The sequence below is a fragment of the Lemur catta genome, chromosome 8, assembly GCF_020740605.2.
Source record: "Lemur catta isolate mLemCat1 chromosome 8, mLemCat1.pri, whole genome shotgun sequence".
NCBI classification, from domain to species: Eukaryota; Metazoa; Chordata; class Mammalia; order Primates; family Lemuridae; genus Lemur; species Lemur catta.
Genome location: NC_059135.1, coordinates 13,823,286 through 13,937,241, shown reverse-complemented (window position 1 = coordinate 13,937,241; position 113,956 = coordinate 13,823,286). Strand labels below are relative to the sequence as shown.

The 113,956-nt window shown below is 38.3% G+C and overlaps 2 protein-coding genes across 6 annotated transcripts; one reads left to right on the top strand and one right to left on the bottom strand.

Annotated features, from left to right (window-relative positions):
- Window positions 1–9,530: 9,530 nt before the first annotated feature.
- FARSB (phenylalanyl-tRNA synthetase subunit beta) lies at window positions 9,531–71,685 on the bottom strand. Of its 2 annotated transcripts, XM_045559671.1 has the most exons (18): window positions 71,601–71,670; window positions 65,412–65,633; window positions 63,845–63,900; window positions 60,473–60,627; window positions 58,819–58,888; window positions 58,092–58,207; window positions 52,712–52,862; window positions 51,790–51,898; window positions 50,790–50,860; window positions 49,590–49,651; window positions 48,220–48,271; window positions 44,656–44,717; window positions 44,168–44,375; window positions 43,581–43,661; window positions 40,026–40,118; window positions 36,939–37,056; window positions 24,889–25,044; window positions 9,531–9,805 (listed from the first exon to the last, which is right to left on the bottom strand). In XM_045559671.1, the coding sequence occupies exons 5-18, from the start codon at window positions 58,858–58,860 to the stop codon at window positions 9,654–9,656; spliced, it is 1,473 nt and encodes a 490-aa protein (XP_045415627.1). In that variant the 5' UTR covers window positions 58,861–58,888; window positions 60,473–60,627; window positions 63,845–63,900; window positions 65,412–65,633; window positions 71,601–71,670; the 3' UTR covers window positions 9,531–9,653. The 2 variants fall into 2 exon arrangements, with proteins under 2 accessions (XP_045415627.1, XP_045415626.1); XM_045559670.1 differs by lacking the exon at window positions 65,412–65,633 and having other exon boundaries at window positions 71,601–71,685.
- Window positions 71,686–78,304: 6,619 nt separating this feature from the next.
- On the top strand, window positions 78,305–102,044 carry MOGAT1 (monoacylglycerol O-acyltransferase 1). 4 transcript variants are annotated; one of them, XM_045558871.1, is made up of 6 exons: window positions 78,305–78,480; window positions 86,316–86,491; window positions 87,213–87,417; window positions 91,279–91,453; window positions 92,015–92,214; window positions 101,823–102,044. In XM_045558871.1, exons 1-6 carry the CDS (start codon window positions 78,387–78,389, stop codon window positions 101,975–101,977), a joined length of 1,005 nt encoding a protein of 334 aa, XP_045414827.1. In that variant the 5' UTR covers window positions 78,305–78,386; the 3' UTR covers window positions 101,978–102,044. The 4 variants fall into 4 exon arrangements, with proteins under 4 accessions (XP_045414827.1, XP_045414829.1, XP_045414828.1 ...); XM_045558873.1 differs by having other exon boundaries at window positions 86,313–86,338; XM_045558872.1 differs by having other exon boundaries at window positions 86,313–86,440.
- Window positions 102,045–113,956: the final 11,912 nt, after the last annotated feature.

The window sequence follows — 113,956 nt, the reverse complement described above, 5'->3', positions numbered from 1 at the left end:
TGGACTTATGTTTTTAAATTTTTCTGTTTTATAGTATTTTATCTTTAAAAAATACTTGTAAAAAGTCTCAACGTTTTAGATAAATAGGTAAATGATGCAAACCATTGAGTGAACTGTGGATTCCAAGTCACTCTTATTAGATGTCTCAAACTCATTGGCCATGTGACTTCTGAATAAGTCATTAATCTCACTGAGGCTCAGAGAGCTAATTGTCTTCATCATATAAACTGGGGAGAATTCCTACTCTATCTCCTATCATTATTAAGCCACAAAAACTAAAATGTAAGCAAAGTTGCATGCAAGAATACTTTATAAACAGAAAAGCAATGCAGAACTGTCAGGCTGTGGAAGTAGAATTTAAGTTATCTGTAAGCTAGAACAAAAAATCAATTACAGTTAATGTTCCTTTTTAATCCTAGAGCTCCCGGTTTTTACTAAGAAGGTATGTGTCTTCTCCAATAAAGGGTTTTGGCAGGATCCACAGAATGCCCTGGCTCTAGTTCAAACACTTCACTCAGGACAAGTGTAAGATAATCTGGCTGTGGAAGGGGTCACTTCTTCCAATGTAGCCAGTACTGTTTTCCTTCCTACTGTCTCCTGCTTCAGAGGGCAGAAACATCTAGATGATGCATGGAATTGATCCCTTTCATGCTGGGATAATAATTAGGTATTAGTGGGTTTTTCAGTACATGTATAATAATTCCTGGCTATCCAAAAAAATACCCAAGTGGCTGGCTGTTAACAGAACAAATAGTTCCACCCACTTCAACAATGGCTATTGTATGATCCACGAGCCACGATTTTAACCGCAGTGAACCTGAAACTAGGAGAGAATATGTAATTAATTGTTGTGGACCAGTAAACCATCTTGAGCAGAAATGCCAACTCTAAAATTCATGCTATTTCACCCTATGCATGCATCAGCTGGTGTTATATAGTTAAGATTATCAAAATATTACATGTTACATTCTCATTTTCCCAGCTTTACTAAGGTATAACCTGTATCTTAAGTATAACTATCCACTTCAATTAAGACACAGAAAATTTCCATCACCCTAGAAAGTTTCCTTTTAACCCTTTGCAGTCAATTCCCTTGCTCGAGTTCCCACCAACCTATCTGGCTTTCGACTCTTCTAGAATTTCATTCATATAAATGGAATCACATAGTCTTTTGTGTCTGGCTTCTTCACTTAGCATAATGCTTTGAGATTCATTCATGTTGTTTTGAGTATCAGTATTCAACTCCTTTTTATTGCTGAGAAGTATTCCATAGTATGGATATGCTGCAATTTGCAGCTACTATAAATAATACTGAACACTTGCATAAAAATTTCCATATGGCCATATGGGTAAACCTGTGTCAGATGCTGCTGCCCCAATTCAAAGTTATAATATGGTTGGGTTTTCTCTTAGTAATAGATTCGTGGAGTAAAACAGCTAGACAGTAGGCATATGTTTCACATTTTAAGAAATTGCCATACTATTTTCCAAAGTATTAATAGCTGTATCATTTTACATTCTCACCAGCAACGCATGGAGGTTCTACTTGCTCCAGTCTCACCAACATTTGGCTTATCCGTCTTAAATTTTAGTGATTTAAATGGGCATGCAGTTTATCATGGTTTTTATTTGCATGTCCCTGATGACTAATGATGTTGAACATCTTTTCTGTGTTTATTGGCTATGTATCTTCTTTTGGGAAATGTTTGTTCAACTCTTTTGTTCATTAAAAAAATAGAGTTTCCTTATTAAATTTTAAGAAAACTTCATATATGCTGGATATAAGCCCTTTGACATTATTTTTTAAGGGCATAACTGATTTCATTTTTAAAATGTTGTAAGGATCTGCTTACAATAGAGCTAAGAAGGATTAGAATCAAGATGGCAGACAAGAAAAACCGCCAGCCAGAGTGTCTCTGCAAGAAAGATTTTAAAAGAAAATGAAAAAAAATAAACAGGCAGACACAAACACAGATCAGATGAGGGCTGGAAGGAAGCGTGCCTGAAACTATAGGAGACTCCACGGGAAGAAGTTGCGGAGGAGAACTGGAAGGAGAAAGCCCCCTGAGAGGCTTAGAGACCAGCGACAAGGGTAAGTGGAGCGGTTAAATTTCCCCTCCCTTGCATCTTGGACTGCTGGTTGGAGAGACCTGCCAACACCAGCCCAGAGACTGCTGCTGCCAGTGACTGGTGAGCCTCTTGCGGACAGGGCACCAGGCTCCTAGCTCCCTCGGGGCACCTCCCGGCTGGCAGACCTGAGTGGATCATCAGGCGCTATATTGCTTCATTCTCCCCTTCCCCTTCCTCTTCCCTACCCGCTGGCTGACGAGAGGGACAATTTAGCCACCACCTAGAGGTATCTGCAGGGAATGGAACCTTTCCTTTTGGGGCCCTACAGTGGACTGAGGGGTACTCAGACTGTGAGCCCCCTACCCGCCAGCCCTCCCAGGTGCTGCTTGCCTGGTGACTCCAGGAAAGTGGAGCCAATCCCAAGGCAGAGAGACATCGATCCAGCTTGGGCACCCCATGGGTTACTTGAGACCAGCACTCCTCTCCCTGGCAGGGTTGCGGATTGATCTCCAGGGCCCAGGGGACAGCCCTGCAGACAAGATCCTGTACACCCAGGACTCCATGGCATTGCCCTGGGGTACAGAAGGGATATTTGTGAGCAAGCTTACTGAGGTATGTGTGCCTTCAGGGGCAGATCAGTGTGCTTGAGGGGCAAACCCCTCTCCCAGGGGAGGGCAGTACCCCCCCTCCCCCCAGCTAAGGCTGCGATCCCTGCCCAGGATCACAGTCAGCGAAATCCACCGCCTGGAGGTCCTGCCTGTTGGCAGAAGCCCGGGAGAAACCGCAGAATAGGGCAGGGTGGAAAGGAGTGAGGCCTGCCCCAGACTGCAGGACTCAGCCCCACCACCACACACAGACTTTTCGGTTGAGTGGGGCCATTTCAGCTCCACCCTAGCAGCTTTGTCCAGAAGCAGAGAACAGAACTTTGACCCCTGCTAACAGCATTTGTGGAGCTTGAGGGCAGGCTCACTCAACCCAGCTCAGCACAGACTCACTCCCCCACCTGCCCCTACTGAAGTGAAGCTTAAGGACACAGCTGGAAGTCTCAGGGCACCACCCACCACCTGAGGCACTAGAGTGCCTCTCCAGAGGAACAAGAGCTGGTTACAGGACCCGAAAGCAACAGTGCAGCCTGCTCCTCCCAGCAAGCGCCACCTACTGACAGGGAGGTCATTCTGCACACCACTTAAAGGGTGTGGTCAAATCTCACCCACGACCACCACCTACTGGCTCAGAGACTAAACCCAACATGTCATTATTCAAAGAAAAATCTAAAGGTAAGAAGCAACAGCTGATCCAGATGGGAAGGAATCAGCAAAAGAACTTTAGAAGTATGAAGAATCAAAAGGAAAGCACACCCCCAAAGGGGAACACCAGCTCTCTAGCAATGGACATCAACCAAATTCAGAACACTGAAATGAGAGAAGAATTTCGAATGTGGATTGTAAGAAAACTCAATAATATGCAAGAAAAAATGGACAATGAACACAAAGAAACCACAAAAAAAATCCATGACTTGGAAGAAAAATTCACTAAATAAATTGAAATATTAAAGAAAAATCAAACCAAACTTCTGGAAATTAAGAATTTATTCAAGGAATTACAAAACACAGCAAAGATCTTCAAGAACAGAGTAGATCAAACAGAAGAAAGAACCTCAGGGACTGAAGATAACACCTTTCAATTAAATAAGTCAGTCACAGAGATAGAGCAGAGAAATAAGAGACAAGAGCAAAGCCTACAAGAAATGTGCGATTATGTGAAGAGGCCTAATGTGAGAATCATAGGCATCCATGAGGGTGAAGAAGAAGATACACAAGGGTTGGAGAAGCTATTTGAGGATATAATAGAGGAAAATTTCCCAGGCCTTGCTAAAAATCTAAATATCCAGGTACAAGAAGCTCAATGGACTCCTGGGAGATTCACCACAAACAGGAAGACACCACGATAGACAGTCATTAGACTGACCAAAATAACCACCAAAGAGGCCCTCCTATGAGGTGTAAGGCAAAAGAAGCAGGTAACCTACAAAGGAAAACCCATCAGAATAACGTTAGACTTCTCAACTGAGACTTTACAAGCAAGGAGAGATTGGGGCCCATTCTCACTCTTCTCAAACAGAACAATGCCCAGCATAGAATCTTGTACCACACAAAACTATGTTTTGTATATGAAGATGAAATAAAGACCTTCTCAGACAAGCAAAGACTGAGGGAATTCATCAAGACAAGACCTGCCCTCCAGGAAGTACTCAAAACTGTTACACACGGATCAGCACAATAAACACTCACAAATGTAAAATCATCCAAAATGTAAAGGTCAAAGGCCAGATACCACAATGGCTCAAGAGAGAAAACAAAGCAACAAGGTTTAACTCAACAGGATGAAGAGAAATCTACCCCACTTATCAATTATCTCAGTAAATATGAATGGCTTGAACTGCCCACTAAAGAGACACAGGCTGGGCGAATGGATAAATACACACAAGCCAAGTACCTGCTGTCTTCAGGAAACACATTTAACCCACAAGGATGCATTCAGACTCAACATGAAGGGATGGAAAACAATATTTCAAGCAAACGGAAGCCCAAAGAAAGCTGGCATGGTGGTTCTGATTCCAGACAACTTAGTGTTCAAATCAACAAAAGTGATGAAAGACAAAGAGGGTCACTATATAATGGTGAAGGGTACAATTCAACAAGACATAACAATTCTAAATATTTATGCACCTACCTCAGGTGCACCCAGATTCATAATGCAAATCTTACTTGATCTAAACAAAATGATAAACAGTAACATCATAATAGCTGGAGACGTCAACACTCCTCTGGAGGATCTGTCCTGTTCTGTCAAACAGAAAATAAACAAAGAAAAAATGGACTTAAATAGAACTCTAGAACAAATAGGCCTGACATTTACAGAACATTCTACCCAAAAACCACTGAATATACATTTTTCTCATCACCCCATGGGACATTTTCTAAGATGGACTATATCCTAGGCCACAAAGCATATCTCAAAACATTTAAAAAAACAGAAATTATACCATGCATCTTCTCAGACCACAGTGGAATAAAATTAGAAATCAACTCCAACAGAAACTCTCATCTCTACACAAAGTCATGGAAACTAAACAATCTTCTGCTCAATCATTATTTTTATCAAGATGGAAATCAAAAGATTTTTTGAACTAAATGATAAAGGAGACACAAGTTATCAAGATCTGTGGGACGGCTAAAGCAGTCCTGAGAGGAAAATTTGTAGCCATAAATGCCTACATCCAAAAGACAGAAAGATCACAAACAATCTAATGAATTGTCCCAAAGAACTGGAAAAGGATGAGAAAAACAACGCCAAACCCAGCAGAAGAGAAGAAAAGTAATAAAGATCCAAGCAGAACTAAATGAAATTGATAACAAAAAAAACATATGGAAGATTAATAAAACAAAAAGTTGGTTCTTTGAAAAATTAAACAAAATTGACACACCTCTGGGTAGATTAATAATAAGCAGAAAAGAAAGAACTCTAATAAGCTCCATCAGGAATGAAAAAGGAGACATTACAACTGATGCCACGGAAATACAAAATATCATCTATGAATATTACAAAAACCTCTATGCACATAAACTGGAAAATGTGGAGGAAATGGACAAATTCTTAGAAACACACAGCCTCCCTAGGCTCAATCAGGAAGAAATGGAATTCCTGAACAGACTAATATCAACTACCAAAATTGAAACAGCAATAAAAAACCTTCCTAAAAAGAAAAGTCCCGGACCAGATGGTTTCACATCCAAACTTTACCAGATCTACAAAGAAGAACTCATGCCTATCTTGCAGAAATTATTCCACAACATCGAGAAGGAAGGAATCCTCCCCAACACTTTTGATGAAGCCAACATCACCCTGATACCAAAACCAGGAAAGGATGCAACAAAAAAAAGAAAACCACAGACCAATATCCCTTATGAATATAGATGCAAAAATTCTCCACAAAATCCTAACAAACCAAATTCAGGTGCTTATAAAAACAATAATCCAGCATGACCAAGTGGGCTTCATCCCAGAGATGCAGGGATGGTTCAACATATGCAAATCTATAAAGGTAATTCACCACATAAATAGAAGCAAAAGCAAAGACCATGATCCTCAATAGATGCAGAAAAAGCATTCAACAAAATTCAACACCCTTTTATGATAAGAACGCTTAACAAAATAGGCATAGACAGGACTTACCTAAAAATGATACAAGCCATATATGATAAACCCACAGCCAACATCATACTGAATGGGGAAAAATTGAAAGCATTCCCACTTAGAACTGGAACCAGACAAGGTTGCCCTTTATCACTGCTTCTATGCAATATAGTGCTGGAAGTCCTAGCCAGAGCAATCAGACAAGAGAAAGAAATCAAGGGCATCGAAATGGGGGCAGAAGAGATCAAACTATCACTCTTTGCTGATGATATGATCTTATATCTAGAAAACCCCAAAGATTCTGCCATGAGACTACTGGAATTGATAAACAAGTTCAGCAAAGTCTCCGGTTACAAAATCAATGTATAGAGATCAGCAGCATTCCAATACACCAACAACAGTCAAACTGAGAACCAAATCAAAGACTCAACACTCTTCACAATAGCAACAAAGAAAGTAAAATACCTAGGAATATATTTAACTAAGGAGGCAAAAGACCTCTACAGGGAGAACTACAAAACACTGAAGAAGGAAATAGCAGAGGATGTAAACAGGTGGAAAATCATACCATGCTCATGGGTCGGAAGAATCAACATTGTTAAAATGTCTATAAAACCCAAAGTGATCTACAGAATCAATGCAATCTCTATTAAAATACCAACATCATTTTTCACAGATCTAGCAAAAATAATTCTACACTTCATATGGAACCAGAGAAGAACCCGTATAGCAAAAGCAATCTTAAGCAAAAAGAACAAATTGGGAGGCATCAATTTACCAGACTTCAAGCTATATTGTAAGGCTATAGTAACTAAAACAGCATGGTACTGGCACAAGAACATAGACATAGACCAATGGAACAGAACTGAGAACCCAGATATAAAACCATCCTCATATAGCCATCTAATCTTCAACAAAGCAGACAAAAACATACACTGGGGAAAAGAATCCTTATTCAATAAATGGTGCCGGGAAAACTGGATAGCCACATGTAGAAGACTGAAACAAGATCCGCACCTTTCACCTCCCACAAAAATCAACTCATGGTGAATAACAGACTTAAACCTAAGATGCGAAACTGTAAGAATTCTAGAAGAAAATGTTGCAAAAACTCTTACAGACATTGGCCTAGGCAAAGAATTTATGAAGAAGACCCCAAAGGCAATCACAACAACAACAAAACTAAACGGGACCTGATCAAATTAAAAAGCTTCCGCACAGCCAAGGAAACTATCATGAGAGCAAACAGACAACCTACAGAATGGGAGAAAATGTTCACATGTTACACATCCGATAAAGGGCTGATAACTAGAATCTATGTAACACTTAGGAAAATCAGCAAGAAAAAAACCACCTTACAAAAAGTGGGCATTGTACATGAACAGAAACTTTTCAAAAGAAGATAGACAAATGGCTAACAAACATATGAAAGAATGCTCAACATCTCTAATCATCAGGGAAATGCAAATCAAAACCACAATGAGATATCAGATATCTCCAGTGAGAATGGCCTTTATCAAAAAGTCCCAAAACAATAAATGTTGGTGTGGACGCGGAGAGATAGGAACACTCATACACTGCTGGTGGGACTGCAAAGTAGTACAACCTCTGTGGAAAGCAATATGGAGATACTTCCAAGACATACAAGTAGAACTACCATTTGATCCAGCAATCCCATTACTGGGCATCTATCCAAAGGAACAAAAGACATTCTATAAAAAAGACATCTGCGCTAGAATGTTTATAGCAGCACAATTCACAACTGCAAAGATGTGAAAACAACCCAAGTGCCCATCAATACCTGAGTGGATTAATAAAATGTGGTATATGTATACCATGGAGTACTACTCAGCTATAAGAAACAATGGTGATATAGCACCTCTTGTATTTTCCTGGATAGAACTGGAACCCATTCTACTAAGCAAAGTATCCCAAGAATGGAAAAATAAGCACCACATGTACTCACCATCAAATTGGTTTCACTGATCATCACCTAAGAGCACATTTAGGAATAACATTAATTGTGTGTCAGGCAGATGTGGGGGGCAGGGGATGGTGTATACATACATAATGAGTGTGATGCACACCATCTAGGGGATGGACACGCTTGAAGCTCTGATTTGGGGTGGGAGAGGGGCAAGGGCAATATATGTAACCTAAACTTTTATACCCCTATAGTATGCTAAAATAAAAAAAATTCAAAAAAAAAAAAAGGATTAGATGGAAGCCTGCATGTTCACAAATTACATCAGACATTGCTGCCCCAATTCAAGGCTGTAATATGGTTAGGTTTTCTCTTAGTAACAGGCTCAGCAAAAGATCCACAAACATAATTCTTGTCTCACTATCTTTGTTAGCTATTTCTACTGGGACTTACTTTAAAGTTTTACATTTTATCATGTTTCTTATTAGCTCAGTAGTAACTGGGCACTTCTCTCAAACATTAGACACAGCTTCTTTTTTCAAGAGAGGGTACTTAAATTGGAGGATTCTAGATTGAAGTATGAAAGGAAATTGGGAATGTAAGACAAGGAATAGCAGAAGCTTAACTTCAGAGGAGAGATCTAATATCTCCCTACAAAATAAGACAGATGCCAGTAGTTCAATTAACTATTTAAAACCATGATTTTATAACTAATTACAGTAACATGTATGGCCTATGGCAAAAATAAGTTTTTCATTGTTTTCTAATGTTCACATTACACTAATACCAACACTTGTCCATTTTAACTCTTATAGCATAACAGATCTATGTCATATGTACTCTATCTCAGAGTATCACAGAGTAAAAAATACCTATGCACTCTCAAATATTTTGAATACTTGTGTTACAAGTTTTTCTTTCTCTTTAAAATGACTTCAGAAACTATAATTGTTACACCATAATTGATTCTTAAACATTTTCTAAAAATACTGTTTTTTACTGTTTCCAAATGATAATACATGTCAAATGTAGAACATAAAAGCTAAAACTCTGAGTTATCTCATACTCATGCAACATGCACACTAATCAATTATCTTGTTTTATCAATAAGGAAAAGAATGGGATCCTGTTATGCAGGAGTAATCAGTTACAGTATGACGCTCTGGTATCTGAGGAGCATTTCTGACTTTCAGAACTGGCCCGGCACTCTGCTAGTGCATTTTTCTGGTACTCCACTGGGCTTTTACCCAACAATGCAACTTCACACGCAGATACCACATTTATATATTGCATAAGCTGGCCTAATGTGGGGAAAAGGTGGTAACTACCCACAGAGCCAGACAGTACTTTCTACTTTATTAAACACTGAAGCACAAATGGATGTTCCCTGTGGAGGACTAAAGGACACAAGGGAAGGAGAAAGGGACACTTGGGAAGAGAATCACACAACAGAGACCCATCTTCACAAAAAGGGCTCGATATTGATTTCCAGAGAAGAGCAGGGCATGGTCAGCTCAAATTTGGTGATAACATCAGGATGAAGGACCCCAAGCTTCCCGACGCTTTGACCCTTGGCAAAGATCTCAGCACATCGCCCAGGGAAGAAAGTAGGGCCTGAAAAAGAGAGAGTGAGAGAAAAATCAATGTTTCTTCTGGCAAAAATGTCAATAGACATTTAACGCTAAAAGCCTGCTAGTCTACTTTAAAAATAACTATTCTTTAAACCACCGGCTATGAAAAGAGAGTGCTTCCTTACACTTTCTAGTATTTAAAAGAAGTGTTTGCTATTATACCAAGAACTCTTGCAAGAAAAAAATGGGAAGCAATGTAAAATTAAGGGCCCTGTATTTTTTTTTTTTTTTTCAGCTCTTCATGGGGGTACAAAAGCTCAGGTTATATACATTGTCCGTGTCCCGCCCATCCCCGAGTCAGAGCCTCAAGAGGCCCTGTATTTTTTGATCACAGAGGTCTGACTGAGCAGGAAGGATGAAATAAAGGAGGCTGAAGGAGCAGTCAGGAGAAGTCTTAAGGGAACTCTGCCCACATTTGGAACTGATCCTAAAAAAGACAAAGGGGAAAAAATGAAACATAAAACTGACTAACTTGCATGGGAAGAACCTGTTTTGAAACAGGTTTTTCCATGGCGATGCTTGCTGGATAAGAAGTCTGCACTGAATTCATTTGCTCTGCACAACGTCACTCCTTTCCACCTTGTTACACAGAGAGGCCCGAGTTACAGTGTCATCGGCAGGCTCCAGGGAACCGCACGTCTGATTACAGGCCCTGCTACTAGAATGTGACCCACGTTCCTGTCTGAAAAGAGCTTTCCAAGCAGTTTTGGAGTATCCAATGTAAAACCACAGCAAAGGCAAGCCCAAAACAAGTCTGGGTTGATCCCTGATTTACTTCAAGACAGCAGAAAGTTCCCTCCATCTGGGTGCCAATGCACTGATATGGCTTACCAAATCAGTAACAGCTCTTGAGGTTTAAAGGACTAAAAACAAACAAAGGTATAGGCCTACATTATATTCACTAAGTTACCAATGCCACAGGAGTTTATCAATGCTGTGTACTCTACTGAGGTTTAAAAATATGCTGATCCATTTCTCTCACTACTAACTTGAAAAGGGATCAGGCCTGCAGCTGCTGACTGATTCAACCGAATGTTTACTAGCATGAACTATAAATACCCAGCCAAGCAGGCCACAGCCTCCAGCCTGCACTTCAGAGTGAGTACATTATTTATGAAAGGGTAAACTGCTGCGTCTCTACTAATGGCTCCAAGGTCAGCGTCATTAAGAAATGCAGAATTAGGGTGGAAGGGAGGGGAACCTGCTACTGTCAAGTTAGTACCATAGAGACATAGGACAATTACGTGTATTTCCTGATCAGCACAGAAGGATGTTTGTTTTTATTTGTGGAGAAAGACCTGAAAAACATTTTTAATTTCCATTCTTAGATAATTCTAAAGCAACCTGGTTGAAATCTAAGGTGGCCTGTTTTTCACATCCCTCCAAACTAAACAATTCTGCTTCACTGTCTATTAAAGCAAGAATTTCAGTGAACTGCATTTGACTATTTGGCTCTTTGCACTAACTCACACTTGGGGAGAGGGGTAGGGAGGGGAATCAAATAAAACAATGCAGAAACCAACTGGAATTTTTTTTTTTTTTTTTTTTTTTTTGAGACAGAGTATCATTCTGTTGCCCTGGCTAGAGTGCCATGGCGTCGGCCTAGCTCACAGCAACCTCAAACTCCTGGGCTCAAGCAATCCTCCTGCCTCAGCCTCCCGAGTAGCTGGGACTACAGGCATGTGCCACCATGCCTGGCTAATTTTTCTATATGTATTTTTAGCTGTCCATATAATTTCTTTCTATTTTTAGTAGAGATAGGGTCTCGCTCTTGCTCAGGCTGGTCTTAAACTCCTGAGCGCAAATGATCCACTCGCCTCAGCCTCCCAAAGTGCTAGGATTACAGGTGTGAGCCACCGCGCCCGGCCGAAACCAACTGGATTGATAATGTAAAGTCTTAGCTTGATACGAATATTACTAAATCTGATAAAGATGGTGCATTTTAATTCTATCAAAATGAAAACCTAACTTAAAAGACAAAACTATCCTCCCCTGACCCCAAAAAAGAAAAATCTTCAAATGACAAATAAGTGAAGTTTGTATAAAGTGTTGACAGTAAGCAGTATAATCATGAATCACAGAACTGGAAGGACTGCCTAGAACCATTTATTCCATCACTCCAGCACCCCTGTATACAGAACTATATCTGAATACACCTACACTATCTGGAAAAAAAAAAAATCAATCTATTTTTAAAGCCCACTCAGAAAGGAAATGTTCAGGATCTTCCCTGATAAACTTGCTATGTTAAAGAATCCTCTCTGTATCAAAGTCCTTCCTTCTATCTATCTTCAATTCCAATTTGACTGGATTCGTTTTCAGGGATACATATAACCAAACTATTTTAGAATCTAACCCACATGTGCCGGTTCTGACAATGTTAGCAAAATAAAGACTAAGAGATAAGAGCTTAGAATTTTTACTTCATAAAACAACTTTTTGAATCAATACTTTTTAGCAAAATTCAGCGATATTCTTTAGTTGCCAGCTCTACCTCTCCCCAGAAGTTTGGATCAAACTTTGCTTTAGTTCATTAGCCACCGAGGTATGTGGTCAAATAAAAATATTTATATTATTAGATATAATTTTCCCTCTTTCCAAAGAAAAGCCAAGAGAACTGAAATTCACATTCTGCTTTACTTAAAACATATTCAAGTACCCAGGTATTCTAAATCAAAAGTTTTCGCCCGAGTACATGGACCCATCCGAGTCATCCCAAACTGCTCCTAGGTCAGAAGGCTTTCACTGCACCCCAGTGGAGCCTGCTGCCCTTCCATCCAATACTAATTCTCCCGACCCACCTCTATATAAAAATTAAGCCCAATAAATGGGATTTCTATATAAACTCCACTTTGCTGAAAACTGCATACTTTAACCTGTGATGACAATTTTAACTTTTTCTGCTATTTTTATCATTTTTATTTAACAAGGTCAGATGATGATATAAACACTTATGATTTTCTTATTGGTTCCTCTGTTCAGCAAGTCTGGAGTCCTGTCCTCCACATACACAAATTGAGAGGCACACAAAAGAGCCTTCAAATTATCAAGGGGTGCACAGAGAGAACCTACAATATGTGCAACCTGACTGATGTTACATGTCAACTAGAAATAACTGAAGGAATTTTTTTATTTTTTTGAGACAGGGCCTTGATCTGTTGCCAGAGCTAGAGTGCAGTGACATCATCATAGCTCACTGCAACCTCAAACTCCTGGGCTCAAGTGATCCTCCTGCCTCAGCCTCCTGAGTACGTGGGACTATAAGCATGTGCCACCACACCTGGCTAATTGTTTCCATTTTTGGTAGAGATGGGATCTCCCTCTTCCTCAGGCTAGTCTCAAACTCCTAACCTCAAGTGATCCTCTTGCCCCAGTCTCCCAGTGTGCTAGAATGACAGGCATGAGCCACTGCACCCAGACTATAGTAATGTTTTTAAATCTTAGACCAAACTTTCCAATTCTGTCAGACTGAGTATAGACGTGAGCCACTGGACCAGCCTAAAGGATAATTTAAAATTACACAAGCATTTCTTAGTACTTTTTAAAAACCTTTATGGTAAACCAAACTTTGCAGGCAAAAGTGAATCACTTCAAAGGACAGAAGAGAGAATAATTGCTTAAACTAACAAAACAAAGGGGATACAGCCAACTTAGGCAACAATTAGGCCCCAGAATTCAAAGATGACGGCATCTCCACTGTTGGCAGAAGGATAGTGAGCTCAGTAACTCAGGCAGGTCAATGGAATCATAATGCTGTAGTTGGAAGGGATGCATTTTTTTTTTTTTTTTTTTTTTTGAGCAGGTTCTCGCTCTGTCACCCTGGGTAGAGTGCAGTGGCATCATCATACTTACTGCAACTTCAAACTCCTGGGCTCAGGTATTCTTCCTGCCTCAGCCTCCCTTGCTGGGACTACAGATGCATGCCACCACACTCAGCTAATTTTTCTATTTTTAGTATAGACGGGGCATTACTCTTGCTCAGGCTAGTCTCGAACTGCTGAGCTCAAGCAATCCTCTCACCTCAGCCTCATAAGTGCTAGGATTACAGGCGTGAGCCACTGTGCCCAGCCTGGTGCATCTTAAATTGGAATATTTCCAGAAATAAAAGAAGTCACATCTGAATGGAACAAAATGTGGGTCTACGCTTATGAAAAATCAGGCCAGGGTGGTAGCCAAAGGCTGCTTTTATTGTATCAATAAACAAACAAAAACATAGTTTTGAAGGAAGAGCAGCATGCTATGTCTAGAGACATAAGCTGCCAATTCAAAGAAAATTATATTGCCTTGCGAATGGGAATTCTAAAATTCAAATTCTATAAAGTGCATTAGTTTCTCTTATTCATGTATTTAAGCCCAAACAGAGTTCCTGGCTTACTGGTATTTCAAGATGCACAAATACTACAATTTTCAACCTGCGCCAAAAATGCTCTCCAGCAAAAAGCCTCTCACAGCCCACTTTTCCACCTAGTTCCTTACACTGATTAAATCTCAGCTTTGCTGGTACTCATCACAGTAAAATGGCTTCCAACGTGAAACAGATTTTGGGAAAATAGTGTTCTCTGTTGAAATACATGTGGAAGCCCAGACAAAAGAAACATCAGTTAAGCACAAATAAGAATTTAATTTCCAAAACTTAGTGGGGTGTAAGTAAGTCCCTTAATTAAAGCCTTTGTAGTAGCATCTCCTTGAGGTCTGTAATTGTCTCTGTGCTCCAATGGCCCGAACCCTCTGAGGACCTTGGGGGTAATTCCTGGGCCCACAATCCAGCCTGGCACCCAGTCGTTAGCATGTTTTCTGGCTAATTGACCATCAAAGTGTTTGCGAGCTCCCTTTCTTGCTCGTTGCCAAACACCTTTCACAGTTTCTTTTTGCCCAATCTTTTTTTAGAGTAATATTATAGGCCCAAAATTTGGGTAAGCTTTACACATAGATTCATCCCTATAATTTACAAAGCATCGGAAGCAGAAACTTAAGGAGGTAATTGAGCAGACCACCTCCCCATCTGAAAACATCAGGTGGTATTATCCAGCATGGGGCTCTGAATTCCTTACTGGCTATATTCAACTCATTCTATTTTGCCCATCTATAAAAAGTCATCTACTCACACAATTTTAGTTTTCCCTTTCTTTACGTTACTGATACATGTTTTGGGGATCAAACAACATATTGTAAATGCTTGCAATATGGTGCTTTACTACCCAGATTTTCTACAAAAAGAACAAAATAAAAAGGGGAGCAGGGAACACTGGAAAAGGAATTTCCATATATCACATATGTCATAGCAAATAACAGACACTATCACTGGGAGCTTTTTTAACCCCCTAAATTCAGTTATGAACTATAAAATGCAGAATTATATAGATACTGTAAGCCCTTGGGTCAACTGAATGTACTTTAAAATCTGTTTTAAATTACTGATTATGTAATGTGGATTGAGGGAAGGAATAATCATTTAACAGGCTGACTCCAGGACTGGAACCTACCGTCACCCTTCCCCTCCCAGCAAAGGACCAAAAAAAAAAAAAAAAAAACAAAAAACCCAGTGTTCCATTGACAAGGTGGGTGACAAGGCAAAGAGTGGAATGGGGCTGAAACCCTAATTTCCTATCGAGGAACTTTCTCCTGGTTTCCCACCAGTTTTCTGAGAATGTCATCAGCTCATCAACATTACTTTCCTTTTCTAAATGATGCTGATTTAAAGGAAAAGAGAGAATACAGGGCCTATAAAACTGAAACACATTTATACCATACATGTGAACATGGTATCATTCTTAAGGGTAGTTGTTCTCAAAGTTTTAGAACCAGCAGTTTTTTGAGGGCACCAATGAAATAACATAAAGAGGGGAGAAACCAAGGGAGAAAAGGGTACAAGACAGGTGAGACATTAACTTATAAAATGAAAGAAAAAGGCTCAGTAATATGAGGAGGAAAATTATCACTACCGAGATATTAAACACAAAAACATTTTTTTCCAATCCTAGTACACTCAATTCATAGAAAATGTCTCTACAAAGACCATTTAATTTGTAAGTAGAGACTGAATAATTTCCAACTGGTAATATAAAACACCCATTTCCCCCAGATGTATACAATTCTTCACTTTGCATTTGAAGTGAAATATTTATGGTACCTAAAGTCTGTAAAGAGAAGGGACCTAATCCCTTGAGTTTAATGGCCATCTTTCATCCCTTTCTGAAGATCAAAGAAAGAAAAACCCCTTACACAACTTTACAGTGCTAATCCCAACACACCTGCAGACATCATTAACTCTTAAAGTGAAGAAAACTGGACGTGAGAGGAGAACTAGTGCCTACTTAACCCCACAGCATGGAACTCAGAGAGGGGGCCGTGTGTCAGCAACATTCTATCAAGACAGGGCACAGCAAACTCTGTATTACAAATGAGGAAAGTATCCTGTGGGACCTTATTCTTAAAAAAGAAATCAGCAAAGCCCAGACTACCTAGTCCTCTAATTAATGGAGAAATGTCTGCAATAAAGAACCACCTTCTTAAAATTACCACAATCTCCTTATGACTAAATATTTAAAATCTTAATTCCAGAATTTCCCAGTCTTACTTTGTATAGAGAAATTTATCGTTTATTTCCATGGTTGTCACTTTTTAGCATTTCTTATGAAAAATTTCGTTAATTAGCAGGGCGAACACTAAGTGATTAAATAGCAAATGCTAGAGAAACGCTGAGATCTATTTTAAAGTCTGATCTTAACTGTGAGCCTCTCATATACACATATACTCATATTTTACAACCTGAAGGAGGTCAGGAATGTTGGAAGAGCTTCAAGGTGACCCATCTAATTGCAATTTTAAATCAGTCTCAAATTAACTTGTGTAAAATCAAAGGACATTTAACTCTAGGTTAAAAAGTACCCTCACTGTCGGTCTGTTTTGAAAATTTCTATTCTTAAAAAATGCCATCATCCTACATTTCTGACACTCCCCAAATCATTCACATTTCCCCCCAAATTTTCACATTTCTTAAACACTTTAGGAAATATTTAGAATCAACTTCAAAAATAAAAGGTACATATCATTCTGCCTTACTGGGCCAACAAATGGTTCTTTTTCCACTCCTTCACATGACAAATGGTTAAGGAGATTATTTCTCAAACCAAATAGGAACAATTTACTTACTCCACAATTATAATGAAATAATAATAATAATAATGAGACTATGGTAGGGCTTATTAAATAATTGAAATGTTGAGAATATAAGATTGTATCCATAATTTCACAGTCAACTTACTCAATTGAGACCTTTAGCTAACTTGGAGCAAACCTAACTTCAAACATGTAATTAGATAAGATGTTTTAGTTTCAAAGTAAGATTTCAGTTGACATGTAGGGTGTGAAAAAGAAAAAGAAAGAATAATGAAATTGTAAAAGCACAGCATCCTGCTTTGTTCTCATCTACTCATCCCAGTAAAAGCAGTGAACCAGTCCCAGTGCAACCCAGGCCTAACCTTTTACGGCACAAGCAAGTTACAGATGGGAAAAAGTGAAGCACAAGGAGATTAGGAGACTTGCCCAAGGCAAGCAACAGTAGAGGTGAGGGAGCAAGCGAAAGGTGAACAAGGGCCACTGAACTGGCACCTCCTTGTGTGTGGCCCATAGGCACATAAGGCCTATAGCATCATGTTTTAAGCTCTTGGTCAAGCTGCCCATTTCATGTTTGCAAACTTCTTCTGGTTTAAAATTAAATAAATAAACAAAACTTAAGAGGAAAAAAGAAAGACTGTTTCATCATCTCTAACCTTCGGACATAGCCAGGTATGCTCTGCAATATTAACATAACATAATACAACACCTAGAGCCCTCATGGAAAACACAACTATACTTTTTAAAAATCCCATATAACACAGGCACTTTTAAAGAATAAATTTCAGATTCTTGAAACAAGGCTGGAACTACATTGGCAGACAAATACGCACTACAGAGACATCATCTAAAAAGGCAAAGAAAAAGAGCAGATACATTAGAACTTGTGGCAGAAATTGCTTCTGAATTTAAATTCCTGCAGAATCTTAAAACTGGAAATGACCTTGGATGCAATCCTGTCTACTCCCTTAGTTGACACGTGATAAAATGGATACCAAACAGGTTAAGAAAACCATACCAGGTAACAGCAGAGTTGAGATTAGAACCCAGGTCTTCTTGAATCCCAGTCTGCAACTCTTTTATCCCAATGTTGCTTTTCGGAGGGCAGACCTAATATCTACTTCAAGTTTACTCTGAAGAGGGATTTACCCATTCCAAAATGCTTTCACAAATCTTGCAACTACCTCTCCCAAAAATCCTACAGTGCAGACAGGACAGACATTATCATTCCCATTTTACAGATGAAGAAACTGGCAGGAAAAAAGGGAAGTACGATGTGCTAAATAAAAATACCTTTCTCTCTCTCTTTTTTTTTGCTCAGGACATATGGTTGAATTTAAATACAGTAGTCTCCCTCATCCGCGATTTTGCTTTCTGCAGCTCACCATGGTCCCAAAATATTAAATAGAAAAAATAAACAAAAGTTTTAAATTGCACACTGTTCTGAGTAGTGTGATGAAATCTCACGCTGTCCCAACTCCATCATGCCTAGGAGATGAATTATCCCTTTGTCTGGGATGCTAGCTGTCTTGTTTATCAGACTGAAAAAACATAATATATATAGGGCTCAGTACTAGCTGTGGTTTCAAGCATCCACTGGAGGTCTTGGAACATGTAGCCTACAGATAAGAGATTACTATAACTCCAGAGTATTTATTCTGTTATAGCATGCATTCTCAGCAAGGGTGAAAACTGGTTCTTGGAGAAGGAAATAGGCTATCAAAAAAATCTTACATATTCCAACGGTTTGGGTCCCTCCAAAGCTGAGCCTCTGTTGACAAAACTCTTACTCCTTAGTATTCAGTTCCTCTCATTGATTTTTCTTGGGTATCACACACACAGCACTGATATGGAAGACACAGTAAATATATGCAGGAAGAGTGCTACGAAACTATGGCAATAGATGACTGTGACTGGAGGACTCTACCGATGGTTGGATCTCAAAGTCACATTGAGAGGGGCCCTGCACATGCCTAGGGACTGCCACTGGATGGCCTTGTGGATGTTATGTTTGATCCTGAGAGCCTGTGTGTGCATGTGGCTAAGGCTTTGAGAATTAAACAAAAATAGTTTATGTTTTATTATTTATTAATAATTCAAAAAGTTATTTAACACATCATTAGTATGTCAAGTACTAAAAATGTTGACAATAACTGACTACCAATTAGTTAAAACTTATTTTCTGATATCAGGGAAAAGTTAAATTCATTAAAAATTAAGAAATTAATTTATGTTTTCAGTTGTTTTACTTTTGCTGAAGAAGTTTTGAATGATTTAAATTTTTGATTATTGTTACTACATATTTATATAAATTGCTTTTTGGTATATATAATTTGATATACTACAATTTGTATAAATAAATAACATTAAAAGTTATCCAGCAGGTATAACTATAAAGTTACATGTTAGTCATTTTTAAATTTAACCTTTAACTTAAAAATTTTGTTTAGCATAGGCACTCTACTCAGGACAACAGAGTGAAACTCTGTCTCAAAAAAAGAAAAAAAAAAAGAAAAAAATCTTGTTTAGTCATTGTTAACCCTGCATTGAATTTTTAAAAAGTAAGCTTTATACTTATTCTTCTTATGCACACAGCACAGCTATACGTACAGTACATAATAGATACATAGTATATCTGTGAAATTAAAAATTCATGAAGGGACAACTTATGGAAGGTTCTTAGGGGAGAGATGATTTTTTTAAAAAAGTTGAGAAACATTTATGACAGTATCAGATGAAATACTGAGCTGACCAAGCCATTCAATATGTGACTTGCTATATAGAGTACCCCAATTTGCTGTAAGTACTAAAATGTCAGATAGGTACCAAAATACCCCCTCTTGCCCCCAAAAGAGTTAAGTGAACATGAGTGCAAAGAATTTTGCCTGTGCATAAAAGAGAGTAAGGCAAGAACAATAAAAATAAGACAGGGCTAAGTGAATTGTATAATGATTGTTGAAGCTTTTATAAACACTGTGGCCCATCTTATACTGCAACTATGTGGTGGTTACTGGTCATTTGTTTAATATTGCTTTGAGTCTTTTAATTCCTTCAAAGATGCTAACAAAAATGGTAGTATTTGAAAGCTTGCTTCAAACACAAAAAAGCAGAGAACCAGAGGAATAAAAACTGTTTTTACACAGAGCAATAAGGTCATAAGCTTTAAAAATTCCAAATGTCTTTTTTTAGCTTGATGCCTCAATAATGTCTTTGATGATGGTAACTAAATGTAGATGTGCTACACAGATCCCCCTTTATGATAGTCCAGAACATTGTGTATAAATCAAACCATAAATTGAACACCTCTACTTCAACAAGTTGTTCAATAGATGTTTTTCTCATATATTTCCAAGCTCATATTACACTAAAAACAGTGTGACAACCAGGGAAATATCACAATTTCACCCATATTTTTTAGCATCTGAAATCTTTCACAGGTGTCCTGAAAGGGGGAAAAGGTCATGACCTATGGGTCAAGCCAACAATCATTACGTGTTACTGTAGCAGAAGGTACCTAAATAACCACTGTGTGTACATATGGTGTAGGATTAAATGTGCATATTACTTACAAGGTTATTTTTCATTTCACAAAATGAATTCTGAGCAGCATGAAAACTAGAATTGTCAAAACTAAAGTTCTAAAACTTTTGTTTCAATACCAGGGATCTTGTCTCAAGTTAAATTGAAGTTTTCTATAGAATTATAAATTGAAAAGTGAAATATAAAAGTGAAATAGGTAACAAGCTAGACAGGGAAAAACCACACACTCAACTCAGTGCAGCCAATCACACATAAAGCCCACTACATTCTACAAGAAATTATTTTTGCCACTGATTTGCCCAGCAACCATATAGCTTCTAAACACAAAAATGTTGAGAATTTTCCTTGCCCAGAAGTGGTTTTTGAAAAGGATAAATGCATCTTAACATACATAATTTAGTTTGCAACAAACCACAAAAATGAAGGGGAAGAACCCTGAAAAAAAGCATATACATATGCTATAATAATCTGATCAAATACACTAAACTATTCAGAGTTCAACCCTTTTGAAACCCTTAAAAAACTCTGCAGTTTGCTACAAAGTTAACGGTTCTTCTTTTTTCCCCACTCAATATTGACCTTATTTTATCATCAACTGGACATTCTATCTCACTTTATGGTCTTAATTGCAAGGGCGCTCGGCAAAGGAAAAATATGTAAGACTAGGTGACCACAGCTTTCACTCTGGCTGCACTCACAGGCTTTATGAGTGTTTCTGCAGATATTCCACATGCTGCAGAGGGCTGCTACCTACATAATAAGCAAGGTTATAGTCCAAAGTCAAAACAACTCCTTAGGATCAATGAAGTGATCCACCAAATGAGTTTCCAGATTTCTCTTACAATGGACAGGCCCAAGTTTCTCAAAGCAGAACCCACTTCTGTTCCACTCATTTCTACCATCAAACAAAGCAGCACAAAAGGAAGCTTGGTAGCCACATTAAAAAGGACGGAAAGAAGCTAGGTATAACCGCCAATGTAACTGACAGTAAGAATCTCTAGTGAACAGACTTAGCTCAGTTATAATTGCAAAGCCACTAGGGATTTTTAATTATTAAAAAGTAAACCATATGCCAGAGTAATAGAAGACAACTCAGTAATCAAGAATGGCAGGAAACGGTAGTTCTTAATCTGTTTCTGCTCTACTTTTTGATCCCCTGAAGTCCTTTTCTTAGCAGTAAAAGCTATATATAAAATAAAAATAAATCTGAGGAAATGATATAGCTAAATATGCCCCAGCTACCAAATTCCTGTGTTTACAGATTTACTTAGGAGTCTGGAAAACACTTTTGTTCCTTAGTTGTGGTATGTATGTATGCGTGCATATTTATATTAGATGAAGAACTAATACCAGTTTTGTTACTGACTTATTTTGACAAGCCACTTCTCTAGGCCTTGATTTCTTTAACCATTTAAAAAAAAAAGGATAATCATATTTGTCACTAGATAATCAAAATAGACCTAGAAATCCCTATGAGAAATGAGGAACCATTATTCATAATGACACTAATTCTCTTTAGCTTGATGGCTCTTACAGAAAGCATCCTGAGAAAAAAGCACCCAGATTTAGGTGTGTACCCAGGACTCCAGGAAGACTGATGTGGGCGATGATGGTGACAGTGGCAGTGAAAGCAGATTTGCTGCCCTTTTCTAAAGAAAGCCAGTTAGATATATTGAAATATGTACTGTATTGAGATATGTATCATGGCTGTCCATGAGCATAAAGAAGTTGTACCAAAGCTTCTCAAATTCATAAATCTTGGATATTTCATAGATATAAAAATTTTCAAACTTTAAAATATTACAATTCTTTTATGAGAGCCAATGTAGATTCAAAAGGAAACATAATTCTGAGTATGTAAATACTAAATCAAAAACCAAAGTTAACAACTTGGCCTAACTACACCGAACATAAAGATCCACAACCACATCAGTAGTGACAGCTTACGACTGCATTTCCTAATTAAAACACAATACATTCTAAACCAAAACAGCAGATACCTACATATTAGGGAAATTAGGTACTAAGTATTATATTCTGTTTGGGTGCTAATTTATATATGATTCCAATTATCATAAGTTTAGAATTATAAAAATCTGACTTTTAAAAAGATTAACACATATTACTTGTATCATAAAAGGTTCCAAGTGGCACATATCACAAAACGTTCCAAATGATGAATGTATAGCTTCTACCGTCCTAGTATTTCTTAAATCAATATTTTCTTTGGTGCAGCCATGACCATGATTCAAGTTCAAGTCCTCATTCTCACTGCTCTAACATTCTCTTCACCTCTACTCTCCACAGCAGCCCAACATACTGCATACTGCTGCCAGATTAATCCCTCTGAAGTACAGATCTGATATCACTCACCTGCTTTTTAAAAAAGTAGAAGCTGCTTCAGTACTTTTCCACTAATTAGCTGAAACCCTCTTTTCTAGTATTCAGGACTCGAAATACAGTCCCAAGCTCCCTCTCACCCTATGGCCAAACCAAAGTGCACTCCCTACTGTGCTACACACACAGCCTGTGTTTCCCATCTCTACCTCTGCTCATGTGGTTTCCCTGCTTCTCCTGTCTCCATTTATTCCTTCAAAGGCCCATCTCACTTTGCAGAAACTCACTAAAGTTTGTATGGATGCCCTGAAGAAGTTGCACACTCTGTTTGGAAACCTCAAGGCACTCCTCTTAGCAACTTAGTTTGAGAGTTGGGATGTCGTAGACTTTTTTCCTGCAGGTTCCTTGACAGCAGAGCCTGTGTCCTACGTATTCTTGTCTTCTTAAAGTCTGCCTTCTAACTGGGAACTCAGATTCTTCTGAGAAATAAATGTCTAGGGAACTGATTGAAGCAGGAAAGTCACAATATTAAGACACTGGTTTACAGATATATTGTTAATCTATAAGTTACATAAAGCATCATATCCAGGACAAATTATGCTCCAATTTACCGTTTCAGTTCTTTGCAACCTTTCAAATAAGAAAGAATCTAAGACTTCACTTACATAGTGTAATCCATATCAGGGAACTGATTTTTATCCAGTTAACCTGTTTATGAAGTAAGATTTCTGAAAAAAGCCTTTGCATAGGAGGACAAGACATGTTTCCAGTCGCCTTACACATTGCCATTAACCTAGATAACCAAGTCTTAAACCAGAATGCTAGGATGATAAACTGGAGAATGAGTAGGTAAAAGCCACACAAAAGCAGACAATGTGGAAAGAACACAGGGAGGCGAGAGCCCAGGGTTTGACATGTGTGACCTAGCTCAACTACTTAACTAACCAAGCCTCAGTTCCCTCACTTGTAAGACTAGGAAACTGGACTGGATGAATTCCCGATACAGTTCTAACACTCTAGAACTCTACAAGCATAATACATGTCTTCACTGGATTATTTCTAATGAGACATGGGTAAGAAACATTAACTCCCTGCACTATTGAATCTCTCAATTTTTTTTTTTAAAGAACCCCACCCATCTCCAATCTAAAAAGACCCATAAATTTCAAGGTTATTTTCAAAGAAGTTTCAAAATGAAAACAAAAACAAAAATTAAAACAAGCAACCAATAACAAAAAACACTCTCTGAGAACTAAGAAAAATAAACATAAGTGAAAACCAAAAATATTTCTCCACCAAACTTCACATCACTACAAATAACTGTTAATAACATTTTAAAAATGAATGTTCTGTTAGAAATTTATGTACAGTTATAAAACACAGTGAGGTAAACAGTAGGAATGAATGGTAAATATTCTTTCAAGTTGTTTCTGGATCTCATATCTAACAAAATAAACTTAGATTCAAACTACAGGAATATGAAAAGCAAAAATTTCAGAATTCCTTGGTCAATGAGAAACTAGCATATTAGGAGTATATATCCCATTTACTTAGCCTAACTTAAACTCCTCAACAAAGATTTTGTTGTACTTGGGCTTCTATACAGGAGGATTCCCACCCTTGCTAAGTCAACTTTATGACTTGATTAACATGTGTCAAGTCTTTCAGAATAACTTTTCAGGGGTTTTTTTTTTTCTTTCCCCTTAAAGACTTCAGAAAGGAGGCTTTTGAGCGCAGACCAGTCACTTTAGGTCTTTTCAGCTTCCAGTTTAAACTTCTCAGCTCACCATGGTGCTGAGGGCTTAAAGGTGCCAGTAACCAGGGGTTACCATAGCTCAGCTGGAACAAAAGTATATTGTGCAGCATTTATGAGAGTTCTGAAAAGCATTTCTTAAAATGCTAGAGGGAACAAGGATATGTTCTAGAAAATACTAATAATTAATTGAAATAAAGCTTTATCTCCCTTTTTCTCCACATCCCCCAAATAAAAAAGAAAATTTTTTTTTTATCAAAACCAGGGCTTAGCTCTTCATCACATTATTGCTCACTCTAGATCTAGCTGACCTGACTTACCTTCCGATGCTTTGATCACATATCCCCCTTTATCTTCACCAGGACACACGTCAAGCAGCTGCATGATTCTGTCCAGCAGCCCATGGATTATCTCAAACCCAGGATTCTTGTTGTAATAAACAGCACAGAGATGCCTGTAATTTTTTGCACCTACATCTGCAAAAATAAAAGAATTGGTCACAAAGCCACATTAGCCATTACTGAAGGAATTGATTTACCCCAACACAAACTTGGGCAAAGTCAACAAAAAAGAAAACCAAATATTAACATACAGTGAATTATCCAACTTCAGAAATGCAAGATAAGATAAAATAGTCTTTTTCAACCATCAAATTCCCTAAGGTGTTTTATCTGGGGGAAAGAGTGAAAAACTCTTAATGTTGGCACAGTGACAATAAGGCTTCATTTTAGTATTAATTGGTAAAACTTTGTAAACAATTTAGCAATATATAATCAGAGATTTAAAATTTCATACTCTTTCATTCATAATACTATCCAAAGGAAATGATCCTAAACACAAAAAAAGGCATGTGGAGAGGCATTTACTAAATTATTTCCAACAATAAAAAATATAAACAACCTAAGCTGAAGAATGGCTACATAACATACAGTACAGTCACTCACCAGAATAATAAGTGGATGCTAGAAAACATCTTTATGAAGGTTTATCATAACAAAGCAAGAGCAAATACTTACAATAGTGAACTTTTAAAAAGGAGGCTACAAAGTTCAAAGTAAGCCAAAACTAAATCATATTGTTTAAAGAACAAACATAGATTGGAAAACCATGAAGCAAAGCAAGAGAATGACTATCACCAAAGTCAGGCTGATAATTACCCTAGGTAAAGGGAAGGCACCACGATGGGGCGGGGTCACACAAGAAGCTTCAGATACTGGCAATATTCCACTTCTTAACTGGGGTATTGGTTACACTAGTGTTGGCTTTACCATCTTTTAAAAACTATGTATGTTATATATGTTCTTCACAATTAAAACATGAAAAAAAAAGAATACAAAAGTATATAAAGTTAGGCTACAAAATGGATAAATCTTGAGGACACTGTGCTAAGTGAAATAAGCCAGCCACAGTAGGACAAATACTACATGATTCCATTTATATGAGGTTATCTAAAGTCATCAAACTCATAGAAACAGAAAATAAAGTGGTTGCCAAGGGATGGAGGGAGGGAGAAAATGGGGAATTGCTGTTTAATGGATATAAAGCTTTAGCCATGCAAGACGAAAAAGTTCTAGAGATCTGCTATACAACAATGTGCATATAGTTAACAATACTATATGGTACACTTAAAAATTTGGTAAGAGAGTAGCTCTCGTCATATTTTTTACCATAATAATTTTAGAAACCACATGAATAATAGAATCACAGCTACAAAAATACAACGATAAGCCAATTTTTCTGTGATTAGTATATATATTATTCTACTTTGAAAATTAAAACAAACTTACAAAACTCAATATTTTAAAAAAGAATTACAAGAATCCAAATGAAGCCTTATGATTTGATAAACCAACTGGTATATTCATACAGTAGAATACTACTCAGCAATAAGAAGGAACAAACTGTTGATAGTCTTGACAACTTGGATAACTCTCAAAGGCATTATGCTGAATGGAAGAAGCCCATCTCAAAAAGCTACAGACAGTATGAATCCATTTATATGACATTCTAGAAGTGGCAAAACTATAACAACAGAGAACAGATAGTGGTTGTCTGGAGTTAGCTGTGGGGAAAAAAATGTGACTAAAATGGGATAACATAAGGGGTTTGAAGAGTGACAGAACTGTTTTGGATCTTGTAGTGAAGGTTATAAAAATCTAAACCTGTATAAAACTCATAAAAACCAGCCTGAGCAAGAGCGAGACACCATCTCTACCAAAAATAGAAAAAATTACCCAGGTGTGATAGTGTGCACCTGTAGTTCCAGCTACTCAGGAGGCTGAGGCAGGAGGATCACTTGAGCCCAGGAGTTTGAGGTTGCAGTGAGCTATGATGATGCCACTGCACTCTACCCAGGGCAACAAAGTGAGACTCTGTTTCAAAACAAAACAACAAATAATAAAAAAAAACCCAAAAAACAAAAAACAAAAACCTAATTAAAAAAAAAGAAGTGCATAGCATATAAAGGAAGACTCAAAGTCTACAGTGATTATTTAACTTTATAACACTTGTGGCCCTTTAATAAATTCTGGAGACCACTGCTCTACATAAACACTAAATGGATGTTGGGTTCATTTTGCTCTTCAAATTAGGAAAAGAGAAGGAATGAACTAATTAATGTCTATCTGACAGCATAAACTGAAAATAGAATGCTGCTTCAGATTATCATATATTGAGCAAAAGCACTTCCACAGATTTATTCCTATGGTAACAGCTACTAGCCATTGTTGACATAAAATACAGAATGGCTTTTATCTTCTATTAACAGATATCCCCCCCCAAAAAATGGATATTTTAAGATACTGTATTATTAAAGTAATATAAAAGTGAGTATATAAGTGGGATAAAAGGGAAACTAACATTAACTGATAATCTATGTGCCAGGTATTTAGTACCTATCTATCAATTTATCTATAATCTTATTTAATTCTCAAAACAGCCATGCAACACAAGTATTATTATCCCAATAAAACAATGGAGAAACAAAAGCTCAGAATGATTAAGTAATATGCCCAAAGTCAACCTAATTGACTGGAGCTAATCCCAATTAATTACATAGCTAATAAGTTACAAAGCCAGGATTTGACAGGGATTATCTGATTCTAAAACCCACACTTTTCACTATGTGGTGTACCTTAAAGGATTTAGATGGAAACGAATGAATATAAAGGCAAACTTATATATGGCTATATACCTACTTAATATGGTCAAAGATGTGCATTCTTAAAATGTTTTGATATGATAAACAGATGTTTTAATTTTCAAGTTTTCATGATATTTATGAATTCCATTTAAGAAATTGGAATAAATTATTTTCAAAAGTTAGTGAAGTTTCTAGCTATCAACAGCATCGTAACTGATGAAAAATATATTCTGAGTTAAGCTTTTGACTGAAGTTTTGAAGAAATAACTGCTCTTGCCATTTAACATTTCTTAGTACATACCATGTTCAAGGAACCCTAGTCTAGAGATCCCTAGATGGTAGAGGTCAAAGCCAATACACAGGGCTTCCACAGATTAAACCCCCAATAATTATTTTCTGAATAAATGACTAAATCTTGGAATAGGAGGTGAGCACACACAAATAATTACCAAACAGGGCCAAGACCAGACAGTGAGCCATATTCTAAGCCAGTTGAGGTAAGAAAGTAAGTAGCATACTGCTGTCACTCTCCTTCATTTCCATTTTCAACAATTAAGAAATCTGGTATCGGGCCGGGCGTGGTGGCTCACGCCTGTAATCCTAGCTCTGGGAGGCCGAGGCGGGTGGATCGCTCGAGGTCAGGAGTTCGAGACCAGCCTGAGCAAGAGTGAGACCCCGTCTCTACTAAAAATAGAAAGAAATTATCTGGCCAACTAAAAAATATATATACAAAAAAATTAGCCGGGCATGGTGGCTCATGCCTGTAGTCCCAGCTACTAGGGAGGCTGAGGCAGTAGGATCGCTTAAGCCCAGGAGTCTGAGGTTGCTGTGAGCTAGGCTGATGCCACGGCACTCACTCTAGCCCGGGCAACAAAGTGACACTCTATCTCAAAAAAAAAAAAAGAAAAAGAAATCTGGTATCTAAAAGCTATAATCAAAGGTGTAAGAATAAAGATGAATATTAAAATCAGGCAGGCATAAAACCCCACTAAACTAACCACATGCATAAACTAAGAGAGGCCTCATTCTATTAATACTATAGGAACATAAACACACACACTCTCTCTTCTTCACTCTTTCTCTCTCTCTCTCTCCCCCTAAAGGGAAAAAAATGAAATGAAACAGAACTAAATTATCCCTTTCATACTACTGACTTGCTGCTGGGTATTTTTGCCATGTGGTACCCATTTGTTGGTGTCACATGCTTCCACTTTAATACACAGGCATGTATTGAAACTACTTTGTAGTTCCATTTTCTTTCTGTGAGAGAATAGCCCAACAGTAATGCCACCATTAAGAGAGCTTGGCAACATAAACTGGAAGCTTTATTTTGGTAACCTTTGCCTTGGAATACTTTTTTCCTGATCTCTAAATTATGTAAAACTTATATTTTTGATAAAAGTAACAACATCTGGATGAAAAACTTAGAATTTAAAAAAACAAATTAAGTGATTTTAGTGATGAGAATAGTAAAGTCACAATAAAAAATACAAAACTTTTAAAAAATTATATTCCATTTCAGGATGTTTATAGTGCACACACATAATAATGAACTACATATTTTTAGATTTAATTTTGCAAAATTTTTAAGAAAGGCCACTAACTATGTATTAAACCCACCATAATAATTACATTAACCTCATTTTTTAGGCGCCCCCACCAACTCCACCACTGACTGGCTGGTTTTTCATATGTCCCAAGGGCTAGCACTCTCTGTGGACTTGCTTCCTCATATCTTGCTAAGATATTCCCTCTACTGTAGCTAAATTGAATTAAAGGAGAAAATAACCACATGCTCATTTTCACCCATTCCTCCTTGGAGAAATTGCTAGGTATAGTAAAATTCCCATTTCCTAGCATTTTGCACTGAGAGACCATATTACATCACAGGAAGTTCACTGACTGCACGCCACAAAGTAAGAACTATTTAAATTTCATGCCAAAGCTAGGGTTTGTTGGAAATGCCTCAGTTCTTTATAACTCAGTTAACAGACCTCTTGTGTCATGCCATCAAACAATTCTGCTTTTTAAATGGGCCTGCCAAGTATGTCAGCCTAAATTATCCATGTATTTCACAGACTTCAAAGTACTGCCTCGAGAGGGCTGATCTAAATCACCCAAAGGAGGGGCGGCTAGCTATGATTCCATAAGCTGAAAGAACATGCCAAATGATTTTTTAAAAGAGAAAAGAAAAAGGAATGGTACATAATATCCCCTAGTAGATGACTATTGAATACAACTCAAATTTTTAGGATAGGTTCCTGCTTAGTGTAGATCTTCTTTCACCAAAGTACCAATGATTAAAAGCTAAGGTGTTCGGTTACATTATCATACATGGCACAGATTGGAAAAAGGCAGAGTCTTCAAGAGAAATTTCCCATCCCTATTCTCACATTCACCTGGAAGCCCAAATAACGATGCCAGGAGAAAGCACACTGGGACACCAAAAAGGCTTCTAGGATAATGAGGGGCTGTTACAGAACTTGAGATTAATAGTCTGGCCAAGCTCAGAAAATAAAACAGAGCACCTTGATTTTTAAGTCTATTCCATCCACAAAACTTATTTAATATTGGTACCCGCAAAACTGTAACTTATATTGTAAATTTTTCTTATCTCCTGAAGAATTTTGATGTGGGCCTAAATAATTCACAAATGCAACAAGAATCCTGTGATTTTCTCCAAAAAATCATATCCAACGTGAGGAAATAGGAACCTTTATCACTACTGGCAGAACAATAAATTTGTAAGAAATCCTTCCAGGAAGAGAATTTGACAAGTTATCAAATACTTAAAGGTGTACACCATATGGACTGATCAATTCTATTTCAAAAAATACCTATTTGTGTAATGGTACAAGAATATTGATATATTCTTGTAGTTTAGAAAAAAATCTTGTAGTTTAGAAAAAACTTTGGTAACAATCTAAAATTTCATTAACAGTCTGAATAAATAAATTATACTTTATCAATTTGATGGAAGATTATGTAGCCATTAAAAAGAAATGAGGTGGACAGAATATGTTCATAAGAAAAAACAAGTGTAGAAAAGAAAAAGTACAATCCCATTTGTGTAAACAATAAATCCCATTGTGTAAACACTAAAAAGTGTTTATTCGTATCTATAGCTATATATAAAAATATAAAACATGGTTGCATATGCACAGAAAAATTCTGGCAAATAATTCTAAAAGTAGGATTAGGGAGAAATTGGATATTTTTTTTAAAAAAACAGGACGAGAACATTACTCTTAAATTAAAAATACATATTCATGAAAGCTCTTAAAATATAACAAATATATTTTCAATTTTCAAAACAAACATAATAAAACTTAAGAATAATTTTCCTTAAAACACTTCAGTATCATAGCACCCAAGTACAGACTTTTCTTTTTTATATAGTGCTGAAAAGCCAAGAAACAAACGTGAGGAAAAATCTATGACCTTCTCAATGCATGAAGGAAAAAGTTATATTCTTGTGGGTTGGCTTTTATTTAGTTAACATAAACCTGGAATGCATTTTTATCTATTAGAAAAATACAATATTCAATGCATGACAGAGCACATTATATTCAACTTAGCAGATCTTAACTATGTGGAACCAAACATACTGAAATAACTTTCTATATTAAAAATGATGTATTGACACAGTAAAGATGCCATCACATATGCAAATGGTGCTACTTCAAAAATTGTTAATGTCCATGGTTCTTACACCCATATTTTTTGAATTATTAATTGGAAATTCTACATGCCAAAAATATGAAATAGTGAAATTAAATTAATCCAGACTCATGACATAAGCTCCCTTCAGAAAACTGCATTCCACATGTGGACGCTAGATAATCTTCCATCACTTAAGGGCTCCACAATTAATGGACAACTTCTCAGAACTAAAGTATTTCATAAGCCCATAGTGAAAATGCTTTTATTGAGCTCTTTATCAAGCATCCAGTTACACAAAAAAACTATTATATAAAGTTCTGACCCCTATATTTTAGTAGCTTACAATATAAGACAGATACGCTAACCCCAACATGCATATATCATACAACCCAATAGCAAATTGAAAGAACAAACCAAACCATAAAAGAACAGTGGATTAATTATGTTCTATGGCAGCCATGGTGGTCAATGGAGGAGAAAAGAACAAGAATCTTAAATAAATATTGTGATTAAAGTTTAAAAAAAAATTCTGGATTTCCATAACCAAACTAAGCAGGGTGAAAACTTCAAGGAGAATGTGAAATTTTAGAAACTATTTAAACAGTGATTTGGGGGGCAGGAGAAATACAGTTTGAACCAGGACTACAGCAATGCTTTGGAGAAAGTAGTAATGTTCTGAACAAGAAGTGAAGGCTTGAAGTAATCATGCTTCATGAATAAAGTGAAGCTAACTGGAGCCTCTGAGTGGTCAAAAGCCTTTAACCTATTCCATCTACTTTAATAATTATTAAAATCCAAAACTTTTTACATGCAGTACTTACAACCAAAGTGCATGGCAGTTTGATTATTGGGACTCTCCACAGATATACGTCAAATTGACAACTGCATGATTGTATCCTGCTAAACTGAAATGACCTCATGTACAGTCCAAACCCAAACTAATCTTCTTTCTTAGGCTCTTATTCCTTTTAAACTTAAACTCACTCAACCCAGTGATGTGTTTTCTCTTGCTATTTTGATGAGATTCTAGGTATACTGACAGCTTCAGTGACAATTGAGGAATAAACCATGATTGCAGAATTCAACCTGTGTTTAAGAAAAAGCCAGAATATTGGACTTTGCAAAATATAATTGCTTTTCTCGGTATAAAGATTAGCAATTCACAAGTTAGTCCTTTGCTCCCCTGAAGTATTTTTTTTTTTTTTACTATTTTGTTTATCATAGTTATTCTTGACATTGAACAGAAAAAACAAAAATATTAATGACTGCAACTAACCAATAACTCATTTCAGCAGCCTGATATGGTGGCTTCAGTGCTGCCTCTGCTAACTTCCCTGTTAAGAAGCTGAAAAATTTACCCCACGGCAGAGTCTGCATTCAACCAATTTCTTGTTCCAAAAACATATGCCATTCTAGCCAACAAAAGTGATACATCAGCTTAGTCCCTTGAGTCATGACTAATTTTTTAAAATGCTGCAGCAATTTCAGATCTTGAGACTCAAATGCAGTGGCTGGCTCAGTCTCAAAGAACCTGAATGTGTCTGATTTAGAGTAGAAGTCTCAACGCTTGAAAAGTGTGTCTGACAGCTTCACACGACATGGATGGTAAGTCAAAAAAAGTCCACATTAGAATAAGAAACTGTCCAATTAGTTCAAGCATGAAAATAAGGGTTAGTAGTCTTTCATCTACTCTTACAGGAATGCAGGACAGACATCATTTGTGGGACACATGCTGAAATCCAGCAGAGATTACACTTCCATTTCCACTTTGGAAGACATGTTTGCTGACCCAAAACTGATATGAAGCTGGGAGTGTTAGGTTTCTCCTTAATATTACAAAACAAGTTAGTGGCAGTTGTCACTCCCTTCTCTGCACTACCAGGACACCTGTGCATTCTCTCTGAGCAGGATCTTGCTCTAAGCATGATCTGTAAGGGCTGTTCAAAGGCTTGTCTCCCTCAAGACTCGCAACTCTTTCTCTTACAATCTGAAGCAGTCCCTAGCAAGGACAAGGAACTCAAAAATACTTTTCTACCAATGTGCTGAATGAAACTGTCTTGGCTCACTCTTGCCAGGCATCTCTACCCCTCTGAACCAGTAGTTTGGGTACTACTGCCATTAATGAAGATTTGGGCCAGGTGCTCACACTTAAAATCCTAGCACTGTGGGAGGCTGAGGTGGGAGGATTGCTTGAGGCCAGGAGTTTGAGGTTGCAGTGAAACACGGCGCCACTGCATTCTGGCCCCTGGTGAGAGCGAGACATTGTCTCAAAAAAAAAAAAAAAAATCGAAAGAAAAAGAAATCTGGGAAATTTTCATATTAACTGGAAAACTCCTCTATCATTTCACTTTTGATGGTTTAGATTTTTTCTTCAAAAAAGTTTCATTATTTAGGAGGAAACGGCTAATGTATTTAATAAATCCAACGGAGAAATGGTTATTGGTTTGAGATAGTGAAAACATGTGTCAATTCATTGAAAAGAAGTGGGTGATAGGCTGAGTGCAGCGTTTCATGCCTGTAATCCTAGCACTCTGGGAGGCCGAGGCGGGTGGATTGTTTGCGCTCAGGAGTTCGAGACCAGCCTGAGCAAGAGCGAGACCCTGTCTCTACTAAAAATAGAAAGAAATTAGCTGGACAACTAAAAATATATAGAAGAAATTAGCCAGACATGGTGGCACATGCCTATAGTCCCAGCTACTCGGGAGGCTGAGGCAGGAGGATTGCTTGAGCCCAGGAGTTTGAGGTTGCTGTGAGCTAAGCTGAGGCCACGGCACTCTAGCTCGGGAAACAGAGTGAGACTCTGTCTCAAAAAAAAAAAAGTGGGTGATAAATTACTCAAAAAATAACATTAGTGTTTTCTTAAGTAAATTCCTGTATTAGTATATTTTGGTTTTCGTATACTAAAAAAAAAAATAGGGCACAACAGAACCAATTAAGTCAAAGGTCAGGATAAAAATTGGCCCTAAGTGCTTCAGTAAAGGCGACATTAACCCTTTAATGGCCAGTTAAGGCTTTCAAGTCATTCCACTAGAAAATTCCCAAATGCCAGGTATCTGGCCTTAAGGATTGCTAATACCCTAACGATAAGAGCAACACTTCTTATTATGTGGCTAGAACTTTTCAAACTGCAATTACATTTAATCCTCAAAACAAATCAATGAAGTAAGTGCTATCATTATCCCCGTTCTACAGATTAGGAAGCTGAGCCAGAGAGATTAAATAAACTGTCCAAAGTTAAGCACCTGATAAAAGGCAGAACCACGACTCAAGCCGAAGAACTCTGGCTGCAGAGTCTCTATGGAACTGTGGTGCTTTCCTGCCTCCCCGACAGTCCTCTGAACACCACATGACAAGTAGGGAATCCACATGGACATGTTTAGAATACTCCATCACAAAAGCATCTTTGTTATGAAATAAAATCCAGGCCTACCTAAACAGAAAACATACTCCAAATAAATTAAAGCAAACCTATGTTTTCAAGATGGTAGACTTACCGAGCACATTTACCTCCCTTCATTTCTCAAATCTCACCAATATGCTAAAAATTTTAAAGAAAAAGAATAAATCATAATATAGTACAAGACAATGGACAAAAGTAATATCAGATGGAAATGAATCAATATCAATAGGGAAAACAGAGCAGAATAATTAAAACTAAAAACAGGTATAAAAGAGGTCTCCTATAGAGATGAGAATTCTTTCTGATGAAACAAAGTACAACAAATATGCAAATCTTTTTTTTTTTTTTTTGAGACAGACTCTCACTCTGTTGCCCAAGCTAGAGTGCCACAGTATCAGCCTAGCTCACAGCAACCTCAAATTCCTAGGCTCAAGCGATCCTCCTGCCTCAGCCTCCCGAGTAGCTGGGACTACAGGCGTGCGCCACCAAGCCAGGCTAATTTTTTCTAATTTTAGTAGAGATAGGGTCTCACTCTTGCTCAGGCTGTAAACATGAAAATCTTTGAGTTTAAAGTACATGGACTGGGTTTCTGGGGTAATCACCTAGGTGGTTTGTTAAAAGATGACCTATAGCACAAGCACTTAAGAACAGCCGTCTCTCAATAGGAGAGTTATGTCCAAGCATAGTAAAAGAAGCAGAGTAGAATCTATGTCTGGGCCTTCCCAACGAACACTGATTAAAAAGAAAACAGCATAGACACCCCTACCCAGGACTGCAATATAATAAAGTGCTCGATACCTACAGTGAAAATTTATTCGTGGCAATGATGGGACCCTAGCCTGCTCCTCACCCTAACCCTCCAGACTCTGAGCTGCCACTTAAGAACATGCCCAGCCCTGAAGAGCCTTTAGGAAGCCCTCACCTTTAGGGAAGAGCCCTACTGCTGAAACAGGATTACAACACTTTTGAGGAAACCTAGTGTAATTAACCTAATCCTATATTTGTAAATATGAACAGATCACCAAGGATCAAAACAATATAACACTCAAAGAACTAAGATGAAAGGACACAAGTAAATGCTAACAGAAAAATTTGACATTGGAATTATAACAAATTCTCAGTTACCTGCACCAATGCAGGAGAAACTGAGAAATAGGTCTCTGCTTTTGTCAACTGATTCAAAAGAACACACTCTGAATTATGTAGAGTCTGGAGTAAGAATCACTGAATGAACACTGCTAGGATGTGATCTGTTAAATCTGGGGAAGCAAGGAAACACTACCAGTAATTGAGTTACCTGAGGCACTGTCCACGAAGGGATTACCACACATACAGCTCACAATAGTCAGATGGACTTATATCAAGAGATTAGAGACATGGAGTTTGAGTAAGACAAACTTCCTTGGCAATCAGATTTAGGTACTTACTAAATATATATTCTTAAATAACCACCACATTCCAAGTGATTGACCAAGCAACCTGCTGTACTAACAAGTCCAGACCATACTCAAAAAGGACAAAAACTGGTAAAACACATTCACAGTCACTGATACAACGGTGATGGTACAGTCATTCCTAAACTAGAATGATAAGATATCAAGTACGTTAAGATGATACACATATAAATCACATGATATAAGAAAAAAAATGTTTCATAGTGCTTTTCAAGTTAAGGTTTAACTAGAGCTCTTCATAAATATTATCAAATTCTTTGCTAAAATGTGCTTTCCATTAAAAGAAATGAGAGGCACAGCAACCAAATATCTGGACCTTGCTTGGATTCTGATTTAAATAAATTCATCATAAAAATTAAATTCATGAAACAATTGGGAAAATTTAAACATGAGATGGATATTTGATAATAGGGGGTGATAATGGTGTTATTAAAAAAAAAGAAAACCCAAAGTGGTAGTGCTTATCTCTTAGCAATACATACTGAAGTGTTTGCCGACGAGATGATACAATGTCTAGGACCTACGTTAAAATAATATGGAGAAGTTGGTAGTGGTATAGATGAAAGAAACCTGTCCATGTGTTGATAATTGTTGAAGCCGAGTGCTGGATTCACAGGGGTAATTATACTCTTTTCTCTCTTATGTATAGTTGAAATTTTCATAATTAAAAAAATTCTTTAAGTATACAAATCTAAGATGACTCATTCTTACCTCTGCTAGAATCTTTTACTACAATGTCAGAGATTTCAAACAGTTTCAGAGGAAGGGGCATCTTCCGGTTTGCTGCTATGGTCTTTAGGAGGCCAGGAAGAAGGGTAGTGCGTGCCACCTAGAGGAAAAGACATGAAATTGCACTAAGTAAGAACCAAACAAACATACTTGGTCAAAAGACAAAGCAGAAAGATCCCATAGCTTCACAGAAGACACTTCTGGAAAATGCAATGCCTAAAATATCCAAATAATTTTAGATTTTCAATTTCAGGACACTTAAATTGAACTGAAAATATTCTGGCTTTCCAATTTACAAAGTGAAAAATCATAAATTTGATTAAAAATAAATGAGAAAAAATATAACTTAAATGTGATTGCTAGTCTCTAAGGATTAGTTATTTTATTCATTATAATTTTTAAAATTAAAGTTGACTTTCAACTTTAAACTTTCAAGATTTCAAATACATGTAAATTCTCATATCTGCCTCATTTCACAAACTAAGTGAGTAGATTACAAGAAATACAAATGTTTAAATGGATTAAATATTAACCAAAATTTTTAAAACCAGAACTAGGGAAAATATAAATACAATTCAAAAACCAGCACAGTGAGGAAAACAAAACACAAATATGTAGGCACTTAAAAAACTGTACAGCTGCTATGGGCAGGCTATGACTATAGTTCCCGGCTTTTTATTAACTAAAGCAAATATGAAAATATGTGCAGCTATTCATTCTTACTATTTATAAGAAATGCACATCTGGATTCTTTAAAAAAGCAAAACCTGTACCCTATAAAGATATACAACTATTATGTACCCATAATTTAAAATTAAAATTAAAAAAAGCAAGACTTCCCTGCTTCTGCTTTTGTCTGTGAAATAAACTTCTCATTTCAAAGTTTAATGTGTTGGCATCCAGCACATGTTATCGGAAGGGTTTTATGAGTAGTGTTAAGAGTTTATTGTTGGCTGGGTGCAGTGGCTGACGCCTGTAATCCTACCACTCTGGGAGGCGAGGTGGGCGGGTCATTTGAGCTCAGGAGTTTGAGACCAGCCTGAGCAAGAGCAAGACCCCGTCTCTACTAAAAAAATAGAAAGAAATTAGCTGGACAAATAAAAATATACAGAAAAAATTAGCCGGACATGGTGGCGCATGCCTGTAATCCCAGCTACTCAGGAGGCTAAGGCAGGAGGATTGCTTGAGCCCAGGAGTTTGAGGTTGCTGTGAGCTAGGCTGAGGCCACGGCATTCTAGCCCAGGCAACAGAGCAAGACTCTGTCTCATTCATGAATGAATGAATGAATGAATAAATACCTGTTAGCCACATTAGTAATGGTAAGTCAAATCTGTTGGTAAAGCAGGGGTAAAATGAAGAATCTGTCAAGTCTATAAGACACTCTCTCATCTTTAATGTATTTTATGCAGAAAGACTGATTCTTAACTAGTTAAGCCACAGCTATTTATAGTGATATTTAATGCATTTCTGATTTGTTTTCCTTCCACTTATATAAAATAGATAAGATGTAAACTCTGAAGAATACAACAGTTACTACATCTTAAGAAATCTTGATAAGTGAAACTGGGAAGAAAAAAGCAAACTGGAATAAACAAAAATCCATTAAGTTTTACTGAAAAATCACTCTACGCAAATGAACTTCAGTATGTCTTATTACAAAGAACACTATGATCATCATTTTTTTTTTTTTTCCTTGAGACAGAGTCTCACTCTGTTGCCTGGGTGAGTGCCATGGCATCAGCCTAGCTCACAACAACCTCAAACTCCTGGGCTCAAGTGATCCTCCTGCCTCAGCCTCCCGAGTAGGTAGGACTACAAGCACACACCACCATGCCCAGCTAATTTTTTCTATTTTTAGTACAGACAGGGTTTCACTCTTACTCAGGTGGGTCTTGAACTCCTGAGCTCAAGCTATCCTCCCACTTTGGCCTCCCAGAGTGCTAGGATTACAGGCATGAGCCACCACGCTTGGCCATGATCATCTTTTAAAAACAGTAGAAAAGCTAGACCTCAGGAAACAAAATATAACAATTCATTATCACAATCCTTCCAAATTAGTATAAGGATTCTTCAAAGTTCGGATCCTAAATATAAAGAATTAATGTACTTGATGCATATTATTACCAATTAGTTCTTTAATTAGTCTAGCTCTAATCTTTCACATTAGTAAGCAGTTGTGTAGATAAAATTTAGAATTTTAAAATTTAGATTTAAACATTTTTTAGAACTTTAAAAATCTTTTTAGAACTAATCCAACCCCCTACTTTTACAAAAGTGAAAAAGTCTAAAGAAACTATTTCAAGTCAGAGAGTTCAGATATATTTATAATAGCATTAACCTTCTTAAAAAACATAACCATCCACTTCTAAGATTCCCCTTAATGCTAGAAGGAGACATGATTTTCTCTAACGTCTGGATTAAAAAACACATAGAATTGCATGTGCAAGAGAAACAGAATGAGAGCTTATTTGTACAAAAGAAATGGAACTATTTAAAGTTATTAATAAGCAAAGATATTATAAACTTGAAATGCCCTTCTTTCATAGCTAATATCCCAATCTATAACATAAATCATTTAACACTACAAAGGAGTATCGTTCTCATTTAAATATTCCTAAACTCTACAGGAAACTGCCAATAAACTTAGACATTACAATGAAAGATATAGGCAGCATAGTCAAGAACTGATGTAATGGCTAATTCAAAGTGAATTTCTTATGGAGGTATTAGAAACAGGTTGTGATTCATTTATACAAATGAATGGAAAAGATAAAATCCAAAAATAGTATTAAAAAATCAGTTATGAAATGGAAAATTCAGACAAGGGAGACTGGGCCAGACAGCACTAACCAATTAAGTAAGAACCAACCATAAAGTAAATCAAGAAAAGATTATTTTAAAAATCTTAAGAATTTTTGTCGGCAGAGCATGTAAGAACCAACTATAAACTTATCAAAGATATTATAAAAAAGCTCTAAGATTTCACCATCTGAGGTGTAACTAAAGAGACTTTTCCTAACTCATGCCTCTCAGTTTTTACTTAAATTCTTACCTACTTAAAATTCTTACCTGAAATTCAGCTGTTTTAGGGTTACTTATGTGGACTGCCTTTGTTGCAGAGATATCCAAACCAAGTTTATCAGCAATATCTTCTTGGGAGCACTAAGAAGTACATACAAAATAGATTGATATGGAAAAGCAACGACTATATTTAATATAGAAAGTATTTAATGCTGTAAGTCAACTTCTGATGGTCTAATAGCAATACATACTCCCTACATAAGTCAGTAAGTCAAGAATAAGCTAAGAATAAACCACATCAATTGCAGGCCCACAGCAGAGGCAATTTAACAGTAACAGTTCTCTTAAAATGTGTTCTAGCTATGATAGGGAGCTAACGTAAATTTTTCACGTGGAGAAGGTATAACCTGTACTCGGGCCCTTCCTAAACTAGTCTCTATTCTAATCGCCTATAAATCCTTAGTCATTCCCCAGCCCTTACACTTTTCCCAACCTTTACCTGAAATGCTCTCCCAGCCCCACTTGTAGCCATTCCCCAAGACCCTACTAAATGACCTCTCTTCCATAAAAGTATTCCTAATGACTCTAGTTAGAAATTCTCTGTCCCTCCTTGGTATTCCCATGGCTTTGTTTTGATTACCATCATAACCCTCGCTAAATCCATACTGACTTGGGGCAGAATGGTAGGACTGAAAGCAGAATACAAGTAGCCTGAACTCTGCCCAGTGTTCTTTCTACATGTAACTTCTGTGCACGTGCTTGATGAAGCTCCTTGTAGCAAACTGCTAAGTACCCACCTACCAAAAAGAAAATGCTTGTCACCCTCCAAACCAGTACTGTAGGTGGAAGTTATGAAAATAAAACTCACTATTAGATACATCAAGTCTAATAATAAATGACTAATAATCAAGCACAGTGCCTGGCATAGAGTAAGTATTCAAAAAATATTAATGATGATGATTTGCAAATTGTTACTAAGGATAGAAAACAATTATCACATATTAATGCTAAATTTTTGAAAAAGAATTTAAAACTTAACAAATATTGATACACCATGAGATTATTGTACTATTTTCCAACATTAGGCAACATTGCTCATTGCATTGTCTATAAAATGGTCTTCAAGGACTAGCTGGCCTATATTTCACTTAGAAAAAAAAGAATGGTATAGAATAACTGAAATGGTAACAAAAAAATTAATTTTATGACAATGCCAGTTCTAGCAATTCTTGGCATATTTTCCTGGGAAAGATCCTGAAGCCACATCCAGGCATTGCAGAAAAGAACCCCCTGATCCACTATGTGCTATGGCTGTCAGGGTGGAGGATGGTGACAAGCACACTGGGGATAGACATTTTCCCCACAGCATGGAGGAGCCTCATAATAAGATTTAGATATAATGTGATCAGTTAATTGGGAAATGCAATTTACATGATACAATCCACTCTCAAATGTATCTAGTAAGGTTTGTGTAAAAGAAAAAGGCTTCACAGCCACATAGCAGTGCAGCTATGTTTCCGAGTGACCTCGTGTTTTATCATGACCATGGATGATGACAGATAGTGATAAGAAGCAATTTAAATTCAGCTATCCCGAAGCAGCAGTAGCTAGGACACAGAATGGAATACTTTTTAGATGTTGATATTTATATGTTTGTTTTACTGTGTTAGAAAAAAAATAAGTAAACCAAGCTGATAATTTTTATAGATACTATTTTTATAACAAGGTTAAAGTAGGTAGTTTTAAAAGTGAACCAGTTTAAAAGAAAATATGATAACTGCTATATAGATACAGGAAAAATCATGATGAAATGTGAATTACATTTGGGAAGTCAAGGACTAGTTTTCAGAAAAAGAATGGCTATTACTCTGTGCAAAATTGTATGTAACAATACAGACCATCTTTGCTCAGCGATGGTTAGGTTTGCTTTAAAAGTGTGTAATTTCATAAATACCTTTAATGTTAGAATTCTTATACCAAAATGTATTACAAATCTAAAACTCTCTAGCACCTCACTCCTCCCCCACCTAGAGATAAAAAATAAATGTGGTAAAGTGACTTTACCACAGACTGTTACTAACATCCCTGGTGTGACAGTTAAGTCACAGGTCTTAGATGCACAGAGGCCTTGGGCTGGAATTCCTGATCCACTGACTGGCTGCATGAAGTAGGAAAGTTACTTAAACTAACTACTGTGACAGGAATGGCTACTTCCCAGGGGTATACTGAGCCGAAATATAATTATGTACATAAAGCCCTTGGCACAGGGTAAACACTCCCTGCAGAGCAGCCACTAGTCAGGACCCAGCCCATGTGCTCCTCCAAAGATGAGTGGGGCCACACAGTTAAAGTCAAAATGCACTACTAATATAAAAGGGCATAAAAACCCCACATGCTGAGGTTTTAACAGCAGTTTTTTCTGAGGAGGAAAATAGGATTAGAAGTAGGGAGGGGAACTGTCATGGTTTACTTTACATGGTTAAAGTTTGAATCCTTTAAAATGAGACTATTTCTATGTCACTTAAACATTAAAAAAATAAAAATACATTTCTCAGTGTTATTTCTTGTATTTCCTTTTACGTGAAATCATGGATGTTCACAACTAAATATATATATGTATACAAATGAATGATATGGTACTACAAACCTAGTATAGGCAGCATGAGACAATGGAAAAGCACAGCTCTAGGAGTTCAAAGGGCAGAACTCTGGTTCTGGTTCTCCTGCTGTCTATGCAAAATGTTAGGTACTTATCCTCATTCAGCCTCCAGCTCATTACTGGTACAGTGCCTGACATACAATAAATCCTCAACAAGTGCTGCCGAATGAATGACTGCTGAATCAGAAAAATGAAAGTATTAAACTAGACAATAAGTAAGGTCCCTTAAATACTCTAAATGATTGAGAATTTCAGGGCTTGGGTTGAGCTGAGGGGGAGAAAAAGAAGGAGCTATTTCCCCCCACAGATTATTAAGCTGCAACTTACTTGAATACTCAAGAACTACATTGTAGCACCACAGAAATGCTCAGCAAGAGGGAAAAAAAGGAACTACAAATTGCATACACATTTTATTCTTTCAAATGGTCAATCTGGTGGGGGAGGCAGATTTCCTTCTGATTTTGTAATAAAATTCATTTCCTGATTTAGGCCTTTTATGTCAGCTTTTCAACTCAAAGCAAATGTTTGTGAACATGTTCAAAGACAAAGAAATAAGTTTAATGTGGAACAGTCCACAAGCCCTTAACCAGGGCGGCATCTAGTGGGCACAGCCACAACCAAATTAAGACCAAATATTCTAACTTCATAAATTTGGTTATGAAATACATTGTGAACCCTCAACACTCACATGAAACTATAAAATACTCTGCCATCTGTCCCCTAAGACATTTTTTCTAGGCCTTCATTGTTTCTCTGTGACTGTAAAAAGAAATCCTTCAACATTTCTTTACCAGAAATTGTATAATCTCAAGTAATGTTATTCTTGAGAATCTGGAAATTTTAGCAGTCTAGATTTTATAAATTCATATAAGAAATCATAGAATAAATAATTCAGAGATTCTAAGGAAACAATCAGCTGAGCGGAACGAGCACGTAAGACGTACCAGAGCAAAGGTGAGTGCTTCAGTGAAGCCAGTGGCTGCCATGTCGTGCCTGAGAAGTTCAGTGAGCTTATTAAGAGGAAACTGAAAAAGAAAGTATTCACTTTATTTCACCTCAGTAGTATTTCCTATTTTTTAATAAAAAGAGATTTATATAGAGCATGTCTAAAAGGAAACCACCCTTCCACTCTTATTAACATACTGTTAATGCCACCATTTCCCCACTAATAGCATACCCCTGGCCCACTGCCTTGTTACCCCTACTCCTACACAGATGTACAAAGCTACCTCTCCCACACACAGCTTCTGCCTTCAGGCCTAAGCTGAGAAAATGAATCTCCCAGCTAGAGAGTCAACAAGGGCTCCAAACTCAAAACCTGCCTTTCTTCAAAGAACTAGTCATCACAGGTTTTAAACTTACTCTAATCATTTGGGCATCTGTTTTGTATCCTCTCCATAGCAAATGCCTCTCATAGCAGAGCATGTCCAAATACTGCTTAATTCCTATGTTCTGTTTTCCCGAAGACTTCCTAGCATTCAATAATCAGTTTCTAACAATAAGGAGTGTTTATTTAAGGGTGCAATCTTACTTGATTAGCTATGGTGTATGTTTTCGGGAGAGTCATCTGAATGTTGTTATATCCATAAGCAATAGCTGCATCTTCTACAATATCACATGCATGGATAATGTCAGCTCTGGTCGGAGGGATTTCAATCTCAATCTGATTCCCATCACCTATGACTTCTGACTTTAAATACATCCTAGTCAGAAGCTTGGCAAGATTTTCTGGAGTTTCTCTGAAATAGGAATGTACAAACCATCAACTTCACTGAATTATTTAAAACATGTATATATTTTGTTTTAAAATATGCTACTACCTGAAAGAGCAACCTTACTTTTTGAGTTCCAGCAGACACCAGACATCCTAACTGATGCTGTATCAGTCCTTAACTCATTTGGAAGGATATCAAAACCCTCTCCAAGCATTCTCTCAGGAAAAATGAAATAGTCTTATGTGTACTTTATTCTTGAATTCTCTCCAACAGTAAATAAATCAATGGAGTTTTCAGAGCATACCTGATTCCAACTTTCTTGTTAATCAGATCAGCTCTCACCATCTCCTTTCGGTAAGCTAGTTCCTTAAAGACAAAGAGTTTGAAAAGCTTAAATCATTCTCCATCAGATATAGCTTTAGACTCTTTCTAATTCAACTAGTTGTTGAGTTTTATTACCCTTCCAAGAATTTGTCATTAGAGCCACAGATTGAAAATAATCTTGATGTTTCAAAACATTATTATGGAGGAAAAAATTTGTTACATTAGATTCATACATGAACATTCTACTTGCTAGATAATTTGCACTGCTTAGAATTAATATAAAATGCCAAACATTTTTCCCTTTTGGATGGTCTATTCTCATTCCCTACAGTAAAACACAGCTGCATTATACCATTTCAAAGATGTTTATAAATCCTGGTAAAGACCTTCAGTCTGATCTCATGTAAGCAAGTATATATATATGACCAAGAAAGAAAAATTCAAGTGTCAAAATGTACTATCCATCATACTAAGTCTAAGAGGGTTATGAAGATACTCCTTTCTTATTTCCCAGGTAGGGAAATGCAATGATACCCCAAGTCCAGGCTATCAATCTGCTCCAGAAGGCAGCAGAGGTGGGAGCATCTCATGAATTGGTCCTCACTCTCTTTTCAACAATATGTAACTCTGTCATATCAGGTGAGAACATGCTTAAAATCCAGGCTTTTCAACAGCTTTGGAAACATACTTAGGAGTATTTATCACTGAATCACTCTCCAAAGTATAAATGCCACTAGCAAAAAAACCATACATTTAAAAACCTGTTTCGATTGAAGTAAGGGCAATGGGCCAGAGCCTTGCTACTCAAAATGCAGTCCTCAGAGCAGAAGCACCAGCATCACCTGAATGCTTGTGAGAAAGGTGACTTCAGGTCTTGATAGCTAGCAGCAGTGCCACCACGCCTACTGAAGCCCAATCTGCGGGTTATCCCCTGGTGATGTGAATGCACAGTGGAGTCTGCGAGGCACTGAACTAGATGTTAGATTGCAGTAGTAATAACAAAATTTTTCTGAACAGTTGCTATGAGCTAAATAGTTATTATGAGCAGAACAGGACAAGATGCACTTTAAGATAATCTTACTTAATCCTCACAACAGATGTTATTAGTATTCTCATTTTACAGATAAGAAATTTGAGCTTTAGATTAATAACTAGTCCCAGGTCACAACAATGGTAATCTGCTGAGCCCGAGTGTTGCTATATTCCCACTGCATAGAAAAATGCTTATCAAATAATAAGCATGCAGTATATATTTAATGAGTGAATGCATGAAGTAACTAATGAACAAATTAATGAATCAATAAACAAATTGAGACATCCTAGTTCCAAAGTGCACGCCATAACCATTAGTCTCTCTATCACTTATCTTCTCTAGTTCTCTTATTCTAAAACTTTATTCTTTTCTATAAAATAACAAAAGACCAGAAGAAGAACTTTCAAAGTGTTTGGGGAAATATGCTATTTCATGTGAGAAAGAATCATTCTCCCCTAGAAGATCCTTCCCTTCTGAGAGGACAATCTGAGAAGAGCTGTTCTAATTAAGTTTAGGATGAAATAAATTAACAAATGCCAAAACACCTGTATAGTACTCCTTTTCAGAAAGCATACCGTTTCAAATTTATGAAAGAGCTCTATAATACAAACAAATAATTTTAAGAAGTTATCTACATGAGAAAAGTGATCTAAATTTAAAAATATAATATTTCTCCTTTTCTCCCCCAAAATATATTAATATATTCACTGTTATTAACACCTGACAATTCTTAATATTAAAAAGAAAAAGAAATTTTCTCAAATCAGACATTATTTTAAAACAGACATTATTTTAAAACAGACTAAAAAGATACATTTGGCTTAGCCCAACTGCTACTGTGGTAAACTATAAAAATGGCCACAAATGTTTCCCCTCTCTGTATCCACGGCCTTGCAACATGACACTGTAGATCCTCCCAACAAGAGATGGCATCTATTTCTCCATCGCTCAAATCTAGCCAAATGACTGGCTTTGGCCAACAGAACCATGTTTGAAAGGCATTTGAGCACTGGGCTTGCTCTCTTGCTGCTGGGAACCCTGCAACCATCACCATGTAAAAAAGCCCAAACTGGCCTGCTGGATGAGAAGGGACACTTGACCTGTGGACCCCATTGCCAAGAAACAGACATGTGAGTGGGGTCATCCCGGATCATCCAGCTGCTAGCCAATCAGCCAGCTGACTACACATGTGAGCACACCCCGCAGAGATCGGCTAAGCTGGACCAGACCACAAAAGAGAATCATGAGCTAAATAAACAGTTGTGGTTTTAAGCCACTAAGTCTCAGGGTAGTTTGCTAAATAACAAAAGCTAACTGACAATAGCTACTAAAATCCAGATGAATTAACAAAAACTGATATTGCCCATATAATTTCAGTTATGCTTTTTACAGTTATGCATTTCTTTTGAATTATAATTAATACTTGAACAAAATATGCTAAACACTAAAGTTTTCAGGAATGGTGAGGTTTTGATCTTGGCAGGTTTTACCTACTTTAAAAGCTATTTAAATAGTAGAAACTACTTTAGGCTTCGGTTCACTTCATAAATGACAGGGAAATGGGGAAAAATTCAAAGAAAAAAAAGCTCATCAAAGAATCATCTTAGTGAATCAGAGCCACAACTAAATGACCATGGTACTGTTATGTTTTAAAATGGCCATATTTATGTCAAGTCATCTTGAGGGGAAAAGCCCAGTCACATGAGAATAAGACTGGTTTAGATTTTTTACAAAGATTCCACGTCTTGACAATAACTGTGCTTACTATTAAATTTGTCTTATTAATACATTTGAAATTATTTGTTAGTTACAGTGATGGCCTTCAGCAACTGTTAATTCAAATGTGAACAGACTAATTAGATTTGCAGGGCTGAATAGTCTTCATAAAAGTAAGACTATAAATTACCCAATTACTAAGTTCTATTGTTCTGTAGCACTGTAAGGTAACTATAATTAACAATTTATTGTATATTTTCAAACATCTAGAAGAACACATTTTGAATGTTCCCAACACAAAAAACATGCTAAATGTTTGAGATGATGAATATGCTAACTACCATGATTTGATCATTCCACATTGTATACATGTGTTGAAATATCACACTGTACCCCATAAGTATGTACAATTATTATGTGTCACTTAAAAATAAGGACACAAAAATTACCGAGTTAACTAGTTAATAAGAATAAATCATAGGAATTATGGCCATACAATGCTGTATAATGTAATGTGTTGACAGCTGAAGTCAGACTGTCTGAACTTAAATCCTAGCTCCACCACTTAATAATAAAGTACTTAACTTTCAAGGTCTCAGGATCTCCAATTGGAAAAGGCATAATAGCACCCAACCTTATAGGATTACTGTAAGGTGAATCCATGTAATGCACACAGTACAGTGCCTGGCATGAGGGTAGATAGATGAGTGGTTGGACAGACAGAACACAAGTACTCTATAGCCATTATTATTAGTATTATTGTTATCATAATCAAGTCATTTCTTAAGTACTTACTGGAAAGGTATATGATTTTCCATTAGGAAAAACCACCTCAGCTGCTTCAACTCTGTAAAATAAAAAAGTCAGAAATAAAATACTTACGAAAAAAAACTCACCATAAATTCTAGAAATATGTATGGTTAACAAATCTTTCATTTGGTCTACAACTACAGCCTTAACACATTCAATCTATCATATTCCAACACTGCTGTTTAGATTAATCTTCCTATATATACAACATTACTCTAACATCTCATCCCCTATCGCTCCCATGTCCCTTTGGGCAGTGCCCACTTAAAAAGTTTATTTCCCAGTGCTGCAAAGCACGCATCCTATACGGACCACTTGACAATATTGATATACACATTCCAGGCTTTCCTAGGGCAGTGTGTTATACAACAAAAGGTAACTGATACAACCACCAAAATCCAAAAAAATTTAAAAAAAATGGTAACTGCCCATGTAATTTCAGTTATGCTTTCTACAGTTGTATATCTATTTTGAATTATAATTAATATTCTAGAATAAACTGTGATGCTAGTATATAGTAAGGGCCACATAGATTTGTTAAATAAATTTTTTAATTAAAAATATGCATTGGGGAAAGGTACAGTGACTCATGCCTGGAATCCCAACACTTTGGGAGGAGGAGGGAGGAGGATCACTTGAGGCCAGGAATTTGAGGCCAGCCTGAGCAATACAGCAAGACCCCATGTCTACAAAAAAATTTTTAAAAATTAGCCAGGCATGTAGTCCTAGCTACTTGGGGGGCTAAGGCAGGAGGATCACTTGAGCACAGGAGTTCAAAGCTATCGTGAGCTATGCTGCACTACTGCACTCCAGGCTGGGTGACAAAGGGAGACCCTGTCTCTTTTGATGCCTCTGTATAGAAAAAAAGAAAGAAAGAGTATAAATAAATGATATAAAAATTTAAAAAATAACAAAAAAAAGAAAAAGGGAGACCGTGTCTATCAAAAAAAAGGCTTTAGAAAAAATAGTCATCTTACTAGTATATATGGAATACATGCTTTGCTTTTATATATGATTCTCTACCTTTGCTTAGCTGTTCCTTTGTTGTTCCTCCATCTATATGTTCTGAAATCCAATGATCACTAAACACAGCTTAAATTTCGCTGCCTCCATGAGGCCTTCCCAGATTGCTTCAGCTGGCAGTACGTTGCCCTAACAACCAGAACATTACTGAAACTTTTTAAAGTACTTATCACTTTTTACTTTACATATTATTTAAGCATGTCTTATCTCCCTGAACAGATTATATATTCTAATTACAGGAACCACATTTTACATCTTTATATTTAGCATAAGGCCTTAGTGCCTTGCTTTCAGAACAGCAGACCATCAATAAAGCTGCTGAATGAACTTACGTAAATTGATTCTCACAATATTCACTGAACATGGTGACAATAATATCAAGAACTATTTTTGCCTGTAAAGAAGAAAAACAAATACAAATATTATGGGAGTCTATAAATATATTCTCTTCATTCAGATAAAAATAAATTAACATTTAATATGATTTATTTCCCCAAATATCTAAAAATGGACCTTTATATTCTAAGAAAGGAAATAGAATAAAAACTTATGCATAGGCCTGTCCTTATCTTCAAGTGTTCTGCATTTACGCAGTTTTCTGAGAGTTACAATCCATGACTGAGACAAATCATTTCGTTCCCCCACTCAGGAGGCTGAGGCAGAAGGAATGCTTGAGCCCAGGAGTTTGAGGTTGCTGTGAGCTACAATGACACTGCTGAACTCTACTTTTTTTTTAAAAAATAGTAAAAGCAGTATTATCCTGACAATATTTCTGAAGGCAAGTATGGTACATAAAAGTTATAAATGAAAGACCTTACAATGGTCTCTACTCCAGTAAGATGCTTGTCAATGCCATTTATCTGCCCTACTCCAGCCTTTTCCTGCCATACAAGTTTACCTTTCTTAATTTGCTTAACTGCAACCTCCCTCTGTCTCACTTAACATGTGTAATGAAGTCATATGCTATAGAAAAAGGCTTTCATAGCAATCCAATCCAACAAATGTAGTGACTAAAAGTGAGTGAACAACTACTATTCTACATATTCTAGATATCTTTGCATGCATAAACCCTTTATCAATTTGTTAAATAAAGCTTCTTTATAGCCAGTTCATTTAAATAAAAAACCTAAGTGTACAAAGGTACCAAATTATTCAGCATTTAAATTAAGCTAAGATAAATAATTTATACAGGTCTTGTTACAGTACTTACTCCACTCTTTGTTTCACAGTTATGTATATAGCTAACTCTCCCACTAGACTAGGAGCTCTCTGAAGTCAAAAACCATGTAACTATTAAATTCCTGGCACTGGAAAGACACTAGGTGCTCATTAACCATTTGTTGAATTAATGAAAGCACCATAACTAAAGTATAGAATATCTATATCTTTTAATTTTCTAAATTTTCTAAATTTCTAAAATATGTTCCCACCTACAAAATGAACATATTTTAGATTTTAACCATATAGTCTTGGCCCAGAAGTAAAATCTATCACATGTGATAGTACAAAAATAGCATAAAAGTTTCATTTACCTTAGTAAAGTCAGTTCCTGTGCATTCAATAAATACATTTCTAGTATTTACTGTTATTTTGGAATGATCCCCTGCCATGAACACAAAACAACCAGTTTCAGAAATATAAGTGCACTATAAAGTCCAACAAAATAGAAACTACATTTCAATTTAGAATGCAATATAAACTAACACTTTAGAAGTAAGGGGATATACAACTTTTATTTTAAGATCCCATTCCAAGTTGGAGAATAAAGATAAAAATAATAACAAACCTTTACTGAGTGCATACAATGTGTCAGGTGCTATGCTAAGCACTTAACATAGGTTGTCTCATCTAATCTTCACCCCATAATGTAACTGCCGGCAAGAAACTAAGATTCAAAGAGACTGAGCTACTTAACCATGATCACAAGCAGCAAGGCTAAGACTTGGGTCTATGTTTGGTTAACCCATGTTCTTAACTGCTATAACTACTACAGTCCAAGATTTCCAGAAGAAGCTTCTCCTTCCCATCGTAAATCAGCTAAACCTCCTTCTCACCTCCAGAAAGGCAAACATCTATGGCTTAGACAACATCAAATTTTGTAAATACATTCAAATTGCCTCATAAAAATAGCCTTCCAAAAGAAATTAAAGGGCAAAATTTAGATTAAAAGTTTTAGTGTAACTATAAAACTATAGCAAGACAGAGTTTAGAGTTTGACTTTGAGTTTAAACAAGTGAACTACCTGCTAAAACCAAGACATCAAATCCTTTTGGAGGAACAGAACAGAAACCAAAGACTGGCATTAGAAAATACATTGATACATTTATAAAATACATTTACACATTTATAAATGACAAAAATCACCAGTAAAATGTTGTTGAATAAATGAAAAAAACTATTAAAATCTACAAAAGACCTGAGATTCTCAGATTAAGAATTATTTGATTTGATTCAGCCAAGTCTACTGGGAATTCTACAGAAATGCTGAAGAATAAGACGGAACAGCAAAAATCCAGGATGCTTATAACTCACCATTGATGATCGGAGGCATTGAAAGAACGACACCATTGCTATCATAGATAACTGGGTACAAGGGTTTATTTTCAATGATATGTAAATAATGTTTAAGGTGGTTGTCAGTCTGAAAAAAAAATTAAGTCAAATAAAATTGGTTTTTTATTTTTATCACTATAATTAGTTTACATACCAACCTAATATAAAAAAAGAGGGAAAAAAGTTAGAAAAACATTAAAACAGTCCCAAATTACAGAAAGCTCTAATTTATAAGATTTCCTAACATAAATTACTACCTCAACATCCTTATACAACTTCATCTTCTACTGGGAAGAGATGAGAACACAAATGAGCAATTTTTCAAGAATGAAAATAGATTTGAATGGATGTACCCAAAACATCTCAAACAAAACACAAACCATCATGAAACTATTTAGATAAATAGGAAGAAATTACTTGCAAATCAAACCAAAGATAACAGCTGCTTTTCCCAAAATACCCACTATTTCTATGTGTTATATGCAATTTTAAATGATTACTGAATACATTTTCACTGTTGTACTCTAAAATGCTAATAATGGGAGGGAAACAGTTTGTAACAGTATTTCCCACAAAAAAAACTATCTAAATCTTACTGTTCCTTACGATTGCATTAGTTTCAATTACACCCAAACATAAAGACTATATTGTGGTCTACTTCAGTGGTTCTCAATCCAAGCAGTACATTAAAATCATCTCAGAAGTTAAAAAAGTAACAATAAGCAAAACAGAACTATGTCCAGGCCCCATTCTAGATCAGATGAATCAGTACCTCTGGGTTGGAGCTCAGATGCTACTATTTTTTAAAAAGTACCCATTAGATTTCCTTAATTCCAAGACTTGATTATGAAGAAATTTATAATTTTTACAAAGTTATCACATAACAAAAAAGAATATTTACCTTGTATATGTTCATTAGTTCACAGGCTGTATACTCCTTGGTCTTATTTAGAGGCTTGAATTTGATATCTGAAGGACGTTTTGCAGTGTAAGTAAATGGGCCTGACAAAGTGTCCAAATTATGGGTACCAATAGCAACCAATGCTCTTTTCCTAATTGTTGAGAGGGACGGGGAGAGAAGGAGGGAGGACGAAAAGGAAGAGAAGGAGAGAAAGAGATTTGAATATTCCAAAGCAGAAATTCTAAAGATAATATAGACTAATTTTTTTTTTTTTTTTGAGACACAGTCTCACTGTATTGGCCCGGGCTTGAATGCAGTGGCATCGTCACAGCTTACTGCAAACTTAAACTCCTGGGTTCAAGTGATCCTCTTGCCTCAGCCTCCCGAGTACCTGGGACTGTAGATGTGCACCACCAAACCCAGTTATTTTTTTATTTTTTGTAGAGATGGGGTCTTGCTTGTTGCTCAGGCTGGTCTTGAACTCCTGGCCTCAAGTGATCCTCCAGCCTTGGCCTCGCAAAGTACTGCATAGGCATGAGTAACCTCACCTGGACAGACTACATGTTTTTAAAAATTATTTTAGACACTTTCCTAAAACAACCTATTGCTACTATATGTCATTTTTAGTGGAGTATAATGAATAAATTCTCACAATCATTAAAATAAAAAATTAGAAAGCTACTTAAAACATATTATTTCAGTAGCTGAAGAAAATTCCTTGCCATTATGCTTTCCCAAGTACTGTTACTAGAGTATCTTCAAAGTCAGCATTTTCTTTACCTTCTTTTAACCTATTTGTTCTTGGTGTCCTCAAACATAGATTTGTTGATTAAATTAAAATAAACTAGCAGAAATTAAAATAAACTACCAAATTGCTGTGTTTGGGGCTTGTCTGGATTTTCCTAAATTTTCTGTCACATAGCTGCATTATTTTAGTACTGGAAAAAATTTAAGAGCTATGAATTACGTTTAAAGTTTAACGTGTAAGGAAAGTTCAAAAGCTATTCATGTCAATTGTTCTACAGTTTATCCACAAAGGATTTAAGATAATTTGAGGAATTTACAGCAAGCTACAAAATAGGAGAGTAAGAAATAGAAGTAGGGATATTTAACAGAGCCAGGAAATATTAACCCTAAATTAGAATATAAAGGGCTAAGTTTTACTAAGGAGGGTCACAAATTTGGCTCTAAGCTTTCTAATAGCCAATTTAAAAAAAGAAATTTGGTCAAAATTTGCATTCTTAAGATTCCTTAAAATTAGTTTAAAATGTATGTATACATAAAATGCATGATATTAAATTTTGCTCAACCACCAAGAATGATGAACTAGAACTTTAATAAATATGACTGAACAGAACTGCTGACAAGTAAAAAGTTTTACTTTATTCAAATGCTTATAGAAGATAATAAACCTAGAACTATCATAGGATGAAATATAAATGCTTCAACAGATTTAGATAAATTAGCAATTGACAAATCCATAGGTAAGAAAGTCTGCACTTTCTTAGATTTTAACATTGTTCCCTTAATCTTGAAACTGTACCTCAAAACATCATTAAAATTTCAACTTCAAACCAATCACAAAAAAATAAATTCCAGATAAAAGCGAGCTAAGCATTTTGAAAAACAAAAGACAAACATACAGACATACAAAAAAACACCATTAAGATTATTCAAAGAAAATATAGGAAAACATGCTGAAAATTGCTGAGTAGGACACCACTTCTTAAGTAGGTCCCACAAAACCCAAAAGTTACATAGGAAAACTGATAAAATTAATTATATCCAAATTGAAAACCTTATATATCCAAAAGATTCCAAATGTCAAAAGACAAAAGATATACTGATAGAAAAAGTATATGACATATGTATAGAAAAAGGATTAACATTCCAAATATAGAAAGATATGAAAAACTAAAAATAGTCAGAAATCAAGATTTTACCTAACATAATGGTAAAAATTTCAAATTCCTTTTATAAAAAAGCAGGAACTGAAAGCAAAAAGAATTGAGCAGAAAATTGAGCTACTGCCATCTGCAGAAATCTAGTGTAGACAAGTGTTTAGAGTCTGAATCTAGCTAAGTATTCAAGAGTCTTTGCCTGCGAGAACAAAAACCACTTTTCAGAGAAACATAACAAAATCAAATGGCTCTTCTCTAATATAATATCCCATACCCATCAAAAGGCAGTGGCCATGAGAAGAAACATGAAAATATGACTCATACTCCAGACAAAACCAGTCCATAGAAACCAACACTAACATGTCCCGAATTTTGACATTCCTGCCAGATTTTAAAACTGCTCCTACAAAACAGTGTGTAAGATTTATGGGAAAATATACACATAATGAATAGATGAGCAAATAGCAGAAAAAGAGAAACTGTACAAAAGGAACCAAGTGGATTCTAGAACTGAAAAGTGAAATAACTGAAGTAAAAGATTCACAGTCGCTTCCAGGCAAGACAGAGTAACAGAGACTAAATTTACTCTGTTTGAAACAACCCAAAAAAGAGTAAAATATATGACTGCAGGGCAGGAAAGGAGCCCAGTGCAAGAGACAAGATGAGAGTCTGGGGCGGCCAAGACGTTCAGAGTACCGGGGAGCAGCAGAGAGCTATACAGAGAGAGAGAATTCTCGAGCTATCAGAGGCTCTCCCTGAAGTATTGATGAGCTGAGTATTGATCCGTACATGCAGGTGAGGAAACTACCAAAGGCCAGGGAAAAGAACCACCCAAGAGAATCAGAACGGTGCTCATGCTCATACAGACTGAAAACTTCATTGTTCATGTGGCAATGGATAGAGTAGGCAAAAGCATCTTGCCTCAGCAGTAGGGACTAATTAGCCGTATAAAGAGCACAGTTTTATCAATTAAAAAAATAGACAAAAAATCAATGAAATCAAAGGTAGTTCTTTGAAAGATCAATAAAATTGATAAACATCTAGTCACACTGATCAAGGAGGAAAAAAAAGAAAAGATACAGGAATGAAAGAGGTGACAACACTTAGATACCACAAATATTAAAAGGATAGTAAGGAAACATGATGAACTTCATGCCAATAAATGTAATAGCTTAGACAAATTGATATATTCCTTGAAAAACATAAATTTCCAAAGCTCACTAAAAAGACTAATTAGGATTTACTGACAGGGAAGGACTCTGGAACACCAGAGTATTAGGACATGTTCTATTCTTCCCCTTAGAAAAAGCTCACAAGGCTAGGCGCAGTGGCTCACATCTGTAATCCTAGCACTTTGGGAGGCCGAGCAGGAAGCTGAGGCGAGAGGATGGCTTGAGGTCAGGAGTTCAAGACCATCCTGAGCAAGAGCCAGACCCTGTCTCTACAAAAAATTAGAAAAATTAGCTGGCTGTGGTGGCACATGCCTGTAGTTCCATCTACTAGGAAGGCTGAGACAGGATTGTTTGAGCCCAGGAGTTTGACGTTGCAGTAAGCTACAAAGATGCCACTGCACTCTAGCTGGGGAAACAGAGTGAGACCCTGTCAAAAAAAAAAAGAAAAAGAAAAAGAAAAAGCTCATGATCTCCAGAAATACCAAATAAAACAGAGCTTAAAGTTGAATTGAGGAAATGCCTTCTGACTTAGATTAAAATAGATTTAAATAAAGTATGTCCAGAATAGATGATCTGGCTCAACCACTTACTAGTTACACCTATGCTTGTTAGAAATCATAATCTTATTCTTAATTTTGAAATTATATTTAAATTTGTATTTGTTTTTTTTTTTGAGACAGAGTCTCGCTCTGTCACCCCAAGTAGAGTGTGGTGGTGTCATCATGGCTCACTGGAACCTCCAACTCCTGGGCTCAAGCAATCCTCCCACCTCAGCCTCCCACGTAGCTGGGACTACAGGCTAATTTTTCTATTTTTAATAGAGACAGGGTCTTGCTCTTGCTCAGGCTGGTCTTGAACTCCTGAGCTCAAGCAATCCTCCTGCCTCCGCTTCCCAGAGTGCTAGGATCATAGGTGTGAGCCACCACACCCAGACTAAATTTGTATTGTTTCGTTTAATAATGACATACTAGCAGGCCAACATAGATTCTTTTTATATATGAGGACTGGGAATAAATCTATTTGGAATCTTAAAAAAATGTTGTTCTACTGAGCAAAGATGTTTCAGGAAAAGGAGACCTCATAAGCTTAACCACAGGTGATTTTTATTTTTAAACATTTTCACCACAGAAGAAAATGTCCAGAGTTCTCCCTCCATTCAAGCCTATCCCATACACAGAATCCCCTCCTCATCTCTACACTTATTATACTACAACTACTAAAAAGGAAAAATTCCGACGGGGCTCAGTGGCTCACATCTATAATCCTAGCACTTTGGGAGGCTGAGGCAGGAGGATCATTTGAGGTTAGGAGTTGAAGACTAGACTGAGCAACACAGCAAGACCCTATCTCTACCAAAAAAAAAAAAATCATCTGGGTGTGGCAGATGAAGAGCACTCCTGTAGTCCCAGCTACTTAGGAGGCTGAGACAGGAGGATCGCTTGAACCCAGAAGTTTGAGACTGCAGTGATCTGTGATGATGCCACTGCATTCTAGGCTGGGTAACAGAGAAACCCTGTTTCAAAACATAAAAAATAAAAATTATGTTTTCTATTTTTATTCAAGACATATATATAACTGTCAATGATACCTTTGGATCAACATGAGATAACTTATGTTGATATATTTCAGGACCAACACAAGAAAATTTTATGTTAGCTATAGCCTGAAGTTTCTGATCATCAGTAAATACATAGCTTCCATCAGGATTTTTGAAATACTACAATTACTTCAAGGACTCCTGATGGAAATTCCTTGACCTTTAGGTGCTCAGGGGTTATTAATATATAGGTTTGAAGACCACTGCACTAAAGGGAGCTATGCAGAAATGATGCATAGTAATGTAAAGACAGAATAAGTAAAATTTAATTAATTACAATTTTATCTGTCAGTTTATAATTATATTCATTCAAAAAGTAAGATCAAGCCAAAATTTTATTTTCATTTTTAAAATGATACATACTTCAAATTACCAAATTACTTAGTATAATCAACTACTGATTAAAAAAAAAAGTCTCCAGATAATTCTTCTCAATATAGTATTCAAAATAGATCTCCTGTTTCTCCATGCATATACCATTTATAAGCAGTAACATACATCTGCCTGGTAAAGCAAAGTTAAACTCTTATTACTGTCACATCCTATTAATTTAGAAATGCTTTCAAAAAAGGCTGCAGAGGAAGAAAGGAAGGAGACATGGATGGGGGAGGGAAGGTAGAAGGAGTAAGAAGAGAGAAAGGGATGGAAAGGAGAAGGAAGGGGAGGGAAGAGAAGGCAAGGAGAAAAGATGAGAAGCTGCAATTACGAACCTGCAAATATTCTGATGTAATTTCTCTTGGAGTTCAATGAAGCTGTCATATCGATCTTTAGTAAACTTTATATTTCGGAGTACTGCTGCTACAGCAAAAGGGCGTACTTTAGCTGTCTGAAATTCACAATCATCATTAGAGATAGTAAACACACTTTTCTTTGTAAAAACATCCTGTTATAGAAAGGCAGCTGCACTCTTGACACTGTCATAAATTTTCAAACAAGTATATATTCATTTATTCAATAACAAGTAATAAAATTAAGTGATGAATAACAAAGTCTCTATCTTCATGGAGTTTATATTTTAGTAAGATTTCTGAAAATGTACTAAATAATTGAGAAAAAATAATCTTTAGTTTGTTCATAGTTCATATTTTTACTGAAATAATCCTCAAAAAAGTTTATCTTTGGAAATTTTATTAATATACTACAGTTTAAACAATTATATCTCAAATGTGCTTTATAATAAATATTTGGATATTATTTTCCAAAATGATTTATGAAAAACAGATGTTTTGTCCTCTTTCATTTCTTGGTAAAAAAATTGACAATTTTTAAGAGCTAGAGGTTAAATATATACGCATTTTAGCAAATGATCAAAGAAAATCATACTTGGCAGAAGGGTCTGCTTTGTTTCTTTTTCCTCCCCGCTAATACACACACACACACACACACAGAAAAGAGATTTTTTTTTTCAAAAGGAAAATAAGAATTTATCCTTATTACCTCCTCTGTGATAATCAATTTCTGGATTTTTCCATTAGGCATTAGGCGTTTATACACTGGAGCCTTTATCCTAAAATAATGTTAAAATAACTTACTCATAATTAATCAAAACATTTGATAAATTACACTCTACGCTGTATATAGGAAATATACAAAATGAACAGAATTAGAACAATCGGTTGAGTTACAACAAGTCAAATTTGGGCTGAATATTTTTAAAAAACAAAAACTAACAAATTTTCTAACATTTAAAGTTGTCCGAAAATGGTATAGGATATCTCATCATAATGTGTTTCCTATCACTGGAGTCTCAGCAGAGGCTACAAAGCCATTAATTAAGCAATTGTTTAAGGGACATTAAACATCAGCTGAGGATCTGTATTAGATAACCTTTAAGTTTTATTTCAACCGTAAGATTCTGAGCTTCTAAGAAAAAAATAGGGTTTATTAAAAATACAGATTCCCTGGTACCATCTGGACCTACTGAATCAAAAAAGTCAAGACAAAGGCTTGGCAAATGGTGTATTTTAAGGCATCTCCAGCAAATTCTTATCATCAAGAGAAGCTGGAGATTACTGTTTTAAGGCAGTGGTTCTCAAACTTCAGTCAACTGGGGTGTCTGTTAAACCATGGATTCTGACTCAATAGGTGTTGGGTGGAGGCTAAGATTCTGCATTTCTAATAAGATCTCAGGTGATCCAGATGTTGCTGGTCCACTTTAAGTTGCAAAGATTTTAAGTGACATTCCTATTTCTGTCTGATCATAAAATTCACAATGAGGTGCCTGTTAAAAATACAGATTCCAATAAGACAGTTTTAGGAAACACACTCTAAGGAGTTAGGCTTGATCCTCAAATATAAATATCTGATTGTCATGCAGGAAACCAACAGGGTCGACTCCAAAATTTTAACCATCCTTAACCAAATGTCTAATGGTCATCATTTCACCAACACCAATCAATCATCTTAAGCCTCATAATTTCAGAATGTAGCCCATCAGCCAGAGGCTCTTATTGTTTTGCAATTGACCAGATAATGTATAAGTAATCAAAAACAAAAATAATTATTTTTGATAGCTCTTATTTTTTTCACCTCTTTCCCACTTTATATATTCATTATCTTCATATTTATTACATGAAGAGTTGGAAGGGGTCTTAAAAACCTTTATAGATTAGGAGATTGACACAGGAGAGGCCAATTAACTTGCTCAAGATCTTATAGCCGTCGTAAGATCTTCAGTTTTTCAGTTAGGAAGCTCCACTCTTGAGCTTCTTTAGAATTCTTAAGGTAAAAGCACATAAAGTATTGCTATCTCTACTTTTCCTCTCAGTCTTTAACAAATCCATTGAATTAATTACCCATTCCAATTAGATTACTGAGGGAAATCACACGAAGAATTTAAGAAGCTGTAAAATCATTAACCACGAGTTTCAAATGCTCCCAAAATGACAGGCTATGGCTCAATATTCACGTAAATTTTCAAATGGGTACGATCTATATGAATCTTATCCTCAAATCATCACTCTATGCAGACCTAAAGCTGTGCTCCTGTACAACAAGTTTTTTTCTAGAAACTTAAACATGGTTGCTGATAATGACAAGAAAAGAAAAAAAATCCAGCTTAGCAAAGTATTTAATGAACATATTTCCTTACCTTTCTTTGAAGACCTGAAGTCCTCGAACTAATCCTTCCAGACACAAGAGATCATATCTATTGGCAGGGACGTCAATTTTGTAAAGAACAACATCCGAGGCCCCCTGTGCTTTTACATTACCTTGTTCTTTACTTATTATTTCCTTCTCAGAAGTCTAAAAAAGGCAAAAAAAATTAACTAAATATATTTAAACTCTTTTTAAAAAGTAGAAGTTTTCAGCCATATAGGGTAGCAACTACATTATACATATTCTTTTCTCCAACAAAAACATGGGTTTATTAGATCCACAACAAAAACATAAAAATATTAAATGTTATTATATAATCACAGCAGACATAAAAATACTCCAACTTTCCCTGAGTTCGGATATCTGGCATTCTCAGTTATTCCAGAAGAGCAGAAATCCATTTAAAACAAGAGTCAGCAAACAATGGCCCACTGGCCAAATCATGCCTGATATTTGTTTTTGTAAATAAAATTTTATTGGAACACAGACTGACCTATCATTTACATATCATATTGCTATTTACACATTGCAACAGCTGAGACTGTTGAGACTATAACAGAGACTATAGAACCTACAAAGCCTAAAATATTTACCATCTTGTCCTTTACAGAAAAAGTTTTCCCATCTCAAAGAAAATGAAACCACCAAGAACATAAAGAAACAACAAAAGTGTCAACAAAGTAAAATAAAGATGATTCACCAAATAAAAGAAATACAACTTCTTATAGGATAATAACTCAAAAGCTAAATCCCGTGGGCATCCAAGCCCACATGAGAATGAGAGATATATTATAAAAACAAATAAATAACATTCAGAGATGATCAGAAACTGTGATTAAAAAGTAGAAGGGATAATAGGTACAATGGGAAGCAATCTAGTGACAGTAAAGGTATGATAGTGCAGCAGAATGAAAACAACCAAGAGGGAGAAAAGAAACACCTCTAGAGTAATATATATATATTTTTTTTAATGCAGTGGCAAAGAGCTTAGGATACCTCAATCACCACATTATGGCAGAGAATAACAGATTGCCTTAAGACAACCATTGCCAAGAGGTTAAGTTTTATTCCCTAAGTTTACTAAAGCAGGGAACTGTAAATATATTTAGGAAATTTTCAATCAAAATGATTAAAAGTTGTATTCTAATGTTACCCTTAATTATTTGGAAATCCCACTTAACCAGAATTCCACTATTTCCACCAACAACCACCTGCTAAAAAGACTGATGGATTTCTGTCAAAATATGTAATGATTTTTGTTTCATATGATGCTCGCCCACTGCCATGATATGAGTTCAAATTATTGCCCAAGTTAAGAATTACATGTACACTTACATGGCACGCAGAGGGATTCACTTTTGGGCACTAAGCATGACATGCCCAAGTCACACTTGAGGAACCACAGAGGTCCACACAATGCGGGGACCATGCAAGGTGGTGCCAGGCCTCAAAGAACATCTACCCTGGGCATTTGAAACTTAGGAGACAAATTTTGGAATTAGGGAAAATAAAAAAATGAGAAAGAAGAGGAAGAAGACAAGGAAGGAGCAGGAGGGGGAAAAAGAGGAGGGTACGGGGAGAGGAAGAAAGAGACAGCAAAGGATGAATTAGACTTTAAATAACGTTCAAAAGGGTCAATAAAATTACTGCTTTTTAGTGAGGAAAGCAGAGTCACCTCACAGGGGATGACAGATTTCAGGAGGGACCTATATAAAGAATGGGAGATAATATGGTAACCAGAAAAATGAAAGCATCTAAACACAACAGTCCTCCCTTATCTGCAGGGGATATGTTCCAAGACCACCAGTGGATGCTGGAAACCTCAGATAGTACCAAATTTTTTATATACTATGTTTTTTCCTATATACACATTCCTGTGATAAAGTCTAATTTATAAATTAGGCACAGTAAGAGATTAACAATAATTAATAATAAAATATAATAATTATAACAATATACTATAATAAAAGTTATGTGAATGTTGTGTGTGTCTCTCTCTCAAAAAAGCTTATCATACCATACTCATCTATTTTCTGACCACAGCTCCCAGTGGATAATTGAAACTGTGGAAACAAAACTGCAGATAAAGGGGGACTACTGTAAAAAAAGACCTAATTCTTCTGTAAAAAAAACACAGCAGCTTAAATCTTCTTTCAATTTCAGTGTCTCAATTCATGCAAAGACCATAAGTGAAGATTGGGCTTGTCAGTGCTACGTGACAAAGATCTTACAAAATCAAAAACTACATAAATTTCAGGGCCAGAAGGGATCTATAAAGATCATATAATCCAAACCCCTTATTTCATAAATGGAAAGGAGGCCCAGAGAGACTAAAATATCAGGCCCAAACAGACAAAGTAATTGTCCATAGCTACACAGCTGGTAAATGTTAGAACTAGAACTCAAATTTTCTGATATCCAGTCCAATGCTCTTCAATATCACATACCCTCAAACATAATTTTGAGATGTGGTTATACTAACAGCAACTTACAAACTACAGAAATTGGCAGAAATGTCAGCTAATTTCTCAAATATATAAATACTCATGAATATAAAGATTATCTTCCTGTAACATTAATGAGGCAGCAGGAAAACAAAGCAACACAATGTACATTTTGTTAGCCTGACGATTTTTTACACTTATACCTAAGGCAGTGTTATAAAACACTGAATAGATTAAAAAGAAAACTTACGAAAAAACCTAACAGTAACTACCAGAAAATTATCTTTTTAATCATAAGTACAGTGTCTTTAATAATCATTAATATATTTTATAAAGAAAATATATAGCCCAGACTTGCTATTTTTTTAAATAGTTTATTCATTATATAATCAAAAGCCAAGGAAACTGCTTCATAATCATTTTTATAAGCAATTCCTCAGAAAACATGAGATCATTTTGCAAGATCACTGTATATAGTACTAAGTTCACACTAGTTAAACAGGCATGAAGGAGGGTGGAGGGGGCAAAGATGGGCAGAGGAGGAGGAGCTGGAGGTAATGGAGACAGTACAACTGTGGGCAAAGCAACATTTCCACTGCTTCCCAGGTCTGTTTCTGTGGTTAACTTGCAAAAAGGGGGAGCTCACTCACACTCTGGGGTTAACACATTCTATACATCTCCACACCATTAGCCTTTTAACTTGAGGTGACTGAAGCATAAACTCCTTTTTGAGATTTTAATCAAAGCAGCAAACACTTTTAGAACTGGTGCTCAGCCCCCTGAACACAGAAACCACCATGGCCCACAAACATATCATCTTAGTCTAAATATAAAGTAAAAAAGATAAAATAGTATAAACCCCTGAAAAATGAGCTTATACATAAAATATTTGAGAAACAAACAAATATTCAAATACATACAATTTCATCAAGTTCCAGACCAAATTCAAAACATAGCTCATCAAATTCTTCGTCGGCTAGGGGAAAAAAAAGGAGATTGTTAATTTTAACCTGTTCAGCATCAATGAAATTTGTATATAACCTGCATTTTCTTATTATTAATTGCCTTACACCAGGTATACTAAATATCAGACACCAGATATCACCATTTAAAAACAAACAAAAAAGCTTAGTCAAAAAACTTTCAAAAGATAAAAAAAAGAAAAACTATTAAAGTCCTGATTAATCTACAGAAATATCAACTATAGGATTAGGTCACCCACACTGGGAAGTCTGCATGTACATGGGGGAAAAACCCAACCTGTGAAGTAGGGATCAAATAAAAACTAGGCTCCAAATCACAAACCCAACACCATGGGAAGTCATATAAATTCTATCATCTAAAATTCTCTGAATGGCCTGACATTAGCTTTGGAGCCAAGCCAATCAGAGTTTGAATTCTTTCCCACTTATTGGTTCTCAGAGCTTGGCAACTTATGTAAACTTTCTTGGCACCTTATATAAATTTTATGGATGCCTCACCTGTAAAGTGGTATTTTACAGCCATTTCTAGCATGGAACTGTTGGAAAGATTTACATGAGATCATGCAGAAAATGGACCTGGCATAGTACCCTGAAACAGAGGGTCTGCAATAATAAATAGTTCTCTTCCTTATTTTAAAATTACATTCTGCTTGGCTTTGCTATGTGATGTGGCATTTTCAGGGTTTTTACATAATCAAAAATTGAACACAAACTGTCATTCCCAGTATATTCTAGTGAAAAGCTGGTTTTAAGATTCCTTATCCAGACAGTGAACTTCTATTCAATTTAACAAATACTTACTAGGCACCCATGTTATGCCAGGCACTACAGTAAGTACCAGGGATACAAAGCTAAATAAAACACAATTCTGATCTTAAGTACTTCCTCTTCTAGTAAAGAAACCAGATGTGTAATAAATATATAATGATGTTAAGTACAAGGTACAGGGGTAGCACATAGGAAGTAAGAGCTCCACTTAGGGTCAGCTAAAGCTTCACAGAAAGGATGAGTTCATTAGGCAGAGATTGTGGGGAGTGAAACAGCATGGCAAGTTTGGAAACTCTTAAGTAGTTCCATATGGATGAAGCATAAGGTTCTTATCAGGAAGAGAGGTGATGGAACAAGTAGAAAGAGGCCAACTCATAACATGCCAAGGGATTTGCCCTCTGTCCTACCAGCAGGCAACAGGGAGTTCCACTGAAGGATTTCTCTGCTGGGCAAAAGCATGATTAGACCTACATTTGAAAGACCAGTGGTAGGGTGGAAGAGACTCCAGCAAGGAGTCTACAGATGAGATATAGTGAGGGCTTCATATAAAGCAGCAGGAGTGAGTATGAGGAAGAAGGAACTGATAGGAGAAATGTTAAGGACACAGAATCTATAAGGCTCAATAGCTGATTGATAGGACGTAGGAACAGTGAGTCAGCAGGAGTCTAGGATGACCCCCAGATCTGTGGAAGTGGGTGAGGGTATCATTAACTAGGGCAGGTAATAACAGACGTACCCAGCCTCCAAGACGGCTCCCAGTGATCTCTAACTCCTGATGTTCATGCCTTTGAATAAACTGAGGTCTGAAGCAACCACGAGTGAGCAGATGGAAGCAGACTCTCCAGCCCATCCAAGCCTTGAGATGACAGCAACCCCAGCTGACAGCTTGACTGCAAAGTGGTGAGAGACCCAGAGCCAGAACCACCTAGCTAAGGCACTCCCTGACTCCTCTCAGTAACTGTGTGAAATAATAAAGGCTGGTTGGTTTACACTTCTAAATATTGGGGTAATTTGTCATGTAACACTAGATTACTAATACAGACTTTAGTCCCTGGAGGTGGAGTGCTACCATAACAAAAACCAAAAACATGGCAGTGGCTTTGGAACCAAGCAGGATTTGAGGAGTATAAATGAAAATCTAGGCTGGGTGAGGTGGCTCACACCTATAATCCTAGCACTCTGGGAGGCCCAAGGCGGGAGGATCATTCGAGCTCAGGAGTTCGAGACCAGCCTGAGCAAAAGCAAGACCCTGTCTCTACTACAAATAGAAAGAAATGATCTGGACAGCTAAAAATATATATAGAAAAAAAATTAGCCGGGCATGGTGGCACATGCCTGTAGTCCCAGCTACTCAGGAGGCTGAGGCAGAAGGATTGCGCAAGCCCAGGAGTTTGAGGTTGCTGTGAGCTAGGCTGATGCCACGGCACTCTAACCCGGGCAACAGTGTGAGACTCTGTCTCAAAAAAAAAAAAGAAAAAAGAAAAAAAGAAAACCTATAACCCGGGCAACAGTGTGAGACTCTGTCTCAAAAAAAAAAAAGAAAAAAGAAAAAAAGAAAACCTATAATGGCCTTCAAAAAGCTCTTAATAGAAGCCCCATAGTCTTTGATAAGGATTCAGGTGAGGACACGGAGGAAAGTGAGGTAATGTTATTGAAAACTGGAAGGGAATCCCTGTTACACAGAGGACAAAGTTTAGCAACACCGTTGCTTGCAGTTATGTGGAGTATAAAAAAATGTATCTAATCAACCCCGAGATGTAATCAAGATTTCCAACCAGTGCACAAAGTGCCACCTGGCTTTTTCTTGCAGTTTATGTGACATAAGCAATAAACTCAAAAGAAGGGCTGTTAAACAAAAAGGAGCCAGGATGATTTTTGATGATTTTTAAAATTCTCAGCTTCTCCAGATGTAAAACAATGTTAAATTAAGAAATAACTTTGGAGCTTGAGCAAAAAGCAAATCCAAGACATCACCAGGAAAACACGGACCAAAGATAAAGTTAAGGGTATCACCATAAAATCTTGAGACTCAGAAAGATCAAAGGTACTATTCATTCAAACAAAAGATGCTATAAAGAAATACAAAGGGAGATAGGTGTGGCTCATGCCTATAATCCCAGCACTTTAGGAGGCCAAGGCAGGAAGATCCCTAGAAGCCAGGAGTTCAAGATCAGCCTGGACAACACAATGAGACCTCATCTCTACAAAAAGTAAAGGAAAAAAAAAAAAATTAGCTGGGAGTAGTGGTGCATGACTGTAGTCCCAGCTACTTGGGAGGCTGAGGCAGGAGGATCATTTGAGCTCAGGGGTTGGTTCAAGGCTGCAGTAAGTTATTGTTGCACCACTAGCCTGGGCAACGCAGACCTTGTCTCTAAAAAAAAGAAATATAAAAAGATGTTTCTCACAAAATCCAACTAATCACACAATATAGCTTAATTAAGAACACTGTATCAGCACAAACCCAAAGTACAGAACAGCTTACTTCAGAGATTTGTGGGTGGTGTGGCTTTTAACTAATGAACTAGAAGCCAGTAAAATTCACCTAAGACCCACTAAGTTTTTAGGAGAAATACATATGCAGAATCATTGCCAGCTTGAACTAAAAGGAACAAAAAAATAAGACAAAATGAAGTCTCTGAACCCCCAAAATTCTATTAGCAGGAAGTAGACTGAGAAAACTAATCAGGTGTAAAGCACATGCTTTCTAGGGAATCACTGAGAGGATGGAGCCATGAACCCAAAGGACAGGAGGCAGCGAGCCATGGAGAATTATCCCAGGCCGTCAGATATAATTCAGAACATCCAACATTTGCTATTCAATTTCAGAATTGCCATGAGCCAGTGACTCCTTTGTGTCTCCCATTTTCCTCCCTTTGGAAGAGGAATATCTACAGTAGTTATTCTATGCCTGTTCCACCATTGTGTATTAGGTATATGCGGGGCGGGTAACTCGTCTCTTGAGTCTCTCAGACCAAGAGTTAACTGTACTCAAGGAGCTATACTTAAGGAACTACACCGGAGACGCCTAATCCACATCTGCATCTGATTTAGATGATGAGATTCTGGATTTTGAGCTGCCGCTGTAATGGGAGGATACTTCTGGGGGCCTTGGGAGAGGTAGAATATATTTTGCATGTAGGAGGAACATGACTCACTGGAGGCCAGAAGGGGGGCTGTGGCAGTCAGTCAGCCTCCAAAATGGTCTTCAATAATACCTTCCTACTGGTATTCACCCCCTTGTATTGTTCCCTTCCACACTGTACTAAGACTGGTCTGTGACCAAGAGAATGTAAAAGGGCTAATATATCACTTCAGAGTTGTTACTAAAAACTGAGACTTCTATCTTGAGCAGTCTCTTACCTACCTGCTCTCTTGTACATCTTGCTCTGGGGCAAACAAGCTAACAAACATGCTGTAATAGTCCTATGAAGAGGCCAAGGTAGGAGGAACTGATGCCTCTGGCCAAAAATCAGCAAGGAACTGAGGCCTGCCAACAATTACTTCCATTGGCAGCAGCTTCTCCTGCCCCAGTTAGACCTTGAGATAACTACAGATTTGTCTGACACCTTGATTGCAACCTAGTGAGAGATCCAGAGCCAAAACCACTCAGCTAAGCCACTCTGCAATTCTTGACCCTCAGGAACTGTATAGCAAATGATTGTTGTTTTAAGATGCTAAGTTCTGGAATAATTTAGCATGTAGCGATAGATAGGTGGAGCACGGTGGCTCACACCTGTAATGCTAGCACTCTGAGAGGCCACTGCAAGAGGATTGCTTGAGGCCAGGAGATCAAGACACCCTCTCTACAAAAAATAGAAAAATTAGCCAGGCGTGGTATCACACAAATATAGTCCCAGCTACTCAGGAGGCTGAGGCAGGAGGATTGCTTCAGCCCAGGAGTTGGAGGTTGCAGTGAGCTATGATGATGCCACTGCATGCTAGCCCGGTTAAAAAAGCAAGACCCTGTCTCAAAAACAGATAAATACATTTTAAAAATTTTAAAAGTAATAGATAACTAAATGGTTATAAATATTTACATATTTATAGACAGACATAATCAAATTGTATAGACCTATTGAAATGTATTGAATCCTAACTAGCACATGTTTTATTGCTTTCAGCTGTATCTCACGGGTTTAGATGCAAGGAAGAACAATAAAATGTGATTAGTAATTTCCTCTAACAAAATGACACACCTAAGTAACTATAATATATCTTAGGGGTTTGTATGATATACACAGAAGGCTATGGCAGTATTGCCAGCCATTATACCAAGCCAGAACATGGCCAGAATTGAAGAGCAGTGACACTAAATCAGTGAACACAATGGAAACCATCTGATCAAAGACAGTTAAAAGGTAGACTAGGGGGATAAACCTGCTTCAAAGGAGTCAGAGAAACAAAATAACCAGAATAACAAACAGCCTGAGAGAGAAATGCCCTTGATAACCAATGGTGAAGGGGAAGGTAGTAACTGGTGGAAACAACAGAATTTCAGATTGACAAAAAGCAACCCTTAGACGGACTTTAAAAAAAAAAAAAAAGAAAACGTGGATGAAAAAAAGCACGAATGAGACATTATATGAAAACAAGAAAAAAGAGAAAGACAAAAAAGGTAAAAAACAAGATGTATCTGTACTATTTGGAAACCAGATGCTTTGCTAAACACTTTGCCAACTCTGACCTCAAGTCAATTTACACTTTAAGGGTTTCAGGAAAGAATACAATAAACTAATGATGAATATTTCTGACCCGTCTGAAGTGCATCTCAACAACATCAATGTTTTTGACTAAAATTTTTAAAAGATCCAGTAGCTAACGAACAGATATTTGTGGAAAAAAAAAAGTTTCCGTAATAACTCACAATAAAAAAAAAGGGGGGAGGGACAGCTCGAGAATATGTTAAAACATCAGATGATAGTAAATACCTTATAAATCTCACCACTTTCTAAAAATGTGGGTTATTTCTTACTTTCCTAGAAATGGAGACTGGATGGGAACTGATTATAGACATTTTGAACAAATATGTGCCACATAGCATCCTGTGCAATTCAAGAACACAGGTTAAGCATCCCTAATCCAAAAATCTGAAATCCAAAATGCTCCAAAATCTGAAACTTTTTGAGCATCCACATGATGCCACAAGTGGAAAATTCCACACCTGAGCTCGTGTGACTGGTCAGTCAAAAGACAAACTTTGTTTCATGCACAAAATTATTAAAAATATTGCACAAAATCAAATTCAGGCTATGTGTATAAGGTCTATATGAAACAAATTTTAGGTTTAGACTGGGGTCCTATCCCCAAGGTATCTCATCACATGTATACAAACATTCCAAAATATGAAAAAAATCTGAAACACTTCTGGGCCCAAGCATTTTGGATAAGGGATAATCAACCTGTACAAATACCATTAGGATATGGCTTATAAGAATACGTAAGAAATTTAAGTAAGCATATAAAATAAAAAGTGATTAGAGAATTAGAGCTGAATGCAAAGGTAAGGGCATTATCATTACTTTCAGGGACTTAACGGCAGAACCTTATGAAGAATAACACTTCAAGAATAGATAATATGTAAAAATGCACCTTTTTTTTCTTTTTTTGGAGACAGTCTAGCTCTGTTGCCCGGGCTAGAGTGCCGTGGCGTCAGCCTAGCTCACAGCAACCTCAAACTCCTGGGCTCAAGCAATCCTACTGCCTCAGCCTCCCTAGTAGCTGGGACTACAGGCATGTGCCACCATGGCCGGCTCATTTTTCTACATATTTTTAGCTGTCCATATGATTTCTTTCTAGTTTTAGCAGAGACAGGGTCTCGCTCTTGCTCAGGCTGGTCTCGAACTCCTGAGCTCAAACGATCCGCCCGCCTCGACCTCGGCCTCCCAAGTGCTAGGATTACAGGCGGGAGCCACCACGCCCGGCCTAAAAATGTACCTTTAGAAAAGTTTTTTAAAGGCTAACTTTATTTTCACAGTAACAGTAAAATCTTATTCTGTGAAGCACTGTCATTATTAAACCAATTAGGGCTTTGCTATCACATTGAGCCCTAAAACCAAAAATATAGCTCTCACAAACCAGCTGAAAATCATAGGGTGCTACAGCTGTGTGGTGACTGATAACTGCACTTAATAGCGCCCCCTCTTGTTTTTCAGTGGTTGTTTTTAGAACCCCTAAGAGATGAAGTGTAGCATGAAGACTAGGCCCACAGAATAAAAACTCCCCGTCACTTAGGTCTCAGCTCAAATGTTACCACCCCATCTAATGTCGTTCTTAGTATAACACCTTTTCTTTCCTTGATAGCATTTAGCATTATCCGAAACCATTTTATTAACGTGCTGGTTAGTTACCGTCGGCCTCTTTCATTAGAATGAGAACGTGGACCTTATGTGTAATGTGCACAGGTGTAGTCCCAAGCTATTAGAATAATGCCTGATACATAACAGGCGCTCAGGAAACACTACTAAAAGAAAACACAGACAGACAGAATGCCACCCCCCGCCCCCGCAACACATATCTCTTCCAAACGCCTGCTCCCACCGCATAACAAACTGAGTTCCCACAGTACTTTTCTTATCGCACTGAACAGGCTACACGCGGAATGCAACTCGGGGCTTCCTCCCTAGTCTATCCCCTGGCATGGCTGTCAGGGCAGGAACGCAACAGGCGCTCGAAGCCAGTTCGCTGAATGAATGACACTGGACCCGGGCACGAGCGGGCGGTGCAATGCCAGCCGATGCGGTGCCAGTTCCGACAGGCTACCACAGCCAGGTCGGACCTCCTCGTTCGTCAGCCCTCCTCGTGTAAATTCCCACCGCCAGCGGCCAAAACCTGCAGGGCAACAAGAAAGTTGCCACAATGCCCTATGGGAGGGAGTCCTAGCCTCCGCCAAGAGGCGTAGGCCGCCTAGTATGCGGCTGGCACTCACTGTAGGTCCGGCCCAGGCCTTGGAAAAGCAGATCGCGCTTCACGCTGACAGTCGGCATGGCGAGTCGGACCCACTGCGCCTGCGCGGCGAGGCGGCCGGGGCTCAGCGACCGAAGTGCGTAGGACCCAGACGCTCTTCTGCGGTCTGTCTTGAATATTGCCAGTCTGCTTCCAATAGTTCTGCTCTAATTTTTCATCTGAAAACAAGTATATTGCCACTATCCAGCTCATTAAATATAGATATGTTGTAGTAATAACTGAGAAGCTTGTAGAAGAGATACAATTGGATAGAATTGGCTACGACCTGACAGGCAGTAAAATAGACTGACCCTGAAGTCCCAGATGCCTCTAACGCAGGAAAGGAAAAGGACGCCAAATTAGGTGAATGGGGCGGGAGAGGGGCGGGTCAAAGGGGGGGTCTCCAGGTGGGACACTTTGGAGGCGGTGAGAACCCGAGTGGGCGGGGTGTAAGGCTTCCCGCGGTGAAGGGTGTGCAAATCCAAGAGGAAGAGGGGCCTATTTACTGACCTCAGTTTTTACTTCATTCTTTATTCTCTCTTGTGCTCTTATAAGTGACATACGTGTGCTTGCTTTGAACGTGACAAGGAGATAGGCTGTCTATTCAGTGCTCTCTACAGTCAGATACTGTGCTCAGTCCTCTACCAACATTAGATTTCCTCCTTAAAACAACCCCGAATGTAATAGGCTAAATAATGGCCCCCAAAAATATCAGGCCCTAATCTCTGCAACCTATAAATGTCACTTTATACGGAAACAGGGTCTTTGCAGATTAAGTTAAGGAATTTGAGATGGAGAGATTATTCTGGGATTATAAAGATGGCATCTAAATGCAATCACATGTATACTTAGAAGTGGCAGGCACAGGGATACAATATAACCATGGAGGCAGAGATTGGAGTGTGGCAGCCACAAAACAAGGATGCCAGCAACCACCAGAAACTAGAAAAGACAAGGATAGATTCTCCCCTACCCTATGGAGCAGCCCTATATACAGTTTGAGTTTGGTCCAGCAAAACTGATTTTGGGTTTCTGGCCTGCAGAACTATAAGAGAATAAATTTTTGGTTTAAGTGAACAAGTTTGTGGTAATTGGTTTTAGCATCCAAGGGCAACTAAAATGCCAACATAGGTAGTACTGTTACCCTAGTTTTACAGATGATGAAACTAAGTCACAAACTGGGAGTTCCAGTAGACAGCCTTGCCCTTATACTCTCCACTCTATATAGTGGAGAGTATATACTCTATATAGTGAGCAAGGGCTTCTTCCAAGGCCCTTCACATGAGGAAGCTGAAGCAGGGCCAGATTTAGGCCACCCTGTTAATCAGGCAATTTTTCATATACAGTATTTGCTTCCGTCCACAGCTTCAGGCAGTCCCTTCCCAGTGACTAACATAACAGACTGGGAACATCCCATAAATAGCAAACATCCCCAAATGCCAAATACAATTTTCCTCTCAAAATTGGTGCTTAGTGTTTGATTAATGAATAAAGGACTTCTTGAATTATTGTATGCTGACCTGCTCTGCTCTGAGCACACAAAGTGTTCTGTGGCTTCTGAACCTCAGTATCCTCATCTGTAAAATATGGATAATACTATACACCTTAGAGAATTATTGTAAAGATTAGAAATAATAGTCATAAATAACTAATATAGTTCTTATCATGTCATAGGTCCTGGAAATAGAGCAACTGTCATTATTGTTACCTATCTTCCTAGTCAGTTTCCTGCTAGTCTTAGACCACGAAGGGATATTCTGTTCCCATCTCTCACATTTTCCAAGTCATCCTTTCTGCTTTTTATCATTGCACACATTACAAGTACTCTGTACCTTCTCTGTGACTAGCCAAACTGTTAGAAAATTCTAATGGAAAAGAGAAAACTGGGCCACAATGGCATTAGCTGATGGGTAGGAAAGATACTTGGAAAATGTTGAGACAGTATATCATGAAATGTAGGTAGGTACTTATTTCATCTAATTTTAGGGCCAGCCCAAGAGCAGGAATGAAGTGTGAGCATTTTCTAGAAATGAAAGTGTCAGACACTCCTACTGGAAACATAGATAGCAGTTTGTTTGACAATATGAATCAACATTTTAAACATGTTTTCTCTTTGATCCTGTAATTACACTATTGGAATTATTCTTTTTTCTGAGACAGAGTCTCACTCTGTTGCCCGGGCTAGAGTCCCGTGGCGTCAGCCTAGCTCACAGCAACCTCAAACTCCTGGGCTCAAGTGATCCTCCTGCCTCAGCCTCCCGAGTAGCTGGGACTACAGGCATGCGCCACCATGCCTGGCTAATTTTTTCTATATATATTTTTAGATGTCCAGCTAATTTCTTTCTTTTTTTTTTTTTTTAGTAGGGACGGACTCTCGCTCTTGCTCAGGCTGGTCTCGAACTCCTGAGCTCAAACAATCCGCCTGCCTTGGCCTCCCAGAGTGCTAGGATTACAGGCATGAGCCACTGCTCCCGGCCACTATTGGAATTATTCTAAGGAAATAATCAAACAAGTGTTTCTCTCTTTGTAATATAGAAAATTCTGAAACAACCAACAATATGAGCTTGTTTAAAGTATAATACCTCCATGCAATAGAATATTATATAAACATTAAAAATGATATTGACTAGCTACACTTTTTAACATGGCAATAAGTCCACAGTAAATAATATGAAAATACAGTTACTAAACAGTATGCTTAAAATGATCAATTTTTATTTTAAAAAATACATGTTAAGTATATGAGTGTGAACCAAAATAAAACAGCTATCATGATATGCAACAAAGTGTTAGCAGTTTCTATCTTTGGGTGGTGAGTTTTTTTATTATATCTTTTATATTTTACAGAATTAATTTTTTTTAAGAGACTAAGTCTCCCCCTCTCACCCAGCTGTAGTGCAGTGGTCCCATCATAGCTCATTGCAGCCTCAAACACCTGGGCTTAAGTCTCCTGCCTCAGCCTCCTGAGTAGCTGGGACTGCTGCACATTAGCCTGGCTATTTTTTTTTTTAACTTAGAGACAGTCTCACAGTGTTGCTCAGGCTGGTAGGTGAGAGTACAGGTGCGAGCCACCATGCCTGGCTCAAGTATTACTTTTATTTTATTTTTTTCAGAGACAGAGTCTCGCTCTGTTGCCCGGACTAGAGTGCCGTGGCATCAGCCTAGCTCACAGCAACCTTAAACTCCTGGGCTTACTACTGCCTCAGCCTCCCGAGTAGCTGGGACTACAGGCATGCGCCACCATGCCCGGCTAATTTTTTCTATATATATATTTTAGTTGGCCAGATAATTTCTTTCTATTTTTAGTAGAGACAGGGTCTCGCTCTTGCTCAGGCTGGTCTTGAACTTCTGAGTCCAAGCAATCCATCCGCCTCGGCCTCCCAGAGTGCTAGGATTACAGGCCTGACCCACCGTGCCCGGCCAAGGAAGTTATTTTTCGTTATTCATTTCCAAGAGTAGGTTTTCATAATCTTTGAGGCAATCTGAACTGTGATCTTCTTATTTCTTCATTAGAGTTGAGAAATAGAAAGAGGAGCCATACTAAATCAATGGAATCTCAGATCTTTAACAGGACTGTTGGTTTCCTGTCACCATGCCCTTCCCGGCACTTGCCACAGCAGTGGTGCTTGATACATTTTGTCCAATTATTGTAAATGTATGTATGTATTATTTACTCATGTATACCCAACGCCAAGCACATAGGAACAAAGCTGATCTTTCTGCCAAATGTAATTTTCTTTGATCATTTGCTAAAATATTTGTGGATTGATTGGATGACTAACCCCAACCCAAACTGACAAGTTTGGTCTTCAGCACTCTTCTATGCACCCTTCAGTGATTTGTTCCTCTGTTTCAACAACACTCCCTTCCTTCTTATAATTACATTGTTTGAGAAACAGTTTAGTGTGGTAGTTACTTGCTTAGGCTCTGGAAACCATCGGCTCATACGGAGGAACTGTTTTGAATAGCTCAATGAATTAAGACTTTCTCTCCATGTCAATCCAATGATCACTTAACTCTAGCAACCTGGCACACAATATGTACACAAATAAATACACACTGAATGTCAACAGAATGAGCAAAGAATTAAATTGTTAAAGTGGTGATGGACTGTCCTGGTGGGTCCATGCTTTGCCTCAATGGGCTGTGATGGGATATGATGACTCTTTTCTATCAGCTGAGTTCTCTGGGAAAGTAACAAAAGCATTATTAAGTATCATACGATAAACTTCAAGTGAGTAGGATCAGCAATTCTGGGTGTTTTGCTCTTTCTGTTTACCTACAGATGAGGAATCCAATTAACCACCCAGCCCTATTTATATTAACCACCCACTTATATCTCCCATGCATATCTCAAATCTATCTGTATTCTCTCTTGCTTCCAAGTAGGCCAAGCCACCATCCTCTATACTCATCCTACATCCTTTCTTATCTCCTCTTCTGTGTGCCAGGCAGGAATCTTTGGACCATTTCTCTTCCTTACCTAAATTCACACCTTATGTTTTTTTCTAATCTTAATGACTTTGGATATTCTCAGAACTCTGACGTCTGCTGTTATGAATTGAATTGTGGTCTCCGCTTCTCCAAATAAGTTGAAGTCCTAACCCACAGTAACTAGGCTGTGAGCCCCAGGAGGACAGAGACCTTTCTTATTCACCACTGTTAGTCCATCCCTACTCCCTTCCCAGAGTCTCACACATAGAAGCCTTTCCTCAAACAGCCAATGAATGAATGCATATGAATTCTTTTGCGTGAATGCCCAATGCAAAGCAGGCGCTCCATAAATGTTTGTTTCATGTTTGATTCAGTTGATGAAGGGATGACTAGTTTTTCCAGGTTTTAGAGAAAACTGCGTTTGAATCTTTCTACTCTGCTGCTTACTGGCTGTGTGATTTCCTTTGCTGCACAGCTGGAGCTAATGCTTATTTTGTAGGGTTGCTGTAGAACGAGATAGGTTTATGAAGTGCTCTGCACAGTGTCTGACAGTGTGTATTCGTAGTATCCCCATTTAGCACTGGGAAAGGGTTCAAGGAAAAAAATTCAAAAGGGAATAAGAAAGTGACTTCTTAACTAGAGAAAAAACCCCAAATAAACAAGTTTTGCATACAAAAAGCCACAAACAATCCCCCAAGTCATCCTGGTATTTGTTTTTATCCAACTTTCTCTGTATTAGAATGTCAAAGGAGGCCAGGCCCGGTGGCTCACACCAGTAGAGTGAGACCCCATCTCTACTAAAAATAGAAAAAAATTAGCCAGGCAACTAAAAATAGAAACAATAAATTAGCCAGGTGTGATGAGTGCCTGTAGTCCCAGCTACTTGGGAGGCTGAGGCAGGAGGATTGCTTGAGCCCAGGAGTTTGAGGTTGCTGTGAGTTACGCTGATGCCACAGCACTCTAGCCCAGGCAATGGAGTGAGATTCTGTCTCAAAAAAAAAAAAAAAAGAATGTCAAAGGAGAAAGGGACATGGCAGGGGAGGGGAAGTTAAGGCTGTCCTCTTGCCTTGTTCCAAATCCTCTCCAGCAATGACTTGACAGCCACTTGCCACTTGGAATTTTCCAACTCTACGGTAATTAATATTTATAAAGAAAATGTAGTGGGTGCCCACAAGAATTAGGCACTATTTAGAATCTATCTATCCATTTAACACATAATTGAAACCCTTCAAAGTCTTGTATTGCTCTTAGGGTACATACCTGAACCCTAAACAGAGTCTGCAAGGGTCTGGCCCTTGCCCACCATTTTTGCCTCATCTCACCCCAATCTCACTCTTGTTCCCTGAACTCCCACTATACTGGTGTTTCAGTTTCAGCCACAGGACCTTTGCACCTGTGCTTCCCTTTGCCTGGACGACCCTCTCAGTTCACTAGATTCATCATTAAAGCTCGAGTCCAGGGCACTTCTTCAGACACCTCCTTGACCTTGTAGTCTTGGTTCTAGAATCTTTTTCCAGTAACTCACAGTAGGGTCTAACTTGTAATTACACACCCAGTTGTGTAGTTATTTTGTGTATGTCTGTTTCTTCTCATACTGTACTCTCTGAACAAGACGATGGATGACTTTTTTATCCCTTGTCTCCCCAGCGCCTAGGATGGTGCTCGCCAGATAGTAGGTGCTCAATAAATGTGGTTTGAATAAATGAACGGTTTCCAGGACTCGTTCACGAATCTGTAGACACAGGAGTGAGGAAGCCAGGTCCCTGGCCCCCCACATCCTGGAGGTTGGGGTGGTATTGGACATAGACCAATAAGCTAAGAAACTAAGTCCCGCTCCTTTCTCCAGCTGGTGCGCGATTGCTGACATTAACCCTTCCCTGGTCGTAGAGGATTCTGGAGGAAGGGGTGGGTTTAAGGGCGGATGCTGAAGGCAAGCGCACGGCGATCGATCAGCTGAACAAGGAATGGTCAGATCCTAGTGGCGCTCTCAGGTCCTCGATCAGGCGCCAGGACTTCGCGCTGCCAGGCTCGGGCCGGCCGCCAGCTGACCCCGCTTGCAGTCCCTCGTGCCCTACGTGGCGTGATCTCCCCAGCGCCCGGGGAGCAGCAGCTGCTCCCGGGTCCGGACTCTGGGGGCCCCGCTTGCGCCAGGCGCGCGTGATTGGCAGCCCCCAGCCCCAGCCCCAGCCCCGCGCCCTCCCACGCAGGGCGAAGTCCAGTCCCCGCCTGCCCTCCAGCCTCAGCCTCCTCGTCTCCGCCCGCCCAGTGCCCGGCGCTACGGAGCAGCGAGGGTGCAGGCGGCCGCGGTGGGCGCCGTCCTAGCCGGGGCCGGGCCATGAAGGTCGAGTTTGCGCCGCTCAACATCCCGCTGGCGCGGCGGCTGCAGACGGCGGCGGTGCTGCAGTGGGTCCTGTCCTTCCTGCTGCTGGGTAAGAACCCCGCGCCCCGGGCCGCGGTGCCCGGGCTCCGTCCCCTCCCTGCGGGACGCTCCCTGCCCAAGACGCGCAAAGAACCTTCCAACCCTCGCTCCCCGTCAGCCAGAGCAGGCGGGTCAAAGAGGGCGTTTGTGGCCAGCGTGGACTCTCCTCTTTGGTTTCTTTCTCCACGAGAAACTCATAGCAAGCGGCTGTTTACCGATTTATGTCCCCCTGTGCTGTTTTTTAAAATTGAGGTGAACCTTGCCTAGACTCAGAGGTACAGATGATAAATAGCTCGATGAGTTTTGGCAGCTATATCCACCCAAATGTAACCACGACCCAATAGAGCACTTGAGCACGTTAGCCCCTCAAAAAAAAGTTGGTAAATTCGTTTCTCGAACTGTTGATTCATAAATGGAAAAGTAATGCCTAAGGATTAAAAACCCAATTCCTTGGTCTCTCCACCCTCATGACAAATAGCATAGTTGACTTTTCCGTGTTTAATATCTCCCGGATGCTGAAAGGTACCCATCTGGGCAGGCGTTGGATGGAGTGGCTTCTTTCTGGCACCAGGAGTGTGTTACAGCTGGTTCCCAAGTTAAGCCCGTGAAACGCACGTGAGCCGAGTCATTAAACGGTGCAAAGGAGTTTACATGAGCGCTTTTCTCCCTTGTGTTTGTTCTGCTCTTGGCGTAAATGAGGGTGGTGTGGGAGGAGAGAAGAATTTTGGGGAACCCCTTCTGTGGGAACCTAAACTCTTCTGAAGTCTAAAATCATTTGTATGCTGAAAGATCATGGATTGTACACTGCTGGGGCGGCAATAATATTAAGCTCATTGCATCGTGGAGTTTTACACTTTTGAAGCTGTTTTTACATTTTGAATGCCTGGATCAGTGTTTCTCAACCCTGGCTGCACATACGAATCACTGGAGGAGCTTCTAAAATATGTGGATGCCCAGGCTCCACGCCTAGAATTCCTAATTCATTTGCTCCAGAATGGAGCCTGTGCATCCGGCTATTTTTTTTTTTAAAGAACTCTCCAGGTGACTCTAGTGTGCTGCTAGTGTTCACTGAAAAAAGTAATTCCAAACATTAACTCATCAAGTCCTCACAGGCCACATGGCGAGGCAGGGTTGATAACATTATACTCCATTTTGCTGTGGACCTAAGGACAGTGGAGATAAAAACAGAAAACCTTCTCCAGCACTTATTATGTGCCATGTGTTGTTCTAAGCAACATCCGCTGTTAACTATGCTGTCTTCGCAGCAACACTATATGGTAAGGACTATTTCTGCACTCACTGTACAGATGAGGGAACTAAGAGGTGAACTAGTAGTTGGAAGACCTGGATGCAAAGCCAAGTATTCCACCCAAAGTCTTTCTTGGTTTTAACCGCTAAACTACCTTCTTTTAATGGTTTGCAGCCTTCGTAGCTGATCATTCAGCACATCTGATAGCCACTGTCCCTTTCATTCATGGCACTTACCATTGCTTGCATTTGTGCATGGCTGTGGTTATTTGAGAAAGATCTGTATTGCCATTCTAGCCTGCAAGCTTGGTGAGGGAACACCCGGCCAGTGCCTGGCCCATAGAAGATACACGAGGAGTACCTGTTGAATGACTATTCCCACTCTTTCACCCAGAAGAGGAGTTATCCACCCCACAGATCCCTATGAGTATTAATTCATGCAACCCTGTGAGGGAGAGTCTACCCCGTCCTCATTTTACAAATGAGGCAACTAGAAGGTGAGGTAAATTGCTCGAGGTCACATGGCTCAGTAGTGGGAAGTTGAATTCACATGCCAGTGAATTAGCGACTGGGACATGGCAGGTGTGCAACAGACCATGCCCGATTTGAAACAAACTACTGTGGCTCTGTGGACAATTCATTTTAATGTTTTTGTTTCACACATTTGACATATGAAATAGAAACATGTTTATTTATTTAATTCTTACAGGAAAAGAAGGATACATGTTAACTTCTTTCCGCTGAATTATTAATTTTCAAGTAAAGAATCAATATCATGGTTACTTCTGGTGGTGATGAGAAGTTTTATTAATGATGTATTTTAAGATCTCTAAATCAAAATCCTGGAAGGCAATTTTCTTGCCACCACCAGGAAGTGAGTTTAAGCTGTTAGTACTTGGGATACATTTTTAAATAGCAAAATGTTTCATTTAGTCATGAAATCAAACACTGTTTCCTTCAGATAAATGTTAAGTACCTGTCATCCAATCTTAATATTCAAGAAACTGAAACATTACTTAGTAGCTGGCATGCCACTAAGCTGCTAACTGAAAAGTGGAAAACTGAAAAAGAGCAAGCTGATATTTATTGACTGTCTTCTACCTACTATCCCATGGCAGGGATTATTGTATTTATTTTTTTAGAGGAGAAAATCGAGGCTCAAGAAGTTAAGTATTGGCCAGGTGAGGTGGCTCACGCCTGTAATCCTAGCACTCTGGGAGGCCGAGGTGGGAGGATCGCTCGAGATCAGGAGTTCGAGACCAGCCTGAGCAAGAGCGAGACCCTGTCTCTACTAAAAATAGAAAGAAATTAGCTGGACACCTAAAAATATATATAGAAAAAATTAGCCGGGCATGGTGGTGCATTACTGTAGTCCCAGCTACTCGGGAGGCTGAGGCAGAGGATTGCCTAAGCCCAGGAGTTTGAGGTTGCTGTGAGCTAGGCTGATGCCACAGCACTCTAGCCCAGGCAACAAAGCGAGACTCTGTCTCCCAAAAAAAAAAAAAAACAAAAAACCATAAATCCTAAAAATCAAAAGAATACTACACACTTACATTCTTATATTCTGCAGATGACACTGATTGGTGTTTTGGAATACAATGCCTCCAGGAATAAGAAGGAAAAGAAATGTTAATGTGTTTTGCTTGCCTCTGAATTCCATTTACTTTCTCCATACTATGTTAAATGGTTAAAATAAGTATAGAAACAGTTTTCATACAGAAAAAAAAGAAAGCTTCTTGAATGAGAATGGGAAGGATACATACAAAAGTTAAATATTTTAAATTATTTCTTTTTTCTTTTCTTTTTTTTTTTGAAACAGAATATGGCTCTGTGGAGTACAGTGGCATCATCATAGCTTCTACAACCTCAAACTCCTGGGCTCAAGTGATCCTTCTGCCTCAGCCTCCTGAGTAGCTGGGACTACAGGCATGTGCCACCATGCCCTAATTTTTCTATTTTTGGTAGAGGTGGGGTCTCACTCTTCTCAGGCTGGTCTTGAAGTGCTGAGCTCAAGTAATCCTCCTGGCTCAGCCTCCCGGAGTGCTAGGATTACAGGCACAAGCCACATCATCCGGCCAAATTATTTCTTAATTGCAAGTAGATAAATTTTCAATGGCTTTCACAATGATTTTCTGATGCAGGTTACTCATGGAAATTTAATAGAACAATTTCACTTATTGTAAATATACAGGTGAGTGCATTTGTGTCAGGAAGGCTGACAGCAGGGGAAAAGTCATTAAAGAGCTGCAGAGATGGAAGTGTCCATGTACGCCCTAAAGGGCCCTCCAAAAGCCACAGACCTGGCCACCACTCCTTGCCAAAAGTCTTTAGTTCACAGAAAAATGAAAATTTACTTCCTTGATTTTACTGGAACAGCAACCCTTCTCCAACTCTCCAGATACCAGCTGGGTATCCTACAATTCAATTCTGACACCCTCTACCTGGAGCTAATATTAGATCCCACAAATTAAAAGCTCAGCCACAAGATTGCCCCCACTTCAGATGCCAATCACAGGTCCAAGTTGCTACTTTTGCTTCTGACTGATTGGCTGCAAATCGGGGGTTCCCACAACCTCCTCCTTGGGCTTCTTTCCTATGATGGCTCACAGAACTCAAGGAAATAGTTATGTCTGCTGATTTATTATAATCGATATGATAAAGGGTACAAACAGCCTGATGAAGAGGTACATAGGTTGAGGTCCTGAAGGTTCCCAAGCACAGGAGCTTCTGTCCCTGTGGAGTTGGGGTGTGCCACTCTCATCACGTAGATGTGTCCACCACCCAGAAGTTCTCCAAACGCTGTCTTCAGCTTTTCCTTTATGGCTAGATCAGTTCTTAGACCTGTGCTTTTTGGATTTTTATGGAAGCTTCATTATTCAGGCACGAACCGTTATTAAAGAACATTTCCAGCCCTTCTCCCCTCCCTGGAGGATGGGGGTGGGTCTGGAAGTCCCAAGCTTCCCGTCATGGCTTGGTCTTTCTGGTGACCAGCCCCCTCCAGGACCCCACCAAGAGTTGCCTCATTAGAACAAAAGATGCTCCTGTTACCCAGGAAATTCCCAGGGATTAGGAGCTCAGTGTCAGAAAACAGGGTCAAAGACCAAATATTAGAACAAAAGATGCACCTAGCATCACTATTGATCAGGAAATTAAAATGATTTTAGGAGCTCTGTGCCAGGAACTAGGGGCAGACACCAAATATATATTTTTTATTATGTTGCAGATGTGGTACCTATAATTAACAATACCATATTATACACTTAAAATTTGTTAAGAGGGTAGATCTCATGTTAAGTACTCTTATCACAATAAAATAAAAGTTTAAAGGCACATTTTAAAATCTATATTCATGAACGTTTTAGTATTTTGCCACATTTGTGCACTTGTACGCTCTCTCCCTCCCTCCTCCCTTTTCTCTCCCTTCCTCTCCCCCTCTCCCTCCTCACCCCCATAAGCACACTCTTTGTTGTTGCTGTTAAGCCATTCACTAGTAAGAAATTTAGTTGTAAATATCATGGCACTTCATCCCTAAATACTATAGTGTGTATCTCCTGAAAAACGAGGATTTTTCTACATAATCAAAATCCTATTATCATACCCAAGAAATTTATCAGGGATACAGTAATCTTATTTACTCTGCGGTTCATTTTCGAATTTCCTTAATTGTCATCAGCTTTTCCTTTATAGCTAGACCAGTTCCTATACCTTTTACTTGTTTTTTAAAGTTTTAAAAGCTTGTTTTGTTTTTAACAGCCCCAGCCAATTATCTTGTAGAATGCCCCACAATCTGGACTTGGCTAAGGTATTTTCCATCAAATCCTATCAGGAGGCATCATGTCATTTTGTCCCATTATTGGTGATGCTAAATTTAATGATGATGTGCACACTTTGACCTCGCCTTATTCGTTAGGGACTTGTAGTACTGTTACAGTGATTGGGGCACTGCAGCGCTGTTCACAGCGGCCAAAACAACCCAAATCTTCATCAGTAGGTGCACGAATAAGCAGATTGTGGTGCAGACGTACATGGGAATGTTGTTCAGCCGTATAAAGGAATGAAGTATTGGTACATGCTGCAACGTGGATGAACCTCAAAAACTTGATGTTGGCCGGGCGCGGTGGCTCATGCCTGTAATCCTAGCACTCTGGGAGGCCAAGGTGGGTGGATCGCTCGAGGTCAGGAGTTCGAGACCAGCCTGAGTAAGAGCGAGACCCCATCTCTACTAAAAAATAGAAAGAAATTATCTGGCCAACTGAAATATATATAGAAAAAATTAGCCAGGCATGGTGGCTGGCGCATGTCTGTAATCCCAGCTACTCAGGAGGCTGAGGCAGTAGGATCGCCTAAGCCCAGGAGTTTGAGGTTGCTGTGAGCTAGGCTGACACCATGGCACTCACTCTAGTCCGGGTGACAAAGTGAGACTCTGTCTCAGAAAAAAAAAAAAAAAACTTGATATTAAGCAAAAGTCTACTAAAGGTCATGTATTTGTACCGTTCCATTTATGTGAAATATCCACAGTAGATAAGTCCATGGAAACAGAACGCGGATTGGTGGTTGCTAGGAGCAAAGGAGAAGGGGATTGGGGAATAATTTCTTAATTATTTTGAAATAATGGGAGTATTTGGGCACTAGATAGAGGTGGTAGTTGCACAACATTGTGAATTGCCACTGGACTGTTCTCTTTAACATGGTTAATTTTATGTGAATTTCACTTCAATAAAAAAAAATTGAGGGCAGCTTCCTCAACAATGTAGAGAAAATAGAATCTATAGGAGTTAAATGAAAATAGAGTATAAGTGATAGGGGACTGACTTGTGGTTTTTAATCCAGAATATACCTAAATCAACCCAGCTACAATCAGGCCTTCAATTCAATTTGGTTTGTGAATCTAGAGAATTTAAAATGGTATCAGTATCAGTTTTGAGAGCTACACAGTGTACTGGTGTAGACTTTCATATCTTCCTCTTCTCTTTGAACTCCAATTTAGAGGAACCAAGTTACCTTGGATCGCTTAATGAGATAAAAATAGAAAATAGAGGTTATCTAGTCACCTAGTTTTTGTAATGTTTTCTTCTTTCAATCCAAATTAGAATCAAGGGATTTAAAAAAACTATTTTGGTACTGCTTGTGATATGAAACAAAATGTGTGCAATGTGCAGAGTAGGAATTTAAATTAGAACAACTTCCGTGGATAGCAAGTTATTAAAGTGCATCAAATGACAAAGGCGTTTCTGCTTAGTGATCTAGTATTTCACCTATTGTCCTGTGGAAGTAAATCAAAATGTGGGAAATTTTATGCAAGACTACATTTATAGAGCACATTTATAAAAATTTGTTAGAAGCACAAATGTTCAAAACTAAGAGAATGGTTGAATTGGCACTGACAATCAATGGAATGTTGATCAGTCATTAAAAATGACATTTACGAAGAGGTTATAATATGAAACAGCTGATGTGAGATAACCCTAAGTGATGAAAAATAGAATTTTTAAAAAGTATGATTAGCTTGGAGCAGTGGCTCACACCTACAGTCCCAGCTACTAAGGAGGCTGAGGTAGGAGGATCACTTGAGGCCAGAAGTTCAAGGCCATCCTGGGCAGCATACCAAGACCCTGTCAAAAGACTAAAAGGAAAATTTTAACAGTTTTTGTTGAGTGACAGGAATATTGCTGATATTCTGTCTGCTTCTACTTTTGGCATTCTCCAAATGTATAATAGTAAAGAAAATTATTATAACAATGGCTCCATTTGTCGAGCACTAGCTCTGTGCGTCCTTATTCATCCCCTCAGCAGCCTTTGGAAACAGGAGCTGTCAGGTGTGAGCCACTGCACCCAGCTGAAAGTGAACAATCGTGTTCACTACTACCCAAGTCAAGTTTTGTCAGTTTTTGCCCTATGTATTTTGAAGCTATGTTATTAGGTACAAAAATAATTAGAATTGCTCTCTCATTATAAAATGTTACAAGAAATGATCTATGCTAAGATCTAAAGAATCCCTCCTTTGTTGTTTTTGTCTTTGACGATAGAATTCCTGAAAATGAAGTTTGTTGCTAGAATGTGCCCTCTTCATGGGCACGTGAATAATGGCTGCTCAGTCAAGGTAGGAAGATAGGATTTCCTGTAGTAGGAAATTCTCTACATCCCTTCCATCTGCAGTGATCCCTCCATATATCATGTCAGGGAGGCGATGTAGGACCATGTCTAACTGGGTGGACTTTGAATTCAGACAGATCAACACTTATACGCTGTGTGACTTGGGCAACTCACTTAACTTCTCTTTAAGCCTCCATTTGCTCTTGTATGAAAAGAACATTAGGAGTACAGTGGCTACTTTATCGGTACTGTGGCTATATGAGGATTAAATGAAAATACCTGGGCAGAGTACACAGTACAATGCTTGGCATATAGTAAACATCCAATAAACGTTAAATAATACTATGTTATTACTGTCTTGTTCTGTGACCTCACTTGAACTGAGGTTCGTTTAATGTACTTTGTATGTAACAAATCCCCCAACCAAGAGCCAATGATTGTACATGCAGTGTGCGGATACTCACTGACCCTGATTCCATGAGGCTTTTCCCTTTCTTACAGCAGAGGTGTGCATTGGAGTCATTGTGGTATGGATCATATACAACTATTGGTTCCTTTACATCCCTTATTTGACATGGCTTTACTTTGACTGGCATACTCCAGAGCAAGGAGGCAGGAGATCAAACTGGGTGAGAAATTGGACTGTTTGGAGGTACTTTAAGAACTATTTTCCAATTCATGTGAGTAGAATTGTTTTATAAAGTTATTATATTATTTTGAGTTGGTAGAAGAGTGGAAATTTGTTTTCATCACATGTATCTCAAGCTTTTTCCTTTTCAGAAGGAAGTCTTTGGTCTGTTTTGTGCTGCTTTAACAGAATACCAGAGACTGGGTAATTTCTATAGAAAAGAAATTTATTTTTCCCAGTTCTGGAGGCTGGAAAGGCCAATATTAAGTTGCTGGCATCTGGCAAGAGACTTCTTGCTGCATCGTCCAGTGGCAGAGGTGGGAGGCCAAGGGAGGGCGAGAGGGGGGAACTCACCTTTCTATAAGGATCCCAGTCCTGAGATGACAGGCCCACTCCTGTGATGATGGCATTAATGAGTTCAGTCTGCCTTCATGGCCTAACCGCCTCTCATTAGGCCCTGCCTCCCAACACTATTGCATTTTACACATACTTTCTGGGGGACACATTCAGCCATAGCAGGGATAAAGCCTGCACTTTGGTTCAAGTTACTAAATGAATTCTAAGCTGAATTTCCAAAATTTAGAAGACTGTGTGTCCGAAAGGATCTAGGCTAACAAGACAGTTTAGAAATTTGCAAACAGCTCCAACCCAGGACACTAAAACGAGTCACATTCTCCTTTTCCTCTTGACATAAAAACTAATTCTTTTGTTTTTCATTTGAAACTAATAAGAGAACTGTTTTTTTTTTTAATCACAATATGAATGTGCTGTAGCTCATCAAAACTCAGGATTTGGATCCGACTCACAACTATATATTTGGATTTCACCCTCACGGAGTACTTGTGGCTGGAGCCTTTGGAAATTTTTGTACAAATTATTCAGACTTTAAGAAGCTGTTTCCCGGCTTTACCGCGTATCTTCAAATGCTCCCGTTTTGTTTCGGGTGTCCTCTCTTCCGAGAATATCTGATGAGTGTTGGTAAGTGATGGCAGGTCACTGTTTTTACAGTGCTTCAGGGTGGCAGGAACACATAAAACATTCCCTCCCAGACCCGCCTGGGTTTATAGTCTCTTAGAGCAAAACCCCGTGTCCTCGTCCCTATCTGGCACTTCATATGTAAGTGCCAGGATGACATAGACTGTATCTTTTTCTCTGTTCCATCCCAAGTATCTAGCATGGTTCCTGGAACACAGATGTGTATAATATTAATAAATACTAACTCGATGAAAGAATACATTAATGACTGCATTTTGTATATCCAGATATGGAAGAAAACAATCATGGACCAAATAAATGATAAATCACACCCTTAGAGGCACTTTGCATGCTGTGATGAATATAAGAAATGGAAACTACCCTCCATGTGTCTTGAAGTAACGGCAGTGACATAAGCGAAACATATTCAACTTGCTGTCTTTTTCTTCCCTGGTTAAATATAACTTGGTTTGGAAATAAGAGGCCATTCTACTCTGCTACTCCAAACCAATGGAAGACCCTTTGATTAGTGAAACCATAATTCTGCAAATTCTGGGAATAAAATTAATGTGAACTGCTATAAAGATTAGGTACAGAGGCTAAGATGTGGTTGATAGTTCTCACTTCAACTTAGGAGGCCCAATTTGTTTGGTTTTCCAACTTGACCAACTTACTGATGAACTGTGAACTCCATACAGTGACTTAAAAGTGCTTCATATTTATGAGCATTGTATATATTAACTATTGTTTGTATACTTCTTAGATATAAAGAAAAGTAGATAGACTCTTTGAAGAATTTTAATTTCAGGATCAATAAGTGGCATAGTGATGGAATTTTCCATTCTGGCATTCTCCCAGATTTTTATTACTTCCTATTAATTTCTCAAGTCACTATCATCATTATATACCTGGTAGGAAGTCACTCAGCACTAAAGGACCAGGATCCGTGGCTGAGTTTTCCGGTCCTGTGTCTGTTTCCGGACCCATAAACGGAACTCAGTCCAGCCTGGGCTTCGAGGACACACTAGAGGGCGCACTAAACCCTCCAAACTGCCAAAAAATCTGGCATCAGCCCTCCAGGGGTGCATTGGCCCCCACTTAACTACCAAACGGGGGGAAAACATCCCTTCTCTTCCTTGTTTTGCATACATTAGGTTATAGTTTTATAAAAGGAAGAAAATTAAGGGGAAATTTCAAAAATTTCAAAAAAGCACAGAAATCTATTTGCAATATATTGTTTGCTGATTCGTGGTATAGCCACAGGTGAGTTCAAATAGTGGAGTTGGCGGGTGTGGCAAATTCATGGCACAAGAGCTGTGGCTACTGGCCTCTCTGTACCACATCAGACACAAATACTCCATCTTAGATTGTTTCTCCATATAGTGCCCCAGAGTCACTTCTATTTTCTAGAGTAGGCATTTGAGATGAAAACTGTCTGCCACCACTGGTTTATGACGTCATGAATTCTTTTCCTTTGCTACAACCTGAAAGTTAAATAAGAATACTCAAACTTGTAGCAAGTGGAGGCTTAGCCTGTCATTGTCTCTAAGTCTAGAGGGTTCTCAGTGCCTCCCAGAACCAACTTCCTAGGACAGCCCTTGGTCCAAGCCCACCCGTGTAATCTGCACCTTCCCTAATGGCTGTCTCTCTGGGTGTAAAATACTGACAGACGTATGCCCCAGACCTCACATCGTAAGGAACCAGTAAGTCTTCAAAGTCCTTTCTGACCGCTGTCTGTTTTGCTGTTACCCATGAGGTCTCTGTGGCTGTAAGTTTTTAAAAATCCCACCTGCAGTCCATCCCTCTTGATGCATTTTGATGCATCTGTACTCACCAGATGTCAGCTGGAGCAGGCAGTGTTTCAGGGCTCATGTTCCTTTCTGTCTACCCATTAAGGTTGGGCAGGTAGCAGGGATCACATCACAACAGTCTTATATACCATGCAGGGGACTTTAGATTTTATCTGGTAGATAAACCACAGGCAACTTGTGAGGGATTTTGAGCAAAGGAAGGACCTGCTTGGGTTTTTCATGTTAGAAAGATTTCCGGCAGCAACTTGGAGAGAGGTAGTGGGGAGGTGAGCCTGGACACAGTGGTGATGGAAGGGGCCTATTGAGTGATCAAGGGAGAGGTGACAAGGGCTAAACTAGCCCAGTGGCTGTGATGGTAGACATACAGAAGAGGAGACCAAAATGAAACATATTTGATAAAGTCAACAAGACTTAGTGATTGATTTGTCCTCATGAAGGCAGCAACTGTATTTTGTCCTTATTACCAGCATCTAGCACAGTACCTGGCCTGTAGCAGGTACTCAGTGAATGCTTTGGAATAAATGAATGAGTGACCGGTCAACGTGGTGGCTAAGAGAGAGCTTCAGTGACTGGATAGATGATGGGCCCATTCACCTTGATATGTAATGTTGGAAGAGGAACCACTTTGGGATAGAGCTTAATGCTTTGGATTTGGAGACAGGGAGTTTGAGGTATCTTTGAGGGAGAGATGGCCATTGGCCATTGGAGATGTGAGCCTTGAACCTCAGGAGGAAGATCTCCCAGGATATGGATTTGGGAGAACTCAACACACATAGTTGGTAGTTGAATCTATGGGTATAGATGAGATTGGAAGGCAAGAGGATATTGAAGGAGCCCTAAGAAATAGTAGCATTTCAGGATGGCCTGAAGACAGGGAACCTGAGGAGGAACTTAGACGTGGCCAGAGGCAAGTTAGGGGAGCCAGGTGTCTAGAAGTCCAAGAGGCCCTCGCTCCAGTGGAAGAGTCACATCCAGCTCTCACTCAGGTGCCTGCAGAGCAGAATGGCACACCTCAAACTCAGTGAAAATTCAAACCCATCTAGGCAGGCCCAGGTTCTCTACCTACTAATCCACTACCCTCTCTGCCTCTTCTCTTAAGAAAGTGCTTGGTCATTCAGAATCCTGTTATAATTTTACATTCCCTCAGTAATAAAAAACCTACAGCAAAATTAGCATATAAGTTCCTTCAAGAGATGAAGCATACTTTGTCTTTAAAAATCGTGTCTAACATGTTCTGTTATGACTGAAAAAAATGGATAAAACCCAGACTGGAAGGAAACATAAAACATTAAAAAGCAATTATCTCTGAAATGTGGGTTATGAATGGTCTGTATTTTTATCTTTATTCTATTCTGTATTTTCCTCCAAGAGTCCCTAGTACATGTAAGATCTGAAAAGAAATCTTTATTTTTACATGGAAAAGCCCGATATACAGACCAAACCTTATGTAACAGTTTTAAAAAGACAGACTACACATTTTGGAACCATGTAGAGATCTGGCAAGTGATCTAGTTATTTTTCAAATGTCTGAATTTTTGAAACCATTTATATTATAAATGTATATCATTTGTCAAATAATGATCCGTATAGAATATCTGAAAACAGCCCATTATGTGTTACTGCAATCTCTTGGAGGATATACTTTTTGGTTCAGAGCAAGGATTCGCCAGGGCAGTGATCAAGGCCATCACATACAGCTGTGCAGGTTGTACACTGAACAACTCTGTGGGGGATACCTTTTATTTAGCAATATGAATGGAGTCCTGTAGAGTTGAGCAGTGCACAACCTGCCCAAACAAGCAGTAGACCTAGTGATGATCAGGTGACATTTTAAAGACTTAATCTGCCAAAATGTTAGATCCTCCTAATGGAATACATTACCAAAGATTTGGCTATGAAAAAATTACAAACTTGCAAAGTGCTCCAAATGTAAGCAGTGTAGGAAATGTTTTTAAAATGTTTATTGTTGCCATGGAATATTATAATAAAATTTTTGTAATTTTTTAAAAAAGAATAATTCATTATTCATTACACTTTTGTTTTATTCATTAAGGAGCAGTTTCAGTTTCCAAGAAAAGCGTGTCCTATGTGCTGAGCAAGGAGGGAGGTGGAAACATTTCAGTCATTGTCCTTGGGGGTGCAGAAGAATCACTGGAGGCCCATCCTGGAAAATTCACTCTGTTCATCCGCCAGCGGAAAGGATTTATTAAAATTGCTTTGACTCATGGGTAAGTGGCTTTTTGTATAACATAGCTGGGTCAGGAAAATTAAGACATTATTAAATGAACACAAAGAAGTAAAGTGATTCTCTAGTCCTTAAAGACCTCCTCTAAATCAATCTTATAATAAAAGCAGGTATGGATATTCTTGGGGAATAGAATATGTCCTTTTTGCTAAGGTAGCTCAACACCATGGGATTCTGCAATTAAACTGAACCTTAAAAGCAAACCAAGAGGAATAACAAAAGAAAAGTCAAAATTTTATACACAGTGTAAATTTCCTGCCAAATGAACAAAAACCAGCCAAAGCTGTAGATGAAACAGAAGCTTCCTGGAGCCCTGATTTTCTGTAAAATAAAACTTCATCAATGGCTAGCCTAGGAAAGTACCTCCCCAAAGGATTTCAGGCTTAAGGCAGTTTCAATGTATTGTACATGAAATTAGCAATATAGGGAGGCTTGGGCAGATTTAAAAATTTTTAGGAGTTTGTTGTAAAAGTCAGCTAGACAGTATAAATCATTTCAATCCTTTTCATTTAAAATTCTTATTCTTCCCCTTTGTTATTTACAGCGCATATTTGGTCCCAGTGTTTTCTTTTGGTGAAAATGAACTGTTTAAACAAGTTAACAATCCTGAAGGCTCATGGCTTAGAACTGTTCAGGAGAAACTACAGAAGATTATGGGGTTTACTCTGCCCCTGTTTCATGCCAGAGGAGTTTTTCAGTACAGTTTTGGCCTAATGCCTTATAGGATACCTATCCACACTGTTGGTATGTACGTAAAATGAGTAAAATTACTATCTTACTTTAAGCAATGTTTACTGTTACTGATTGAGGTACTAATGCAAGAGAAGTGGCTTTGAGGAAGAACTTCCTGAAATAATAATGCTGTAGATGTTATTTGAGTTTCATTTACAGTGTGCCTTTTATTTATGAAATGACTACATTTTCTGCTGGAATGGGAATTGATTACTTTCAAGAATAGTGCTATGGACTACAGGTAGAATCCAATTTTAGAAATAGCTTCTAATACTCTATAATGGATCCATTTCTCTGTGATAGCAGATTATAACATAGCAATTTTTTCTTTTTGAGACAGAGTCTTGCTCTGTCATCCTGGGTAGAGTGCAGTTGCATCTTCATAGCTCACTGCAACCTCAAACTCTTGGGCTCTAGTGATCCTCCTGCCTCAGCCTCCTGAATAGCTTGAACTACAGGTGCTCACCACCACACCGTGGTAATTTTTTTTGTTTTTGGTAGAGACGGGGTCTCGCTCTTGCTCAGGCTGGCCTTGAACTCCTGACAGCAAGCCATCCTCCTGCCTCAGCCTCCCAGAGTGCTAGGATTATAGGCATGAGCCACCGTGCCCAGCCCATGGCAATTTTTTGATGACAGGTTAATCAGAGTCTATCAATAGATGAAAATTTCTGTGTAGTTGTCTTCCTCATGTTCTTCACATTGGTATCAGTTTCTATTTCAAGAGCATTTTTTTTGCTATTAGCTGTATTTATATGCATTCTAATGTAGACTAATTTTATTTCAAAAAATTGCATGTTAGGGGAATTGGGAGGGGGTGTAAGGTGAAGCTCATGTTGCTAAAAGGACATGGAAGGGAACTTGAGAATGAAAATGAGAAAGTGCTGAGCATCATGCTAATAGTAGAATGAACAAAACTATAAACTTTATATGAAACTGGAAGTATTTTCACCATGAATAGCCCATTAAATGAAATTCAAATATAGTCAAATTTTTTTTTAGGTCTGTTTCCCTAGACTAGGATTTTACTACCACCAGTTTATAAGAGCTTTGCATTCACCAGTGGTCACATGATGGTATCTTTAAATGGTATGTTTAATGCAAATGGAATGTTAACAGACTGCCAGTGAGTTAGTGTAATAGGAATACTGAGATAAGTTTAAGTTTGCAATTGTATTTTCAAGATAAGCTGGTTACACTTCTTTGGCATGATATTAATTAATCATTTTTGATCTTATATGCAAAGTACTATTGTTGGGTTTGGGGGTGATATAAAGTAAATCGTAAGGCATGGTTTTAGGAACTGAAAGTTTAATTAAATGTAGCTCATATGCTCACATGAAATAGGTTGTAAATATTGAAAGCAAGTATATTCTGTTGACTTAAATGATTGTAATTATCACATAGTTAGGTTAAGCTTTTTTTAAAAAATAAAGTGGTTTGCCATTTGAGTGTAGCCTTTTTATACCCCTACTGACAAATACTTAATTGGTCAAGGGTCAGTGGAATTACTGAATCTGAGTTAGTTTTAAAGACCAGAAAACAACAGCTCTTATTTTCGCTCACACTTGTCTAATATGTTTCTCTTACCAATTTAGAATAAGGGAAATGGCTTCGGTCTTTCCCTCTACTTACCTAACCCCAAACAATTACAATGATTTCTAGTCTGTAGCATTCTCAATATACCATTATTATTTGAAGCATTAAAAAAATCGAGCTAAGAATATGTACGTTTTATAAAGACTCAGTTGTCATGATCTTGGGGTATAGACTGAAGTCAGATGATTTAGTGCACCCAGATTTGTGAGAACCAGACCCTCAAGACTGTGTGTATGTAAAAACTTATTTACTTGAAATAACGCAAGTGGGGGATAGAATATTTACAATTCTGTAAATAAAAGTAAAGCCATGTGTCAATCAAATGCCACAGAGAATAAAACACAAAAGGATACCGGAATAGGGGTGTAAATGACTGTGTTCATGTCTATTTTGAATCAATGCACTTGAGACCCAGAGTTGCTTCCTTGCTCACTCCCTGAGATGAGCTCTCCTAGTTCTACCCCAGGTAGGATTCAGGTGGCATCTCAGAGCGGCAAGTTCTTTTGTGTCCCCTCTGTTCCCTCTTCTAGTTTATTGAACTTATTGACTTAAATAAACTCTACCTTACATCATGGGAACTCAATAACTGTTAGTTGGACTCATCCTAAATCATCATTGTGGCTATAATCCTCTCACTCACCGGTGTCCAGAGAAGCCCAGATTCTTAGACCACTCTTCCATCAGGGACCTCAACCAGAGAGTTCATTTCATTAATGATTCTTACCAATACTAGAATCTAGAATGGTTTTGTGTGTTTGTGTCTTGTTGATTACATCGCCTTAAAAATATGATCTCACTAAATGCAAAGTGCCAGATTCAGATCACAGTTACCCTCCCTGCATATTTCTTACACCATTATCTTGCTAAGGCATCAGGGTTTTGTGCATCCTCCATCAAAATTTTCTTTTCTCTTTGCTAAGGGGTATTCTCAATGCCCATAATTTGTAAAGAAGCTGCTACTGTATATATTTTCTTCACAAATACTACTTCACAAGTAGTATGTACATATTTTATGAATGCTGTTATCACTTTATCATCATACAATAAAATGTTCATATACACTATATTTCATTACATAATAATGGAGAGAAACTGGTTTAAATGTCACATTCATCATGACAACCAGGAGAGAGGACTGAAATAAGTTTAGACTTTCAGAAACTGCTTAAAGACTCACATTTGCTTCAGGGAACTTGCTTTTTTTGTTTCTGTATTACAGAGCCCCTGAGGGCAGGGATTTCGTCTTGTTTATTCTGTCTGTTCCCAGTTCCCACAGAGTAGGAGTTTAAGAGACATTTGTGAATAAACAAATTAGTGTTTTGTTATGCCTGTCTGATTGTAATTCTTAAGTTTTTAGAAATCTAATAAGTACACATTAGAAATTTTAAGGTAAATTAATAAATTCAAGTATTAGAGCCAGTACAGGGGGATGACTGTTTACTCCTAATTGCTTTTATGTATGTCATTTAAGAACAAGATATTTTTTTCCATGACGTCAGTGTAATTCAGGAAAATTAACATTGATAAAGTATTATTAAATAGTATGCAGTGTATATGCAAATTTTGTTAATTGTCTCAATAATTTCCTTGCTAGCAGTGTTATTTTATTTATTTATTTTTGTTTGGGGGGACAGATATTTTTTACCCTGAGCTGGATTATGTATTACATTTCATTTTCATATCTCTTAAGCCTCCTTGAAGCTGGAATTGTTTTTCAACCTTTCTTTATCGTTATGGCATGAGCAGTTTTGAAGAGTATAGGTCAATTGTTTTGTAGAATGCTCCTCAGCTCAGATTGGTATATGTCATCATGATTATATTATGTATATGTCATCATGATTATATTATGTATATTATGCATTTTTGGCAACAATTGCACAGAAATGGTGTTGTGTCCTTCTCAGTGGATTATATCAGGAGGCATGAGACCTCAATTTGTCTCATTGCTGGCAATATTAACTTTGATCATTTGGGCAAGGTGTTTGCCAGGTTTCTCTACTAGAAGGAAAACATTTTTTTTCTCTTTATTATCAACAAATAACCCAGAGGTAGTGTTACTTAAAGACATGTAAAATTATCCCATCACTCAAAGTTTTACTTGACACTTTCAATATCCATTGGTCATTCTCACTTGAATGAATGATTACAGTCAGTCATGGTTGCAAACTGGTGAATTTCTAACTCTAGCATTCCTTCTATATTTATTAGTTGATATTTTAGCAGAAAGAAGAGCTTTCCCTCTTCCCCATGTTAGATTGTTCAAATTACAGATGCCCAGACTTACCAGCTATGTTTGCATGGAAGCGGCTCCCAGCCCATAGCTTCCAGCCTCAAGGCTCTCACAGAGTTTCTGTTAACTCCTGAGCCTGTCTTCTGATTATGGATATGGTAGAAGTACCTTCTCATTTTTATTCTTATGGCAACATTGAAAAAAATACAGATAATACTATAAAGAAATTGGTTCTTTCCATTGGTAGGCCTGCCAGGAGGGTTTGTGGCTAATGCCTAGGCACCAGCCACACACAGATTGATACTGGCATTGAGAAGACATTTATTACACACCAGCTGGATATACAGAAGGAAGTGATGTGCATTTAAGGTGCGACTCTGAGTGACTTTGAATGTTTCATTTATCTTCTCTTGCGTCTCAGATTTTACAACTATAAAAGGAGAGACAATTATAATATAAGGGTTATTCTGGAGATTAAATGCCATGCTACGTGCAAAAGCACTCTGTAAACTCAGGGGCAGGTTGGTATACAGAGCAGGAGGCTTGCTGACCAGCTTGTCCAGAGCTTTTAAATGTGTTTCAGTTTCCCCATGTGAGTATACTCACCAAAATGTTAATCTGAATCAAATCGTGAGGAAATAATCAGACAAATCCAGATTGTGGGACATTGTACAGAACAACTGGCCTGGGCTCCTTACAAATATCAATGTGGTGAGAGACAAAAAGGAGGGGCCCTCATAGACAAACAACAGCTGTTGTGGATTGGGGGCAGGGAAACAACTATTAGTGAGATGATTGATAAAGTTTGAATGTCGATTCAGTACAAAATAATGTGAGGAGATCACATTTCTTGGGTATAACAATGTTGTCATTGTATTGGACAGTGTTCTTGTTCTTAGGTAATCCATGCAGAAGTATTTAGGGATGATTCACATGATTGAATCACTGATGTCCACAGCTTACTTTCAAATGATTCTACAAAAATAGAAATAATGCATAGGCATATATGTATATGTATGTGTGCACAAAATGTTAGAAACTGGTTCTAGATGAGGGGTATGCAAGTACTTATTGTATTCTTCCTGTAGGTTTGGTTTTTTTAGATAAAAAAGAGAAAGGAATGCACTTTATTTAAAATACTGGTTTGAAACCACAGGAGGACAAAAGTAGTCTGTTATGATTCAAGTCATTATTATATTCCAATGGGAAAAGAGCAGGCCAAGAGATTTTCTAAAATAGAAAAAAAGGAAGGGGAACTTAATGTAAGTTTTAACTGTAAAATTAAAGAGATTGAAAGAGATAATGTTAAGGGCACTAGCATGGTGCTGCTGGGGAGGCAGAACTTGACCTCTGGCCTCTTAGGGTCACTGGCTGAGAATTAAGTTGACATGAAGGAACAGGAGAAAAGCAGACAGGTTTCTACATGTACAGGGGAGCCCCCAGAAGAAAATGATGCCCCAGAGAAGGGGCTGGGGCTTTTTATATACTAGGTCAAACAAAGAAAGGCGGTTGTGGAAAAGCAGCAAAAATGTATGGGGAGATCAAAAGAAGTTAAGAGTTACTTTAACAAGGTCTGAACAGATTTCTCTTGGCCTGACTCCCTGTCTCTGGGGATAAGAATGTTCCCTCCTGGTATAGGGAGGGCATCTTTTACATAGGAGTTTTATCTCCTGCTTTCTGGAAGAAAAGGGGAGGTTAGAGAGCCTTTCTTGTACGTGTGGGGTTTTGTTTTTTTTTAAGTGCCTTTACCTCAATATAATCCCTGTGCTAAAGTGGTATATTTTGGAGTGGCATGTCCTGCCACCCTTCAGTGCTCAGGACAACATATTAAGTGCTCAATGAATGTTCATGAGTAGGTGTATCTGTGTGGACATACACATATACACACACACACACACACACACAGATTGGGCATCTTTTGAGCCTCCACCGTAAGGCAGAGGTGAACCCTAATTTGAGCTCAGGTTTCATCTGGCACCCAGGTTCCTGCTCCCCTCACCCCCCCCCCCTTGGCCACACAGCCCCTGCCTGTTCTTTCTCTAGGGTGCAGCTCCGTAGCATCTTGCTCAGGAGCCCTTTGTGCACGAGAGTATTAGAGTGATAAACTCTACGGCATCTTTATAACTCAAGAAAAATAGAGCAAAGACGTTTTCTATTGTGAAAGATCTACTCTTTACCTCCATGAGAAGAACATAATGCCCATTTCCAAACTCTTCTCCCGCTGTGTATACCATGGCCCACGAAGCTGCTTCGTCTTAGGTAAACACAGCACAGCACTGTAGAAATCGGAGGATGATTGCTGTGTAAGGCAATAGTGTAGAACGAATCTCAAATTGTTAGATGGAATTGGAAAATGGAACAGTTGAGCATACCAGCTATAAAAAGCAGTGAAACATAAACAAGAGCTATGATTCCTGACTCTGCCACAAGTAGGCGTTGGCAGATTTTTTTCCAGGGCAAGGAGTTCTATTTCCAAGAGCAGCCTGTTGCCTGATGCAGCTGTTTTCTGTTTTTTTTTTTTTTTTTTTCTTTGTGTTTTTTAAAAGAGAGTTTTGTAGCCATTTGCAGCTATCTTAGTCTTATGTTTAAAACATTTTTTTCCTTCTCCTTAGTACTAAAAATATCTCCTTTTTGTGGAGAGCACGAATTCTGGTCTTCTAGGGCTCCAGGTACCCTTTTCAGAATACCCCAGTATGCAATACCTCAGTACAGAATAATTCCAGGTAGATCTTTTTATTTGACTCAGACAACACTGGAGTGGGTTATGGCAGGGATATGTTTTATCCTGGTTTTAGATGAGGACCTTGAGTTCTAATAATAGTAAGAGTAAAAGGTGATGAAAGCTTATAACAAGGTCCTTGATATGAGCTGAGCCCCCTCCCCCCCTCCGAAATTGATTGCTGGGCCAGAGGGCTTAGGGCTGGTTTGCAATACGGCTGGGATATGAAGCAAGGTAGAGGGCTTCAGAGCCAATGCCCGGATCAGCTGTACTCTCCATCTGCCCTCCCTTATGCAGAAGGCAAAGAGACCATCCTCTGGTCATGTGGCAGGCACAAGGGAGTGTGGATACATCAGTGTCCTCATCTGGCTGTCTTTTGGCTGGAGCCCATTCCCTGCAGAGTCTCACATTTCTGACATTGCCATTTAGGTTCATGGTGTTTTTCCTTGGATAGCTCAGTAACCTTCCCACACCCGTTGTTCTCATTCATAAGACTGCGACAGCAATGGCTGCCTCGTTAGGTTGTTCCGAGAGTTTGATTGAATGTCATCTAGTAGACCTTTGATAAATAATAGCTTTATTTTCAATACAGATACAGTTTAGCTTCAGAGTAGCTATGTTGGAACTGAGCTCACAATAGGAGGTTGTTTGGTAGCTTTCAACCTCGTTTACCGAGAAGGGCTTCCTTGAGTGCTTTAGTAAAAGCATGATCATGATGAGCATGTTTTATTTTGTCACTTCAGGCTTTAGCCCTAAAAATCAATTGAGAAAGATTTCTTACTCTCTAACCCAGTTCTGGGTTAGTGTAGGAGTCAAGGGCAGAAGTGCTGGGTTCAAATCTTAATTTCTTGGGTTTTCGTTTGTATGTGTAGTTTAGGAACTTTCAGCACCTAGGTTTCTCTACAAGTGATTAAGGAAAAGACAAGTAGACTATGTTCATCTCACAGTTTAAAGGGAAAAATCTTACGATGACAAATTCATTATATATGGGCATGTTTGAGCTCTCAGGAAGAACCATTTGAAATATAATAAAACTATTAATGAGAAAAGAACAGGGCTGAAATGAACTGCAGGATAGCTCACAGGAAAGAAGACTCACTATTCAGAATGCACAAGTCCTAGTTAAAGTCAGCTGGGAACAACACACTTCATCTTCTTAGACCACTGTGTCTCTTTGTGAGTCCCCTACCCTTGCCCCAAATAGTAACATTGACTTCTGCCATTGGGATAATTTCACTAAGAAAACAGAAGCTATTTCTATAAAACTACAAGTTTGCTAGTAGATTTCTCAATTTTTTCTTCAAACAGCAAAGCTCAGAGCTGGGAGAAAGCTTCAAGATCACAGAGTTCTACTCTTTTATCCTATGCCTGTGAATATTAAGGCCAGAGAGAAAGATACTTGCTCAGTGCACTTGCTGGTGAGCTGGAACTAGAACGCAGCAGCCTGGTGCTATTTGTGCAACACCAGCTCCCGGTCCCAACCCATAATACATTAGCCTCTGCTGGTCTGTATTTCCAACCGCAGCCGGCAGTGAGATGGTTATGTCTCCAGTTCTTTATGTGGAGTTAAACAGGACTGTTGTGTACCATGTATAAATTTGACATTCATGCTATCAAAGAAAACTGCACATGAGCTTCTTGAGTCTGTATCTGGTTCAATACTCAGCGATTTCAGAATATTAGTGTTACAGTAAGGCTGTGCGTGTGTGTGTGTGTGTGTGTGTATCACTGCCTTCTTTGTGCCCCCTTAACTCCTCTACTGATGTCATTTGTCACTTTCTTCCTTCTCTGACTTCGCATGTGCTCGTTTTTGTCTTAACTAACCACCTTCTATTACTGACATGGATCCGAGCCTTGTATGTATCACAGGGTGACTCAGGGTAGGACAAAGGAACCCCCCTCCCCTGTGAGTCCCATTCACTGCCTAGAGCCCACTCGACCTCATCCCTGCACTCATCAAAGGTCAGAGCAGCAGTTTGCTGCCTGCTCCAGCATCCCCTACCCACGTTTTCAACCATTGGCGTCACTAGCAGCATTAGACCAGCAGGGGGCGCAGTGAGTGCAAGCACCAAAGCCAGTGTGTTTTTGTGTTCTCTCAAAATCTGAGACAAGTGAGATATTTTTTATTACATAAACACCTTTGAAAATATATATAGAAGTTGCCAGATTTGTTTTTAATTAATTAGTATATTTGTAGTTATACAGGCAAAACACCAATGCGTTCTCATTTGTAGAAAGTCGCTACGATATAATACAAAGTGAAAGTTCCCTCTTCCCTGTCTCCCTCCCTGGAGGTAACTGTTTTCAGTTTGTCTCTTTTTCCAGGCTTTTCTCTGAGCACTAAAAACTTATAGTGCTCCTAGAAATAGAAATATTTTTGCATAAACGGGATCATACAGTATTATTTTACAACTTATTTTTTCCTCTTAATATGTTTAGACATCTGTGTGTGTATTTGTGTGTGTTTACACATATTTGTATTCTATCATTTGGATGCCATTGAATGGATATTCTATGGTTTATTTAGTAACTCTCCTATGGAGACTTTTAGTTGTTTTTTCAGTTATCCACTATTACAGTAGAATCCTTGTGATTATGTGTGTTTCCCCAGTATAGATACTTAGCTGGGAAGATATATACTTTTTAATTATTAATATTTAGAAAGACATTAAAAAGAGTCAGACTAGAAGGATGTCCTATGATGCAAGGATTCGCGGTCAGTAATAATGAGAGTACCGTTGCCTTGCTGCACTAGCAGGAGGATGCTGGTGACGTGGACACACAGCTATGTCTACTTACCTCACAGCTGCGTTCAGTACAGTAGTCATTTGACTCAAAGTCAGAACCACCAGGGTACTGACAATCCAGTGTCTGCTGAGAAGGAAAGTTCTGTATTTGTTATCAAATGGAATGGCGTGACCACTGTAGGCAGCCAGTAAAATGAAAAAGGGATTGGAGCGAGCAGGCGTGTGGGATTCTGACTGGCAGATCTGTCCAGAGCTGTGCGTTCGAGGCAGCAGGCTGCGGTGGAGTGGCTGCGGTTCCGCCTGGATGATGCATTGTCTATTTTTGCAGTTGGCCGCCCAATCCCTGTTCATCAGACTCAGCACCCGACCTTGGAGCAGATTGATGAGCTGCATCAGACCTATATGGAGGAACTAAGGAAATTATTTGAGGAGCACAAAGGGAAGTATGGTATTCCAGAGCACAAAACTCTCATTTTTAAATGAGTTTACTCTTATAAGGCATAAAGGAAGACAAGAGAACATCCTATAAGAGAATAAATACTTTAAATAAGTTTATTGTTTTTCTTTTGACTATGGAATCACATTTGTAACGAAAAGTATTATTTATGGTGACAGATGTTGATGTTTTATTTGTGGTAAGTAAAAATACAGTAGATGACTATAGGATAAGGTTGGAAATGACTATAAGACTTTTAATAACTCTTCCTCGCTTGGGAAGGCTAAATCATTTCACAGTTTATGAATAGAGAATTATTCATGTGATCCGAAGAAATGACAGCTTCAAAAAATAATTAGACGCTTTTATTAAACATCACAATAACCTAAGGTGATATTTTCACTAAGTATTACAGCTGTCATTCAGCACAGCTGGAACATTTAGGAAACAGTGTAAAATAATTTACCATAGAAAGCTAGAGAAGATGATCTTTTTTTCTGCTAGAACAGGCCATTTGTTAGTGAATAATGTTACTTATAATATTTACATGATTTGATCCTTTTGATCGTGTCAACCAACATATTTTTTTTACAATAGTGCCGAATTTTTATGACATTTTCAAAATAGGGTGAACCTGCCACGTGGATACCCATGGGGACAAGAGCATGTCTCCTCATTTCTGTTCATGATTAGAAACACACTCATATGCTATAGACAAGGAAGTTTATTTGGAAGACATGCTTTTGCACATGTTTTAAGATGTTGGAAATTCCAAAAGGTTTTCATGGTAATAGAAATAGTTTTAATTTTCTTTCCAAATGTCTTTTTTGTTATAAAATAGGCTCTGAAGGAAAGAACCCTCTGGTAAGATGTGTCCACTTCACATCTGGCTGGGGTTATGAGTCTTCTCTGAGCCAGAATGAGCAAAGATCTCATCCTTCCTGCTTACTGATATCTCCCTACTGCCTGGGTCAGCTCATGGCACTTAGTAGGCACAAAATAAGTACTTGCTTAATAAATGTATGTATGGTTGAATATGCAGACAAACTTTGCCATAAAGTGAAGAATGCTTCAAGTTGTGCCATAGGATGAAACCTGTTATAAGACAAGCCCCATTTTTAGAAGGAGATAGTTTGCTATGTCTGACTATCCTACACCAGTAATTAACAATACTTTAGCCTGGTTCTTAGGGAGCAAGTCAGAAGGAGGTTTCTGATTATGAGTCACCAAGTGTTAAATAACTAGTCCCTAAGGAGAATGTCTAGTTTCTAAACGATCTCCACTGCTAGATGTTTGCTCTGTGCCTTCTCCACTCGAGGTGTTTATGGGCACCTTCATTGAGTTGCCTTCTCACTTATTGATAGTATGTCTTCAGGCTTCTAATTTTTAAACATTAAACTCTGGACTAAACCCTGGATTCGGTTCAGTCACACCAAAACAAAACAAAAAAAGTAAACATTCTATGTGGAGTTTCTTTGGCCTAAATTCCTTTGCATTCATACTAGTTGAGTGATCCAGGAGTCCATTAACCTGGGGGCTTGAAATTAGTTCAATTTTTTGTCAAAGCACTATCTTTAAGTCATTATAAAACCTGTGAATTTTATCCTTTGGAGAAGTTTATTAAAAGCCCATGCCACATAAGGAGGTGTGACTACCCAACATCAGCTGGATTATCTAGTAGGCAGTTAAAGCCCATGCTTAGTAAAGCAGAGCCATTAAAAAATGAGAAAATTTCCTCTCATGGACTTATGTTTTGCTATTAAAGTATCTATACATAAGCAGCATTAATTTTGGCATACATAAAATGTTATTCTTCAATACATATGGCAGAGGGTGAGGAGAGTGGGGCTCTCTCTTCACATTTTATGATCTCTAGAGGTCTTAATCCAGCCATGCCGGAAGTCTTTTCGTATACTCAGAGCATAGTTGTAAGTCCCCTGTAGGCCCATAGATTGCAAATGAATTTTTTGATATGAATTTTTGCTATCACACAAACATGGACCATGTGTTATATTTACTAGTATGGTTTGGTGGAGATCTCTTCTATGGTAAGGGTTCCCATCTACTATGTAATTGCACATAAATTTTAAACAGCAAAGCAATACGATAACAACAGAAATAACCCTAGAACGCTGTAAGAGAAACTAGGCCTATTGCCTTGGGAAAATGTGCACGTATGCTATTTGATTTGGACAGTTTTCCCCCTGTTTCCATTGCACACCGGGTGCAAGCTGAGTCATTTCCTTTGTCTTGCAGCTAGAAGTGTATGAAATTGTTGGTGACCAGCTAAGTCTGTTATGCTCAAGTTGAAAGTTATAGCTTCAATGCTTATTTATGAAGGGCAGCCAGTTTTGCTCTTTACAAAGGAAAACCACAGTGAAGAATGCTAGATGTTTTAATGCAAATCCTTTGCCACTACTGTGAAAACAGTCAAAGTCTGTATACTTTAGGGATGATGGGTGAGCCTTTATTGTATGTATAGGATTAAAAGTGAAATCCCTGCATTCACATAGATGATACATTTCCGTCACAGGAAACACAGAGGTGGAATCTGTCCACAATTCTGTAACCTTACATCCTTAAGTCTCTTTCAAGCTACCTCACTGCTGCAGACTACCAAAGTTTGTGATAAATATGAAAACAGTTTTAGGGTGTATTAGCTCTATATTCTTTTACTCTGACAAGAGACATCGTTGATAGGATTTGTTGATTGGTAGTTGTTTCCCAATAGCCCAAGATGGCTAGTTCTCATATTTGTGTTTTTTAACCTAAGTGGCAAAATGTCTATTTGTGGGGCTGGAGGAGTTACTTCAAGTAGAATTTATAAATCTTTCCAAGGGAGAAAAACAGGACAACTTCTAAAATAACCAACCAGTTTGCCCTAGTTTCGCTAGGACGGCACACACAAGAGTAGTTCTTTATATTTAAAACAAAGGGATTTTTCTACCTTTTATTTTGATTACTGTAGTTAATCCTTCGCAAGCACCGCCAGCTTATTGCCTTAATATCCTATATGAAAAGGAGAAAGTTTACCTCAATCCACAGTTAACCCATAGGATGGTGAGTTCCTCAGCAGCAGAGTCTGTGTCTTGCTTGCATTTGGATCCTGACCCCAACAGAGCAAGCCTTCAGCAGCCTCTCAGTGAATGTTTATGGCACTAACCTGGACATTTGGTGGATTGTGTCAAAGAAACCACGGCTTAGAACTAGAAGAGACTTCATCATCTGTCTAATTATTCCTTCTGCAGGTGAAGCAATGGACCCCACTAAGGTTTGATGCAGATTAAAAGTGACTCCATGTTTGTATTCCTCTGCCCTAGATTAAGCAGGAGGTACTGCTAGTCTGTGATCGTTGATTAATCAACCTAATAATCCTCCTATAAAAGAGAATTGTCAAAAAAGTAGAGTATGATTAAAAATCTGCTTGAAACGAGGGATTAAACAACTCTGAAGCGAGCTCTGTCTTATCAGCATTGAGAACGTGTTTGTTTTTTGAGGCCGGGATACCGCATTGTTGATTTTTCCCTTGTGCCAGAGTTATTTTGGTGATGTGTCCTGGGCAAAGTCCAAGTTTTCAACAAGGTTAGCCACTAGAGCCTTGTGTATTGGAGTGGTAGGTGAGGCAGGTGCCTTATGCCCAAGGTGACGGACACACCTAGAAAAGGATCTTCCCTATCAGTCGTGTGATCATGAGCGCAGGCGAAAGCAACCCCGTTACTCACACTGAGGTGGACTAGAGCTTCTGTCACCTTTTGATACCCCCAAGCCCAGAGAGACCACTCTGGCTCCGGCCTCATCCTGCTGGGTTGTCACAGCTGCCTTTTTTCTTTTAGCTCTTAGATTTTGGTTAAGAATTATCTGAGGCTCTCTTGAGAACAAGGATAAACCTGATATTGCTTGTATTCCCAAGGACTGCATACTTCTCTCTGACTCCATTTCCAGACCAGCTCGCAACCTTAGTGGATCTTTCTGGTTAGATTCGAGACCCTGCAGTGTGGATGTGCAGTGATGTCGGGACAAGCAGAGAACATTAGCTGCGCCACTCTTTTCTGTTCTCCAGGCTTTTTTTTTTTTTTTGTGATGGGGCCTCGCTCTGTCATGCAGTGGCACAATCATAGCTTCCTGCAGCCTTGAACTCCTGGGCTAAAGCGATGCTCCTGCCTCAGCCTCCCGAGTAGCTGGGACTACAGGCATTCACCATGATGCCTGGCTAACTTTTTAAAAATTTTTTTAGATATGGGGGTCTCAATATGTTCCTCAGGCTGGTCTCAAACTCCTGGCCTCAAGCCATCTTCCTGTTTAGCCTCCTAAAGTGCTGGGGTTACAGGTGTGAGCCACTGCGCCTGGCCCAGGCTTCTATTTTAGGTAGTCCTTTAGCCTCTGGTCTGCTAACTGGCTAGGTGACCTGGGCTTAGTTTCTTCCTACGTAAATAGAATTAGGAGTGAATGATCTCCAGGGTCCCTTCTGCCTCTGTCTCATGGTCTCTGCTTGGCCTTTTATCTGTCGTGGCAATAGCATCTGATTGGAGGTGTACGTTTATCTGATAACCACCATCCTCACTTGTTTCTGTCCATCCAGAAATGCAGTGAGCTGAAATGGTTGTCTCATTTTCTTGGTATATATAAAACACAAATTGCTGGAATTTCTGTAGGATCACAATGACCTTTAGTCATGTGTTTCTAAGAAATAATTTAATTCTCTATTTTTATTTATGTATTTATTTTAAAAAATAGAGATGGGGTCTCACTGTGCTCAGGCTGGTGTTGAACCCCTGAGCGGCAGCTATCCTCCTGCCTCGGCCTCCCAGAAAGCTAGGATTACAGGCGTGAGCCACTGCGCCCAGCCTAATTTTCTAAATAAAAATAACAGAAATTTATCTAAGAACCTTCTTCCTTTATAGCATTCAAGACTATGGAATAACACAGTTTATTACTTGTTAAAATCTTTACAGGAGACGGGTGAATTTTTATATTTTCCATATAGTATTTGTTGCTGTGTGTTTCTTAAGGGCTCTCAGTTTGTAAAAGTTTTGATGAATAAATGTGTTTTTATGCCTGAATAATAATGTGTGGGTGTGGTTTTTAACCTGGATAGAATGTTTTTCATTTCCCATACCTTGGCCAGATGAATATCGGCCAGGAAATTGTAGTGAAATCGTGAGCATTGCAAATTGCCATACTGAAGAGTCAGTACTTTTAATTCTCTTGATGGGATAAAAGACAAAACAGAAAGCAGGGGCAGGGCTAACCGAAACTGCAGGTGGACAGGAATGAAAGAACAGGGGACGCAAGAGGAAACAGATGCCAGCAAAATGCTGTGGTCTCACGTGGGTATAACAACAGTGAGGCTTCTCTCATTGAGATATGTTCAAAAACTGGTGGTAAAATTTATAAATTACAAATCAAGTCAATCACTGTTAATGATAAGGGGTTTCTTTTTGGGTGATGAAAAATGTTCTAATATTAATCGTGGTGATGGTTGCACAATGCTGTGAGTATACTAAAAGCCCCTGAGCACCAACTACCTTTCTAATGCTTGAATGTTACGGTAAGTGAATTATATCTCAATAAGGCTGTTGTATCAAATCAGGTCAGTCATACACTTGCCAAAATAATGGAAGAAACTAAAATTAAATTTCTTTTCTTTATGTGTCAAGAATGAAGTTGCTACAACAAAGCTTATGCCTTGTTTTTTGAGACCGTTTAGTGCTTTCTAGTGTTCATTATCAAATACGTGATTTCAATACTTTTTTTAATTTAATTTTTTTTTTTAGAGATGGAATCTTGCTATGTTGCCCAGGCTGGTCTCGAACTCCTGGGCTCAAGCAATCCTCCCACTTCAGCCTCCCAAAGTCCTGGGATTACAGACATGAGCCCCTGTGCCTGGCTTCAATACTCTTTTTTAAAGTATTTTATTGGATAAAGAACATGCTATGGTACTGTGTAAAATACTGCTTAAACTTTAATTTTTTCCCAATATTTTATTAATACTGTAGCATAACACTAAGTAAGTAGTATCATGTAAAAACAATAGTCAGTATTTGTTGACCACCTACAGTGTGCCAGATACAGGACTAAATACTTCACATATGTTACGATGTTTAGCTCTTAAAATAACCCTATGAGGTTGGTGCTATTTTTGTCCTGTAGACTGGGGCTCAGAGGGTCAAGAACTTTGAGGCAACCCTGATGGTGGGTGGTGGAGCTGAGACACGACAAGGCCAGGTCCTCTTGCCAGGGCCCATGCTCTGGGTGTAGGACTCAGGGGCCGCAAGGGTCCTGAGTACTCACACACTAACTTGCTGTGTGATCCTGGGTAAGTAACCACATACCCATCGCCTATTAAGGGAGAGGGTGGGACAGGAATGCTAAGATTCTTTATGCGTCTGTCTAGTTGTGATTTTATTTTAAAGCCATTTCTGAGCAGCCCTCTCCCCCCAAACCCAGTGGGCACAGCAGCCATCCTTAGCACTGAGGACAACACCTGGAGACTCTATGCAATGGCACAGTGTTAGGACCACTGTTAAAAGGACAAAGGAAAAAGTTTCATAAATGGACTAATACTTGTTATCAAAGTTAAACATTTTAAAAGAACACCATTTGATTAAAAGTCTTGATTTTTTGCAGCTGTTACTATAGTACATAGAGCATTAGCTGGGGAAAGATTATTTTTCGAAACTGTATCTTTACATTCATTTTGTTTCTCATATTTATATATATGTGTGTCTGTTTCTAAGACCTCTAAACATTTTTCTCCATAAGCTGATTGCCACATGTTTCAAATTTAAGAAGAAACTTCTCCTGTGTGACATCTTCCCTACCTTCTCTAGTTCTCCAACAACATATTTAAAAATGCTAGATAGAAAGGAAATTTGATCTTTAGTCTGACCGGCCATTGACATTTTATGTGATGCTGAAATAAAGGAATGCTGTAATTTATCTGAGATTGGTTGATGATATAAGAGCAGGATCACACAGGTTGTAAGTTCAAATTGACTTAACTTTAAAATAACACTGAACCCGTGAATATAGAATTTTCTGTCATGTCAAAGAATTGTAGCAGGATTTGCAGAAGTGTTTATACATTATATATATTTATATGTATTATATATGTTTTTATAGGTATAGGTGGAGATAGATATGAAGATTTTATATATATATATATATAAACTTATTGAAATAATACCCAAACAAAGGAAATTTTATTGTATTTATTTTTATTAGAGATGGGATCTAACTCTCACCCAGGCTGGAGTGCAGTGGCATGATCAGAGCTCACTGTAAACTCACTGGACCCCCTGAGCTCAGGTGATCTTCCCACCTCAGCCTCCCAAGGTGCTGGGATTACCAGGGTAGGCCATCACACCCAGCCCCAAAGCATACTTTAAACAATTATTTAACAAATCTACATGGCTCTAACTGTACACTAGCATCAATGAAAATAAAAGCCAATGTGATTCATTTAGGAACTATATTTTAAAATATGAATTTGATTTATATTTCGAATAGATATGGTTGGTTGCACTTAGTGTCATTATTACAAGTAAGCACAAGGGAGGTGACCTAATGATGGTCCCCAGTGTTTCTGTAGGAAGCAACACATTTTGCTGTTTCAAAAGACACGTGCACACCTGTGCCTTAAAAGCACTTCAGCTCGGAGGCAGTGGGTAAACTTCCCAGCCAGGGGGGACTTTGATGAGACGTCCACCTGCACCTCTCCCCTTTTCTGCCTTTTTCTGTTTTTTGTTTTGTTTTTTTCTCTTCACATCGGCTTCTGCTTTGTCCGTAATCCAGGGTAAAGAAAACTAACGGAACAAGAAGGGGAAAGTTGAATTGCCAAGAACCCCCTATTTTCTGCCAGAAGGAAGGTGCAGGACAGTGAGGGTGGAAAGGGTTGAAAAGGAAGAAATGAAACTGGATTGAGGAGAGAGGACAGAGGACGAGGAGAGGAAGGTGTCTTACCAGTATACATTTTACAGTAAACATTATACGTTTTCTATTGTAGGACCTTTTGTGTCCCATTCCATGATGTCCCAGAGAACCTTCATTTCAGTCACAGATGACAGCAACGCAGTTGGTGCTGCCTCAGTGAAATGTGATCTCGGAAATGGTCCCCCACTGAAGGAAGGTGTGGCCTCTTCTAGGCCCTTTCCTGGCAGTCTGAGGGAGGAATTCCTACTTTAAAAGTTGAAACTTATATCTTAGCCCTATCAGGCCCCTATGCTAAGGATCTTTGATATTTACCTAATTGCCATCATGAATCCACTCTCTCTTACCTGGACAGCTGAAAATCTTAGCTAGAAATTATGGGAGACTCTTAAACCCCATCCCCCCGCCCCAAGTGCTGTGCCAGATTGACAGGCGATATTATACAGCAAGTGGTCCAAAGATCAAATAGTCAAATGAAAACAGAATAGCAGAATTGTTTTTGTTCTGATCTGCACAGACAAGGTGACATTTAGAACTATGTATTTCCGCTGTTATCGTGGAGAGTTCTAGGAAACAAATCATCAGGACAATTTGACTACAGTCGCGGAGGTCAGGTGTTTAGATGACAGAGGTTATGCAAAGCAGTGTGCCTATATGGTCATTGGTGGCCAGAGAAAACACTTTTCATAAGGAGCTGTTGAGATTGAACTTATGAATCTCTCTGAAGCTCTTACCACATCCTTTCGGCCTGTCTGTATTGCAGAGGTTATTTCCCTTTCCACATCTTGACGGGCTTAGGAACTGCCCCAGGGCCATTATTTCAAAGGAGAAATTTCTCTTCCATCCTGCCTGTGGTTTCTCTTTGCTCCGGGCCCTAGTGTTTGGGAAACACGGGGATGCAGTGACTTCAGCCTGATCCCCTATCTGGGGTATGTAATGCGTTTCCTGCTAATTCCCTCAGTTCCATCAGGGATATTTCTCTGCCAGAATTACTTGGCCAGAATCCACTGAAGAATGACTTTCAGCTTTGTGGTTACTGGATTCAACTGGAATTTCCTGCATCTCCCGGCAATTCAAAGATTCTCTCGGAGGGGCTGAGGCCCCAGCTGCAAGGTGTGTTTCTGCCACTAAACGTAAGAAGTCGGATGCAGTGTACAGGAAGATGCTCAGGGCCCAGTTCTTCTGAACATCCTCCCGGTGGCTTTGTGGTTGGACAGTTGTGATCAAGCACCGACTCAGGGAAAAGAACAAAGGAATGGGGCACGTGTGCTCGCCTCTCGGGACTCATACTTAGACAAGTATCTCATAGGAGAGAGAGTGAAGCACATGTCATGAGAGCAGCCCCAGCCCAGTGCTTTGGGCATGCGGAGAGATTCATTCTGTCTGGGGGATCTGGAAGAGAGTCGTGGAGGGAATGGAATCCACTTGAGCATGCAAAGCTGAGGAAGACTTAGGCAAGCACTGAGGGGAGGTGCAGGGACAGGGGTCAGGTAGGGTGACTGACTTTTTGTGGTTTGCTTTCCTGATTTTAGCAGTGAAAAGTCCTGTCCTAGGAACCTCCTCGGTCCCAGGCAAAGTGGGATGGTTTGTCACCTTTGGGAAGAATACCACATGTCCCTGGTATCCAGTGCCCAGCTAGCAGCTCTTTCCACCTTTGGAAGGGGTGATAGGGAGGCTTTTTTTTTTTTTTTTTAAGTGTTTCCTGAGAACAGCTTTTAAATGAATTTTTGGAAAATGAATAATTCCAACTTAGCTATATATCCTATGATACCCTGAAATTTCCCAGTAACTGGGAATTAGGTGTGAATTTAAGGCTCTAGAAGGGCTCCATACATTTGGTAAGATTTTGTTGTTTCCCTTGTTGTACTGTCTTGCCTGAGTGACGTGAACACTAACCACGGTGACTGTTCCCTAAGAGCCCGAGTCCTATGGAGAGGGCTTCCCTGTGATTGTGACGATCTTTTCTGGGCTTCAGCTTCTCTTTTTACAAGGAGAAAATTTTTCCTATAATGGACTTCTAACATGTTTTTAATGAAATAGTGCCTAGAGCTTGTGAATTTTGAAACTCAAGGTGTACTTTGTGGTCTGAAATGTTAGGAAATGCCCTAATCTTTATATAGCATGTACTGTAAGTTTTTATTTTGTTTTGTTCTACTTTTTACTTGTTAAAAAAATATATATGTGTGTGTAGGTCTTACTTATTTCCATCTTGTTCCCAAAAGGACCACAGATGGAATAGCTCTGTTAGAGATTTCATGATCTAAGTTGCCACCTATGAAACTTAATAAAAACAAGAATTGAAATATAAGAATATTAAATTCCAATTTAGTATTCACTCACAATAATAAAATTCTCTCTCCCATACAGGAGATCCACTGAGTAGTGAATTGGCAATCATTGATACGTTGACATCTTTGCCCCAGTTAATGGGCACAATTTAATCTTGGAACACAGTTTCTTCAACTTGTTTTTATATTCCTCCCACTCCAACTACTTTAGCAGATTTACTCAGGGCTGAGCTTGAACTCCTCTCAGCTGAAATCTGGGATTATGCGACCACAATCAAATTCCTAAAGAAATGGAAAGTTTTCCATGAGAAGCATCTGTCTAAATTATTCTCTCCCAGTGACCATTGTTGAGACTAGGTTTAGAAAAACTATAGATTGCTTCAAATGGATTCCAACTTCAGAGACAAGAAAGCACTGGATCTTTGACCAACATGCCTAGTAACATATTGAACAGGAATGCTGTCACCCTCATGCTTGTTTCACTATGGTGGCAACATCACCACAGCTCCAGATATCACATCTGGTAGGAAGAAGGAGAAAGGAGACCATGCTCCTCTTTTATTAAGAATCACTTCCCTTTCCCAGAATCCCTCTTGCAGACTTTCCTTGATATCTCATTGGTCAGAAGTGGGTCATGTGGGTCACTCCCACCTACAAATATGGCTGGGGATGTATTTGACTCTCCATTCTCCATTGTAGGAGTCAGCAAACTTTTTCTGTAATGACTAAGGTAGTAAATATCTTAGGCTTTGCAGGCCATTTGGTCTCTGTTACAGTGATTCAACTCTGCCATCATAGGGCAAATGCAGCCATAGATAATATATAAATGAATGCTATATTCCAATAAAGCTTTATTTATGGACATAATTTTGAATTTCATATAATTTTCATGAAATATTATTCTTCATTTGATCTTTCTTCAATCATTTAAAAATATGAAAACCACTCTTGTTCACAGGCTGGACAAAAACAAGCAGTCTGCTGGATTTGGGCCACAGTTTGCCAGCCCCAGCCCCACGTGTAACAGGAGGGTTGGAATGGCTTTGGGAGACCCAGCCACATGTAGGCTCTGTGCCTTGAATATAGAATATTGTGAAGTGATGATAAGTTAAGTCTATCAGACCCACTTTAATTTTCCTGAGAGCAAAAAGAAAAGCCGGCTTCCAAATCATTTTCCTTGTCATGAACAAATTAAACTTTACCAAATACCTTTAACACAGAAAATCTGTATTGCTGATCTTCTGGGCCAGGACACCTTACATAATTTGCATATTTTGTTTTAAGATGACCTACAGTGCTTGCAAAACGGGATCAGACACTGTCTGAGAAAACTCAAGAATAGAGTTTAGAACTGTTGCCAGAAAATTAATTGACACTGTAACATAGACATTTGTGTAATTGTTCAAAGATCTGTTTGCATAAGTTTCATGACAGTTCAGAGATAAAACTGCCCTAGATATTATTTAAAACAGGAGAGTGATGTATTAAACATGTTTATCTAGGGATTATTCTTTTTGAAAATATCTCTAAAATGTTACCTGTTCATTTCCTTAGAAACTTTTCATTTATTTTTGAATTTGAAAATTTTATATGTATGTATATGTATTTGTATATAAATATATATTTTATATTATTTATAGTTTATATATGTATACATAATTATAATATCTGGGAGGCCAAGGCGGGAGGATCACTTCAGGTCAGGAATTAGAGACCAACCTCAGCAAGAGCAAGACCCCATCTCTACTAAAAATAGAAAGAAATTAGCCAGACAACTTAACATAGAAAAAAATTAGCTGGGTGTGGTGC

Excerpts from the sequence above, each read along its gene's own strand:
- FARSB (XM_045559670.1), bottom strand. The coding sequence starts at position 71,658 with ATGCCGACTGTCAGCGTGAAGCGCGATCTGCTTTTCCAAGGCCTGGGC. Across the intron at positions 58,889-60,472 it reads CTTCAGGTCTTCAAAGAAAG|GATAAAGGCTCCAGTGTATA; the intron begins GTAAGGAAATAT and ends ACATTATTTTAG. Across the intron at positions 49,652-50,789 it reads CAGGAACTGACTTTACTAAG|GCAAAAATAGTTCTTGATAT; the intron begins GTAAATGAAACT and ends TCTTCTTTACAG.
- MOGAT1 (XM_045558870.1), top strand. The coding sequence starts at position 78,387 with ATGAAGGTCGAGTTTGCGCCGCTCAACATCCCGCTGGCGCGGCGGCTG. Across the intron at positions 78,481-86,312 it reads CCTGTCCTTCCTGCTGCTGG|CAGAGGTGTGCATTGGAGTC; the intron begins GTAAGAACCCCG and ends CCTTTCTTACAG. Across the intron at positions 87,418-91,278 it reads AGAATATCTGATGAGTGTTG|GAGCAGTTTCAGTTTCCAAG; the intron begins GTAAGTGATGGC and ends TTATTCATTAAG.